Source organism: Jaculus jaculus, chromosome 15, assembly GCF_020740685.1.
Source record: "Jaculus jaculus isolate mJacJac1 chromosome 15, mJacJac1.mat.Y.cur, whole genome shotgun sequence".
Taxonomy (NCBI): domain Eukaryota; kingdom Metazoa; phylum Chordata; class Mammalia; order Rodentia; family Dipodidae; genus Jaculus; species Jaculus jaculus.
In genome coordinates, this window is record NC_059116.1 from 38,637,564 (window position 1) to 38,781,742 (window position 144,179).

A 144,179-nucleotide genomic window follows, 5' to 3' on the forward strand; every position below is an offset into this window, starting at 1 on the left:
TCTGCTCAGCGGGAGAGAGTTGGTGCAGCCCTGGTGGGGACCTGGAGACCTGGTGGCATGGCAAGGAGAAGAGCCTGGAGAGAGGCAGGCGGTGGTGGGGGGGAGATGTGATGACACTGAGCAATTGGTTAGTGGTGGGTCATGGGGTGGGGATGAGACAGTGGCATGGACCTGTATGCATGGACCCATTGGTGGGTGGTGGGAGGGGGAATTGGATGGTGTGAACTTGGTGGTGGTGTGGTGTGGTGGGATAATTTGGACTGTGCAGACTCATTGGCAGTTGGCAAAGTTGGGAGGTGGTGCAGCACATACCCAGTGATGTGGACTCAGTGGTTAGGACTCTGTGGTGCAGAACAAGTGGCATGGATTCAGTAGCACAGTCCCAGTGGCATGGTGTGGAAGGAGTATTGGAAAGCACAGTCCTGGTGATGGGAAAGGAGCAGTAAGGGAGGAAAGTCATGGGAAGGAGGGAGGAATGGGAGCCAGCTGATGCAGGGAAAGGTGAGAGGCACCTGGCCCAGAGCCACAGAGCCTGAAGGTAGCACAGGAGCTAACCTGATCTGCAGTGTGGTGGCTGGGATGGCTGCTTGAGGGGTCTGGCAGTCTAGTAGGCAACCCAGAACATTGGTGGATTCACATGCTGGAATAGTGGATTCCCTGTTGTGCTTCTCCTCCCCCTCCCCCTGGAGGTTTTCTAGGCATTTTTACCCTAGGTCCCCACAGGTCTTGCCTGATATTACTCTGGGAACTGAAGCATGGTTATTTGGATAACATCTAGACCAGAAACATCAAATGGAACCCCGAAAAGGATGCCTAGTCCCAAATGGAAACAACAGTATCAGAACACCAAAATGAAGACACAAGGTATGTAACCCTGATGAAAAAATTGGTAGAATAGAACTTGCAGAAAGTCAACAAAGACCAACACTTGTGTTAATGCTGTCCTTGCTAGGATGGACCTAATAAGACGAGAGAGAGAGATAGAGAGGCTTCAAAAGAGAGTTAAGTGATCTGAAGGAGGTTAAAAAAAAGATAATAATAATAATAATAACAATAATAGTAATAATTTGGATAAGTTCAATGAAGACATAATTAAATGCAAGGATGAACTCCCAGAAGCATTAAGTAAATCTGAAAATGGCCTGAAAAAGGAACTCGACATAAAAAAGTAATAGAAGGGCTGAGAGATGGCTTAGTGGTTAAGTGCTTGCCTGTGAAGTGTGAGGACCCTGGTTCACGACTCAATTCCCCAGGAACCAAGTAAGCCAGATAACAAGGTGGAACATGCATATGGAGATTGTTTGAAGTGGCTGAAAGCCATGTTGTACTCATTCTCTCTCTTTCTTTGCCTCATTCTCTCTGTCCCCCCCCCCATCGCTCTCAAATAAATTTCAAAAAACAAAAACCAAATACATCAAGATAGAAATAGAAAATATAAACCAAATTGAAAAAATCTGAAACTCTTAGAAGCCCTTAAATAAAGAGTAAGTCATGTGAAGAAAAGAACCTCAGAACTGGAAGACAAGACAGAAGAAACAGTTAGCAAGTCCAAAAACATGAATAAGTTAAAAAAAATTGTCAAAAGAACATGAAGGAACTATGGGATACCCTCATACATCCTAACATTTGGAACATGGAAATACCAGAAGGGGAAGAAATTCAGACTAAAGGCATGGAGAACTTATTCAACAAAATTATGGAAGAAAACTTTCCTACCCTCTTGAAAAAGAGTCCCATCAAGACACAAGAAACTAACAGAACTCCAAACAGACTGGACCAAAGGAAAAATTTTCCAAGATATATTGTAATTAAGTCTCTAAACAATGAAAGCAAAGAGAAAATTCTAAAAACAGCAAGAGAGAAACAATATATTCCATAGTAACCTCATCAGACTCAGACTTCCCAATGAAAACCCTAAAAGTCAAAAGGGCCTAGAATGAAACACTGAAAAATTTAAGAACCTATGGTTTCCAACTCAAACTACTATACCCAGGAAAAGTATACCTCATAACAGATGGTGAAAGAAAAACTTTCCATGATAAAAGTCAGCTCTACAACTATATGAACAAAAAGCCAAACCTATAAAGAGTATTTCAGGGAATTCTTCACACAAAAGAGTCAAACAACCCTTCTCAAGAGGCTATAAGAAACAGACCACAATAAAGAAACCTAGAGAAGGCTCAAGAGACTACTAATTCAGCCAGGCATGGTGGCACATGTCTTTAATCCTAGCTCTTAGGTGGCAGAGGTAGGAGGATACGCAAGAGTTCAAGGACACACTGAGATTACATAGTGCATTCCAGGTCAACCTGAGCTAGATAGTAACCCTACTTCCAAAACCAAACAAACAAGCAAAAGACTACAAAGTCCAAGAAAACACCAAACCCCATAATGCACCACAATATGGCAAGGATTAAATCAAATCTCACAGTTATTAACCTAAACATTAATGGCCTTAGTTCACCCAACAAGAGACAGAACTTAACAGGGTGGATCAGAAAAATGGACCCCTGTCTTCAAGAAAACCACCTCACCACTAAATATAGACACCTCCTTGGGGTAAAAAGGAAGAAAATAATATTCCAAGCAAATGGAAATAAGAAACAAGCAGGCATTGCTATACTAATAGTTCATAAAATAGACTTCAAACCAAAAGTATTCAAAACGACAAAGAAGGCCACTTCTTACTCATCAAGGGAATGATCCAACAAGAGGACATCACAATCATCAGTCTTTATGCACCAAGCACAGGTGCACCATAGTTCATAAAAAAAACTACTTGACAAAAAATAGAAATAAATAACAATGCCATCAAAGTTGAGGACTTTAATTTTTCATTAACATTAATAGATAGATTACTGAAACAGAAAATCAACAGGGAAATAAGAAAGTACAAGACCATAGGTAAATTAGACATAATGGACATCTACAGAACATTCCTCCCCAAATCTATAGACTGAACATTCTTTTTTTTTCTTTTAAATTTTTATTAGCATTTTCCATGATTATAAAAAAATATCCCATGGTAATTCCCTCCCTACCCCCCCCCCCACTTTCCCCTTTGAAATTCCATTCTCCTTCATATTACCTCCCCATCACAATCATTGTACTTACATATATACAATATAAACCTACTAAGTAGACTGAACATTCTTCTCAGCAGTCAATAGAACCTTCAAAATATATCATACACTGGGTCATAAGGCCTGCCTCCTTATATTTAGGAAAATCAGCACAATTTCCTGCATGATATCAGACCACAGTGCTATAAATCTAGAAATGTGCCAGGAATGCCATTAGCTCCTGGAAACTGAACAACCCCCACTTTTAAACAATCAATGAGTAGTGGATTAAATAAAAAAGTAAATTATAAATTTTCTAGTGTTGAATGACACTGAGAACACATCATACCAAAATTTATGGGATACAATAAGGGCAGTCCTTAGGGGGAAATTCTTAGCATAAATGCCTTCATAACAAAGACAAAGTGATCACAAAATCAGTAACTTAACCATCCATGTAACAGCAGTAGAAAAACAAGAAGACCTCACCCAAAAAACCTGCATGTGGAAAGAAATAATCAAGAGCAGAGAAAAAAATTAATGAATTGGAAACTAAGAAAACAATTAAGAAAATTGATGAGACGATGAGCAGGTTCTTTGAAAAAGTAAACAAGGTTATCTGGGAGTGGTGGGGCACACCTTTAATCCCAGCACATGGGAGGTAGAGATAGGAGGATTACTGTGAGTTTGAGGACATCCTGAGAATCCATAGTGAATTCCAGGTCATCCTGGGCTAGAGGGAGACCCAGACCCTAACTGAAAAACCAAAAAAAAAAAAAAAAAAAAAAAAGAAAAAAAAGAAAAAAAGGAAAAACTTAAACAAGATTGAAAAATCCCTGGCCAACATGATCAAGGTAAAAAATGAAAGTAAAAGAGATATACTTCAAATTAACAAAATTAGACATGATAAAGAGAGATCACAACAGACATAAATGAAACTGGAAGAGTTATCAGGACTTACTTCCTCAGCAAAAGGCATCACCATACCTGATGTAAAGCTATATTACAAAGCCATAGTAACAAAAACCAGTATGGTATTAGCATAGAAACAGGAATATAGACCAATGGAACTGAATTGAGGATTCAGAATTTAGGTGAAGTAACTACAACTACTAAGTCTTTGACAAAGGCCCTAATAATGTAGACTGGAGAAAAGAGCCTTTTCAATAATTGGTCATGGACAAACTGTTTAATCATATTCAGAAAAATGAAACTAGATCCACTAATCTCAATATGAACAAAAATCAAGGCCAAATGGATCAAAGACCTCTGTTTAAGACTGTAAACTTTTCTACTGCTGGAAAAACAAACAAACAAATAAAAATCAGGAGGAACTCACCACAATATAAGAGTGGAGAAAGACTTCCTGAACAAACCTCCAGTAGCTCAGGAATTTAAATAATCACTTAACCATCGGGATGTCATGAAGCTGAAAAGTTTTTTCACAGACAGACATAAACATAGGCTGAGCCAATAGAGTACCCAGAGAATGGGAGAAAATTTTTGCTGGCTATACAACTGTCAGAGGCAAAATTACTAGAATCCAAAAAGAACTAACATACTTAAACAACAACAACAACAAAAACATCAAACATCCCAGTTACAAAGTGGAGCAAAGAAAACCTAAGCATCAAATCAACTCAGGATCCAAAAATCACATTACAATATAATATACACAAATATTCAAGACAATGCAATCCCATCAATAATTATAAATATACCAGAAAAGGAATTAAAGAAGAAAATAAACTCCTGAAGGAATTCCAAGAGAAAACAGGAAACCAGCCCAGTGAAAATAGGAGGTCATTATAAGACATGAGTGAGGAAATAGAAATGCAGAACAACAACAATAAAAAGCAGGCAAAAATTCTAGCTCTCAGGGCTGGAGAGATGGCTTAGCAGTTCAGGCACTTGCCTGTGAAGCCTAAGGACCCAGGTTTGATTCTCCAGGCCCCACTTTAGCAAGATGCACATTGTGGCACATTCATCTGGAGTTCAATTACAGTTACTAGAGACCCTGGTGCACTCATTCTCTCTCTTATAAATAAGTAAATAAAGAAAGAAAATTAGGATGAAAGTATGGAAAATGGTATTTCAAGCAAATGGGCCTAGGAAACAAGCAGGATGTGCTATCCTAATATCTGACAGAATATACTTCAGGTCAACATTAGTGAGGAAAGATAAAGAAAGTCACTTTATACTGATTAAAGGAACACTCCAACATGAGATGTTACAATCCTAACATATATGCACCTAACATGGGGCTCCCAATTTCATCAAATAAACACTATTAGACTTAAAGTCACAGATAGCACCAAAAACAATTGTAGGGGGTGAATTCAACACTCCACTTTCCTCAGTTGACAGGTCATTCCAGCAAAAAAATAGAGAGACATGTGAATTACATGATGTCATGGAACAAATACACCTATAGAACATTCCATCCAAATGCTGAATAATATACATTTTCCCCTCCCCACATGGAGCATTTCCTAAAATAGACTATATATTAGGACACAAAGCAAATCTTAACAATTATAGAAAAATTAAAATAATCCCTTGTACTCTATCTGACCACAATGGGATGAAACTACAAATCAGCAACCATAAAAACTACATAGCATACATAAATTCATGGAGACTAAACAGTGCACTTGAATGATGAATGGGTTATTGAGGAAATCAAAAGGGAAATCAATAAATTCATAGAATCAAATGATGAAAATAATACAACATACCAAAACCTTTGAGACACAGTTAAGGCAGTCCTAAGAGGGAAATTTATAGATCTAAGTGTCTATATTAAGAAATTAGAGCATTCATAGATAAAACATCTAATGCTTCACTTTATTCCTTGGAAAAAGAACAAGGCAAATCAAAAATCAGTAGATGGGAAGATTAGGACTGAAATTAATGAAATAGAAAAAAAAATCCAAAGAATCAATGAAACAAAAGTAGGTTCTTTGAATGGATAAACAAGGTTGATAAACAGGCCAAATAGCCAAATGAGTGCAATAGTGGCATATCTACTCTGGCAAAAACAAACTGTTCTTTAAATGGACTAGAGGCATGCTCTATGGGAGGGAATACATGCCCGGTACTGGAAATCTAATCAAGAGCCTATGGCATGGGAGGTCATGTGCCTTAGTGGTATAAAGCCTGTTCTTGTCTGCCTAAATGAATATGTAATTCTCACCAAACTGCCCTGAAAGTACCGTACTTAATTTCATATTCATATATTAATGTTACTCTCACTTTTGGTTAGAGACGCTTCTCTCTTCAGATGGCAGTGACCACTGGGATGACCCCAAAGGCAACACAGTGCTGAGTAGAAGGGGTGGAGGAGTGCTCAGCGCTGAAACATCTCTACCACACCCTTCAATGCTCAGGGCCCATTGTGGAAAAGGTGGCATAAAGAATGTAAGAGCCAAAGGAAGAGCACCACTCCTTACATACAACTGTCTAGACAGAAATTGGCCTTGATATCCATGAACTCTCAGTGCCCAGCAATACCTTCACAAGATCCACATACTAGGAGAAAAAGATGATGACATAAAAATAAAAGAGAGACTAATGGAGAGAGGAAGGGGATATGATGGCAATGTTAATAAAAATGTTCCACATCCTTAGCAATTACAGATAAATTTAAACAACTATGATATTCTACTTACTCCAATAAGGATAGCAAATGTTAAAAAATCAAATGAAAACAAATGCTATCCGACGTGGAGAAGTAGGAACCATCATTCACTGTTGGTGGTAATGTAAGCTGGTACAACCACCATGGAAAGCAATATTGAGACTCCCAGTTATTCCATTACTGGGCTCTTATAATATGTTGAGGATGGATTTGCAGTAAGAACACAGGCTTTAACAAGATAAGTAAATATATTGAAATTGACTGACATATATATATATATATATATATATATATATATATGAAAGGCTAGCATTGCAATGTGTCTATTTCTAAAACTGCAGGTGGTGCACACCTCAAAGGCACAGGAATGAGAAATGACATGGATTTACACTCCCTAAAGGTAAGTGTTTGAGATGGTTCAGTGGTTATATAAGCTTACTTGAAAAGCTGCCAACCAAAGTTTGATCCTCCTTAGTGCCCACTTACCAAGTAGGAATCAAAGGGACCCATAGATCTTTAATCCTAACAGGCTACAACATGAGAAGTACAGTCAGGAGAATAGGGAAACTAACAAGCCATGGCAAAGCAAGAGAGAGACCCCTTCTCCTATGAATGTGAAAGGAGAGGAGAAAAACCCTGTGGTTCTCATCTGACCTTCATTTATGCTGGGGCAAGCACACACACCTAAACACACCATACACACACAGTCACAAACAAACATCACACATATGCACACCTTGGATTCATGCACACAAAGTAATTAAAATAGAAAAAAAAATGTATACCTATGTGAAGACATCACTAGGAACCACCCAAAATAAAAAAAGTTATTATTTGTCCATATTCAACAAAATATAAACCTGTGCCCAGGTATATGACATCTGAAACTTCCAAGTGGCCCAAACCTCATCACAGTAGTCCCTGTACCTATGGAGATGCCACTTCTGAAATGATGTCTAATACAAATGCCCTTAATGACTGTTTCTTTAACATATCAGGAGAATCAGTTCACAAACTCCCCAAACCAAAGAGCCGATCTTGCAGATCAGAACCTAAGGTCAGCAGCAGCCATCTCCCTCAGAGTGCAACAAACACATCTTTAACAACATGCAGATGTATTTGGCAAAATGCGGAAAGTAGAAGAGACAGATGAATGTAAAAAAAAAAAACTGAAAGGGACAAAAGATCATGAATGGAAGATGCAATAATGAAAAACGTCTTTTAGAGCACAGAACAGTCAACAACCCCAGTACTGCCATTGATATTCCTGTTGTGTGGAGACTGCAGGCAGCACCTGTCACGTTACTTGTCTTCTTTTGCCTCAGTGTGGGAACCAGTAGGGTGGGGCCCGGAGCTTCCAGATTCTCTTGACCCTAACTTCCATTGTCATATACACAGAGATCACAGCCCCATGCACCACTTTGCTTGTGTTGTGATGATTTTTGGGAACCAAACAGGCCATCAGGCTTGTAGTTAAGCACTTTATCTGGGAGATAACGAACAGTAACAGTTTGAATATACTGTATAGATCAAAGTGGATAGGCTTAGACATTTAAAAAACTTTCTGATGGTCATGCAATTTCATTTTAGCCAAAGAAAACTGAGAGCTTTCCTTAAGAGTCTATGAGCTTCTGTGCCATAGGATTCTGACTTGTTTCTTAGTTCCAGTTATGAATTCACTCCCAATGAATGGGCCTCATGTCCAATAATAGAGCAATTTGTTACTCCCATATCTTGTGTTTGACTATTGCCCTGGTGTGTGAATCTAGGCTGGCATGTTTATTTTATACCTTTCAATCTCCACTGCATGTTGAGGTTGTTAGTGACCATTATAGCCTATCAGCTAGAATAACAGTTTCCAGCACTATGAAGGCTACCCAGAAGGGATCTGGCTTCCTACTCTGTCCCGGGATCTCTCCATGTCTATGACTGCAACCTGTGTATCTTTTTTTGTTTCTTGTCTTATGTTTTTAACACTCGTTATCTTTTCTTTTATTCTTTTAAGTTTTTAATTTTTGTAGTCAGTGAATATGGTCAAGTTGGTACCATTGTCAGCCTCCTCCCTGTCCTCCTGCCTCCTCAGGGACCCTCAGGGATACGATGGAGTATCTGAGTTGTGCCTTTAGTTTTGGGTATGAGGGAATGTCTCTGTGTGTCAATATGTGGCTCTGACATTCTTTCCACTCCCTCTTCCATGAATTTACCTGAGCCATGATGTGTTGCTATTAGTTCTGCTTCCATGTTGAGATCTTGGGCACCTCTGTGTCTCTGGATATCTGGTTTGGTAGGGGTTTATTGTTCTCTGTGTCTATCTCCTTAATCATTGTGCTGGTTCCTGGTTTGCCAAGAAAACAGCATTCTTGCCTATTTCCCTAATTACTCTTAGTTTCAGCTGGGACCCTTCTGAGGTAAGATGGGGTGATTATCTCCTTAGGATCTGTGTCTATCTGAAAAAGAGAAGCAGATTCTCCAACAGAGAGTAAAGTTATCACCAAGTAAATGTGAGAACCATTGTTTTTTAGAGAGCTTAATAGAGAGTGGGCTAACTTTGGAGATGGTTCTGACTTATTTCCCAGTTCCAGCTATGGGTTCCATTCCATGGAGCAGATCAGTTAGCCAAATCGAGAGCAGTTGTTTTCCCACCATGGCTATGCACCACTATTGCACTTGTATGAGCATCACATCAGGTTTTTTGCTGATGAGTACCTTAGACCATGCCTTGCTTGGACAGATATTGGTCATTAACCTGTCACTCCTGTGGCAAATTCTGGCAATAGATGTGCTAACTGTCTGGGGACTGACTTTCTTCCAGCATCCAGCCATGTTGCTCCATGATACATGCCAAAAGTATATGGTGTCTTCAGCAGTAGGGTCTTATCACTAACCTATGCTAGATCATCAAGTTCTCTGACAAAAACATATATTTTCTTTTGGGAGATTTTGTAGGTCTCTGTGATCAAAAGCTCATGTGGATGATATCCACCTGCTGGTACTGGGAGTTACAGGTCAGCACCCAAGAAGAGAAAGAAGAAAAGGATAAGTGATATAAAAGAGGGAGGGAGGGAGGAAGGCAGGGAGAGAGAGAGAGAAAAACAGAGAGAGAGAGAGAGAGAGAGAGAGAGAGAGAGAGAGAGAGAGAGAGAGAGAGGGAGGGAGAGAGAGAGAGACAGAAACAAGAGGAGATAAAGAACGGTTTTCATCATACCCTCTCCAGGGGCTTGCGAATCTGGTGTTCCCTCTAAGGTCCTGGTGAAGGTTCAATCATATGGTCTGTCTTTTAGGATGTAGAGGTTTATGGTACCATGGCATTTGTTGTCCAGTTTTGTTTGCCTTACCCCCTCCCTTGCCCTACACCCCTCCCTCCCTTCTCTCCCTATTGTCTGGACATCAATATGCTTGATAGGTATGTCGGCAACTTGGGAAAATTCAGGTTAGGGCTATAGATGAGTGAGAATATGTGACACTTATCTTTCTGTGATTGGGTGAGTTCACTGAGAATGATCTGTTCCAGGTTGGACCATTTTCTTTAAATTTCAGTGTCGTTTTTGCCTACTGCTGTGTAGAATTCCATCATGTCATTATACCACATCTTACTTATCCATTCTTCTAATGATGGACATCTGGGTTGATTCCAGCTCTTTGGTATTATGAATTGAGCATCTATAAAGATGGTTGAGCAAATCTCTGTGACTGAGGTGTGGAGCTTTTAGGGTACATGCCCAGTAAGGGAATAACTGGGTCTGTTCGTAACTCTATAGTCAGATTTTTTAGGAGTCTCCATATCGCTTTCCAAAGTGTTGTATATGGCAAGATGTATGATCAAGTTTCAGTTTCCTTCATATGGTTATCCAGGTTGTCCACCACCATTTGTTTTGAAGATGCTGTCTTTATCACAGCCTATATTGTTAGGGCCTTTGTCAAACATCAAGTAGCTGTCTTTAGTTGACCCCAAATCTGGGTCCTCTATTCTATTCCATTGGTCTATACTCCTATTTTTATGCCAGTACCATGCTGTTTTTATTACTATACCTTTGTAATATAGCTTTATATCAGGTGTGGTGATACCTCTGGAGGTTTTTCTTTTGCTGAGGATATGCTTGGATATCCAAGGCCTTCTGCTTTTCCTTATAAATTTTGAGACCAATTTTTCTATCTCTGTGAAGAATGATTTGTGATATTGATGGGAATTATATTAAATCTGTAGATTGCCTTTGGAAGGATTGTCATTTTCACAATGTTAATTTTGCCTTTCCGGGAACATGAGAGGTCTTTCCATTTTCTTAAGACCTCCTCAATTTTTTTTTTTTTTAGTGTTTTTATGTTTTCATTGTATAAATTTTTCACTTCCTTGCTTAATGTTATTCCAAGGTATTTTTATTTTTATTTTTTGGTGCTATTATAAATGCAACAATGTCACTTATTTCTTTGTCTGTATCTTTGTCATTTGCATATTGAAAAGCTACTGATTTTTGTGCATTGATTTTGTATCCTGCTACTTTGCTGAAGGAGTTTATCACCTTTAAGAGTTTTGGAATGGAGTCTTTCAGGTATCTTACATACAGAATCATGTCATCTGTAAATAGCACTAAATTGAGTTCTTCCTTTTAAAATTGTATCCCCTTTATTTCTTTCTCCTATTTTATTGCTTGAGCTAGGATTTCCAGTATTATATTGGTGAGCAGTCGTGAGAGTGGACACCCATGTCTTGTTCATGATTTCAATGAGAATTCCTTCAGTTTCTCTCCATTAAGTATCATTTGGGCCTTAGGAGCTTTGTGTACTGCCTTTATTGTATTAAGATATAAACTGACAAGACAGATTCTCTCCAATGTTTGGATCCTGAAGTGATGTCATATTTTGTCAAAGGCCTTTTCTGCATCTATCGAAATGATCATGTGGTTTTTGTGTTTAGCCTTGTTTATGTGGTGTATTACATTGACAGATTTCCATATGTTGAACCACCCCTGTGTTCCTGGGATGAAACCAACTAGATCAAGGTGAATAATGGACTTGATGTGTTGTTGAATTTTGTTTCTGAGGATTTTGTTCAGGATCTTTGTGTCTAAGTTCATCAGAGAAATAGGCCTGCACCTTTCTTTTCGTGTGTCTTCTGTACCGGGTTTTGGTATTAGTGTGCTAGTAGCTTCATAGAAGTGGTTGGAGAGCTTTCCCTGTACTCCAATTGTGTGGCACAGTTTGAGAATGTTTGGTTTCAGTTCTTCCATGAAGTTCTGACAAATTTCATCTGAAAAGCCATCAGGTCCTGGACTGTTCTTTTTGGGGAGGTTGTTATTACATTTTCAATTTTGATGGGTGTGATAGGTGTGCTTAGGAGATTAGTCTGTTCTGAGTTTTGCTTTGGTAGATACTATGTGTCTATGAATTTTCCCATTTCCTCCATATTTTTTTTTTCAATTTTGTGGAGTAGAAGTTCTTGAAGTAAGATCTGATGATTCTCCCAATTTCACACTTGTCTGTTGTGATCTCTGCTTTTTCATTTCTAATTTTGTGAATTTGAAGCACCTCTTTTCTTGATCAAATTGGCCAAGGGATTGTCAATCTTCTTCATTTTTACAGAGAATGAACTCTTTGTTTCAACAAGTTTCTTAATTGTTTTCTAAGTTTCCAATTCATTAATTTATGCTCTGATCTTAATTATTTCCTTCCATCTGGAGCATTTTGGGTTGGATTTCTCATGCTTTTCCAGTACCTTTAGGTGGATGGTTAGGTTCTTGATTTGGGATCTTCCTGTTGTTGCTATGAAGGCATTTAGTGCTATCAATTTTCTGCTGAGGACTGCCAAAATTGTGTCCCATAAGTTTTGGTACAATGTGTTCTCATTGTCATTCATTTCTAGAAATTTCTCAATTTCATTTTTTGGTTCATCTCCTACCCATTTCTTGTTTAAAAGTGTGCTGTTCAATTTCTAGGAGCCAGTGGGATATTTGCTGGGTGTTTTGTTTTTAATTTCTAGCAAAATAGCATTGTGATCTCATATCATGCAGAGGATTATATTAATCTTCCTAAATATAGAAGGCAAGCTTTCTGAACCAGTATATGATCTACTTTAGAGAAGGTTCCATGAGAAGAATATGTTGTCTGATTATTTGGGATGGACTGTTCTGTGGATGTCCATTAAGTCTAAATGTTCTGTGGTTTTCTCAAGCTGTCTCATTTCCCTGTTGAATTTCAGTTTGGACAATCTACCTATTGCTGATAATGGTGTATTGAAGTCCCCAACTATTATGGTGTTTGTGGTTATTTCTGTTTATTGTCGAGTAGGTTTTGTTTTATGAATTTTGGTGCACCTGTTTTTGGTGCATAAAGATTGAGGATTGTAATATCCTCTTGCTGGATTGTTCACTTGATCAGTAGAAAGAAGCCTTCTTTGCCTGTTTTGATTATTTCTGGTTTGAAGTCTATTTATGTGATGCTAGTAAGGCTACACCTGTTTGTTTCTTATTCCCATTTGCTTGGAATATCATTTTCCAACCTTTCACCCTAGGAGGTGTCTGTCTTTAGTGGTGAGGTGGGTTTCTTGAAGACAAAAGCTTGAGGGGTGTAATTTACTGATCCTCCCTAATGGCTTGTGTCTTTTGATGGGTGAATTAAGGCCATTGATATTTAGGTTAATGACTGTGAGGTTTTATTTTATCCCTGCCATATTATGTTGGTTTATGTGGCTTAGTATTTTCATGGACTTTGAAGTTTTCCATGCCTTCTCTGAGCTAGGTTATTGTGATCTGCTACTTGTACATACTTGAAGCTTATTTGATTCTTCTGTGTGGAGAATTTCCAGAAATACTCTCTGTAGGCTTGGTTTAGTGTTCATACAGTTGTAAAGTTGAGTTTTGTAATAAAAGGTTTTACTTTCACCATCTATTATGAGGTTATACTTTTGGTGGGTAGAGTAGTTTGGGTTGGAAGCCATAGGTTCTTGGACGTTGCAGTGTCTCATTCCAGGCCCTTCTGATTTTCAGTGTTTCCACTCTGATGGGGTTACCTTTAAATGTGATGTGCTCTTTTCTCTAACTGCTTTTAGGACTTTCTCTTTGATCTCAATGTTTAGAGTCTTAATTACAATATGTCTTGGAGAGTTTCTCCTTTGGGCCAATGTGTTTGGAGTTCTGTTAGCTTCTTGTATCTTTTAAAATTTTTTCTCAATTTTTATTAACATTTACCATGATTATAAAAAATATCTCATGGTAATACCCTCCCTCCCCCTCACTTTCCCCTTTGAAACTCCATTTTCCATCATATCCCTTCTCCATCTCAATCATTCTACTTACATATATACAATACCAACCTATTAAATACCCTCCTCCCTTCCTTTCTCTTCCCTTTATATGTCCTTTTTAACTTATGGGCCGCTGCTACTGAGTTTTATCCTTCTCATGCAGAAGCCCAGTCATCTCTAGCTAGGATCCACATATGGCAGAGAACATGTGGCACTTGGCTTTCTGAGCCTGAGTTATCTTACTTAGTATAATCCCTTCCAGATCCATCCATTATTCTAAAACTTTCATAATTTCATTTTTCTTTACCGCTGAGTAGAATTTCATTGTATAAATGTGCCAAATTGTCATTATCCACTCATCAGTTGAGGGACATCTAGGCTGGTTTCATTTCCCAGCTATTATAAATTGAGCAGCAATAAACATGGCTGAGCATGTACTTCTAATGAAATGGGATGAGTCCTTATAATATATGCCTAGGTGTGCTATGGCTGGGTCATATGGTAGATCAATCTTTAGGTGTTTTAGGAACCTCCACACTGATATCCACAATGGCTGGACCAGATTGCATTCCCACCAACAGTGTAGAAGGGTTCCTCTTTTTCAACATCCCTGTCAACATTTATGATCATTTGTTTTCATGATGGTAGCCAGTCTGACAGCAGTGAGATGGAATCTCAAGGTAGTTATAATTTGCGTTTTCCTAATGACTAGGGTCATAGAACATTTTTTTAGATGCTTGTATGCCATTCATATTTCTTTCTTTGATAACTCTATTTAGCTCCATAGCCCATTTTTTGATTGGCTTGTTTGATTCCTTATTATTTAACTTTTTGAGTTCTTTGTATATCCTAGATATTAATCCTCTATCAGATATATAGCTGGCGAAGATTTTTTCCCATTCTGTAGGTTGCCTCTTTGCTTTTTCCACTGTGTCCTTAATCTTTGTAATTTCATGAGGTCCCAGTGATTAATCGGTGGTTTTATTGCCTGAGCAATTGGGGTTGTATTCAGAAAGTCTTTGTCAAGACCAACATTTTGAAGGGTTTCCCCTACTTTTTCCTCTAGCAGTTTCAGAGTTTCAGGTCTGATGTTAAGGTCTTTAATCCATTTGGACTTAATTCTTGTGCATGGAGAGAGAGAAGAATCTATTTTCATCCTTTTACAGATACATATCCAGTTTTTCCAACACCATTTGCTGAAGAAGCTGTCTTTCCTCCAATGAGTATTTTTGGCATTTTCATTGAATATCAGGTGGCTATAGCTACCTGGACTTACATCTGGGTCCTCTATTCTTTTCTACTGATCTACATGTCTGTTTTTGTGCCAGTGCCATGCTGTTTTTGTTACCATGGCTCTGTAGTACAGGTTAAAGTCAGGCATGGTGATACCACCAGCCTTATTTCTGTTGCTCAGTATTATTTTAGATATTCGAGGTTTTTTGTGATTCCAAATGAATTTTTGGATTGTTTTTTTTCTATTTCCATGAAGAATGCTTTTGGAATTTTGGTAGGAATTGCATTAAATGTGTAGATTGCTTTTGGTATGATTGCCATTTTCACAATATTGATTTTTCTAATCCAGTAACAAGGGATGTTTTTCCACTTCCTAGTGTCTCCTGCAATTTCTTGCTTGAGTGTTTTAAAGTTCTCATTGTAGAGATTCTGTACTTCCATGGTTAGGTATATTCCAAGGTACTTTATTATTTTTTTTGGATGCAATTGTGAATGGGAGTGATTCTCTGATTTCATCCTCTGTGTGTTTGTTGTTAGCATATATGAAGGCTACTGATTTCTGTGTATTTATTTTGTATTCTGCTACATGGCTGTAGGTTTTTATCCGCTCTAACAGTTTGCTAGTAGAGTCTTTAGGGTTCTTTATATATAGAGTCATACCAACTGCAAATAATGATAACTTGATTTCTTCCTTTCCAATTTATATCCCTTTTATGTGTGTCTCTTACCTTATTGATATGGCTAAGACTTCTAAAACTATATTAAATAAAAGTGGGGACAGTGGACACCCTTGTCTTGTTTCTGATTTCAGTGGAAAAGCCGCCAGTTTTTCCCCATTTAGTAATATGTTGACTGTATGCTTGTTATAAATAGCCTTTATTATATTGATATTTGTTCCTTCTATTCCCAGTCTCTGTAGGACTTTTATCATAAAGGGATGTTGGATTTTGTCAAATGCTTTCTCTGTGACTAATGAGATGATCATATGATTTTTGTTCTTCAAACCATTTATATAATGTATTACACTTACAGATTTGCATATATTCAACAATCCCTGCATCTCTGGGATAAAGCCTACTAGGTCAGGGTGAATGATCTTTCTGATATATTCTTGTATTCTGTTTGCCAATATTTTGTTGTGAATTTTTGCATCTATGTTCATGAGGGAGATTGGTCTGTAATTTTCTTTTTTTGTTCTATCTTTGCCTGGTTTTGGTATCAGGGTGATGCTGGCTTCATAGAAGGGTTTTGGTAGAATTCCTTCTTTTTCTATTTCATGGAAAAACTTAAGAAGCAATGGTGTTAGCTCTTCCTTGAAGGTCTGTAAAAATTCAGCAGTGAATCTATCTGGGCCTGGGCTTTTTTTAGTTGGGAGATTTTTGATAACTCTTTGGATCTCCATTCTTGTAATAGGTCTATATAAGTGATTAATCTCGTCTTGATTTAATTTAGGTAGGTCATATAAATCAAGGAAATCATCCATTTCTTTCAGATTTTCATACTTTGTGGAGTGTATGCTTTTATATGATGTCCCTGTGATTTTTTTTAAATTTCTCTGGCATCTGTTGTAATGTTACCTTTTTCATCTCTAATTTTATTAATTTGTGTATCTTCTCTCTTTCTTTTGGTCAAATTTACTAAGGGTTTATCAATCTTGTTTATCCTTTCAAAGAACCAACTCTTTGTTTCATTGATTCTTTGGATTGCTTTTTTGTTGTTGTTGTTGTTGTTTCTATTTCATTAATTTCTGCCCTAATCTTTATTATTTCTTCCTGTCTACTGATTTTTGGTTTGCCTTGTTCTTCTTTTCCCAAGGCTTTAAGGTGAAGCATTAGGTCATTTACTTGCAACCTTTATAATTTCTTTTTTTTTTAATTTTTGGTTTATTTTTATTTATTTATTTGAGAGTGACAGACAGAGAACGAGGCAGAGAGAGAGAATGGGCATGCCAGGGCTTCCAGCCACTACAGACGAATTCCAGATGTGTGCGCCCCCTTGTGCATCTGGCTAACGTGGGTCCTGGGGAATCGAGCCTCGAACCGGGGTCCTTAGGCTTCACAGGTAAGTGCTTAACTGCTAAGCCATCTCTCCAGCCCCCTTTATAATTTCTTAACATAGGCACTTAAAGCTATAAATTTACCTCTTAGAACTGCCTTCATTGTGTCCCAGAGATTTTGGTATGTTGTGTTCTCATTATCGTTTGATTCTATAAATTTTATGAGTTCCTTCTTGATTTCATCATAGACCCATTCATCATTTAGTAGTGTATTGTTCAGTTTCCATGATTTTGTGTATGCTCTATAGCTTTTCTTGCTATTGATTTACAGTTTGATTCCATTGTGGCCAGATAGAATGTAAGGAATTATTTCAGTTCAGTTTCCATGATTTTGTGTATGCGCTATAGCTTTTCTTGCTATTGATTTGCAGTTTGATTCCATTGTGGTCATATAAAATGTAAGGATTTATTTCAATTTTCCTGAATTTGTTAAGATTTGCTTTGCGTCCTAATATAGGGTCTATTTTAGAGAATGTTGGCACTGCCTCTGCATATGATTAAACAGTTTTGTTTTTTGAGAAAGCATCTTTGATTTAGAAACAAAATAGAGGGGACCCAGTTGTTTTACAATGTGGACCTACCTCAGTTAAACAGTTGGGTGCTATTTACTAAGTCTGTCAGTTAAATTGGAAAAATGTAATCAAACAGTGAGATGTGACTCCACCTGAAACTTGAAATTGTCATTTATGTTTACTTAATAATACTTTTATTTATTTTGTGCCTTTTATGTTGAACCCTCACACATTTTTAACCACCAGAATAGAATTAAGTATGTTCTCTTGCAAGTGGGAAGCCCAGCTGACCATGACAATACCCAGCCAACTACTACAGTGCATTAGGATTCCAACTGCTGTCTTGGGAAAAGGAAAAAAAAAAAATGTGTCCAGGGTCAAATTTAACATTTTACAAATAATAAATCCCAAACTTTCTTATGCATTTATAGCTATCATTTTATTTTCTGTTTCAATGAGGGGGCGGCCAAAAAAGAATCACGACTACTTTTACATTGCTTTTTCAGCGATTCATACCCCTCTTCCTCTGGCGTGTTTTCTAAGAGCTTCTTTCATAAGCAGCAATGGACCAGTGTTGGTTCTAGCTCCAGATGTATGTGGCAGAGGTGCTAAGGACCATGGGCAAGCTCACAGCTGGCAGGAGGCTTGTGCTCCGGCACAGCCCCAGGGGTTCTGGAAATTAGGAAAGTTTTCCAATGAGTAAGAAAATAAGATAGGAGATCAATGACTTTCCATGCTTTTCTATTTGGCAGTTTACAGTTCTAGACTTTTCCTACTCTACTGTGGCAATCTTTTTTACCTTAATTTTTTTGGAGGTAACACAATATTTTGGAGTCTTAAGAATTTGATTTTATACCAATAAAAAATAAAAGTTAGGGATCTTTCCTGTAGTATATAGTTTTACTATTTTAAGGGGGTCTCTGGATTTTATAAGAGAAACAACATTCCTTAGTGGCAAAACTTTGAAAGTTGACTCGCAGCTTTTCTTTTTTTATTTTTCCCTTTTTCCTTTTTTTCCTTCTTTCTTTCTTTTTGTTTCTGATGCAGGATCTCAAATAAGGAAAAAATAGAAAAAACACATGATTGTAGTTAACTGTTTTTAATGTTTTAGCTTCCATCAGGTTGATAGTAAGCTATATTTTGTAAGAGAATCATCCTTGGGTATGCTGCATTTTAAGTTCCGTGATGTTGCACTTTGTCCATAATAATAAATGCCCTGCAATTGGCTTGCCGGGAAGTGCTTTGTTTTAGCCTCACAGGAGTACTTGGGGCAGGTGATTAAATTTATATAGGTACCTCAAGAAAAGAACCTGTGTATGCTGCATTTTATTTCTTTAGCTTTTACATGTAGCATTTTGTTTATTTTGTTTAGATATATGTTTTTGGACCCCAATAGACTGTTGAAAGAAAACTTAAAGTTATTATCCTTTTTTTAATTTTTAATTTAACTGCAATATATGGTTCAAAGGTCGCCCTACTTTACTGCTTTCCCTAAGCACACCTGAGGAAAAGATACTGTGCTTCTCAGTAGACAGTGCCGTTGGGATCCTCTCTGTCCATGCTGCTTCCCTCACCCCTTCCCCATGCCACCCAGGGGTGGGGACCTTGCTTCTAAGCCCCAAGCTCAAAGTCGTGGCACCTTAGCTTGTTGACACAGACCTCGCGGCTTGCCATGAGTAAGTAGCATGACCCCACAGGTACAGCTGCGGGAGGCCCCTGGTCAGTCTGCCCCAGAGGTGTAGCCTCGACTTTCTTTCTCGGCACTCCCCTGCGCTGACCCGGTGGGGTGGTCCTCATGGACAAGACCACTGGTGAAGAAAGCTAACCGCTGAGACACTGAGCAATTCTTGTCATGTTTAAGCTTAGCTGGGTCTTTTCAAGTTTGTTTTCACAGCTACTAGGTTAAATAGTTTGCACTATTTTTGCAATAAATTCATGGAAAACCTAACAGTTACTTGTTTTTGTTTCTCACTGTATGTATATAAACTAATACTGAAACTTTGGCATAGTGGTTTTTCACCTCCTTACATAGCCCCTAACATGCACAGAATGCTGTAAGTCTGATGAAGATGATGTGAATGATATTTTATAAAGTAATTTTGTATGGTGGTGATTTTGTTTTGCCTCATAGTATGTCAGCAAAAAAATAAAACTCCTCATATTTACAACTGAAAAAAAAATATTTACTTTGTGTCCTTATATATGCTCTATTTTAGAGAATGTTCCATGTGCTGCTGAAAAGAATGTATATTCTGCAGCATTTGGATGAAATGTCCTATATATATCTGTTAGGTCCATTCCTTCTATGACCTCATTTAGTCCAGATGCCTCTGTTTATTTTTTCCCGGGATGACCTATCAATTGATGAAAGTTGGGTGTTGAAATCACCCACTACCACTATGTTTGGTGTTATCTGTGACCTTAGTTATTTTTTTTAAATATTTTTATTTATTTATTTGAGAATGACAGACAGAGAGAGAAAGAGGCAGAGAGAGAGAGACAGAGAATGGGTGCACCAGGGCCTCCAGCCACTGCAAACGAACTCCAGATGCGTGTGCCCCCTTGTGCATCTGGCTAACGTGGGTCCTGGGGAATTGAGCTTCGAACCGGGGTCCTTAGGCTTCTCAGGCAAGCGCTTAACCACTAAGCCATCTCTCCAGCCCGTGTGACCTTAGTTCTAATAGTGTTTGTTTGATGAATTTGGGAGCCCTCAGGTTAGGTGCATATATTTTTAGGATTGTAAAGTCCTCCTGTTGGAGTGTGCCATTAATCAATATAAAGTGACCTTCCTTATATTTCTTGCCTAATGTTAGACTGAAGTCTACCTTGTCAGATATTAGGATAGTAAACCCTGCTTGTTTTCTAGGCCCATTTGCTTGAAACACCATTTTCCAACCTTTCACCCTAAGATAATGTCCGTCCTTTGTAGAAAGGTGAGTTTCTTGGAGACAACAAATTGTAGGATCCTGCTTTTTAACCCAGTCTGCAAACCTATGTCTTCTGATTGGGGCATTGAGGCCATTGATATTAAGAGATATTATTGAAAGGTGTGTATTTATGTTTGCATTTTTTTTTTTTTTGTGGTTCTGCTTCTACCTATGCTCTCTTGTGTTAACTAGTATTTGAGTATTGCTTGTTTTTTCCAGGTTCCTTATATGTCTGCTTTTTCTTCTCTTCAGCATGGAGGATTATTTCACGTATTTTCTGTAGAGCTGATTTTGTCTTCAAATACTCCTTTAGCCTGCTTTTGTCATGGAATGTCCTTATTTCTCTGTCTATTTGAATGGATAGTTTTGCAGGATAAAGTAACCTTGGTTGACAGTTGTTATCTTTCAGAATTTGGCATACATCACTCCAAGCCCTTCTGGCTTTTAATTTGTGTTGAGTAATCTGCTGTAATCCTGATAGGCTTGCCTTTGTAGGTAACTTGATTTTTCTCTCTAACTGCTTTCAATATTTTTTTCTTTGGATTGTGTGTTTGGCAGTTTGACTATAATATGGTGATGAGATTTTCATTCCAGGTTTTGTCTGGCTGGTGTTCTAAAGGGTTCCTGTAACTGCATTGTCACCTCTTTCCCAATTTGGGGGAACTTTTCTTCTATGATTTTGTTGAGGATGCCTACTATGCCTTTGGAGTCAAATTCTTCTCCTTTTACTATGCCCTGAATTCTTATGTTTAATCTTTTCATAGTTCCCCAAATATCTTGAGATTCCCATTCAAACTTTTCTATAAGTTTGTCTTTCTCTTTGTGGAACTGTATAAGATCTGCCACCTGGTCTTCTAGCTTAGATATTCTGTCCTCTCCTTCATCCATTCTACTGATGAAATTTTCTACAGAGTTTTTTATTTCATTAACTCTGTTCTTCATTGCTAGTAATTCTGACTGGTTTTTGTTTATTATTTCTATTTCCTTATTTATGTCTTGTATTGATTTCTTTATTTAGTTAAATTGGTGTCTTGTGTCTTCTTCGATTCCTTTGATTTCCTCTTTGACTTCTTTGAACATATTTACAATCATTCTTTTGAAATCTTTCTCATGCATTTCCTCTAACTTGCTCTCACTGGAGGTCATTATTTTTTGGTGGATTTATATTGTCTTGATTTTTGGTGTTTCTTGTGTTATAATGTATATATTTTTGCATCTTGGATTAAGTTAATGCTTAGATTTTCTAGTTAGCTGGGTATTCTTATCTGTATCAATTGATCTGATGTTATATATCTTCAGTGTAGGAGATTAAGATGTTAGGTGTGGCTCTTAGCACTCTCAGAGTATCTAGAAAAGTGCCCTACGGGCTGAGTTTGCCTGCTATGGGAGTATTCAAGTAGGCTAAGTGGAACAAAATACAGGTAGGTTCTAAAAATTAACTAAACACTGAACACATTCAATCAAAAACAGCCCCGAGTATTTATGTAAGAGAAGGTATTAAAACAACCAAATCCTCTATCAACAAAGAGTAACCTCTGGTTTCTGGTTTCTGGTCTGTTGAGGGTTCCAAGTCAGCTTGTGACCAAGTGAGACCCTTCCCTGGTGCAATCCCAGTTACCTTTTTGGATGATTTTGGTTTCAGTCAAGTAAGCTGGCTGGGTCACTGTTCTGTTTTCTGGAGCTGGGCACTGGATTTTCTTGTGGGGTAAACCAAGCCTGGCAACTGTGGCCCCACAGATCAGCACTGCCACTGCTGGACCCACCACTGCTGCTGAAGCTCCCACTGCTGGACCCACCATTGCTGCTGAAGCTGCTGCTGCTGGACCTGCTGCTGCTGCTGCAGATGCTGGAGCTGCTGCTGCTACTGCTGGATACACTGCTGCTGGATCCAATGTTGCTGGTGCTGTAGCCACTGCTGTTGCTGCTGCAGCCCAGCCAGAGCCATGGCTTCCACTGCTACTTTTGCTGCCAGAGCTGCAGCCACAGCTGCCGGAGCCGCATTGGCCTGCCTGTGTAGACTCTGGATGCTCTTGATCTCTCCTACTTCTCTGCTGCCGTTTTAATTTCTTGTGCACCTCACTTTTTAGTAAAAATGTGCATTTTGCTGGGTTTTCTTTGGCTTTTTCTCCCCTAGGCTGCTTTGTCGTGGTTCCTATGCCGCCATCTTAACTGGAAGTCCAGCTTCTTGTATTTTGATGGGCCTTTTTTTTGAAAGAGTGGGGAAGTTTTCTTCCATTATTTGGTTGAATAAGTTCTCCAGGCCTTTGGTTTGAATTTCTTCTCCTTCTGGTATTCCCATGATCTGAATTTTAGGACTTTTGAGTGTATCCCACATTCCCCTCATGTTCTGTTCATAGAAAAATTTGAACTTATGCTTTTTTGCACTCCTGAACTGTTTCTTGTGTTTTGTCTTCCAGATCTGAGTTTCTATCCTCCATATGGCTGACTCTATTCCTGAGAGCCTCTATGGAGTTTTGGGCTTGCTCAATTAGGTTTGCATTTTCTACTACTTTTCTCTGCATTGTTTCTACTCCTCTGTCAAGTTCTCCTTTCATATCATTTTTTGATTTTCTTGATGCTTCTTGGAATGCCTCCTTGCATTGCTTTAGGTCTTCATTTAGCATAGCCAGCTGGTTTTTTAGGTCCTTTTTTTTTTTTTCTTTCCTTTATATCCTTTAACTGTGTTAGGACCCCTTCTATTTTCTTATCTATTTGGTCTAGTCTAGTGATGGCAGCATCCACATGATTATCAGTCCTTTGATGGTTTTGTTCAAGTTCTACCAATAGCTTGATCAGGATTGCATTGCTCAGAACTTCATTTTGGGGCTCTGATCCTATAGTCTCTTTTATGCTTTGATTAGAACCATCCATTGCAGGACTGAGAGATCTTACTGGATTTGCTTGTATTTTATTTTTTTATGTTGTTTCTTTTGCAATGTGGTCTGCCCATTGCAGTGTGGGAGAAGGGAGAATGGGACTGTGGTTGCAATGTGTGGGGGAGGTGGTGCAGCTTTGCAGGGAAGGAGACAGGTGCAGGGGTGGGGGAGTAGACTATCTTGATCTGAAGTCAAGCAGAGACAGGTCGCCAGGTCACATGGCATCAGGGCACAGCAGCAAGGGTCAAAAGTCATGTTGGGGTGGAGCAGATCATGTCTGAATTCACAGAGGCAGGAGCTAAGCAAAGAGTGTCAAAGTGGTGCAGGGCAGGGGTGAAGCAGAGCAGCTCAGGTGCAAAGTAGCAGGGGGACAGGGTGGGGGCTGGGGGTGGAGAAATGCTGAGTGTGTGGTAAGTTGAGTGGGTGTGTGGGGGCGGGGCTGGGGTGGAGCACAGTGGAGTTTGTTGAAAGTTTCCTGGGGGCAGAGCAGGGTGCATCAGAGCAGGTCTGTATTTGAGGAGGGAGGGCACCAAGCAGAGTACAGAAGTTGGGAAGTTGTGTGGTGGCAGGGCAGTGTGGAGCAGAATTGATCTAAATTCGCACAGGGCAGGGGCAGAGCAGAGAGCAGTGGGTCAGAAGTCGCCTATGGGTAGGCCAAGCAGGGTGGATCCGAAGCAGCTGGGGCAGGGTGGGGCCAAGCAGAGCTGTTGAAGTGGGGGTGGGGGTGTGGAGTAGAGCTTTTCCCAAGTTGAGGCAGATGGGGCAGGGCTGAGCAGGACCGAAGTGGGGGCCTAGCAGGGCTCTGAAGACATGTGGGTGTTGGGGGGCATCTCTGAATGTGCAGTGGGGGTGTTGTGGATTCCTGCAATCGCCTGTGCCTGGAGGCGAAGGAGGAACTACTGGCCTGGGTCTCCTTGCCTGTAGCCTGATTTTGGGACTCTGGCTTGGGCAGCTACTTGGGGGGATTGAGAGACTGGTGGGTTACCCAAGAGTGTGGGAATCAGCAGATTTTCTGTTTTGGCCCTCTGCAACTTCCCGCTGGCAATCTATTAGAGATTGCTCTGGCCTAAAAGTCCCAGTGACCCCTTAATTACTTGTCTCTTCTTCCTGGGAGTTGCCCTGTGGCTAGGTGGATGCAGTCTTATCTGGAGCTTCACCTGTGGTATCTTAAACAATATGTACTCACTGTTTATATATGGATTTCTTTTCTTTGACTTTTTGTATTTATTTTATTTATTTAAGGTGGAGACACAGAAAGAGGCAAATGCAGAATGAGAGAGAAAATGGACACACCAGGTCTTTCAGCCACTGAAAATGAAATCTGGAAGCATGCACCACCTTATGCATCTGGCTTAAGAGAGTTCTGGGGAATTGACCCTGGTTGGTTCACCTTTCCAGGCAAGTGTCTTAACTCCTAAACCTTCCCTCCAGCCCAAGATGGATTTCTTGATCACTGAAAATTGATGGATCTTGTTTTCTAATCCAGCCTATTACCCTATGGGTTTAGATTGAGGAGATGAATTTGTTGGTGTTTGAAGTTACAGTTGAGAAATGTGAACTCATCACTGTCATATAGAATACTTAATTGCTAAGTCATGTCTCCAGCCCTCAGTTTTATTTCCCATTGGGGTTTTCTTCAGTGTCTTCCTCTGCTTACTGAATTCCATTTTTATTTCTGGGTTTGATTTTGTTATGGTCTTTTTGGAATTCATTCTTGTATTTGATCATGTTCTCTTTGAGTTCCTTATTCTGTGTATAAAGTGGTTTTTGTTGATTTATATCTCCTTAATTCATACATTTGTTCAATACACCATGACCATAATCCCCTCCCACCTCCAAAAGATTCCAAATGTTGAATCCCATCTTTTTTTCAAGTAGTTTCTCTTCTATTTTGTTACCAACTTTTTCCTCCAGTTATGAAGGTCTTGTGTGGGTAGAGTCAGCTACAGTGAGGGTATGAATATCAAGGCTGCCTTGTGTATGGAAGACAGCATTATAAGTCCTCTCCCCCTGAGAGTGCTTATATTCTCTCTTCTCCCTCTTCCACAAAGGTCTCTAGCCTTGGAGAGTGTGATAAAGATGTTCCACTTAGTGCTGAATACTCCACTGTTACTTCTCAATACTTCAGTGTGTTCTGAATCACTTCCATGGTCATCAACATCTGAAAAAGAATCTTTGGCAGCCAAAAGTGAGAGTAGCATTAATATATGGGTATAAATTAGGTAATTAGGTCACTTTTTGGTGAGCATAACATATCAAGTTAGCAAAACAAGAGTATACTCCCCCCCACTTAGGAATTATGATCTCATCCATCTCCTTTTGATTAGGTTTTTAGTACCAGTCTGGAATTGTTTCCCTTGGACCTGGTCTGAAATATAATCAAAGAGCAGTTTATTTCCCCTAAAACAGACATATTACTATTTCATTAGTTAGCATATTTTGCCTGGCTGGCCTGCCATAAAACTTGCAGAGCCCACTGATGATTAATAACATAGATGACTTTTCTCCCCCAACAGGCTACATAGCTCTCTCCAGCATCAAGACTGCTAGTCAACAGGAAGGATCAGTATCAGTTTAGCTCAAGCTTGGTTGCTCAGTGATCTGAAGCCCAGGCATGTGTTGTCCTCAGCCAATGGTTTTACAAAATACTTCCAGTGAGGAATCAAGAGCCTTGACACTCGTCTGTAATGTCATTAGGCATCTCCCTAGCCAACAACTTGCTGGAAGACATCCACTCCTGGCAATGAGATTTTCCTAATAACAATATATGGCTTCTAGGCATGACATCCAGGAGACTTATGACTAAGCTCTATCTTTTTTAGCATATACATTATTCTCTAGTGAAGACATTGGTTTATATATGTCTTATTTATAACATCTTTAATTTAGATTAACACTCCTCCCATGCCCTCTTCTATTCCATCTCCTTCCTTAGCCCCACTTAGTCCATTTTACCCCCAGTATTGTGCCTCCCCCAATAACATACACAGTGTATCCTCACCCAAAGCCTTCCCCTCTACTCCTTCCTTCATAGACCTTTTTATCTTCCTGGACTTTATTGACATTTAAATTTTTTATGTTATTTTTACTTATTTACTAGAGAGAGAGAGAGAGAAAGAATGAGGCAGAGAGAGAGGGAGGGAGAGTGGCAAGAAGGGAGAGAGATAATGAGTATGCCAGGGCATGCACCACCTTCTGCATCTGGCTTACGTGGGCCTTGGCAATGTGAACCTGGGTCCTTTGGCACTGTGGGCAAGTGCCTTAACTGCTTAGCAATCTCTCCAGCCCTCTACTGACTTTTATCACAACACACATACAAACCTAAACATTTGAAGCTAGGATTTAATATGAGAAACCATAAAACTTTTAACTTTCTGAGCCAGGGTTAACTCAGTATAATCTTTGTGAGATCCATACATTTCCTTATAAATTTCCAAATTTTGTTTTTCTCTAAACCTGAATGAAACTTTGCTGTGTAAAAACATACCACATCTTCATTTTCCATTCATCAGTTTAAGGGCATCTAGGCCATTTCCATTTTCTAGCTCCTTTATTAATTCTACTCAAAGAACTCATTTGCACTTTGATGACTATCATGAGTAAGGAAGACACAGTAATTCCACTTTAAGACAGGAGACATTTACCCACCTATGCCACTCCCAAGTGTATATCCTGAAGACTCCACTTGGCATATAATGGTACTTGCTCAGCCATGTTTGTGGATGCTGTGTGAACAACAGCTTGGAAGTGGATCTGGTCCAGTTGACCTTCAAATAATAGATGGATAATAAAGACATGGTACACGTGCACTATGAATATCAATTTAGTGGTAAGGAAAATACAATTTTTAGAAAATAATGGAAGGACCTGGAATAAACTATATAATGTGAAGTTACCAAGTCTCAGAGAAACAAGCTGTGTGTGTTCTCTCATATGTGGATCCTTACATGGAATACTTTTATTTATTTATTTATTTTTTGGTTCATTTTTTATTTATTTATTTGAGAGCGACAGACATAGAGAGAAAGACAGATAGAGGGAGAGAGAGAGAATGGGCGCGCCAGGGCTTCCAGCCTCTGCAAATGAACTCCAGACGCGTGCACCCCTTGTGCATCTGGCTAACGTGGGACCTGGGGAACCGAGCCTCGAACTGGGGTCCTTAGGCTTCACAGGCGAGCGCTTAACCGCTAAGCCATCTTTCCAGCCTGGAATACTTTTATTTGTCTACAAGTTGTATTAAGCAAATTTAGTCCTGATTAGGGAGATAGATTTGGAGAGAGGGAAGTGAGGGAGGACTATAGGTGTGCATATTAGACACTGCAATACTGTGATACAATAGAGGAGGTAAAAGGCTTAATAGGGACAGGTATAAGGGAGGGATCTTAGAGGATTCACAAAAGTAATGATGATAGATAAGTCCTTCTTGTTTAGTTAATTAAAACATATAACTCTCTTAAACATAGACAAAGCATTATAGGGAATTTGGACAAACCCACCTTGCTAGGATTGTGAAAGATTTACTGTAAAGCAATAGGCTGTTTAAGGTGAATCAATCTCAAGGCCAGCATTGGGCCACCCCAACATGAGTTGTTACACCATGAGGTTCATGAGGCCCTCAAAACAGTGTGGACCACTGCCAAAGTACCACACAGCCATAGTAATTAAACCAGTCTGTTGCTGAGAAAAATACTTGCATATAGATCAATAGAATATAATATATAAATAAACCCACATATCTGTAGCCACTTAGTTTTTTACAAATGTATGAAAAACACATTGAACAAAGAAGATAGCTTCTTTAAAATACAGTTCTGAGAAAATAGGACATCCACCAGTATAAAATGAAATTAGATCAATATATCATACAGTGTGAAAAATCAGCTCAAAAAGGCCAAAGTCTGAATGCAAGATTGGAAATTCTGAAACTGCTTTAGGAAAACAGTGAAAATACTTTAAATAAAGTCATGGTAATGAATTGTCTAAAAAAAAAAAAAAAAGACTCCAGCAGCACAGGTAATAATTAAAATTGAGTTTCATGGAAATAAAAACATTGCGTGCAAGTACTAGCATTGTTAAGGGACAAACTAAAGAATAGGAAAAATTTTGACATTATGCATACATACACATCTCAGTGTTCATATATAGAATCTATAAAAAGTCAAGAAATTTTAAAAATATTCAAACACCCTATCAATAAGTGAGCAGTTGAATGAAAGTTGTTTAAGCAAGAAACACAGCCAATGAATATTTAAAAGTTTTCAACATCCTTAGCCATGAAGGAAATGAAAATTGTAACTGCTTTGCAGAGCTGAAGAATGATGGTTTAGTGATTAAGGCAGTTGCTTGCAAAGCTTGCTAGCCTGGGTCTGATTCTCCAGTGCCCACATAAATCAAGATACACAAGGTGGGATATGCACCTGGAGCACTTAGGCAGTTGCAAGAGTACTTGTAATGCCCATCTAATCTCTGTCTTTCTCTCTCACTTACCTGCTCACTCTCAATTTTGTTCTTCTCTCTCTCTCTTTTTTTTAATTTTGTTGTTGTTCTCTCACTCACTGTTTCTCTCTGAAATTTAAACAAAAAAATAACTGATTTGAGATCCTACCTCACCCCATTCATAATTGCTACCATCATGAAAGAAGGAAATTTCTGGTGAGAATGTGAGATTGTGGGGAAAGAGGATCCTTTAAACCCTGTTATTAAGAATCAAATGTACACTGGGTGTGGTGGTGCACACCATTAATCCCAGCACCAAAGTGGCAGAGATAGTAGGGTTGGTCTGAGTTCAAAGCCAGCCTGGGGGTACTAATTGAGTTCCAGGTCAGCCTTGGCTACAGTGAAATCCTAACTCTAAAAAAGGGGGTGATTAAAGACTGAAGAAATGTACAAACACACCCAGCTAACAAGCTAATATTATAAAACCATAATGTTATCTTTAAGTGATCTGTGCAATGTCATGCATTTTATCAGTTGGTTATCAGCAACGGATGTGCATTGTAGGGAAGAACTATAAAAATAAAGGGCATTCCCTACATCATGCTTGCAGTCATGGCATGTGGGACTTTCCAATCATGGAATGATGCATATATTTTGGATAAATGCTTTTATTGTTTTAAATATTTATTAGTTTTCTATTCAGCAAATACAGGCAGTTTGATACCATTAATAGGCTCATCCATGACCTACCCTTTCCCCATTGGACCCTCCTTTTGAGGTAAATGGGTCGGGCTTGTGGAGTTAGCCCACAGTTATTGGTACAATAAATGTCCCTGCATATTATGACCCAACATGTGGCTCTGACATTCTATTCACACCTTCTTCCATAAAATTTCCCTGAGCCATGTTGGGTTCATTTTTGGTCTGCTTCAGTGATGAGGTGTTGGGGGCCTTTGGGTCTCTGGATATCTGATTTGGTAGCAGTTGATTTTTCTCTGTGTTGATCTCCTTCTCCCTTGTGCTGGTATCTGGTTCATCAGGAAAATAGCACCCTTGCTTGTTTTGCCAATTTTCCTTAGTTTCAGTCAGGGCCTTTTTGAGGTATGATGGGGTGGCTCTCTCCTTAGGATCTGCATGTATCTGAAAAAGAGAAGCAGATTCTCCAACAGAGTGTAAGTTAGCACCTGGACAAATGAGATAACCCTTAATTTTTGTTAAAAGAGAGTTTAATAGGTGTAGGCCCTCTTATAGCCCATGATTGATGGTAGCTTGATAGTGGAGAGTGGGCTTATGTTTGGATAAGATTCTGAGGTGTTTCCCAGCTCCAGCTATGGGTCCCATACCAGTGAGGGGATCGGTTAGCCAAATCAAGAACAGTTGGTTCCCCACCATGCTGTGTGCCACCATTGCACTTGTGTGGGCATCACAATACGCTATTTGCTGCTAAGTAGGTTGGACCATGAGTTGCTTGGAAAGATATTGATCATTTCCCCCAGTCACCCATATAGCACCTTCTGGCACAAGACACACTGACTGTCTGGGGACTGACTCTTTCCTGGCTTCCAGCCATGCAGTTCCATTTTACATGTCAGTCGCATATGGTGTCTTCAGCAATAGGGTCTTACCACTAAACTTTAGTGGGTGAACAAGTACTCTGACAGAAATCTGTCAATCTTTTAGGAAACATTGTAGGTTTCTCTGATCAAAAGCTCATTGTGGGTGATAGCCCCATGCTGGTACTAGGAGTTACAGGTCAGTGCCTACTAAGAAAATGAGGAAAAAGATAACTAATATACAAGAGTTGAGAGAGGGAGTAGGAGGGAGGGAAGATTTAGATTTAAGTTAGACTAGATCCTACCCTCTCCCTTGTCTTATGGTTCAGGTGTTTCCTGTAAGGGCCTGGTGAAGGTTCAGCCAATTGGTCTGCCTTTAAGGAAGTAGAATTTTATGGTACCATTGCTGTTTGGGTCTAGACTAGTGTTTACCACCCGTCTGATGCCCTTCCCTCCCTCCCCATCCATTCCAGTGTCTAGTCCATGAGATGCTTGCTGGGTATGTAAGGTATCTTGGGTAGATTCAGATTAGGTGACGTAGATGAGTGAGACTATGTGGCAATTTTTTAAATCTGTGATTGGGTAAGTTCACTGAGAATGATCTATTCCAGGTTCAACCACTTTTCCTCAAATATCTTTGTGTCATTTTTTTCTTACTGCTGTATAGAATTCCATTGTGTAGATATACCACATTTTCATTATCCATTCTTCTAGTGATGGACATCTGGGTTGATTCTAGCTCTTAGCTATTACGAATTGAGCTGATATAAACATGGTTGAACAAATCTCTCTGGCTTGAGGTTTGAAGGTTTTAGGGTGGATGCCCAGTAAGGTAATAATTGGGTCTGTTGGTATCTCTATGGTCAGCTTTTTAAGGAGTCTCCATATTGCTTTCCAAAGTGGTTGTACCATTCTACATTCACACCAGCAGTGGATAAGTGTTCCTACTTCTCCACATACTTGCCAGCATTTATTTTTGTTTGATTTTTGGATGTTTGCTATCCTTATTGGGGTAAGGTGGAATCTCATAGTTGTTTTAACATGCATTTCTCTGATGATTAGGGATGATGAACATTTACTTTTTTTTCTTTTTTTTTAAATTTAATTTATTGGTTTTCTTTTCAGCAAATATAGGCAGTTTGGTACCATTGTTCAGGCTCATCCATGATATACCCCCTCTCATTGTACCCTCCTTGTTGATGTAAATGGGTCGTGCATTGTGGAGTTAGCCCACAGTTATTGGTACAATAAATGTCTCTGCATATCATGACCCAACATGTGTCTCTGACATTTTTCCGCCCCCTCTTCCACAATATTTCCTGAGCCATGTTGGGTTCATTTTTGGTCTGCTTCAGTGCTGAAGTGTTGGGGGCCTCTGACGCTCTGGCTCTCTGATTTGGTAGGAGTTGATTTTTCTCTGTGTTGGTCTCCTTCTCCTTTGGGCTGGTATCCGGTTCATCAGGAAAACATCACCCTTGCTTGTTTTGCCAATTGTCCTTAGTTTCAGTCGGCCCCCTTTTGAGGTATGTCAGGGCAGCCCTCTCCTTAGGTTCTGCATCTATCTGAAAAAGAGAAGCAGATTCTCCAACGGAGAGTAAGTTAGCACCCGGAAAATTGAGATAACACTTACTTTTTTGATAGAGAGTTGGATAGGTGTAGGCCCTCTGGTACCCCATGATTGATGGTAGCTTGATATTGTGATGGTAGCTTGATATTGGAGAGTGGGCTTATGTTTGGGTATGGTTCTGACTTGTTTCTCAGCTCCAGCTATGGGTCTCGTACCACTGAGGGGATCACTTAGCCAAATCAAGAGCAGTTGGCTTCTCACCATGGCTGTGTACCACTATTGCACTTGTGTGGGCATCACACCAGGTTATTTGTTGCTAATTAGGTTAGACAATGAGTTGCTTGGACAGATATTCGTCATTTCCCCCAGTCGCCCATGTAGCACCTTCTGGCACTAGACATGCTGATTCTCTGGGGACTGACTCTTTCCTGGCTTCCAGCCATGCCATTCCATTTTACGTGTCACCTGTGTATGGTGTCTTCAGCAATAGGGTCTTACCACTGACTTTTGGTGGGTCACTAAGTACACTGACAGAAGTCTGTCATTGTTTTGGGAAACCTTGTAGGTTTCTCTAATCAAAACCTCATTGTGGATGGTAGCCCCAAGCTGGAAATGGGGTTTACAGGTCAGTGCCCACTAGAAATTGAGGAAAAACATAACTAATATACAAGAGTTAGGAGAGAGAGAGAGGGTAGAGGGGGAGAAGGAGGGAGGGAAGATGTAGAAAATTTAGGTTAGTCTTGATCCTACCATCTCCAGTGTCTTGTGGTTCAGGTGTTTCCTGTAAGGGTCTAGTGAAAGTTCAGCCATTTTGTCTGCCTTTTATGAAGTAGAATTTTATGGTACCATTGCAGTTTGGGTCCATTTTACTGTTTTCCACCCTTTGATGCCCTCCCCGCCCTCCCCATCCATCCTATTGTCTAGTCCATGAGGTGCTTGCTGGGTATGTAAGATATCTTGGGTAGATTCAGGTTAGGTATTGTAGATGAGTGTGACTATGTGTCGATTTTTTTTCTGTGATTGGGTAAGTTCACTGAGAATGATCTGTTCCAGGTTCAACAATTTTTCCTCAAATTTCTTTGTGTCATTTTTTCTTACTGCTGTATAAAATTTCATTGTGTAGATATATCACATCTTAGTTATCCATTCTTCTAATGATGGACATCTGGGTTGATTCCAGCTTTTGGCTATTATGAATTGAGCCGCTACAAACATGGTTGAGCAAATCTCTCTGGCCTGTGGTTTGAAGGTTTTAGGGTAGATGCCCAGTAAGGGTATAACTGGGTCTGTTGGTATCTCTATAGTCAGCTTTTTCAGGAGTCTCCATATTGCTTTCCTAAGTGGTTGTACCATCCTACATTCCCACCAACAGTGAATGAATGTTTCTGCTTCTCCACATCCTTGCCAGCATTTATTTTCATTTGATTTTTTGATGTTGGCTATCCTTATTGGGGTAAGATGGAACCTCATAGTTGTTTTAATTGGCATTTCTCTGATGACTAGGTATGATGAACATTTTCTTAAGTGTGTGTTTGCTATTTGTATATCTTGCTCTGTGAATTGCCTGATCAACTATGCTCCCCATTTTTTGAGTGGGGTATTTATCTTCTTATTGTTTAGAATTTTGAGTTCTTTGTAGATTCTAGAGATTAGGCCTCTATCAGTTGGATAACCCGCAAATATTTTCTCCCATTCTGTGTGTATTATATTGGCTTTGTTTATTATATGCTTGTCTGTAAACAAACTCTTCAGCTTCATATGATCCCATTGGTTGAGTGACTGCTTAAGAACTTGAGCAACTGGGGTTTTGTTCAGGAAGTCTTTTTCCATTCCTATATCATGAAAATTACTTCCTAAATTTTCTTCCAGTTGTATTCAAGTTTCTGGTCCTATGTTGAGGTCTTTTATCCATTTGGATTTGAGTGTAGTGCATGGTGAAATGTGTGGATCAAGTTTTAGTTTCCTGCATGTAGTTATCCATTTTGTCCAGCACCATTTGTTTGAAGATGTGGTCTTTTTTCCAGCCTATATTGTTCGGGCCTTTGTCGAATATCAAGTAGTTATAGTTCCTTGACCTAAAATCTGGGTCCTCAAGTCTATTCCATTGGTCTATTCTCCTGTCTTAATGCCAGTACCATGCTGTTTTTATTACTATGGCTTTTTAGTATAGTTTTAGATCAGGTATGGTGATGCCACCAGTGGTATTTCTTTTGCTGAGGATATGTTTGGATATGCAAGGCCTTCTGTTTTTCCATATGAAATTTGAGATCATTTTTTCTATCTCTGTGACGAACATGGTAGGATTTTAATTGGAATTGCATTAAATCTATATATTGCCTTTGTTTTTTTTTAAATTTTTTATTTATTTATTTGAGAGCGACAGACAGAGAGAGAAAGACAGATAGAGGGAGAGAGAGAATGGGCGCGCCAGGGCCTCCAGCCTCTGCAAACGAACTCCAGACACGTGCGCCCCCTTGTGCATCTGGCTAACGTGGCACCTGGGGAACCGAGCCTCGAACCGGGGTCCTTAGGCTTCACAGGCAAGCGCTTAACCGCTAAGCCATCTCTCCAGCCCTATATATTGCCTTTGGTAGGATTGTCATCTTCACAATGTTAATTCTGCCTAGCTAGGAGCATGGGAGGTCTTTCCATTTTCTCAAGTCCTCTTCAATTTCTTTTTTGAGAGTTTTTATATTTTCATTGTATTTTACTTCCTTGGTTAATGTTATTCCAAGGTATCTTATTTTTTTTGTTGCTATTGAAAATGGGACTATGTCCTTTATTTCTTTTTCTGTACCTTTTTCATTTGCATTCAGAAATGCTACTGATTTTTGTGCATTAATTTTGTATCCTGCTACGTTGCTATAGAAGTTAATCACCTTCAGGAGTTTTGGGATGGAGTCTCTCAGGTCTCTTACATATATAATCATGTCATCAGCAAATAGAGCTAACTTAACTTCTTCCTTCCAAATTGTGTCCCTTTTATTTCCTTCTCCTGTCTTATTGCTTGAGCTAGTACTTCCAGAAGTGTATTGAAAAGCAGAAGTGAGAGAGGACATCTCTGTCTTATTCCTGATCTCAATGGGAATTCCTCCAGTCTCTCTCCATTAAGTATTACTTGGGCCTTTGGGAGCTTTGTATATTGCCTTTATTATGTTAAGATGTGAACCAGCCATGCCGATTCCCTCCAATGTTTTGATCATGAAGTGATGTTGTATCTTGTCAAAGGCCTTTTCTGCATCTGTTGAAATGATCATGTGGTTTTTATTTCCGCATCTGTTGAAATGATCATGTGGTTTTTATGTTTAAGCTTGTTATGCGGTGTATTACATTGACAGATTTTTGTATGTTGAACCATCCTTGGGTTCCTGGGATAAATCCCACTTGGTCAAGGTGGATAATGCTTTTGATGTGTTGTTGGATTCTGATTGCAAGTTTTTTGTTCAGGATCTTTGCATCTATGTTCATTAGGGTAATAGGCCAGTAGTTTTCTTTTCTTGTGGCATCTCTGCCTGGTTTTGGAATTAGGGTGATACTAGCTTCATAAAAGGTGTTGGGTAGCTTTCCCTGTTCTTCAATTGTGTGGCACAGTTTTGGAAAGATTGGTTTGAGTTCTTCCATGACGGTTTGATAAAATTCGGCTGGGAATCCATCTGGTCCTGGACTCTTCTTTTTGGGGAGGTTTTTTTTATTACTTTTTCAATCTCCATGAGTGTGATGGGTTCATTGAGGTGATTAATCTGCTCTGAGTTTAGCTTTGATAGATGGTATGCATCCAGGAATTTATCCATCTCCTCCACATTTTCCAGTTTTGTGGAGTATAGGTTTTTAAATAAGTCTGCCAATTTCACTGATGTCTGTTGTGGTCTCTCCTTTTTCATTTTGAATTTTGTTAATTTCGGTCTCTCCTTTTCTTTGCTTGATCAAATTCGCCAGAGGTTTGTCAATCTTGTTTATTTTTTCAAAGAACCAGCTCTTTGTTTTGTCAATTGCCTTAATTGTTCCTTGGTTTCCAATTCATTAATTTCTGCTCTGATTTTAATTATTTCTTTCCTTCTGGAGCTCTTTGGGTTGGATTTTTCTTGTTTTTTTTCCAGTGCTTTTAAGTGGATGGTTAGGCTATTGATTTGGGATCTTTCTGTCTTTTTTATGAAGGCATTGAGTGCTATGAATTTTCCCCTGTAAGTTTTGGTATGATATGTTCTCATTGTCATTCAAATCCAGGAATTTTGCAATTTCATTTTTTATTTCATCCACTATCCATTTATTGTTTAAGAGTGTGCTGTTCAGCTTCCAGTTGCCGTTGGGATTCTTGTGGTTTTTTTGTTGTTGATTTCTAGGAATATAGCATTATGATCTGATATCATGCAGGGAATTATGTTGATTTTCCTAAATATGTGGACGCAGTATTTGTGACCCAGTATAAGGTCTATTTTAGAGAATGTCCCATGGGCTGCTGAGAAGAATGTGTAGTCTGTGGATTTGGGATGGAATGTTCTGTAGATGTCTGTTAGGTCTAAGTTTTCTATGGTTTTGTTGAGCTCTCTTACTTCCCTGTTGTGTTTCTGTTTGGATGATCTGTCTATTACTGATAATGGTGTGTTGAGTCCCCAGTTATGATGGTGTTGGTGGTTATTTCTGTTTTATTGTCAAGTTTTATGACCTGTAGTGCCCCTGTGTTTGGTGCATACAGATGTATGCTTGTCATATCCTCTTGATGGATTGTTCCCTTGATAAGTAGGAAGTAGCCTTCTTTGTCTTTTTTGATTGTTTTTGGTTTGAAGTCAATTTTATTTGATATTAATATAGCTACACCTGCTTGTTTCATATTACCATTTGCTTGGAATATTGTTTTCCACCCTTTAATCCTGAGAAGGTTTCTGTCTTAATGGTAAGGTGGGTTTCTTGAAGGCAGCAGATTGAGGGGTCTAATTTTTTGAACCACCCTGTTAGCTTGTGTCTCTTGATTGGTGGATTAAGGCCATTAATGTTTAGGGTGATGACTGTGAGATTTGATTTGATCCCTGCCATGTTGTGGTAGTAGAGGTTTGTTGGTGTTTTCATTGTATTTGAAATTTTTTGTATCTACTCTGGGTTTGGTTGTTGTGATCTGCTCATTGAAGGCATTTGTGTTTGGTTATTTGTTTCTTCTCTGTGGAGAATTTCCTGGAATACTTTCTGTCGGTTTGGTTTTGTTTTCATGTAATTGTAAAACTGAGTTTTGTAATGGAAAGTTTTTCTTTCACCATCTATTATAAGGGAGACTTCTGCCAGGTAGAGTAGGTTGGTTTGGAAGCCATAGTTTCTTAGAGTTTAGAGAGTTTCTCTCCAAGCCCTTCTAGTTTCAGGGTTTCCATTGAGAAGTCTGAAGTAATTCTGATGGGGTTTCCTTTGAAAGTGGTGTGCTGTTTTTCCCTAGCTGTTTTTAAGATTTTATCTTTGGTGTCAATGTTTAGAGTCTTTATGATAATCTGTCTTGGGGAGTTTCTCCTTTAGTCTAGTCGGTTAGGAGTTCTGATTGTTTCTTGTATCTTGATGGGCCTTTCTTTTAAGAGACAGGAGAAGTTTTCTTCAATTATTTTGTTAAATAAGTTCTCCATGCCTTTGGTCTGAAATTCTTCTCCTTCTGGTATTCCAATGATTCTGATATTAGGACACTTAAGTGTATCCCATTATTCCCTCATGTTCTGTTCACAGGAAACTTTGAACTTATTGAAAATTTTGGACTCTCGAACTGTTTCTTCCATCCTGTCTTTCAGATCAGAGTTTCTATCCTCCACTTCGCTGAGTCTATTCTTGAGAGGCTCTAGCGAGTTTTGGACTTGTTCAATTAAGTTTGCAATTTCTACTACTTTCCTATGTATCACTTCCATCGCTCTGTCCAGCTCCCTTTTCACCTCATTTTCTGATTTTCTTGATGATTTTTGGAATTCCTCCTTGCATTTCTTTATGTTTTCATTTAGTGTGGCCAACTGATTTTTAACATCCTCTTTTTTATTCACTCTCCCTCAACTCTCTTATCTCTCTTTGAATTTCTTCCAGTGTCTTATCATATTGCTCTAGCTTAGTGTTGGTAGCATCCACACAATTATCTGTCCTTTGTAGCTTTCCTGAAAGTTCTAGCCGTAGGTTGGTCAGGGTTGCATTGCTCATAGCTTCCTCTTGATGTTCTGATCCTAAACACACTTGTATGTTTTGGTTAGATGTAATCCTTGTTGGACTGGGTGATCTGTCTGGATTTTCTTGCATTTTATTTTTCATGTTATTTCTTTTTCACTGTGGTCTACCCATGTCAGTGTATGGGCAGGTAGGTGGGTGGAGCATCCTGGGCTCTAACTCAATGAGAATTTAAGGCAGCCTGGGGCATTTGCCAGCATCCTGGGTTTTTGCCCTTTCTTTCCAAAGCCGCCTATCTATTGCCTGATAAGGGTGCCAAAGTTGCCTGAATTCTCACTCAGTAATGCACCAAAGCTGCCTGCCTTCAAGCTTAAAAGGGGACTGAGATAGCAAGCCCTGAAGCTGCCCAATCTCTGGCTGGGAACACTGGGAACTGCAAACAGTCTGCGCTCTCCCACCTCAGTGGAGTGAGGGATGGGTGGCAACAGACAGGTAGGGATGGCACCTGAACTGGCACTAGTGACTCAGTGTGGGCTTGTGTGGCCCTTGATGTGGGACTGGGCCTGCTGCAAGTAAAATTGTAGTGCAGAGGCAGCTGATGTGGGCACAGGATCGGGACACTTCAGAGGCTGGCTGGCAGGCAAGTGATTGGAGCACAGCAGCGGGGTGTCTGGCAGCCACCTAATCACAGCAGAGGTGGCCCCCATGGGTGTGTGAACTGAGCACAGCATGGCGGGCCAGTGTGCGTGATCAGAGCACAATGGCTGTGGTCCCCGCATGATCAGCACAGTGGGCTGGCGTGCGTGCGATCGGAGCATAGCCGCTTGGGGATGGGGCACAGCAGCTGTATGGAGATCCCCTGAGAGGGGATCTGTGATTCCCTGTTTTTCCCCACTCTGTGCCCTCCCACTGGCAAGAAGACCCTGATAAACCCTTAATTTCTTGCCTTTCTTTCCCTGGTATCTGCGGCACAGCTAGGCGGTCGCCATCTTGGCCGGAAGTTGCCGATGAACATTTTCTTAAGTGTGTGTTTGCCAGTTATATTTCTTCCTCTGTGAACTGCCTGCTCAGCTCTTTGCCCCATTTTGTGAGTGGTGTGTTTATCTTCTTACTGTTTAGACTTTTGAGTTCTTTGTAGATTCTAGAGATTAGGCCTCTATCAGTTGGATAACCCACAAATATTTTCTCCCAATCTGTGTGTAATGTATTGGTTATGCTTATTGTATGACTGTCTATAATGAAACTCTTCAGCTTCATGTCATCCCATTGGTTGAGTGACTGTTTAAGATTGTGAGCTACTGGGGTTTTGTTCAGGAAGTCTTTTTCCATTTCTATTCAACCTCCCTTGTGTTCCTGGGATGAATCCCACTTGGTCCAGGTGGAGGATGCTTTTGATGTGTTGTTAGATTCAGTTTGTCAGGATTTTGTTCAGGATCTTTGCATCTAAGTTTATTAGGGAAATAGGCCGGTAGTTTTCTTTTCTTGTGGCATCTCTGCCTGGTTTTGGAATTAGGGTGATACTAGCTTCATAAAAGGCGTTGGGTAGCTTTCCCTGTTCTTCAATTGTGTGGCACAGTTTTAGGAAGATTGGTTTGATTTTTTCCATGAAGGTTTGATAGAGTTCAGCTGAGAAGCCATCTGGTCCTGGACTCTTCTTTTTGGGGAGGTTTTTTTAATTACTTTTTCAATCTCCATGAGTGTAATGGGTTCATTGAGGTGATTGAGCTGCTCTGAGTTAGCTTTGATAGATGGTAGGCATCCAGAAATTTATCCATCTCCTCCACATTTTCCAGTTTTGTGGAGTAGAGGTTTTTGAAATAAGTACTGATGATTCTCCCAATTTCACTTATGTTTGTTGTGATCTCTCCTTTTTCATTTGAATTCTCTTAATTTGAAGCTTCTCCGTTTTTTGCTTGATCAAATTGCCCAGGAGTTGGTCAATCTTGTTTATTTTTTCAACGAACCAGCTCTTTGTTTTGTCAATTGTCTTAATTGTTTCCAATTCATTAATTTCTACTCTGATTTTAATTATTTCCTTCCTTCTGGAGCTCTATGGGTCGGATTTTTCTTGTTTTTTCCAGTGCCTTTAGGTTGATGGTTAGGTTATTGATTTAGGATCTTTCTGTCTTTTTTATGAAGGCATTGAGTGCTATGAATTTTCCCCTGAGGACTGCATTCATTGTGTCCCATATGTATTGATATGATGTGTTCTCATTTTCATTCAATTCCAGGAATCTTGCAATTTCATTTTTTATTTCATCCACTATCAATTTATTGCTTAATAGTGTGCTTTTCAGTTTCCAGGTGCCATTGGGATTCTTGATGGTTCTTTTGTTGTTGATTTCTAGCAATATATCATTGTGATCTGATATCATTCAGGGAAATATGTCAATTTTCCTAAATTTGTGGAGGCAGTCTTTGTGACCCATTATATATTTTAAATAATGTTCCATAGGCTACTGAGAAGAATGTGTAGTCTGTGGATTTGTGGTGGAATATTCTGTAGATGTCCATTAGGTCTAAGGGATCAATGGTTTTGTTGAGCTATTTTACTTCCCTGTTGGGTTTCTGTTTGGATGATCTACTACTGATAATGGTATATTGAATTCCCCAGCTATGATGGTCTTGGTAGTTATTTCTGTATTATTGTCAAGTAGGTTTTGTTTTATGAACTGTGGTGTCCCTGTGTTTGGTGAAAGACAGATTTATGATTGTAATATCCTCTTGATGGATCATTCCCTTGATAAGTAGGAAGTAGCCTTCTTTGTCTTTTTTGATTGTTTTTGGTTTGAGGTCTATTTTATCCTATGTTAATATAGCTACACCTGGTTGTTTCTTATTCCCATTTGCTTGGAATATTGTTTTCCACACATTCACCCTAAGGAGGTGTCTGTCTTTAGTGGTGAGGTGGGTTTCTTGAAGGCAACAGATTGTGGGGTCTAATGTTTTGATCCATCCTGTTAGCTTATGTCTCTTGATGGGTGAATTAAGGCCATTAGTATTTAGGGTAATGACTGTGAGATTTGATTTGATCCCTACCATATTGTGATGGTAGATGTGTGTTGGTGTTTTCATGGGCATTGTAGTCTTTTGTGCCTACTCTGAGTTTCGTTATTGTGATCTGCTTCTTGTAGGTATTTGAGTTTGGTTATTTGTTTCTCCTTTGTGGAGAATTTCCTGGAATACTCTCTGTAGGTTAGGTTTTGTGTTCATATAATTGTAATGCTGAGTTATGTCATGGAAAGTTTTTCTTTCACCATCTATTATAAGGGAGACTTTTGCTGGGTAGAGTAATTTGGGTTGGAAGCCATAGGTTCTTAGACTTTGGAGTGTTTCTTTCCAGGCCCTTCTAGCTTTCAGCGTTTCTATTAAGAAGTCTGAAGTAATTCTGATGGGGTTTCCTTTGAAGGTGGTGTACTGTTTTTCCCTAGCTGCTTTTAGGATTTTCTCCTTGGTGTCAATTTTTAGAGTGTTAATGATAATATGTCTTGGAGAGTTTCTCCTTTGGTCCAGTCTGTTTCGAGTTCTCTTGGCTTCTTGTATCTTGATGGGCCTTTCTTTTAAGAGACTGGGGAAGTTTTCTTCAATTATTTTGTTAAATAAGTTCTCCATGCCTTTGGTCTGAAATTCTTCTCCTTCTGGTATTCCAAATATTCTGATATTAGGACGTTTAAGTGTATCACACAATTCCCTCATGTTCTGTCCCCAGGATCTTTTGAACTTACTGAAATTTTTGAACTCTTGAACTGTTTCTTCCATCTTGTCTCCCAGACCAGAGTTTCTATCCTTCACTTTGCTGACTCTATTCTTGGGAGCCTCTAGAGAGTTTTAGACTTGTTCAATTAAGTTTGCATTTTCCATTACTTTTCTATGCATCATTTCCATCACTCTGTCAAGCTCCCTTTTCACATCATTTTCTGATTTTCTTAATGATTCTTGGAATTCATCCTTGTATTTCTTTATGTCTTCAGTTAGTATGGCCAGCTGATTTTTAAGGTCCTCTTTTTTTTCACTCTCCCTCAAATCTTTTAGCCCTCTTTGAAGTCCTTCCAATCTCTTATGAATTTATTCTAGCTTAGTGATGGTAGCATCCACATGATTGTCGGTCTTTTGTTGCTTTCCTAAAAGTTCTAACAGTAGATTGGTCAGGATTGCATTGCTCACAGCTTCAATTTGATGTTCTAATCCTAATGACTCTTCTATGTTTTGGTTCAATGTATTATTCATTGTAGGACTGGGTAACCTTACTGGATTTTCTTTTATTTGATTTTTCATGTTATTTCTTTTGTGCTGTGGTCTGCCCATGACAGTGTATGGGCACGTAGGTGGGTGGATCAGCCTGGGCTCTATCCCAATGGGAATCTGAGGCAGTCTGGGGCAGTTGCCAAGCAGCCTGGGCTTTGGCTCCCACTTGCCAAAGCCGCCTATCTAGTGCCTGACAGGGATGCCAGTTGCCTGAATTCTCAAGCTGTAATGCACCAAAGCTGCCTGTGTTCGAGCTTGGAGGTGGACTGAGGTGCCAAGCCCTGAAGCTCTGGCTGGGAATACTGGGACGTGGAAACTGTCTGTGCTCTCCTACCACAAGAGAATGGGGGTTGGCACCTGAGCTGGCGCAAGTGAGAGACACAATCTGGGCTTGTGTGGCAGTTACTGTGGGACTGGGCTCTCTGAATATGCAGTGGCAGGAGCAGTAATGTGGGCAAATGTGCAGAGCAGTTTAAGCTTTTGCACTTAGGGATGGACTGGTGCATGATCAGAGCACGGCAGCTGCGGTGGTGGGGCAGGGTGTGGCGGTGGCATGGGAGGGGTGGTTGACCCACCCCTGAGGGGATCCGCGATTCCCTATTCTCCCCCCCACCCAGCCCTCCCACTGACAAGTAGACACAGAAAACCCTTAAGGTCTTGCCTTTCTTTCCCCAGGTTTTGCAGCACAGCTAGGCGGTTGCCATCTTGGCCAGAAGTCTGGGTAAATGCTTTGCTGAAGAACCTGAAGATGGAGATGTAGTGAGTATGAACCAGAAAGGACAAGAAAATGATAAGTATGATATCCTCAACATTTGGCATTTCCTCTGTGGTCTTGATCTGAAGATGAAAATAGGACAGTTTTCCCCACATTTTTCACATGATCAAAGGTTGTATTTATCTGAAGGCATGCCAGAGTGGGCCACAGGAAGTAGTCAGGTGGGTTGGCCAGCTGTAGTGCTTTATTCTAGGTATTAATAACCACGTTTTCATGGCATGTGTGTCTCCTCATCATATATTGATTCCTAGATACATTTTGAAAATTTTTAAATATTTGAGAAAAACTGTAATTTCCATGAATTTGTTCCCATATGCTTATAATAAAGACATTATACAATAGATCAAAATCACTATAATCATCAAGCACTAAAAATAAATTTTTCATGTTCTAATGTGGTAAAATTATCTGGTTTTAGAGGAGTCCTTTAGAGCTATTTCCCTGAAACATATATGAATTCCTAGATCCTGCCTTAGGTGTGCACTGTACCATGCTGTCCTGGGCTCAGGAAATCCCACCAGAAGGGACAAGCTGCCTGCTGCTTCAATTGTTATTGGTGCCCCCCAAAAATGAGATTTCTAATGAGACAGGCAACTGTATGCAAGAAAAAAAAATACCTACCTCAGATTGATTTTATCTTCTATAACACATGTGGGGATTTCAAGGGTCCTGGAAGGAAATTCAAGAGAAAAAAATCAGCCAGGCTTGGGAACACATGCTTTTCATCCCAGCACTGTGATACAGAACACTAAAACCCTTGATTGTAAGAAACAAAACTTGATCTCCATTTTTAAGTGTAATTTGTATATACCTTGTGGATAAGAGATACACTTTCTAGAGGAAAATTTATTGAATTACTGAAAAAATACACACCCTATAACTTCAACACATTGTTTTAACTTAAACTGATTCCAGATCAATTGCTGAGAGTATTTTCTCATGAAAAACATTTTAAGAACTAAACATTATTAATCTCCAGAGTGGAATTGATCACATGGTGTTAATGCACCTATTTTTATAGGTCTTCAGTATGCCCAAGGTCCCATCCATTCTTGAGTCCTTCCTCACCCATCCCATTTCTAGCAGGTCCCTGCTAAAGAGTACATGTACAGACTTTGTGTTTGCACTGGCATGCACACAGTAGAACAGGACTATGGATGGCTGTATTTCCTGTTGTCATTTAGTCTCACAAGGTAGGGAGGGAAAGGTACAAAGATGAAAACTGAAGTTGTACCAATCAGAGACTGTCATGAATGTGCTCTTGATAACCCATGGGCTGATGTCAGTGTTTGAATCATAGAGGTTTATAATGGGAGAAGAATTTGGAAACTGATTTTATGTGCTAGGGGAGTTACAGGTGGAAATAATTATTAATACAATTAGAACTAGCTAAAAGTTTTATCTGTGAATTATTTCATTTCAGCATATGCTTTTAAGCTTTTAATTAGCAATCTTTTTTTTTTTTTCATAAAGATGATTTTCCAAAATCAAGATCTCTTCACACCATGCTTCCCTTTCTCTTTCTGATTCCTCCCTCCACTGAATCTCTTTTCTTCCACACTAGGCTCCCTTATTTTTCAGTGTCATCACTTCTCCTTCTTTGTGCCGTGCTTGTGTAGGTTAGTGTCAGCCACTGTGAGGTAATAAGTACCATGGCCAAATATCATGGAATATGCGGTGAAAGGATTGTGAGAGCTACAAGTTGGGACATTATTCACAGACCTACTGCCTTTTCCCCATAACTGATGGCTTCCCCCACAATTCATGACCCACAATCCCCATGGGGATGACCTGCATCCCCAGCAAGGAAGGTCCCTTTGGAAGGGAGCAGGAAGGAAGGAAAGGAAGATACCAACATGTGCTGTTTACATACTGAGTATGTCCATAACTAATAAAAGAGTAAATGAATAAATACCATGACCTTTTTGTTTCTGGAAGACAGTATTGAAAGCAGTCCTCCCCTTCCTTGGGCTATTATTTCTTTCCCACCACCTTTTCTGGACCCTGACCCTGGAGGGTGAGATATAAATGTCTTAGTGTTGGGCACTTCCCTGTCTCTGCTCAGCACTTTGATGTGTTTTGAGTGTCTGTAGTGGTCACCACAATCCAAAAGTGAAAGCTTCACTAACTATAGGCATAAAGATATATCTATTTAATTTGACAACATGACTAGTTTCTCACCACACAGAGTTTATGACCTTCACAGTTAGGGATTTTGATTCATCTTTCAATGTCAGGCATGAATTCTTTCCCACAAGGTTGGGCTAAAATCTATTCAGGGAGTATTTGATTCCTGCACATCAAACATGCCTGCATTGCACCAGTTGGTGTATTTTGTCTAGATAGCCAGGCATGAAACTGGCAGTGTCCATCAGTGGTTAATACTGTTGATGATTATTTTTTCCCCTCAAACAAGCTGCATAGCCAAAGCATGTTTTAATACTGTTCTATATGATGGTATGATGAAGTTGTCAGTGGCATAGTTACAGTGTCAAAAATGGGATTGAAACAAATAGGAACAGTTATTTTTAATGCCAGTGGATAATGAAAGAAAAAAAGCAATTGAACATAATGCTCTATTATAAAGGAAATCATAAAATTGTAGCTATTCAAATGACACTATCGTGTTAAGTATACAATCCAAATGCTATCACTAGTTATATATTTACTAGTGGCTAAATACTAAATTACCATTTTTTTTCCACTTTCTACTCTCTGGCCATCTTTTATGTGAGAAATAAACTGAAAATGATGGATGACATATATCCTATGTAAAATTATGGTATTTGTCACTCAAGCATGAAAGCCTGAGTTCATATCTCCAGTGTCAATAAACAGACAAGAGTGGTGGCCACATGGGAGAGGTGAAAACAGTAGGAGCCTAGGATTTGGTGTCTGACTAGTCTAGCGAAATTTTTGAGCTCCAAATAATGTAATGTACACTATCTCAAGAAATTGGGTGGAGTATTTGAGAAGGCCACCAATGCTGACTCTACACAGCAAATCCCTACACATGTAGGTCCATGCACACACAGGAAGAAACATGTAAAACACACATACATATGTCTATATGTGCACACACATGCATCACATATACACACCTGCACACAACAAAAAGAAATAAAGGTATCTTCATCATTGTACATATTCAATATAAAAAGATATTCTTCAAATTTATCTTATGAGCAAATATATTTACAATTAAACATTATCATAAATCATAGCCAAATTTCCATCCTATAGGTAAGAGTACAGACTTCTTGTCTCCCCACAGGTAATCTTTATTCCTTGGAAATTTGGTAACTGATTTTTTTCGACCTAATTTCTCAATAATGCCTTGAATAAATTATAAAGATAAAAAATTATGGAGGCAAAATTTAATAAAATGCATAGAAGCTATCTATGTCCTCTCAAAACTAATTAGCAAAACCCTGTACAAGGTGATGATGTACAGCTTTGGGGGACAATTATGTTCTGGTTCTAGTTACATTCATAGAATTATTATCATTTAATGATGGAGGTGGAAGATTTGAATGTCCCTACTGTGAATATTTCATACAGAGCTCCACCTAGAGACAGAGAGTACACTGTGTGAGCTTTCACACTAACCTTGGAATGTGCAGTCTTCAAATTTGTACATATAACATTTAGAGTTTATGAATTATCCAGTTTAACCTATTATTTCATTTTTATTGAGGCAAGAATTCACTCTAGCCAAGACCTACATGGAAATCACTGTGTAACTCCAGGCTGGCCTCATGCTCTCAGTGGTCTTCCAACCTCTGCCTTCCAAGTGAGTGATTTAAGGTATGAGGTGCCACACCTAACAGTTAAGAATTTTATTATGACTCTGAATGTGTTGAGGAAAGGAATATTAAGATAAATAAACTATTTCATATATGTGTGATAAGAGAAAATAACAATGGTCCCAAGGTGTCCTTCACCATACATGTGAGGTCAATTACTTTTGAGTCATGTCTTCAGGATAATCCACTTATGTTGCTGTCAATGCAAACAAAGAAGGCACAGTTTTCTATCATGCTGGACACACTTATGTGAGACATCAGTGACACATGAAAATGGGAGCTGTACTGATGAGTCTTTGCTCTCTGCCTCAGACATGGAGCAGTGTGAAGTGTCCAGATGATCAATATGCCAATGTAGAGCAAACCCACTGCCTGCAGAAATCTGTGACCTATCTGGCTTATGAAGACCCCTTGGGGATGGTTCTGGCCTGTCTGACCCTGGGCTTTTCTGAACACACAGCTGCTGTTCTTGGGGTCTTTATGAAGTACCAAGACACTCCCATTGTGAAGGCCAATAACCTCACCCTCATCTACACCCTGCTCATCTCCCTCAACTGCTGTTTCCTCTGTTCCTTGCTCTTCATTGGATGTCCCAACTCTGTCATCTGCGTCCTGCAGCAGATCACATTTGGTGTTCCCTTCACTGTGGCTGTCTCCACTGTCTTGGCAAAAACAGCTATTGTGGTCCTGGACTTCAAGGTCACCGCTCCAGGAAGTATGAGGGGGATGCTGGTATCTGGGACACCTAATGTCATCATTCCCGCCTGCACCCTGATCCAACTTATTCTCTGTGCAGTGTGGCTGGGAATCTCTCCTCCCTTCATTGACACAGATGCACACTCTGAACATGGACACATCATCATCATCTGTAACAAGCACTCAGTCACTGCCTTCTACTGCATCCTGGGATACCTGGGATCTCTGGCCATAGTGAGCTTCACTGTGGCTTTCTTGGCCAGGAACTTGCCTGACACCTTCAGTGAAGCCAAGTTCCTGATCTTCAGAATGCTGGTGTTCTGCAGTGTGTGGGTCACCTTCCTCCCTGTCTACCAAAGCAGCCAAGGGAAATTCATGGTGCCTGTGGGAGTCTTTTCAGTCTTGGCTTCCAGTGCTGGGCTGTTAGGCTGCAGTTTTTTTCCCAAGTGCTACTTTAGTTTCCTAAGACCAGATTCTCTTCACAAGATCACATATAAAAACAATTCTTGGAACTATATCTTTCCTTACAATATAAACTAAGGTTACTATATAGACTGAAGACATCGTAGCATTATTTTTTTTTTAAACAAAATGTGTTTTTTCACCCACACAATTGAGTTTCACTTGTTCCCAATGATAGTTGTGTATAATATGAGTGGTATAACATGAGTTAGTTAGACAACTCAAATCTTGTATCAGAAAGACATTGCTTAGCCGGGCATGGTGGCACACGCTTTTAATCCCAGCCCTCAGGAGGCAGAGGTAGGAGGATCACTGTGAGTTAAAGGCCACTCTAAGACTACATAGTGAATTTCAGGTCAGCCTGGGCTAGTGTGAGACCCTACCTTGAAAAACCCCCAAAGCAAGACAAAACAAAACAAAAAAAGAAAGACAATGCTTGAAAAGGAGTTCTAAAGAAGAATGTTACACAAGGGTCATGACCTACCCATGCACCTGAAGTTGGGCTCAGTCTCCCTGGGTTCCCATAGGATGATAAAGATATTGATATCTATTGAGATAGAATATGGTATGACATGATATGAGGGCTTGGATTCTGAAAATCTTATTATGATTGTGCACTTTATTCAATGAGAAATGTACACTCCTGAAATCTTGAAACCATGGGGATATGAATTCCTTGTTAAAATGATCCTATTGCTGAAAATTGTTCTTTTATTGACTAACCATCATAAATAGCATGTGTAGGTATGAAAGTGTCACGAACAAAATTCTTGCATTTGCTTACATGTTTGTTTACATAGGATAGTAATGGAATGTGTGTGTGTGTGTGTGTGTGTGTGTGTGTGTGTGTGTGTGTGAGAGAGAGAGAGAGAGAGAGAGAGAGAGAGAGAGAGAGAGAGAGAGAGAGACTTGGGATATTATAAACATTACCCAGTATCAGTGGCTAAGTTTTGAGGTCATTTCTCTCCCAAGGGTCCTTGGGAGGAAACCTACTTCTCAATGTGAGACAGTGTTGAGGTCAAGTTATTTAGAGGTGTACCATAGTGAGTTGTAGTAAATATTCCTCCCTCACTCTACATTCCCATCTCACCTTGAGGTTTGCGCTCACATGTATTCCCATTATTTTTTTAATGTAATTTATTAGTTTTCTTTTCCGCAAATACAGGCAGTTTGGTACCATTGTTTAGGCTTATCCATGAACTACCCCTCCCAATGGACCCTCCTTGTTGATGTAAATGAGTCGTGCATTGTGGAGTTACCCCACAGTTATTGGTATGATAAATGTCTCTGCATATCATGACCCAACATGTGACTAACATTCTTTCCACCCCTCTTCCGCAAAATTTCCCTGAGCCATGTTGGGTTCATTTTTGGTCTGCTTCAGTGCTGAGGTGTTGGGGGCCTGTGAGACTCTGGCTCTCTGATTTGGTAGGAGTTGATTTTTCTCTGTGTTGGTCTCCATCCCCTTTGGGCTGGTATCCGGTTCATCAGGAAAACATCACCCTTGCTTGTTTTGCCAATTATCCTTAGTTTCAGTTGGGCCACGTTAGAGGTATGTTGGAGCAGCTCTCTCCTTAGGGTCTCCATCTATCTTAAAAAGAGAAGCATATTTTCCAACAGAGAGTAAGTTAACACCCAGAAAATTGATATAACACTTACTTTTTTGATAGAGAGCTTAATAGGTGTAGGCCCTCTTGTACCCCATGATTGATGGTAGCTTGATATTGGAGAGTGGGCTTATGTTTGGGTATGGTTCTGACTTGTTTCTCAGCTCCAGCTATGGGTCTCGTACCACTGAGGGGGTCAGTTAGCCAAATCAAGAGCAGTTGGTTCCCCACCATGGCTGTGTGCCAGTATTGCACTTGTGTGGGCATCACATCAGGTTATTTGTTGCTAATTAGGTTAGACCATGAGTTGCTTGGACAGATATTGGTCATTTCCCCCAGTCACCAATGTAGCACCTTCTGGCACTAACACGCTGACCGTTTGGGGACTGACTCTCTCCTGGCTTCCAGCCATACCATTCCATTTTACGTGTCAGCTGCATATGGAGTCTTCAGCAATAGGGTCTTACCACTGACCTTTGGTGGGTCACCAAGTACTCTGACAGAAGTCTGTCATTGTTTTGGGAAACCTTGTAGGTTTCTTTGATCAAATTCGACAAAGGCCCAAACAATATAGGCTGGAAAAAAGATAGCATCTTCAACAAATGGTGCTGGACAAACTGGATAACCACATGCAGGAAACTAAAATTTGATCCACACATTTCACCATGCACTACACTCAAATCCAAATGGATCAAAGACCACAACATAAGACTAGAAACTCAAATACTATTGGAAGAAAATTTAGGAAGTACTTTCCATGATATAGGAATGGAAAAAGACTTCCTGAACAAAACCCCAGTGGCTCAAGTTCTTAAACAGTCACTCAACCAATGGGATCATATGAAGCTGAAGAGTTTCTTTACAGACAAACATATAATAAGCAAAGCCAATAGATTACCCACAGAATGGGAGAAAATATTTGCAGGTTATTCAACTGATAGAGGCCTAATCTCTAGAATCTACAAAGAACTCAAAATTCTAAACAATAAGAAGACAAATACCCCACTCAAAAAATGGGGCACAGAGTTGAACAGGCAATTCACAGAGCAAGATATACAAATGGCAAACACATACTTAAGAAAATGTTCATCATCTTTAATCAATGCAAATTAAAACAACTATGAGATTCCACCTTACCCCAATAAGGATAGCCAACATCAAAAAATCAAATGAAAATAAATGCTGGCGAGGATGTGGAGAAGCAGAAACACTCATTCACTGTTAGTGGGAATGTAGGATGATACACCCACTTTGGAAAGCAATATGGAGACTCCTGAAAAAACTGACTATAGAGATACCAACAGACCCAGTTATACCCTTACTGGGCATCTACCCTAAAACCTTCAAACCACAGGCCAGAGAGATTTGCTCAACCATGTTTGTAGCGGCTCAATTCATAATAGCTAAAAGCTGGAATCAACCCAGATGTCCATCATTAGAAGAATGGATAACTAAGATGTGGTATATCTACACAATGGAATTCTATACAGCAGTAAGAAAAAATGACACAAAGAAATTTGAGGAAAAATGGCTGAACCTGGGATAGATCATTCTCAGTGAACTTATCCAATCACAGAAAAAAAATCGACACATAGTCTCACTCATCTACAATACCTAACCAGAATCTACCCAAGATACCTTACATACCCAGCAAGCACCTCATGGACTAGACAATAGGATGGATGGGGAGGGAGGGGAGGGCATCAAAGGGTGGAAAACAGTAATCTGGACCCAAACAGCAATGGTACCATAAAATTCTACTTCCTAAAAGGCAGACCAAATGGCTGAACCTTCACTAGGCCCTTACAGGAAACACCTGAACCACAAGACACTGGAGAGGGTAGGATCAAGACTAACCTAGATCTTCTACATATTCCCTCCCACCCTCTCCCCCTCTCCCCTCTTTCTCTCTCCTCTCTAACTCTTATATATTAGTTATGTTTTTCCTCAGTTTCTTAGTGGGCCCTGACCTGGAACCCCCACTACCAGCTTGGGGCTACCATCCATTATTATGATAACCTTCATTGTGAGTTCTACAGCCACATGCAATGGACTAGGAAATACTATTGGGGCATTTTGACTCTCAAACTTCTCAATAGCTTTTATAATGCAAAATAGATTTCAAATGTGAGAGTGAGGAAGGTTTGGGGATTCTGGAGAGGTTCCACAATATATGAACACAAATTTGGAGTCCTGTCTATTTTTAACAAAGAATTGGTAAAGATGAACTCAAGCAAGATAAATTATATATTATTGTTGTATGGAAAATAAAAAATTTGGGGCTTTATTTAAGAAATATTATGATCTAACATGAAGGCTAGAGCAGAGCTGTAGTCACATGGGTAGTAGGAAGCATGCCTTCATGTGGAAAACACTGTTTAGTTTATCATCTAAGAAAAATGAATTTTTTAGGGAAAGACTGGAATATACCCACACACATGTGGAGGGGAACTCATAAAGCCTGTTTAAATAGATAACAAGGCTTTCAAGAAAAGACTAGAGTGGAGGCACAGCACATGGAGAGTACCTAGGATCTTAAATAGGGAGACTTAGAAGATACAGACATAGTATCTATCTTATGTTTCCCCATGGAAGAAAGGTAAGAGGGAAAATGATAGGAGTTAAGGAAGAATAATAGAGTAAGAATATGAAAGTAGAGGCCAAGAAATTTAGGTGAGAAATCTTAAAGAGGAAAGGGAGTTGTACTCAAGGTTATCCCAAGTTTAGAGACACAGGTAACAGGCCTAGAGTTAGTGAAAGCATCTACACAGTAAGTCTGGAGTATAAGGAAAATAGAGACATGGTAGATTTAGAGAGCAGAGGAAAATAATACATGCATTAACGTGAGAAATTATCCCACACTAAAAAGTAGAGGCAAGCCAAAAAATTCCTCCAGACTAAGAAACAGTGTTGTATTCTCCAGACTGAGGGGAGGTAGAGGCCAGGCTCACATTTATTCTCCTGGCCTGAGTAAGGAGAGGCAGGCAGAGATAGAATACAGAGAAGATCACAGCCTTTATAGTATGGAAAATGTATTCCTTTGTCAGATTGAGGTATGCAAGGGGACAGCCTGATTGGTTTGTAGATGAGGAGGAAGGACCCTGGGGCCAGCCCTCCTGGACTGTCTACCTAGGGAGCATGCTAGACTATGAGCAGCAGGGGTGGACACTACAGATCAGTTCAATGAAACACAAGTTCTTTTCCCTTCAAGAGTTCCATTCTGTGCCAGAGCAAAGTGGCAGGTAGGGTGGCATCTCCTCGGTCTCTCTGGTCCTGAATTTCTAAGTGAAACTGTCTCAAAGAAACAAAATTTCTCTTATCTCCCTACAAGAGGATAGAACTAGCTATGACAATGAGAAAGTATTCGGGAACCCAGAGCATTCACCAGGATATAAATTAGGTCTGCTACTTGCTACTGATGATGTTATTTTGGGACAAGATGCACCATCTCTGTTGAGTGTCGTGAGACTTAATATGTAGGCAGTGGCCCATGAAGAAAAACTTGCTGTGAGTACTAGCCTTGGAGAAACATTACAATCTGGGCTTTGAATATCAGAATCAAGGTAAATTCAAAAAGGTGAATCACCATCTCAACTTATTCCCACCTTAATACTGTTTTACAGTTCCTGCAGGGACCCACTGGAGTTTCAGTGTAATGACATATGAGCCGTAGTCAACCCTGTTCTGGATTTAAGAAACTACACATATAAATTAAATATTTGAGACAATTTCAATGACAACAGTGCAAAGCTAATTCAATGTAGTGTATTAATTGGTCTAGCATTCAAGGAACACTGGATTAAACCCCAATGTCACAAAACAAATTAAAAAATGCATCCTAGATAGTTTAAACAGTGTGGTAGTTTGAATTTATAACCCTCAACACAGTTAAATGTTTCATTACATATTGTTCGATTTTGAGCCACCTGCAGGAAGAGGTGTCACTGTGGGTGGATCCTGGTTTCCAGCCCTAAGGTTTTACTGGAGTCCAGTGTGAGATCCAGCATAAGGTATGCACAGTAATTTCTACCTTGGTTCCTTATAGTTTGCCTGTCAGTTTTGCTCTTGCTTTTGTTGATACTGGTGGTTTTTCACTTTCACCACTAAGCAACATCCCCTGTATGGGTCAGCTGGAAATAAATCACTTCCTACAACCAACTGTGTCTGGTTTGCAGGTTCCACCACTAGTGTGGAGCCAAGTACAAAATACAGTAATAACATTATGTGAGAGTTCCTACTTGCTTGAGGGAAACTCAGTATATATGACTTACGTTATGAAGAGAGAAACATCAAACAAAAGAGAAAAAAGTAATTAATATTTGCTATACTTAAAAGAAAACAATGATTTTTCAAAAACAAAATGGAATTTTATCTGTGAATATCAAACAAAGCAAAACCACATATAACCCAGTATTAACCATCTGAACCATCTTTACCATCTTTACATGTGCACTTCCTTGTCATTTACCCACTGTGAGGCCATCACACATCTGTCTCCAGAAATAACTCATCTGTCCAAGTGAAACTCTGCATGGATAAAAGCAAGTATAACCACTGCCCATTCTTCCACTATAGGGTATTTAGTGGTTGCACTGGTACACTGTGATATTCCTGTTGGTTGCTATGTTGCTATAATAATGATTTGTGATGGCTCAGCTGGGAATGTTGACATTACCATGGGGCACTGTGGTACACAGTGTTACATGGTGAGGTAATTTTCTTCAGGTGTCCTCCATAAACTAAGGTGTTCTGAATGCTAGGTTCCCAACTGATGGAAATTTGGAAATTAATGCCTTCTGGAGGGAGTGTATTGTTAGGGGTGGGCTTATGGGTTTTACAGCCAGTTTCCCCTTGTCAGTGTTTGGCACACACTCCTGTTGCTATTGTCCAACTCATGTTGGTCAGGGGGTAATGTCCACCCTATGCTTATACCATTGTTTTCCCTGCCATCATGGAGCTTCTCCCTTGAGCCTGAAAGCCAAAGTAAACCTCTTTTTTTTTTTTCCATAAGCTGGTCTTGGTTGGGTGATTTCTATCAGCAATGCAAATCTGACTGCAACAGATGTCACAGTGTGATTTGTGATGTCTGTCACTCTCTGTCAGTTGGGAATTATTGTGTCACAGTTGACTTTTGTGTTGACATAGAGGAACATTGTGAGATTACATCAAGACCTGTTGCAGTGCCAGCATGCTGTGGAGTAGAACACTAGGGTATTCATGTTCTTTGACGGTAATTGTGATTTCACTGGGAGAGTTATGATGTCCCAGTGTGAAAATACATATCATTTGAGGACTGTACTGCAACACTGGGCATTTTGTTGTCACAGTCGGTTATTTTGAAGGAACATTTGGCACAATGAATGTAACAATGTGGCATCATAATGTGAAAGTGAGCAATTATAATGTTATAGTCCTGTACAGTGATGGCACAGTTATTTTGTTAAGTCATGTTAGGGTACTGAGATATCACAGAGAGGAACCATGACATCATTTTTGGATATTGTGTTGTCATATTGGGGCTGTCCAATGTCATGCAGTATCAGACTTCCATATGATGATGTCACTGTTGTGCACTTCGATGTAGCAGTAGGTTATTGTGATGTAACAGTATGGAAACTGACACCACATTTGGGCATTTTGATACCACTAGTGGTACTTGTGATGTTCCAGTTAGAAGTCTGTTGGGAGCTATGAACCAAACCTCGGCGATGTTGACAGAAACCGCCATATAGCAAGTTAAGTTTCTATTTCTTCATCTAATGATCTATTACCAGAAATGAAGGGGACATTACACCTGGGTGATAGCCTCTCCTGGTGCTGCCAGTAATTGATGAAGAAACAAAGAAATTACATTTAACCAGTAACCTTGTGATCTCTGGCCTGATTATGATTCCTTCCTCCAACAACCCTATAAAACCTATGTGAAAAATAAACTTCAAGACCTTGACAAATATCTAGCTTGGTCTCCTTCTTGTGTCTGTTTGCCTCCCCCATTCATGTTAGCTTCTCCCCGAGTCCTTGTTCAACTCCCCGCTGGCTGGGGCAAGTGGCGCCCGAACGTGGGGCCTGGGGTACGAAGAAAAAACCTGAGACTTCCGGTTAAGATGGCGGCATAGGTACCATGCCAAAGCAGCCTGGGGGGAAAAAAGACCAAAAAACCTCAGCAAAATACACACTTTTACTAAAAAGTGAGGTGTATAGGAAACTGAAGTGGCAGCAGAGAAGTAGGAGAGATCCAGAGCCCGCACAGGCCGGCAAAAGCGGTCCGGGCAGCTCCGCCAACCTCCGCGCCAACCTCGGCCGCAGACTCGGCTCCAGCTGCAGGAAAAGCCAGGTACAGGAGCTTCCCCCTCACACCGCACTCTCCGCAACTCAGAACACGTGAAGGAAGAGCGGCAGTGAGCAGTGGAGGAGCAGACCGGGAGGTAGAACATGTGGAGCAGCGAAAGAACCAGAGCAGCTGCGGCTCCCTCCCCTCCCCCACCACCTGAGCCCAGCTCCAGTGAACAGAACAGCGTCCCGGGACCCGGCCACGCCAACTTGAGCCGACAGCGGGACCCAAGCAGGAGCAGAGTTCGGCAGTAACATCGGCAGCTCCGGAACCGGTACCAGCAGCAGACCCAGGAGCGTCAGCAGCGGCGGACCCAGGAGCGGCAACAACAGCAGACCCAGAAACAGCAGCAGTTCCAGCAGTGGGGGTGCTGATCTGCCAGGCCACAGTTGCCAGGCTTGGTTTGCCCCGCAGGAAAAGCCAGTGCCCAGCTCCAGAAATCAGAACAGCAGCCCGACGACCCAGGGAGCAACTTGACTGAGGCCAAAATCATCCAAGGTAACTGGGTTTGCACCAGGGAAGGGTCTCACTTGGTCACAAGCTGACTGGGATCCCTCAACAGACCAGAAATCTTAACCTCTGTGTTGATAGAGGATCTGGTTATTATAATAACTACTCTGGCATACATACTTGGGGCTGTTTTTGACTGAATGTGTACAGTGTTTAGTTAACTTTTAGAATCTACCGGTATTTTATTCCACTCAGCCTACTTAAACACTCCCATAGCAGGGAAACTCAACCCCTAGGAGCACCTTTGGAGATACTCTGAGAGTCTTAAGAGCCACATCTAACACCTTAAGCTCCTACCCTGAAAATATATAACATCAAATCAATTGATACAGCTAAGAATACCCAGCTAGCTAGAAAATCCAAGCATTAACTTAATCCAAGATGCAAAACTATATACATTATAACACAAGAAACACTAAAAAGCAAGATGATATGAATCCACCTAAAAATATTAATGCATCAGAAATGACCTCCAGTGAGAACGAGTTAGAGGAAATGCCTGAAAAAGATTTCAAAAGAATGATTGTAAATATGTTCAAAGAAGTCAGAGAACAAATCAAATGAGTCAAAGAGGAACTTAAAGAGGAAATCAAAGGAATCAAAGAAGATGCAGGAGACCAATTTCATGAAATAAAGAAGGCAATACAAGACATAAATAAGGAAATAGAAATAATAAAGAAAAACCAGTCAGAATTACTAGCAATGAAGAACACAGTTAATGAAATAAAAATCTCTGTAGAAAATCTCACCAGTAGAATGGATGAAGGAGAGGACAGAATAACTAAGCTAGAAGACCAGGTGGCAGATCTAATACAGGCCAACAAAGAGAAAGAAAAATTTATAGAAAAGTATGAGTGGGAATTTCAAGATATTCGGGACACTATGAAAAGATCAAATATTAGAATTCAGGGCATAGTAGAAGGAGAAGAATTCTAATTCAAAGGCATAGTAGGTGTCTTCAACAAAATCATAGAAGAAAATTTCCCCCAAATTGGGAAAGAGGTGCCAATACAGATACAGGAAGCCTTTAGAACCCCAGCCAGACAAAACCTGGAAAAAACCTCTCCTCGCCATATTATAATCAAACTTCCAAACACACACAACAAAGAAAAAATATTGAAAGCAGCAAGAGAGAAAAATCAAGTTACCTGCAAAAGCAAGCCCATCAGGATTACAGCAGATTATTCAACACAAACTTTTAAAGCCAGAAGGGCTTGGGGTGATATATTCCAAGTTCTGAAAGATAACAACTGTCAACCAAGGTTACTTTATCCTGCAAGGCTATCCATTCAAATAGACGGAGAAATAAGGATATTCCATGACAAAAGCAGGTTAAAGGAGTATTTGAAGACAAAACCAGCTCTACAGAAAATATTTGATAGAATCCTCCATGCTGAAGAAAAGAAAAGCACTCATATAAGGAACCTAGAAAAAACAAGCAATACTCAAATACTAGTTAACAGAAGAGAGCACAGGTAGAACCAGAACCACAAAAAATAAAAAATGGCAAACATAAATATACACCTTTCAATAATATCTCTTAATATCAATGGCCTCAATGCCCCAACGAAAAGACATAGATTTGCAGACTGGGTTAAAAAGCAGGATCCTACAATTTGTTGTCTCCAAGAAACTCACCTTTCTACAAAGGATAGACATTACCTTAGGGTGAAAGGTTGGAAGACGGTGTTTCAAGCAAATGGGCCTAGAAAACAAGCAGGGGTTGCTATCCTAATATCGGACAGGGTAGACTTTAGTCCAACGTTAGTCAAGAAAGATAAGGAAGGTCACTTTATATTGATTAAGGGCACACTCCAACAGGAGGACATTACAATCCTAAACATATATGCACCTAACATGGGGGCTCCCAAATTCATCAAACAAACACTATCAGAACTAAGGTCACAGATAACACCAAACACAGTGGTGGTGGGTGACTTTAACACCCCACTCTCATCAATTGACAGGTCATCCCGGGAAAAAATGAACAGAGAGGCATCTGGACTAAATGAGGTCATAGAAGGAATGGACTTAACAGATATATACAGGACATTTCATCCAAAGGCTGCAGAATATACATTCTTTTCAGCAGCACATGGAACATTCTCTAAAATAGACCATATATTAGGACACAAAGCAAATCTTAACAAATTCAGGAAAATTGAAATAATTCCTTGCATTCTATCTGACCACAGTGGAATTAAACTACAAATCAGTAGCAAGAAAGGCTATAGAGCATACACAAAATCATGGAAACTAAACAATACTCTACTAAATGATGAATGGGTCAATGAAGAAATCAAGAAGGAAATCAAAAACTTTATAGAGTCAAATGATAATGAGAGCACAACATACCAAAATCTCTGGGACACAATGAAGGCAGTTCTAAGAGGTAAATTTATAGCCTTAAGTGCCTATATTAAGAAATTAGAAAGGTTGGAAGTAAACGACCTAATGCTTTGCCTTAAAGCCTTGGTAAAAGAAGAACAAGGCAAACCAAAAATCAGTAGACAGGAAGAAATAATACAGATTAGGGCAGAAATTAATGAAATAGAAACAAAAAGAACAATCCAAAGAATTAATGAAACAAAGAGTTGGTTCTTTGAAAGGATAAATAAGATTGATAAACGCTTAGCAAATCTGGCCAAAAGAAAGAGAGAAGAGACACATATTAATAAAATCAGGGATGAACAAGTTAACATCACAACAGATTCCAGAGAAATTCAAAAAATCATAGGGATATACTATAAAAGCATATAATCCACAAAGTATGAAAATCTGAAAGAAATGGATGATTTCCTTGATTTATATGACCTACCTAAATTAAATCAAAATGAGATTAATCACTTAAATAGACCTATAACAAACATGGAGATCCGAACAGTTATCAATAATCTCCCAACTAAAAAAAGCCCAGGCCTGGATGGATTCACTGCTGAATTTTACCAGACTTTTAAGGAAGAGCTAACACCATTGCTTCTTAAGTTTTTCCAGGAAATAGAAAAAGAAGGAATTCTACCAAACTCCTTCTATGAGGCCAGCATCACCCTGATACCAAAACCAGGCAAAGATAGAACAAAAAAAGAAAATTACCGACCAATCTCCCTCATGAACATAGATGCAAAAATTCACAACAAAATATTGGCAAACAGGGGCTGGAGAGATGGCTTAGCATTTAAGCGCTTGCCTGTGAAGCCTAAGGACCCTGGTTCGAGGCTCGGTTCCCCAGGTCCCACTTTAGCCAGATGCACAAGGGGTCACACACGTCTGTAGTTCATTTGCAGAGGCTGGAAGCCCCGGCGCGCCCATTCTCTCTCTCCCTCTACCTGTCTTTCTCTCTGTGTCTGTCTCTCTCAAATAAATATAAAAAAAAATTAAAAAAAATATTGGTAAACAGAATACAAGAATATATAAAAAAGATCATTCACCCTGAACAAGTAGGCTTTATCCCAGAGATGCAGGGATGGTTCAACATACGCAAATCTATAAATATAATACATTACATAAACGGGTTGAAGTACAAAAACCACATGATCATCTCATTAGATGCAGAGAAAGCATTTGACAAAATCCAACATCCCTTCATGATAAAAGTCCTACAGAGACTGGGAATAGAAGGAACATATCTCAATATAATAAAGACTATTTATGACAAGCCTACAGCCAACATATTACTAAATGGGGAAAAACTGGAAGCTTTTCCACTAAAATCAGGAACAAGACAAGGGTGTCCACTGTCCCCACTTTTATTTAATATAGTTTTGTAAGTCTTAGCCATAGCAATAAGGCAAGAGACACACATAAAAGGGATACAAATTGGAAAGGAAGAGATCAAGTTATCATTATTCGCAGATGACATGATTCTATACATAAAGGACCCTAAAGACTCTATTAGCAAACTGTTAGAGCTGTTCAAAACCTACAGCAATGTAGCAGGATACAAAATAAATACACAGAAATCAGTAGCCTTCATATATGCTAACAACAAACACACAGAGGATGAAATCAGAGAATCACTCCCGTTCACAATTGCATCAAAAAAAATAAAGTACCTTGGAATAAACCTTACCAAGGAAGTAAAGAATCTCTACAATGAGAACTTTAAAACACTCAAGCGAGAAATTGCAGAAGACACTAGAAAGTGGAGAAACATCCCTTGTTCCTGGATTGGAAGAATCAATATTGTGAAAATGGCAATCTTACCTAAAGCAATCTACACATTTAATGCAATACCTATCAAAATTCCAAAGGCTTTCTTCATGGAAATAGAAAAAACAATCAAAAAATTCATTTGGAATCACAAAAAACCTCGAATATCTAAAATAATACTGAGCAACAAAAATGAGGCTGGTGGTATCACCATACCTGATTTTAACCTATACTACAGAGCCATAGTAACAAAAACAGCACGGTACTGGCACAAAAACAGACATGTAGATCAGTGGAACAGAATAGAGGACCCAGATGTAAGGCCAAGTAGCTGTAGCCACCTGATATTCGATAAAAATGCCAAAAATACTCATTGGAGAAGAGACAGCCTCTTCAGCAAATGGTGTTGGGAAAACTGGATATATATCTGCAGAAGGATGAAAATAGATTCTTCTCTCTCGCCATGCACAAGAATTAAGTCCAAATGGATTAAAAACCTTAACATCAGACCTGAAACTCTGAAACTGCTGGAGGAAGAAGTAGGGGAAACCCTTCAACATATTGGTCTTGGCAAAGACTTTCTGAATACAACCCCAATTGCTCAGGCAATAAAACCACAGATTAATCACTGGGACCTCATGAAATTACAAAGATTTTGCACCGCAAACGACACAGTGAAAAAGGCAAAGAGGCAACCTACAGAATGGGAAAAAATCTTCGCCAGCTATATATCTGATAGAGGATTAATATCTAGGATATACAAAGAACTCAAAAAGTTAAATAATAAGGAATCAAACAAGCCAATCAAAAAATGGGCTATGGAGCTAAATAGAGCATTCTCAAAGGAAGAAATACGAATGGCATATAAGCATCTAAAAAAATGTTCTACGTCACTAGTTATCAGGGAAATGCAGATTAAAACTACATTGAGATTCCATCTCACTCCTGTCAGATTGGCCACCATCATGAAAACAAATGATCATAAATGTTGGCAGGGATGTGGAAAAAAAGGAACCCTTCTGCGCTGCTGGTGGGAATGCAATCTGGTCCAGCCATTGTGAAAAACAGTGTGGAGGTTCCTAAAACAGCTAGAGATTGATCTACCATATGACCCAGCTATAGCACTCCTAGGCATATATCCAAAGGACTCATCTCATTTCCTTAGAAGTACGTGTTCAACCATGTTTATTGCTGCTCAATTTATAATAGCTGGGAAATGGAACCAGCCTAGATGTCCCTCAACAGATGGGTGGATAATGAAGATGTGGCAAATTTATACAATGGAGTTCTACTCAGCGGTAAAGAAAAATGAAGTTATGAAATTTGCAGAAAAATGGATGGACCTGGAAAGTATTATACTAAGTGAGGTAACCCAGGCCCAGAAAGCCAAGTGCCACATGTTCTCTCTCATATGTGGATCCTAGCTACAGATGATTGGGCTTCTGCATGAGAATGAAAATACTTAGTAGCAGAGGCCAGTAAGGTAAAAAGGAGACATAAAGTGTAGAGAAAGGAAGGGAGGAGGATACTTAATAGGTTGATATTGTATATATGTAATTACAATGATTGTGATGGGGAGGTAATATGATGGAGAATGGAATTTCAAATGGGAAAGTGTGGGGGTGGGGAGGGAGGGAATTACCATGGGATATATTTTATAATCATGGAAAATGTTAATAAAAATTAAAAAAAAATCATATTGACCATTGTGATGTAACAATATTACACTCTAATGTCACAATAGTGTATTGTAATGATAAAGAACAGTATTGTGCTTTAATTAGGACCTAATGCAATTAAATGAAATATTGTGATACCATGTTATGACATTGTTAGTCCATAGTGGGATATTATTTCATGATGCAAAATTGTGATGTCACTATAGAGTATTGTGATTCGCAGTGGGTATCTGTCTAATTGGGCATTTTGCTTTCAAAGTATAGTACTGACACATCACAGTTGGCTACTGTTGTTACAGGTGCCACAGTGAGATCCCAGTCGTCTATTGGGTTGTCATTTTGGGGCACTTCAATTCACTGTGTGGCATTTTGATATTACAATATGGCTGGGTGCACCCACACCATGGTAGTATTATGAAAGATTGCAGCAATATTGCATCACAATAAGAAATTTTGATGCCACAAATTTTCATGTTAAGTTTGGGGATTGAGATGTCACAATGTGGTGTTGTGATGTCATACTTAGTCATTGTGAAAATAACAGAAAATGCCAAAGCCTATTAGACAATGTGATGCAAAAATATACAAGTGGTATTTACCATATTGGCTGTGTATGATATATGTGAAGAATTGAATCAGCAGAGTACATAGGCTATAAACAAATTCCATGAGCATTTAGCCTCTAGAAACCTTTGTTATGACTTGTATATCTGCTTATAACTGTGTAGCAGGCTTTTCCCTGAATAAAGTATATTGCATTTAAGTAGCATTCATAAGAAATTCTTTAAATTCCCTGTGCCTCAAAATCTACAATCCTTAGTGTAATACTTCATATCTCACATTTGGTATAGTTAGTACAGTTAAGTTTTCCTCATATATAATTCGTCTAAATGAAATGTACAAACACATCCATGTAGAAGGAATTACAGAAAAGTCCCTAGTGGAGCAAATATGTTTTTGGAGTCAAGAAAATGGTTCAATGTCCCACTTTTGGGATTTTATAGGGAAAGGGTCATGCCCCTGAGTCATTCATACTCAAATGTAGGTAGAACATACATTGGCTGAAGTGGACAGAGGTAAGCTAGATTGTTAACCTAATGAGGTTGTGCTGACATTGTAAAAGCAGCTTTCTGTAGCACCATAATACAAGAAGGTTTGAAAACAGGGAGAGAAAAGTGAGGTCAGACTACAGAATAGGTTGGTATGGAATCCACTAAGAACAAGGAACTATGTTGACTCACATGGGCATAGTTACCATTGGATGTCATCTCAAAGAACAGACAGCCTTTGGCAAGCAGGAGTTGAAAGTGGTTCTTGGTGAGATTGTCAGTTGCTGAAAAAGGAAATAGAGATTTATTGACTAAATATGAGCCAAATGACATGACGTGCACATAAAAATGTCAAAATAAATTCAATTACAATGTTAATTCGCATTAGTAAGATTAATTATATTAAAGTAAAAATAATCATTCACAAATATATTTATAAGTGTTTTGCCTGCAGAAGTATAAACTGGTTATAAAATAGATGACCAACCTTTTTGTTTTTTCTTCTAATTTTTTTTTTTTTTTTTTTTAATGGGCAAGATCACACCTTAGCACAGGTTAACCTGGAACCCACACAATAGCCCAGAACTGGTCCTGGTCTCACTACATGGACCCAATTCATCTGAAGTTAAAAGAAATTGTTAGACATCCTAGGTGATCCCAGAATGGAGAGTATCTGCTTATGGTACTAAGTGACTCATGAACCTGACAGTAACCCTGGGGTACTGAGTGACTCCAACATGGAAATACCTACAGAGATTAGACAACATTGCCTTGAAGAAATCCAGTGTAAAGAATGCAGTAACCCAGTGACTCTTATATGGAAGAGGCCACTACAGTTTTTCTAGGCCCAAGGAGAGTAGAAGAGACATCTCCAAACATTGGTCTGGCTTTCAAGTGTTTTTCACGTTTTTCATGATGGATTTATATGTGGCTATTTTTCACACATAATGCATAATATATTTATCAATATACATTTAAAGAATGATAGGCTGGAGAGATAGCTTAGTGGTTAAGGCACTTCCCTGAAAAGCCAAAGGACCCAGGTTTGATTCCCATGACCCATATAAATCAGATGCACAAGGTGTCACATGCATCTGGAGCTCATTTTCATTGGCTGAACGTCCAGGCACACCTATTCTCTCTCTATATCTTCCTTAATGCCCTCTCATTCTCTCTCTCTGTCTCACACACAAAACTTTAAAAGGTTTTTTAAAAGGGGGAAAATACTTCTTTTCATCTCCTAAAGCATTGTAATATAGATATTGGCAAAAGTAAGAGTGTAGCAATGGTTAATTGGTGAAATTCTGAAGATGGACACACCTCACTTTCCTTAACCTTACTTGGTCAAGAAACATGGTAAGTTTCTACAGTGAATAGGAGAGAGAGAAATTAATACTCATGAGTGTTATGTGCCAATCTTTTCATGAAGAGTTATTCAGAAAATAAATGAGATTTGTTTTCCATATTGGTTAGATGAATAAGAGTGGATCCACTGAGAAATAGAAATGTAAGTTTCTTCCATCATACCCATCACCCAGCTACAGGGTGTGTGGAAAGTAATGAGATTGTATGTTATAGACTTAAGAACAAGTTGACAGGGAGATGATTATCAAAAGTGAGTTTGGGCTCAAGCCAAAGAACTGGATGGATTATCCTGAGATGATCAGGAGACCATAAAGCCTGTGAATTCACAGTTAATATCTGATCAATTCATACCCAGCCCCAACAGCCCAGCCAGTCTACACACATGTCCTTGTCATTGAAAACTAATCCTGCTCTAATTTCCCTCCTTGGTCATTTTTCACCTTTCTCCATTACATGTAATTTTTTCCTCTCTTTTGACATAATGTTCTACTGACAGCTAACAGCTGAACCCCTTCTTTGTATGTTCCAAAGAAGCTTGTTGCAATCCTAGGGTACACAAAAACATCCTAGAGACACCAACCCCAAGGCTTCTTGGAGTTCCTAGAGAGGAAAATAGGGGTGTTGCAGTAGAATAGGAGACACACCATGCTGATCAATCCCACCATATGGCATTGTGTCTCTCCCACCACCAGTAAAAGGCATAGATGGTATGAGTACTGGGCAGGGACCAGGGCATGTGAGAGACTGGTGGAGTGCAGAAGAATTGGCACTGCTTTTATAGTGTGATACACCACCGAGAACTTGCTGAGACCGCCACATATCAAGAGATGAGAACACCCTGAAAACTATATGGAAAACTGACTATATCAGGTGGGCATAACCTGCTTCCTGGCTATTGTTACATGGACAATGTCACTAGGTATAGATATAGATGATATAGATATACTTTTCTTATTGCTGTGAAGACATTCCTGACAAGAAGAAATATAAAGGAGAAGTAGTTTATTCTGCTTAACTGTCTGAGGAGATGCATCCCATCAAGGCTTAGAATGCCTGGCAGAGAAGCTTCAGGCCTGCTGGTCAAATTGCACCTACAGTGGGAGATCAGAGAAAGCACCAGTATTCACAGATAAAGAACTTTAATATTAACCCTCAGTATCTCCTTCCTAACACAATGATGTGTGGTCTATCTTTTCCAAACAGAGCTCTCTGATTGGAGACAAGGGTTTAACATATGAGGCTGTGGGTGACCTTTCACAGATATAATAACACTCTCAGGACCGAGGGAGAACAAGGGCGAAGGCTCAAGGAGAACTCGTGATTCGGCGAGGAAATGACAGACAGACACACTCTAGGTTGAATATGCTGCTGCAATTTACTGAAGGTTTTATGAAGGTTTTATACAGATTGAACAGGGAAACTTAGCAAGCCAACAAGTGATCTCAGAAATCATTAATCTAAACAATCTTAAGTATTGTTTTATTGTAAGCATATATGTAATATTTATCAGGCAGGAATGTACCCATATTTTAAGAAGGACGTCTTGCACCATTGACCACAGCTTTACATGAATAGAAGCTTGGGGTAAGGGATGTAAGGTGAACAATAGTTTATTTATTTTTTATAAACCGAGCAGAGAGCCATCTCTTTTTATTTATTAGATTATTTATATAATCCTCATATTTATTATAAAAGTGTTTCTATCCAAAAGACCACCAATATTTTAAGGCTGGATTAATGTTTTCCAGGAATTATTTTCTTACTTGTCTAGAGTATAAGCACCAAGGCTTATGTGTCCTTGTTAAGCATTTTATAAATGGAAGAGAATGCCATAGCCTCCTTTTTTCTTCATAATTCATTCATCTATTACCGAATTTATCATATCCTCCCTCATAGGGGAGTGGATCTAGGTAGTTCCCAGCTCTGGGAGTCTACTATCAGCCCTTGATTAAGTACTGAACATATCCCCCAGGAAGTTTCCTGGTGGGAATGTCTAAGTTTTGTAACTTCTTTTTTGTAGAATTGTCATGCTTCTTATGAACATTACCGATTAACATTTCTACTTTCATTTTCTCAGGATCAGTATTGTTCTAAAACATCATAAGCTGTTTTTACTCTACACCATCTAAAAACTGTCCTAGAGTTAATTTTTTGTTCCTAGTAGAGTTATACATTCCCTCCATTGCCCTAATCATAGGAGGGGCACATTCAATACGCAAATTGTTTTTTGTACTCTGATTGTGTGCATGATTAATAGTAAGCATAGCGTAGAAACTAGCTGTTCTTACAAACAACTAGAAGGAAGCAGGAAAGAAACAGAGCTCAGAAAACAGCTCATTGGCGCCAGCAATCAGGTCGTCGTGACTTGGGCTGCAGGAACCATTACAGTAACTGACTGCCAAGGGGTCACCGGGGGCATCCCTCCGAAGAGTGCTGGCCCTCTGTCCTCAGCTCTCTTCCAGTACAGAAGCATCTCTGCTTGCTACACAGGCGAGGTCGCCGTGGATGTAGCAAACACTTATGTTCCAAGTGAATCTGAGATTGAGGTAAAATCATGATAGAGCATGATCGTGACAGCAGGAACACAACTGAAAAGAGAGAAGGTGTGAACATGGAGTTAAACTGACCAACTTTTGTACATCACTCTAGGTCATCTGAATAATTATTCACCTAAATAATGCCCAGATTGAGACCTAAGGATTCCCTCCATCCATGACCAGAGGTTTGAACCTCCTCTGCAGCCATCCTGTTAACAATTGACACATTCAACTGCCCACTTTTCCTTCCCTTAAATGACCTTGAAACCCAACAGACATGTATATAGACTGATAGGTGAGTGGGTTAATACACAGTGGCTCTGTTGTAAAAGTAAGCTGTCTGTGGCAAGCTTGTTCTCTCACATTGTAATGTCCTCTAATATCTCTGAGTTCAGAAAGCGTTCATAGTCCTCTCTGTATGCCAAGCAGATGCTCTTTGAGTTTCTAGGACAATTACCTATGTAAGAATTTATATAAAATACTTATTCATAGAATATATTTAGAAAGAGTAACAGAATGATAGATCAAAATACTGAAATTCTTTATTCATATAATGACAGATTCATGCACAACAATGTGTTGTATTTTCTAAATATTATTCAATATGCATATTCATTTATTGACTATCAATACAATCTTTCTAAAATTCATGTTTTTTGGCTGCAACTATTATCACCAAAATGCATTTATATAATTTCCTATTTACACATGAGTCTATCTATCCATTCATGAATGTTATTCATTAATAATCCCATATTAAAAATATGTCTTCTCTACTTTCTTTGAACATAGTTATAAACATTGTTTTGAAATATTTCTCAGGTATTTAATCTAAATCAATCTCACTGGAATTAGTTTTCCAAAATTATTAGCATTTTCAGTAACATGAGTGAACACGGAAAACATCATTATATGTAAAATAAATCAGGAAGAGAAATACAAGAACCATATGATTTAATGTGTATATTATATTTTAAAAGTTGATTTCAGGTCTCAGGAGATGGCTCATCAGGAAAGAGTGATTGCCGATTCCTGAGGAGTTAATGCAGATAATATTTGCTGCAGGAAGGAAGACATTTTCTCCACTGGTATACCAACAGGTAAGTTGTAAATGCTCCTGTAAATATCCCCTCCCTTGCTTATGGAAACAATGCTAATATATGGTCACTAGAAAAGACATGAAATAAGAGGGAGACCAGTATGGAAAAGAAGGGGTCTGGAAGAAGTGGGAGAGAAAGTCGAAAAGGTACTATGGCTGAACATGTTTAAAACGCATTCTATAAATAAAATTGTTTTAAGATAATGTTAACAATTTAACAATATTTACTTAAATGAATACAGTCAAAAATAAAAGGAAGGAAACAAAGTTTCTAATCAACCACTGAGAATTCATGAAATTTCAAAGCTTTTGTGCACCAAAGGACTTTGAATAAAACAAAGAGGCAACCTACAGAATGGGAGAAAATCATTGCCAGCTGTACATCTGACAGAGAATTAACATCATGGATATACAAAAAACTCACAGTAAGGCAGCATACAGGTCTGGAGTTCATTTGAGGTGGCATACCCATTCTCTGTCTCTCTCTATCTGCCTCTTTCTCTCTCTGTCCATTGCTCTCAAATTAATAAACAAATAAATAACAAAAAATTTTTAAAAATAACTAAAAGAACTGAATAATAAAAAATAAAGCAATCCAATTAAAAATGGGCTATGGAATGCTTCATGAATTTGTGTGTCACTCTTGTGCAGGGGCCTAATAATCTTCTCTGTAACATTCCAATTTTAGTATATGTGGCTGAAGTGAAAAAATATTGTTTACAATCATGGAAGTTGTTAGTTATGAAAAGTAAAAAATAAATACAAAAAATAAAATAAAAATGGGCTATGGAATTAAATTAAGAATTTTCAAAGGAAGGAATACATATATATGCAAATATCTAAAATAATGTTCTACATCCTTAGCTACCAGGGAAATGCACATTAAAACTACTATGAGATTCTATCTTATTCCTGTCAAAATGTCTTTCATCCAAAAATAAAAATAAGTAAAAAATAAAAAGCAAGATAGAGACCACCTAACTGTGCTACACATCCCCAGGGAAGAATGACAAGACATTAAGTGTTCACTGTTTTTTTTTGGGGGGGGGGAGGGGAGCAATCTCCAATAGTGGGAGGGCACAGAGGGGAAAAACAGGGAATTGCTGATTCCTTCAGGTGTGTGTAGCCCATGAGCCTCCTCCCCTCAAACAGCTGTCGTACCCACAGTCCTAGCTTCAGGATATTCCTGTACTTACTGTTCGAAAAGGGTCCTGGCCAACATAGTTCCACTTGCCTCACTGCAGAGGGGCGATCATCCTGATATCCTGCCCATGAGTGACATTGGACAGGCTCTATCTGATGGCCCATTGGAGCTCAGGATCTTTTGAACCATTTTCCCACCACACTTGTGCCACCATGCCAATTGCTGCTTGTACAAGCGAAGCCTGATCAGCTCATTTGCTCACTTATTGCTCACACACAAGCCCAGGCCCACTCCTACTACCCATGGGAGCTCAGGCTCTCTCTGCCTGCTTGCCTGCCTCAGCTCAGGTGCCAGCCCTTCAAAAGCAAGAAAATCCAGTTAGATCACCCAGTCCTACAATAAACATCTCTTATCAAAACATAGAAGAGTCATTAGGATCAGAACAACAAAATGAAGTTATGAGCAATGCAACCCTGACCAAGCTACTGGTAAAATTTGCAGAAAAGCAACAAAGGACTGATAATTGTGTGGATGCTGCCATCACTAGACTAGATCTAATAGATAAGAAAATGGAAGGAATTCAGAGACAGTTAAGAGATATGAAGGATACTGAAAAAAAGAGGACCTCCAAAACAGCTGGTGATGCTAAATAAAGACATAAAGAAATGCAAGGATGAATTCCAAGTAGCATCAAGAAAACCAGAAAATGATGTGCACAGGGAGCTTCTCAACCGGATGGAAACTATGGATAGAAAAGTAGTAGAAAATGCAAACCTAATTGAACAAGTCCAAAACTCTCCAGAAGCTCTCAAGAATAGAGTCAGCCATGTGGAGGATAGAAACTCCAAACTGGAAGTCAAGATGGAAGAAACAGTTCAAGAGTTCAAAAGTTTCAATAAGTTCAAAAATGTCTGTGAACAGAACATGAGGGAATTGTGGGATACCCTTAAATGTCCTAATATTCAGAACATTGGAATACCAAAAGGACAAGAAATTCAACAAAGGCATGGGGAACTTATTTGGCAAAAATAAACAAAGAGACCATCCCAACTCTCTCAAAAGAAAGGCCCATCAAGATACAAGAAGCTAACAGAACTCCAAACAGATTGGACTAAAAGAGAAACTCTCCAAGACATATTGTCATTAACTCTAAACATTGACACCAAAGAGAAAATACTAAAAGCAGCTAGGGAAAAATAGCACATCACTTTTAAAGGTAACCCCATCAGAATTACAACACATATCTCAGTGGAAACCCTGAAAGCCAGAAGGGCCTGGTATAAAACACTGCAAAGTCTCAGAACCTATGGCTTCAAACCCAAACTACTCTATCCAGCAAAAGTATCTCTCATAATAGATGGTGAAAGAAAAACTTTCCATGATAAAACTCAGCTTTACCATTATATGAACACAAAACCAATCTGACAGAGAGTATTTCAGGAAATTCTCCTCATGGAAGAATCAAATAATCAAACTCAAATTCCTACAAGAAACATATCACAATAACCAAACTCAGAGAAGGCACAAAAAAATTCAAAGTCCATGAAAACTCCAAACCACATATGCCAACAAAATATGGCAGGGATCAAATCAAACCTCAGAGTCATTACCCTAAACATTAATGGCCTTAATTCACCATCAAGAGACACAAGGTAACAGGATGGATCAGAAAATTAGACCCTTCAATCTGTTGTCTTCCAGAAATCCACCTCACCACTAAAGACAGACACCTCCTAGGGTTAAAAGGCTGGCAAACAATATCCCAAGCAAACAGGAATAAGAAACAAGCAGGCGTAGCTATATTAATATCAGATAAAATAGAGTTTGAACTAAAAATAATTAAAAAAAAAGACAAAGAAGGCCACTTCCTACTTATCAAGGGAACAATCCATCAAGAGGATATTATAGTCATAAATTTGTATGCACCAGACAGAGGAGGACCACAGTTCATAAAGCAAAACCTACTTGACAATAAAACAGAAATAACCACCAACACCATCATAGTTGGGGACTTCAATACACCATTATCAGTAATACACAGATATCCAAACAGAAACTCAACAGGGAAGTAAGAGAGCTCAACAAAACCATAGATCACTTAGACCTAAAGGAAATCTACAGAACATTCCATCCCAAATCCAGACTATATATCCTTCTCAGCAGCCCATGGAACATTCTGTAAAATAGATCATATACTGGGTCCCAAGGCCTATGTCCAAAAATTTAGGGAGAATGACATAATTCCCTGTATGATGTCAAATCACAATGGTATATTGCTACAAATTAACAACAAAAAGCCCATCAAGAATATGATCAGTGCATGGAAACTGAACAGCACAATGTTAAAAAATAAATGGATAGTGGACAAAATAAAAAATGAAATTGCAAAATTTCCAGAAATGAATTATGATGAGAACACATCGTAGCAAAACTTATGGCACACAATGAAGGCGGTCCTCAGGGGAAAATTCATAGCACTAAATTCCTTCACAACAAAGACAGAGAGATTCCAAATCAATAACCTAACCATCCACCTAAAGGCACTGAAAAAGCAAGAAAAATCCAACCCAAAAAGCTCCAGAAGGAAAGAAATAATTAAGATGAGAGCAGAAAATGAATTGGAAACTAAGAAAACAGTTAAGAAAATTGACAAAACAAAGAACAGGTTCTTTGAAAAAATAAACAAGCTTGACAAACCTCTGGCCAATTTGATCTAGCAAAAAAAAAAAAAAAAAGGAGAGATGTTTCAAATTAACAAAATTCAAAATGAAAAAGGAGAGATCATAATAGACATAAGTGAAATTGGGAGAATGATCAGGACTTATTTCAATAACCTCTACTCCACAAAACTAGATAACGTGGAGGAGATGGATAAATTCCTGGACACATATCATCTATGAAAGCTAAAGTCACCTCCTAAACCACCCTACCATACCTCAAAAGAGCCCCAGCTGAGACTAAGAATAATTGGTGTAACAAGCAAGGGTGCTGGTTTCTTAATGAACTGGGTACAAGCACAAGGGTGAAGGAGATTGACACAGAGAACAATCAACTTCTACCAAAAAAGATATTACAAGCAAGGGTGCTGGTTTCTTAATGAACTGGGTACAAGCACAAGGGTGAAGGAGATTGCCACAGAGAACAATCAACTTCTACCAAATAAGATATTCAGAGACCCAGAGGCCCCCCACACCGCATCACTGAAGCAAACCAAAAATGAAACCAACATGGCTCAGGGCAATTTTGTGGAAGAGGGAGTGGAAAGAATGTCAGAGCCACTCGTTGGGTCATAATACACAGGTACATTTCTCCTACCCTAAATGTGGACTAACCCCACAATGTATGGCCCATATACCTCAACAAGTGGGGGTTAGGGAGGGGAGAGGTGGTAGGACATGGATGAACCTAACAATACAGTGAGCTATCTTCGCACCTCTATTATTGACATTGTCTCAAAATATTTAATTTATACATGTAGATTCCTAAAGCCCGTACAGGCTTGGCAGTGACTCATATGTCATCATACTGAAATGCCAATGAGTCCCTGCAGGAATGGTGAAGCAATATTAAGGTGAGAAGTTGAGGTGGTGATTCACCTTTTTGATTTTACTTCAATACTTATTTTTAAACCCAGGTTGTAATATTTCTCCACGGCTAGTACTGACATCAATTCTTTCCCCATGGACCATTGTCTACACATTAACTCTCATGACACTCCACAGAGATGGTACATATTTTCTCAAAATAACATCATCAGTGGCAGGTGATTTAGCTAATTCTTTTATCATTATTAACATGTTTCATATGGATACATCATGTATTGGTACCCTCTTTTGCTTTGTCCCTGCACCCATTCTTTTGAACAGGCTTCTCCATGGGTTGACAGGTATTTACCACGGGGCTGTGGAGAGTTCTGGTGTGAGAGGAAGCTCCCTGCACCTGGCTTTTCCTGTGGCTGGAGCCAAGTCTGGTGGCTTTGTGGTGTGCCGCTGCTGCTGCCATGGTTGGCAGAGCTGCCAGGGCCGCTTTTGCCGGCCTGTGCGGGCTCTGTATGCTCTGGATCTCTTCTATTTCTCCGCTGCTGCTTCAATTTCCTATCCACCTCACTTTTTAGTAAAAGTGTGTATTTTGCTGAGGTTTTTTGGTCTTTTTTCCTCCCAGGCTGCTTTGGCATGGTACCTACGCTGCCATCTTAAACAGAAGTCCTCTTAAAAATCGGGGTTGTGGTTTATGTACTGTGGAATCAATAGTCAGTTAATTTTGGAGGGAATGCCTCTGAGCATGATGTGTCAACCTGTGGCTCATACAATCTCTCCACCCCCTCTTCCATTAAATTCCCTGAGCAATAGCAGCTGAGTTTTAAGTCGACTTCATCCTCTGGATCTCTGCTTTGGTAGGTGTTGAGTATCCTTAGAGTCCCTCTCCTATGCCATGGCACTGATTATCAGGTACAGCATAGACGCAGCACTCTTGCTATCTTCCCACTTCCTCTGTGGTTCCAGCTGTGGCTTGGCTGACCTGTGAGGAGTAGAAATTGGGGCCCAGAGAGAATTAGGAGGTGCTACCCCACATGCCAATTTGCTCTAGCAAAAGAATAGAACTCTTAGAGGAAAAGAAACTTGTGTATAATTGGATTGATCTATAGTGTCCCGCCTGCTGCCCACAGTATAGCATGCTACCAAAATAGATGGGTCAGGTAGACTGGCCCTGGAGTCTTTCCACCAAATCTACAAACCAACTGGGTCTTCTCCTTGCAAACCTGAATCTGACAAGGAATACAGTTTGTATAGTATAAAGGCTTCAGTCTTCTTCCTGTCACTCTCTTTGGATTCTCTCTCTGCTTGCCTCTCCTTGCTCAGGCCAGTGGAATAAATGGGGGCCTGGCCTCTACCCCCACCCAACCCAGAGAATGCAATACTGTTTCTTGGCCTGGAGGAATGTATTTTTCACTTGCTTCTACATTTTTCCCTCAATTTTTATTAACATTTTGCTTCTACTTTTTACTGTGGTGTAATTTTTCACCTTAATTATGTGTATCATTTTCCTCTGGTTTCCAGACCTACCATGTAGATGCTTTTACTAACTCTTGGCCTGTTACCTGTGTCTCTAAATTTAGGACAATCATGGGTACAACTGTATATCTACATTAAGATGTCTCATCTAAATTTCTTGGTCTCTGCTTTGGTATTTTCACTCTGTTATTATTTCTTAGGCTCCCACTATTTTTCCTCTTAACTTTCTTCCATGGGGAATCATAAGGTAGATACTATGTGTGTTTCTCCTAAGTCTCCCTGCACAAGCTTCTACATTCTATTCTCCATGTACTGTGTCTCCACTCCAGTCTTTTGAAAGACTCAGTTTTACTTAAATGGGCTCTACTACCCTCCACATATTTTTTGTCTCTATATTAGTCTTTCCCTACAAACCCCAGTTTTTGTTAAATTATAAACTATGCTGTGTTTTCCACACAAGGGCGTGTTTCCTATTTCCCACGTGATAATGTCTCTGCTCTAGCCTTCTTCTTATATCCCAATATCCCAATATCACTAAAATAAGCCAAATTTGTGATTTCTCCTTAAATAAACGTAATAATTCATAATTTATCTGGCTTGAGTTTATTTTTTATCAATTCTTTGTTAAAAATAGATCAGGTCTGCAAATTCGGGTTCATAAAGTTATGGGACCCTCCAAACCCCCTGAAAACATGCATCATTCTTACATTTGAAATACACTTTGCATTACTTTAGCAATTAAGGTGATTGGGAGTCAAAGTGTCCTAACAGTATTTCTCAGTCTGTTGCATGGTGCTGTGTATGCTGAACTCATGATGAAGGTTATCATAACAGTGGGAATGCATGTGAGTGAAAGCTTCAAGGTGAGATGGGAATGAAGAGTGAGGGAGGGATGGTTACTACAACACAGTAAGGCACACTTCTTAATGACTGATCCTCAACACTCTCTCCTCCCAAGGACACTTGGGAGACAAGTGACCTCAAACCATAACCACTAATACTGGGGCATATTTATAATACACACACACACACACACACACACACACACACACACACACACACATACACACACACACACACACACAACCATTACTATCCCATGTTAACGAATATGTAAGCGAGATGCAAGGATTTACTTCATGACAGTGTCATAGCTGCACATTTTATTTATGATGGTCAGCCAATTAAAGAACAATTGTAAGCAATAATATCAATATAATAAGGAATTCCTTTCTCCATGGTTTCAATATTTCAGCAATGTACATTTCTCATTGACTAAAGTACAAGACCATAACAAGATTTGCAGAATCCAAGCCTTCACTTCATGTCATACAAAATTCTTCCTCAGTAGGTATCATTATATTCATCATCCTATGGGTAACCAGTGACACTGAGTCCAACTTTATGTTCATGGATAGGTCATGTCCCTATGTTTAATTTTCTTCTTTAAAACTCCTTATCAATAATTGTCTTTCTGATACAAGATTTGACTTGTCTAAGTAATTCATATTAAACCACTCATATGATACATAACTATCACTGAGAACAAGTGAAACCCACTTGTGTGGGGGTGCAAAAAACTAATTTGGATTAAAAAGTAATGCTATGATGTCTTCAGTCTCTATAGCAATATCAGTTTAAATTGTAAGGAAAGATGTACGTTCAAGAATTGATTTTATATGTGACCTTGGGAAGAGAAATTCTATCTCGTTGTAGCAAAATAATGTAGCACTTGGGGACAAAGATGCAACCCAATAACCCAGCACTGGAGGCCAGGATTGAAAAGACTTCCACAGCCACCATGAATTTCCCTTGGCTGCTTTGGTAGACAGGGAGGAAGGTGACCCACACACTGCAGAACACTAGCATGCTGAAGGTCAGGAACTTGGCTTCATTGAAGGTGTCAGGCAGGTTCCTAGCCAAGAAAGCAACAGTGAAGCTCACTATGGCTACAGATCCCAGGTATCCCAGGATGCAGTAGAAGGCAGTGACTGAGCCCTTGTTGCAGACCATGATGATGTGTTCATACTCAGAGTGTGCATCTCTGTCAACAAAGGGAGGAAACGTTGCTAGCCACACTGCACAGAGAGTAATTTGGACCAGGGTGCAGGTGGGAATGATGAAGTTAGGTGCCCCTGATACCAACAGCACCCTCATCCTTCTTCCTGGAGTGGTGACCTTGAAGGCCAGGACCACAGTAACTGTTTTGGCCAAGACAGTGGAGACAGCCACAGTGAAGAGAACTCCAAATGTGATCTGCTGCAGGATGCAGGTAACAGTGTTGGGACGTCCAATGAAGAGCAAGGAGCAGAGAAAACAGCATTCGAGGGAGATGAGCAGGATGTAGCTGAGGGTGCGGTTATTGGCTTTCACGATGGGAGTGTCTTGGTGCTTCCAAAACACCCCAAGAACAAGAACTGTGAGTACAGAGAAGCCTAGTGACAGGCAGGCAAGAGTCATCCCCAAGGGGTCTTCATAAGACAAGTAGTTCACAGATTTCTGCAGGCAGTGAGTTTGTTGTACATTGGCATATTGATCATCTGGACACTTCACACACTGCTCCATGTCTGAGGTAGAGAGCAAAGACTCATCAGTACAGCTTCATTTCTCATGTGTCACTGATGTCTCACATAAGTGTGTCCAACATGTTACTTCTGTGTTGGCATTGACAGAAAAATAAGTGGATTATCCTAAAGAAATGTCTCAAAATTTATTGATCTCACATGTATGGTGAAGGACACCTAGGAACCATTATTGCTTTCACTTATCTCACATATACAAAGTAGTTTATTTACCTCAATGCTCCTTGTGTCAACACATTCAGATTCATAATAAAAGTCTTAATTTCTTGGTGTGGTGCCTCACACCTTATATCACTCACTTGGAATGCAGAGGTTGGAAGACCACTGAGAGCTTGAGACCAGCCTTCAGTTACAGAGTGAGTTCTATGTCAGTCTTGGCTAGAGTGAATTCTTGCCTCAGAAAAAACTTGGAAAAAACTTAAACTTGGCAATTCATAATTTGTAAGTGTAATATATGTAATTATTCCGACTGTGCATCCCAACTTAGTGTGAGAGCTAGTACATTCTACTATCTGAATCTAGGTGGAGCTCTGTGGTGGTTACTCACAGTAGGGAAATTCAAATCTTCCCCTATTATATGGTTAAGTGATAGTAACTTATGATTAAAAGTGGACACCAGGATATAATTATCACCAAAAGATGTATACCATCACCTTGGAGCAGGCTTTTGCAACTTAATTTTGAGAGGACATGGTTAGTATCTATGCATTTTATTGAATTTTACCTCCTATATAATCTTTTGTCTTAGTAATCTATTCAGGACCTATTGAGAAAGCAGGATGAGAAATATCAATTAACAAATTATCAAGGAATAGATCATGTATAGTGAGAAAAGGAAGAAGTTTTCACTCCTGTGAGATAGGTTTTGTTATGACATATGTGAATATTTAATTTTAAATATATTTGCTCATTAGAAAAACTTGAAGAAAATTTTTTTATATTGAATATGCACAATGAAGAAAATACCTTTATTTCTTTTAAGTGTAAATGTGTGTGTATTTGTGGTGTGGGTGCATGTGTGCACACGCATGTACAAATACCTTTGTGTTTTACATGTTTCTTTCTGAGTGTGCATGGACCTGTGAGAGTGGGAATTTGGAGACTAGAATTCAGCACTGGGTAGCCTTTTCAATTGCTGTCCACCTCATTCTTGAGACAGGCATCATTACTTTGTCTGGACCTGAGGAATTGTATTATACATCACCACCCACTGTGAGACCTGCTAACAGACAAATGCCTCCTCTGGTAAGGTACCACCAATGGAGGTGAGAGATCAGGGAACATAGCCAGGTAGATAATGGGTTGTTAATTAAACTTAGGTAAAGCCAGATTATTGTGGATATAAATATTTTCTTGTTTATATTGATACCTTTTCAAGATGGTGGAAGCTTTCCCGACCATGCCTGAGACGTAGTCAAAGTGTGACTAGGGAATTGTTAGAGGAGATAATTCCCTGCTATGGGTTGTGCCTCCAGATTAGATCAGATAGAGGGCCTGCCTTTGTGTCCAATCACTAGAGAATTGACCAAGACATTGGAGATTAATTGGCAACTACATTGTGACTATCATCCCCAAAGTTCAGGAGAGGTAGAAAAAATTAATCCTAGAGACTGATGAAGGATGGGTGGTACTCTTCCCCTTTGCCCTGTGGAGGGCCAGGTGTACCTTTTATGTAAAATGAATTACTCCATTTAAAATTATGTATGGAACCCCTCCCCCCAAATCCTGCCCCATATGGGTCTTGAACAGATAACTAACTTTACTAATGAAATGCTTCTTTCTATCCAAATCTTACAAAGAGTCCAGGAACCATTGTTCCAGCAATCAAGGCTGTTTTTCAGACTCACTCTGTTAGCCCCCATCCCTTTCAGCTTGGTGACAGAGTTTAGATCAAGAGACACTATATAGGGACATTAGAAGGGCCCCCACAATGTCATCCTAACCACTGCAATTGCTGTGAAAGTAGAGGGGACAAAATAGAAGAGCATCAGACTTACTTTTTATGAAACAAGGGGGTCTGTGTGTGGCTTTAGATAAAACTTATTGATTTTATACCAATCAGTTAGGAATAAATCCAAAATACAATGGCTTTAGTTAGAGAAAAGTATCAAAGAAAAAGAACTTCAGAGACAAGACACTAGTAATTGGTTTCAGTCTATGTTTCATTGGTCTCCATGGCTAACTTCCCTTGTCTCTTCTATTGCTGGCCCCCTGATACTACTGCTCTTAGGCCTTACCATAGGACCCTGCATTATTAATGCTCTAAGTAGATATGTAAAGAATAGAATAAATTCCATTAAACTCATGGTATTGTGGACACAATACACCCCCTAGATGAAAATACCCTAGACACTGTTCTTCACAAATCAAGGATTTAAGTTAGTGTCATATCAGAGGGGGAAATGGAGAACAGAATGTGAAAGGAATGGGATGACACCTCTGTGCAGTGCAGGTGTTTGCTGTTAGTTAAGGAATGGGATTATCTCTCTGTGCAGTGCACCATGACCTTCCTATATCTCTTTGTTTCTAAATATCTTTGTGATTACAAAGCCTAGACTGTTTCTTTCCTAAGTTCCTCCTGTGTGATGTATGTAACCTTGTGACTTCTTGTAATAGTTCTTGCTTGTTTAACAGAATGTGATTTTGTGATTTAACTCACAATCCTTTTTTGTTCATTTTTAAACTATAAACATCATGTGGTTATTTCCAATAAAAGCTGACACTCCTAACAGATCAAAGCTGCATCTTGAGATCTTGAATTCTGGGATGAAGCTTTCTTGTTCTTTCTTTTTTTTTTTTTTTAATTTTTTTAATTTATTTATTTGAGAGTGACAGACACAGAGAGAAAGACAGATAGAGGGAGAGAGAGAGAATGGGCGCGCCAGGGCTTCCAGCCTCTGCAAACGAACTCCAGACGCGTGCGCCCCCTTGTGCATCTGGCTAACGTGGGACCTGGGGAACCAAGCCTCGAACCAGGGTCCTTAGGCTTCACAGGCAAGCGCTTAACCGCTAAGCCATCTCTCCAGCCCTCTTGTTCTTTCTTTTTACCTAATAAAAATTTTGTACATACACAACAGTAACAACAACAATGACAAAAACAATGGATTGAAATAATAAAGTATGTATTTTTTTAGTAATTCAATAATTTATCCTTCTAAAAGTATATAAAAGTATATAGGTCTCATCCACAAGGTATATATGAATGACATTCAATGGAAACCTTCCATTTTCGTTTTTTCTTTCAAAGATTTTAATGTTCTGTACCAGAGCAATACTGTAGTTTTACACAACTCTCACATACTTTTGTACTCTTACACATTGTTTGCTATATATAAGAGAAGTTCACTGCAAAATGCTCATTGGAAAAGGAAATTCAAAATTTTCAAGAAATGTACAGATCCTACTTAAAAAAAAGATTCTGAAATATACACAGTAGTATGTCAGACAATTCTACCTTCTCCCATTTCTTTTTCTCACTTTTAGATTATGCCATGGTAAAAGTTCTGTTTTCTCCAGAATTTCCAAAACTAAAAATTAAACAAAAGAACTTCTCACTGTGTAGCAAATCCAGGGTTTGTACATTTCAGGTTATTTATGTACAAATCTCAAGAGTAAAATAATGCATACTTAAGGGAAATCTTACATAGACTTTCGAACAGAAGTATATAGGAAATTTTTTTACAACAATGTGTTGAGTAATAGGGTGTACATATTTTAAGGGGCAATACTGATACATAAATTCAGTGATTAGTAAGAGAGAAGAGATTCTTTTCTTTTCTTTTCTTTTTTGTTTTTTTCAAAGTATGTTTTCACTGTAGCTCAGGCCAACCTGGAATTCACTATGTAATATCAGGGTGGCCTCCAACATGCAGAGATCCTCCTACCTCTGCCTCCCAAGTGCTGGGATTATAGGAACATGCCATGAGGCCTCGCTGATTTTATTCTTTTGAATTTCCTTCCTGGACCCTTGAAATCCTCCTGTGTGTTATAGAAGATAATCAATCTGAGGCACATTTTTCTTTCTCGCATGCAGTTACCTGTCTCATTGGAAATCTCATTTTTTGGGCACCGATAGCAATAGAAGCAGCAGGCTGCTTGTCCCTCTTGATGGTATTTCTTGAACCCAGGATGGCACGGCACACTGCACACTGAAGGCAGGATCTGAGGAAATTTAGATATGTGTCAGAGAAAGAAATCTAAGATCCTCCTCTCAAACTAGACAATGTTATATGATAGGACCATAAAAAATATATTTTTAGTGCTTGATGATTATAGTAATTTTGCTATGTTGTATAATGTCTTTATATAATCATATAGAAACAAATTCATGAAAAGTTACAGTTGTTATCAAATATTTAAAAATTTTATAAAGTATATCTAGGAATCAATATATGATGAGGAAACACATATTCCAAAAGAGTGTGGTCATTAATGTCTAGTGTAAAGCAGCACCACAGGACAACCCACCTGTCTACTTCCTGTGTCCCACACTGCCGTGTCTTCAGGTAAATACAACTGCTGACCATGTGGAAAATGTGGGGAAAACTGTCCTATTTTCACCTTCAGATCAATACCATGGGGGAAATTCCAAATGTTGAGAACATCATACTCATCACTTACTTGTCCTTTCTGGTTCATCTTCACTACATCTCCAATAGGGTTAATAAAGAGAACATTCTTCAGAAAAGCATGTACCTAAAAAATACACATCATTCCATGATTGGAAAGGCCCACATGCCATGACTGAATGCATGATGTAGGGAATGCCCTTTATTTTATAGTTCTTCCTTGCTATGCACATTCACTGCTGAAAAAAAAAACTGATAAAATACGTGACTTTACACAGATCATTTAAAAATAGCATTATGGTTTTTATAATATTACTTTCTTAGCTGGGTGTGGCAATACATGTCTTCAATCCCAGCACTCAGGAAGCTGAAGTAGGAGGATGACTGTGAGTTCAAGGCCATCCTGAGATTACAGCATAAATTCTAAGTCAGCTGGGGTTGGAGTGAAGCACTAACTTGAAAATCAAAGGAAAATAGAAAATGATAAGAGTTTGTCTTACAAAAAATGACAAAACAGTTGCTAAAGAAATAATCGGTAGACTATACACTGTGAAAAATATCAGTATCAACATCTATATCGTCTCTGGTTGCTTTTAGAGCTTCAGACATGAAAAGGAGATTAGGAACATGGTTAGTTTTGGAGGAACTACTTTATGCCAACTATGGAAACTCTCTCCCAGATTCCTGAATACAGTTTTTAGAAACAGGCATGTCAGTACACACCTTTAGTCTTAGTGAGAGAGAGTCAGGCAGCTTTGTTAGGCAGCTAGGTTACCTGGGCACCTGAAAGTTAGAAGCAGGAATGTCTTTGGGCCTATCCTTCTAGTCTCTACTTTGCTAGAGATCAAAATATGATCTGATTTCTAATCTCTTCCTTAGGTCTGTTTTTCCACACAAAACCTGGACATTGACTTTGAGGGAGTCTCTCCTAGGATTTAAATCTACTCCTATCATTGTAGTTCCTGAAGTTCAGCCCCTGGAACTTGGTGTCATGACTCACCTCTTCCAGAGACAGCCCCTAGCCCAGACCACTTACTGTCTCTCTGGCTCACCTTAGCCAGAAGGTAGGACCCACCACTATAAGTATAAACACATGTATGTAAAGTTACAAACCTCTTTTTCTTGGTAATCCATTCAATACTTATGTTGAATTTCTCCTTGCGTTGGCCTGGCTGGGCTGAGCTGAGGCGGGTCCCCCTAACACCTACTTTCCACATGGACTCTTTACCCCCTCCCGCTCTCCACATGGCAAGAGCTCTTTGTACTTTCCTTTCATTCATTTCTGTGTGTTTTTCAACCATCATGTGGGCTCTCAAGCTATGTGCAAGCAGTCATTTTCCTTCTCTTGTTTTTGTACTTCATTAAATAAATATAATTTAGTAATTACTCTTCTAAGTCTTATTTTATTCATTACTTTTGGTTAATAGTAGACATGAACCCACGGTATGGGGTTCAAGGACCTTCTGGGCCCTTAACACCTCATTTTGGGAGGCTGAGTTAGTAGGATCACTGTGAGATCCAGGCCAGTCTAGGGTTACAAAGTTATTTCCAGAGTAGACCCTGCTTTAGATAAACAAACAACCCCCCCTCCAATCCAACTTGATCTTGTGACTTGAGGAGCATAGTTTTACCAGCTCTTCTTTTATAGTTTGTATGGTACAATCTGTGTTTATATTTCAAGTAAAGAAAAAATTGCCAGGCCTGGTAATGTATGCCTTTAAACCCATGACATGGATCACTACGTGTTGTGGCTACCCTGAGACAGCGTACTGAATTCCAGGTCAACACCACCAAACTTAAGCATTATATGGAGATCATCTTTCTCCAAAATCATTGAAGGTCACTAAAAGTTTCCTTGATTTACACTAAATTTATTTATTTATTTATTTTTAATTTTGGGGCAGTGTTTCTCACTAGCCAAGTGTGAACTGTAACTCATCCTTTGTAGCCTAGCCTTGCCTCATCCCACAGTAATATTTCTGTCTTAGCTTCCCTAGAGGAGATGTCTTTTAGCAAACCTCAGTCATAGTCTTTTTCATGATGTATACACACATAGAGTTTTACTTGCTTGGACGTGACAAAGTACAGAAAGCCTTGTAACTGAAACAAAGAATCCTAGAGGAATAGGCATGAGCATGTCTTGACAACATTGAGGATGACATATTTGTTGAAAGTAAGTACCACTGATTTTAAGACACTATACCTGAGTGCATGAACCATATTTCATAAACTCATTTCCTGTCCTCTGAGAATCTACTTGTTGAAGAATCATTTCATGGAGGGCATTGGCCACAGCATACACAGCATTGTAGATGTTGTAAAACTCTTCATCCATGGCCATTTCAGAGCTGTGCCTTGAAAACCACTCCAGTGAAGGATTGTAAGAATAGTTGTTCAGTGTTTCATAGTATGAATTGTAGAGAGAACAATTAAATCCCATCCAGCTTGATCTTACAGAATTAATGTTTTCTGTATATTTGGAAAAGTTCATTGTCTGGATAAAAGGTTTTAAACTAGAAATCTCACCATGGTGGTGTACGAAAGTGAAAGACCAACGGAATGAGTAAGGGATGAAGTTTCCTTCACATGGGAGGAGATCCCACTGTGAGGTGGTGACCCAGATTCTCCATGTGCCTAAACATTCCCATTTTCTAAAGCTCATTTCCATAATAGGGTTAATGTTACCATAAATGACAACAGCATTTGCCGATGATGTGAAGATTGGATAATGCATATTAATAAAAAATGTCAATGCTATATCTGTGTTTACAGGGATCATATTCACATATGCTAAACACATGCCATATCTTTGCATTTCTACTCTCAAGTTAGAGAGAAATTGAAAGCCTTGGTCATCATCTGAAATGAACAGCTCCACCCATGTCCAGCTGAAACGAAGCATCAAGGAGACCATGGCAAGGGGCAGGTTTGTATCCTTGGGAGCCACCTGATAAAGATAAGGAAATTTCTCCTTGTCACTTAGTGTAGGATGAAATGGTCCATAGGCAATCTAAAGAAAACAGAACATTGGAATCTACAAAAGGAGAAGGATTTTGTCAGGCACAAGGTAACTTCTGACTGATCTTTTAAACCAGCAGAAAATGGAAGAAAATCTTGTTCACGCTATTACCACAGTCATATCTTATTTCCCAGACCCTGATAGGAAATTGCTGACCAGTGCATCCTCTAGTGAATCTCATTTTCTCTTAACCTGTTCTTCTTTTCTATTTCAAGCTAATAAAAGTTAATAATCCACCAAATCTGAGTGCTTATCAGTTCACTTAAAATCATGATCAACATAGGCATAAACCTTGTCCATTTACTAGACAATGCCACTAAGACACTGAGTTTCAACTCCCTCTGTAGACTCAGACTCACCTGTGGCCTTACATAGAGCTGCATGAGTGGTGCTAGTCTGGCAGATCCTGCCCACGAGGGTCCTGTAAGTGCTATCTGACATGCTTTCTGCTCACACATATAGTTTGGAGCATCCTTCGTGAGATTTGGAATTTCATCTTCAATACCAAATACAGAAAAACTCTGACAAATCTTAGAAATGGAATGCAATTGCAATGACACATTGTGTAGTAGCTGGGAGTTATGGTTAATATCTTCCAAGGCAAAAATCAATGCCAGCACATGCTGGAACCTTCTGATTGGCAATCTGAAAGGGGAGCACAATCATCATCATGGATGAGGTGTCATTCATAAGCTTCATATCAAGCCCACTGAACATTATGTACCAAATGACATTCTCCCTGAACTTCTCTTGTTGAACATGCTCCTTCTATTATGAGGATGGGGAGACATGACATATTTAGAAGCTAGTATTTGAAAACTCATAAGAGTAAAACAATTGTAAAGTTTATTCTCATTGTTGTGGTGGTTTGAATGTGAAATGTTCTCTGTACCCCATGTGTTTATGATTAAGTCTTAGACTCTATGCCTAGATAGTGAAACCATTGTCAGGTGGAGCTTTGCTGGAGGAGGTGTTTCACCATGCGTGGGTCTGGCTTTTATAGTCCACCTCCTTGACATTACAAGCTAGCTTACTCTTGCTGCTTCTTCCAGCTGAGGTCGAAAGATGTGAGATAATGCTGTCTGTTCTTGATATCTGCACACACTTTGATGAAATTTCCCCTTATAATTTCTCTTAAGGTGCAGGGAGCTGAAATAAACCCTTTACTCTCCTAGTCTGCTTCCTGTCAGGCATTTTGCCCCAGCAAGGAGAAGTTAATTGCTATTAAAAATTGGTAATGAGAATTGGAACGATTGGTGCAATAATCCTGACTACCTGGTTCTTGCCTTTTAGAACTGGTTTGCTGGACAAAGATTGAAGAATATGGAACTTGGACTAGAGAAGCAATGCTAGTATTGCTTGGTTGACTATTCTAGTAATTGTTTGAAAAATCTAAATGCAGATTGAGGTATGAACTGGGAAGTCTTGCCATTTGAGGTTTCAGAGTGAAAACAGAATGTTTTTGGGAAATCAGCTAGAAGCAGTTTGTGTGATATTATGGTAGAGAGGCTGGCTGAAGGCTAAACATGTGCAAGAAATTTGAGCAAAGTTGAGTTTAAGAGTAATGGACAATTGTTTGATGGAGGAAATTACAGAGTAGAAGGATATGCAAGATATAGAGTTTGGCATAGATGATTGTGTGGGCCGTTTTAGGCTCCTTTAGCTGAAATATTTTTAAAAGGTTAACATCATTGAGGATATGCAAGTTGTTCTCATCTTGAAAGTAGGAGAAGTGCTGGTTCATTTCAAAGGAAGCACCAGAAAGAAGAATCCTGAAGGAGATGAATGTTCTTCAAAATCATATTGTACTGACAACTTTGTTGTTATTCCTCAACTGGTAGTGGTTTTGGAAGCATTAGGATGCCAGAAGTTTGGGGCATTAATTTATATCATTATTTCAGAAGCCATAGAGGGTAGAAAATATGAGGAAAGATAAAGGACCCTGTAGGGAGACCCATGTGCCCATGATATGGGTTACAATTAATATGACATAATTTTTAAGATGCCAAGTGACAACAGGATCTTCTTGCTTAAGAAGACCCTGTCCTGGCTACAAGCAACAGAGCTGGAGGGACATAGATGCTGAAGCATTTTGGAGCCCTAAGGATTTCATCTTATGACTCAGATGACAGAGAGGAAAATTTAGATTTTAATGCCATATATGCCAAATATATATATTTGACAGACAAAGAGGGAGAGAGAAAGAGAGGGAGGGAGAGAGAGAGAATGGGCATGCCAGTGCCTCCAGCCAATGCAAATGAATTCCAGATGCATGCATACCCTTGTGTATCTAGCTAAAATAGGTTCTGGGGAATCAAACTTGGGTCCTTTGGCTTTGTAGGCAAACACCTGAACCTCTAATCCATCCCTACACAGTTCTGTGCTTATTTTTTAAGCATGCTTTTTCATTTGAGAGAGTGAGAGACAGACAGAGAGAGAGAGAGAGAGAGAGAGAGAGAGAGAGAGAGAGAGAGAGAGAGAGAAAGTGTCATACTAGACATCTGCCATAGCAATCAAACTCTAGATGCTTTCGCCACCTAGTGGGCACATTCGACCTTGCACTTGCCTCACCTTTGTGCATCTGGCCTATGAGGGATGTGGATGTGGAGAGCTGAACGTAGGTACTTAGGCTGTGAAGGCAAGAGCCTTAGCTGCTTAGCCATCTCTCCAGTCCATCCATGCTTATTTGTGATCTAGCATTGGTCCAGTCTTATTTACTCTTCACTCATTTTCTGTTTATTGTGTGTGTGTGTGTGTGTGTGTGTGTGTGTGTGTGTGTGAATGGCAATGTATCCTTTGTGCCACGATGTGCTGAAAGCCTGAGTGCCTTTTGTTTTGATTTTACTGTGTTCACAGTTAAGATATGGTCTTGTGTCCTCATGAGATTTTGGACTTTTGAACAGTGTGGGCACTTGTAAAGACGATGAGGACTGTTAATGTTGGACTGAATGCATTTGGAATCATGAGATGGCCATAAGTCTATGGGGCAAGTGGCCAAATGTGCTTGTTTGAATTTGGAGTGATCCTCATTGCCTCAAGTGTTTGTGATTCTGCCTAACACTTATATCCTGCTGGTGTGGCCTTCAGGGACAGTCTTGCCGGAGGAGGTGTTAGACTTGTGTGGGCCATGGGATTTATCATCCAGCCTCTCTTACTTGTATTAGCTGCATCACTCTTGCTTCCTCCCAGCTGATGTGATGCCTTGCTGTCAATACTTAATATGCTTCTCTACCATACTGAAACTTCCTCTAAAAACTTTGTGCCAAAATAAACCCTTTCCTTTCATAAGCTTGTTCCAGTTCGTGCTTTGTCCCAGCAATGAGATGGTAAACGCTACCATTCTGATAATCATTTATGAGATTATTGCATCTTTACCATATGATGGTGTAGGGAATTCTTTATTCTTTTAATACTAAACATGAACATTGTTCTGAGCAGATAATTAGTTTGTCAATGGATTGATCCTGGAGTTACCATTCTTGAGAAGCATGGCAAAATATTGGCATGCTCGCTACCATGTTGATGGTGTTTTCTTAATAGCAAACTACAGGAAAATCAGGACCGAATTAATGATTACTGTATAAAAATTTGTGATGTGGGCTGGAGTGATGGCATAATAGTTAAGTGCTTGCCTGTGAAGCCTAAGGATCCTAGTTCAAGGCTCAATTCCCTAGGATCCACGTTAGCCAGATGCACAAGGAGGTGCATTCATCCTAAGTTCATTTGTACTGACTGTAGGCCCTGGTTTGCCCATTCTCTCTCTCTCTTTTTTTCTCTTTCTGTTGCTCTCAAATAAATAAATAAATAATTTTTATTTATTTCTATTTCCATTATTAATATCATGACTTAATGTGGCATACTTTGACTGTTTTGAGAATTTTATGGGAGTATTTAGGATAATCATTGATCTATTTTAGAACCAGATTTGCTGCTAAAATATTTTACATGCTGTTTTTCAATATTTTTTTAGATTTGGGTCTGTAATACAAACTATCTCAGACTCAGTCAAGTGTTATTTGCTCCTGTCTTCAATGGTTACAAGGTCACATGCTTCCTTTTGTTTATACTTCAGCACATCCACTCCACAGGTATTTTCTTCCAGATCAGATATAGAAATGGTTTGCATATATTTCTGCGATTGCATCTCTAGGCTTCGTTTGTTACATCTTTAACTAATACAGTGATGTGATTTCAAAGGCAATAAGTTATACGAACAATTATTAGTTACACCTAGCTATTTCATTCGTTTATTTAATGGGAATTTTATATGCAATTCAATAAATTATGTTTTATGTTCCTGCTCATCTGATGAATTTCCACATGAGAATTTCCGTACCTAAGCAATATGAATCTCTCTCTTGGTAGCTTCAATAATACTTTATTATATTTTTTATAATATTTGTTTGGTGAATGAAAATTGTAGCTTCTTTGATATAATTTGTGAACATTAAATTAGGGCTGTAGTTTAACCGTGTCATATTCTAAGAGCCTGTGGTGAGCGATTGGATAGTGTGTTTGTCACATGCTGGAATCTTGTGAGGTACTGAAGTGATGCACTGGGGAAATTTCACATGCAGGCAGTGACCTCCCAACATACATTGTGGAATCTCAATGTTTCCATCATTTTCTTCTTTACATCCCTATAGTGCCATGAGTGTTTTGGTACACCACTTCCCTTTGATCTTCTGGTCTTCTACATTCACAAAAGCACTAGATACCAAACCCTCAAATGGTGGATTGAAATCTCCCAGGCTCTGAGGACAACAAAACCTTTCCTCTTTTTAAGCTGATTATCTCAAGTATTGTGTTTTAGTAGACAAATGTTCACATAGACATATATCATATTCATATGAATTCAAATGAATTTTAACAATTTCCATTTCTAAATTTAATCTTTTCCTGAAAAGCTGAGAAATACTGATTACTGATGGCTTTGCTTCTCACATATTTTTGCTTTATATTTCTAACTTTAAAAAAAATGTTTATTTTTACTTATTTGAGAGCAATAGAGAGAGAGAGAAAGAGGCAGATAGAGAGAGAGAATGGGTGCGCCAGGGCCACCAGCCACTGCCAACCAAACTTCAAATGTATGCGCCTCCTTGTGCATCTGGCTAATGTGGGTCCTGGAGAATCGAGCCTCGAACCGGTGTCCTCAGGCTTCACAGTCAAGCGCTTAACTGCTAAGCCATCGCTCCAACCCTATTTGTAACTTTTTTTGTGAAATGAAACTTTAGAGTTTTGATTAAATTTTCATTATTATTTGTGCATGTGTGATTGTATATTTGCTCATGCTAATGCTTTATGTGCTCTAATTGCCTTCAGCTTCCAGAATATTCTCTTGTCTCTGTCTCATATATTGCATCAGCCTCAGTGTGGTCAAACTGCCACAGCCTCTGACTTAGTGCATAGGGTCAGGGGATCAGAGCAATGTACCTGAGCTTCAGCAGTGAGTGCTTTATTCACTGAGCTATCACTGTGGACCTTCAAATAACTTTTTATATTTTGAACTTTTTTTACTTTAACAAATGTTACTTGAGATATGTGTGTATTGAGTACACAAAGGTGATACTTCAAGTTCACCGATATATCCACTGGTAACTTGCCCATGCTCCTATATTAACCCACATGTGTGCTCATGCAAGCAACTCTAGTAAAATTCAAGTGTCACATACACAAATACACACAAAGACATGGAAATAGAAGAGTGGTTAGTTGGAATCTAAAAAAGGGTCAGTTGAAGGGAGAAAGAGAATGTAAAGAGAGGTGATTATGTCCAAATATCTGTGACTGGGGAGTTGGCTCAGTGAGTGATGGTGCTTTCTTGCAAAGTCTGCCAGCCCGAGTTGAATTCCCCTGTACCCATTTAAAGTCATGTGCACAAAGAAGCACATGCACGTGGAATTTGTAGTAGCCAGAGGACCTGGCACCGTCATTGTCTCTCTGTCTCTGTCCGTGTGTGTGTGTGTTGCTGTCACTCTTTCACTCCATTTGGGACTTCTGTCATTGCAACAAAATAAATAACATTTATAAAAATTATATGTACTCTACATATTACTAATGAAAAATTACAAGTAAGCAGTGGTCTACGGTTGTTCTTAACAAACTATCACTATGACATGATTGGTGATGTATTTTTATATAAAATAAGGTGGAATAGGGCTGGAGAGATGGCTTAGCAGTTAAACGCTTGCCTCTGAAGCCTAAGGACCCCGGTTCGAGGCTTGGTTCCCCAGGTCCCACGTTAGCCAGATGCACAAGGGGACGCACCCATCTGGAGTTCGTTTGCACAGGCTGGAAGCCCTGGCGCGCCCATTCTCTCTCCCTCCCTCTATCTGTCTTTCTTTCTGTGTCTGATGCTCTCAAATAAATAAAAAATTAAAAAAAATAAAAAATAAATAAGGTGGACTATCAATCATAATTCAAACTTTTCTGATGATTATAGTCAACTTCCTATACCTTCAATAGAAATAAAGGATATTTTTACTATAAATATTCCATATATAAATGTGCCATCAGTCATGGAAATAATTGTATTCATTCATATGCTTCTTTTTGCATAATAAGTACATTAGGTGACTAATTTACTTTTATACTATTGTGATTTATTGAGACTTTATGTATATACGTGCATTAAATATGACAGTACATATCCACGACTTCTCCTTACCCTGCATCTCTTCTCTGTCTCTGTTGTTCTGTGACCCTGGCTTTATGGAACTTCGACTGCTATCTGATTACATAGTAGTAATATCCCACTTTCAGTATTCAGGAAGAAACTTGAAAACCTGTGCTTTTGTGTCTGGCTCATTGATTTAGCCTCTGAAGTCCTGACTCAATCTTCCTGCATATGATAGGAATTTATTACTATTCATTTCTGAAGAGAAAATGTTAAGTATATGCACTATATTTTAGTCAACCATTCATGTGAACATAGGTGCAAATGTGTACTGCTTTACCTAGCTATGAGCATTCCAGTGCTTTTGATGTGTGCTGACTTTCTTTACTGTATGTTTATACTCGGTAGTGACACAGTTGCCTCAAATAATTTTCTTTTTACTTTAGTTGTAGTCACAATGTAGGTACTGATAGTGACATAAACTAATGAAACAAAAAGTATAATATTTTACTTTTTCCTCATGTTCTCACTAGTGTTTATTGATTGTCATTTGGACATTGCTCTCATATTCCCTCAGTGAAATAAGATTTTTAATTCTGCTCTGCTTTGCATTTTCATGAATACTCAACACTTTAATATTTTTTATTTTTATTTACATATTTGAGAGAGAGAGAAAGACAATGAGAAAAAGGCAGAGAAAAAAAGAGAAGGTGGGTAGAGAATGGGTGTGCCAGGACCTCCACCACTGCAAGGAAACTCCAGACGCATGGGCCTGGGGAATAGAAATTGGGTTTTTGGCTTTGCAAGCAGATGCCTTTACCACTAAGCCATCTGTCCAGCTCCTTGATTATTTTTATTAGCATATTATTGTATTTCTTTTGAAATGTGTCTGCTCCTTTGATTATTCACTTATTGATTTGATTGTCTCCTTTATGGCAAATAGTTGATACTTGTTTTATCTCCAGCTTTCTCCCTCCACAAGATAGTTAAGAAGAAAACAAAAAAGCTTTCCCCATCCTCTGTCTCTTTACTCTATTCAATGATAATATTGCTATGCAGGAGTTTCTACTTCAAGTATTCACATGTCAATTTTGTTTTAAATTCATATCCATCAATAGAGGGGTGGCCAATATGTAACATGTTCTCAATGATTTTCCCTGGTAGCTACATAAAGTCAAGGATTTCTTAAGCCTTTCAAATACACATGATTGATTTCTGTTTGGTTCAGGAGATATATATCCCTTTGCAGTCTTGTTCAAGTGGTCATCCAGTCTTCAAAGATCTATTTCTGGAAGAGACTGTCTCTACTGGAAAGAATGCTTTGACAAGTGATTGAATATTTCAACGTTTGTACATAACTTCTATGTTATATTTGTTGTTACATAAGAAATAATAACTGATCCTTTAATTATCTTCATATACGTGAAAGTATATAAATTTATTTAAGTGGAAGATTTGAAATGTAAAAATAATCACACCTCATAGTTTGCCTAGTAAATATGTGTAGTTGTATACTAATCCACTTGCTATGTAATAAGCTTAACATTTTTATACTCATGGATTTTAATTCTAGTTCGCATTCAAAATAAATTTTATGTGGATATAGGGGATTGAATTCTTGTTTTCATGAATGCAAGGTTGGCACCTTACCAACTGGGCTATTTACATGTCCCAAAATCTATTTCCTATTTTCTAAAATTATAATATCATGAACTATCCAGGCAATTTTATTACATATTCTTTGACTGAATGAATTTTCTTTACTCTTTCCTACACAAATGCATCAATGCTATACTACTGCATAAGGATAATATGCAAAGGTGTTTAAGGAAGAGAATTATGGGCATGCTTTCCTAGACATTCCAATACCAAACAGCATTTTAGAGCCTTCTAGTTCACTAATGTGCCTACCAGAGTAAAGTGTTGTCCACCACATTCTGTTCCCTCCTCTTACATACTTTATACATATATGAATGGAGTTTCAGAGCCTGATGACTTCCCTTTTCCTTTTTAATGCAAGTGCAATATAGTGCATTTTAAATGAAAATGTTTGTTGTTGCTCAAAGAAAGAATTGTAATTAAAAGAAATCAAATGGGTACTTACAACATTAGTGGTAGTTTATTAACCTAGGAAACTTTTACCACACCAGGCAGCAAGTTCTTCCATGAAATAAAATTTTAATTATACATTGAGTATGAACAAAGGAAGAGATGCCATGAAAAATGTAATTGGATGCCATTAGTTAGAAAACTGGACTATCCAGTGACTGATGGCCAAGAGTAAAGCTAACTTGTAAGAATTTTCTATTGATTCACATACAAATGACCACAGGTAAATTTGTGTTTCACTGATTGACCAAGAGGAGTAGGAAATCATATTTAATTTTATGTCAACTGCAATGCTTTCAGGAAAAAATAATGTCCCATAAACAATCAAAATATCCATACTGTAAGCTCCAGATGCTCCTTAGATTAATACATTGAAAGTAAAAACCTCTATATAAAGCATAGTAAAACACAAGACACCATGCCATTGTTTGAGGACAAACAGATAATGAGTTTTGGGTAGTTTTTGGCCTGTAATCAGAGCACTGTGCAGACAGAGGCAGACAGCTCAGGGGTTTTCTGACTTTTCATTCTAGCCTAATTGGTGAGATCCAGACCAACTAGTGGCTCTGTTTCAATAAAGGTGGATGGCATATGAGTTTGAGTTTGACCTTTGTCCTCCATTTGCCTGGACAACTATGTGCATCCACACAAATACAAACACACCTGAACACATCACACACACACACACACACACACACACACACACATACCTGCACAACAAAAAAGGCTGACAGATGAAGCGACTCTAAAAAATTGATATTTAATCTGAAAGAATCAAACATCCATAGTACATATGTACACTATTGGAAATCTAGATGATAACAGTCATACAGTTTTGAGTACATGACAGATTTAACATATGAAAGAATAGAATAATTGATAAGAGTTAAAGTGGTTCAGGTATGAAATCCTGACAATGGAACAATAAATTCTCACTTTCTGAGATAATGTATTAAACCCAGATAAATGTGCTCTGGTATACTGGAAGTAGAGTACAGTATTAATGGAAATATGTAGAAAAATGCAAAGGTCCGTGCCTCAATTAACACATTAGTGATGAAAACACATCAGATTCCAAAACTCCAATTTACCAGAAGAGATGCAGGGCATAAATTACTTATGGACAACTCAAAGATACATTATTAAAACCCATTCAAACAAAAGTAAGCTCAATATGTTGATGTAATGTTAACTAACAAAGGATAAGTTTTAGCAAGGATTCATTAAAGAAATACTTTTCTACAGATCACATGCATGTAAATTGTAATGCCAAATACTTGTAGTCCATTACTTCATGCCTAAGACAGCAGGGATAAAATGAAGAAAGAGGAGGATGAAGAGGGAAAATAACTGTTTCTTGAATTACCATTCACTTCAAGAACCTTACAAGAGACAAATGTTGTTACTATTGACACCTATGCTCACAAGAGGAAACCAGAATACAATATATAAAGAAACAGAGAAAAAACTTTCATGACAAATAATGCTTAAGACACTAAACATAGAAAACAAAGAAAGAACACTAAGAGCTACAAGAAAAAACAGATCATCACTAACAAAGGTAACCCATCTCAGTATATCAGATTCTGCAAATGGAAAGTAAAAGCCAGAAAAGTTTGGCATTGACTATTTCAAGCTTTCAAAGACCATTGATGTCAATCCAAAATATTATACTGGCAAAATTAATCCTCATTATAGAAGATAATATATCTTTCCATGGCAAATGCTGGCTTTATAAGTTTTTGAGATCTAAACCATCTCTACAGAGAAAACTGCAATGAATATTTCATACTACAGAGAACAAATATACACAAAATCCTACAGGAGAGAAAAAAGAAATCAATGATCAAAATTTCAGCAGACATGAAGCATATGAAGACAGGAAATTCAAAAGTCAAAAAGCCTTCAATTTAATTGGGATTAACTCATACCTCTCAAATATAACTCTGATCATTATTGGACTCAACTCCCCAATCAAAAGATGCAAGTTAACAGGTTGAATCAGAAAACTGAATTCATCTATTTGCTATCTATTTGAAATTCACATTTATGATTAAAGATAGAAACTAACTTAAGGAGAAAAAAATCAAAAAACATTCCAACAAAATGAAAATTGTAAACAATTAGGTCCAGCTATTCTACAATCTGACAAAATAGACTTTAAACAAGAGAGGTAAAATTGACAATTTATACTCATTAAGGGAAACACAAGATATTTTTACCATCATAAACTTTTATGTGCCAAACACAACTGCACCAAAATTTTAGAGCAAAATTTATTTGATATTAAACAAATAAATACGAACACAACAATAATATGTCTTGTTAATGCCACAACATAGTCAAGAGACAAAGCATTTAGCCAAAAATATAGAGAAAAAATGGAGATAAAGAACACCATAAATCAAATGGATTTAACAGGTATTTATGGAATATTCCATCAAACATGATAGCATACACATTCTCCTCAGCAGCTCATGGAAATGTCTCTAAAGCAGATCCTACATTATGGCATAAAGCATGCTTCTATAAGACCAGGAAAATTGACATAACAACCTGTATTATGTCTGACAGAAATCAATGAAACTAGAAATCAACAAGTGAAACAAAACAAAATATACCAATTCCTGGATATTTAACAACACAGTATTAAAAAAAGATATTTAAGAAATCAATGATTTTAAAAAACTCAATGATTTAAAATATCAATCACTTTAAAATATACTGAACAAAATGTCAATGAATCATGACCTACAAAACCTTTTGGACTACCATTAAGACAGTCTGGAGAGGAAAACTGATACTTCTAAATACCAATGTTTTAAAATAGAGAAATCAAAAATGAATGATTTAACCATTCACATGAATACTTTTGAAAAATATGAACAATTCCAGCCCAAAATACCAGACAAAAAGAAATAATCATGGTAAGTTCAGAAACCTTTGAACTCATTTTTTTTGAATTGAAAAATTGTTGATACTAGTAGATGATTCTTTAACATTTAAACAAGATTAATAAACTAATGGCCAAATTTACCAAAACAAAAATAGAGAACATTATGAAAACTGTATTACAATAAATACTAATGAAATAGGGAGAGATGTTAAAACATACTTCAAAAACACACCAGCTGTTTCTTCCTTGGAGTCCAATGTGGCCCCTCTATAGAAACATCTTTGGCTGTCTGTGCTACAGATATCTATGGTTTTCTGCATGATGTTTGTCTTTTTCTGTCTTTCACTTGGTGCACTAATTTCTAAGTTTAATTTTCCAGCAAAAATTGATGTTAGGGAGGTGTTGGTCTATGTATCTGAAAGAAGCTCTGGCATAGAATTGGAAAAAGAAGAAAATGGGTCATAAATAATCATTTTCCCTAAGGCCTGGTGTCTATACTTGAGGTAAATAATTTATGGGATTGTTTGATGTAAAGAAATAGCAAAAATTTCTATGAATTCTGTGGCACTGTACCTTTCTTGAAGTTTGCTCTTAAATGACATTATCAGAAAATAAACGACTGAAGCTAAGAGCTATGACAGCAGAGAAAAAGAGAAAAAGAAAAGAAGAGAGAAAACAAGGGAAAAGCAGAGGAAAAGAGAAGCAGAGAAAAAGAGATGGAGAAACTCAGCTGCCTTCAGCATTAGCCTGTCAGCTTGCACCAGGACTTGACTTCAAGTTGTTAATGCACCGCTCCCTTTCACACCTGTCTTCAGAGACCCTCCTTCAAGCCAGGGCTGGACCCCAACAGGTAGGCATCTGGGAAGATTCCAATTCTTAGCGATTGTGAAAAAAGCAGCAAAATATATTGCTCAGCAAGTATCACTGTGGTAAAGAGCAGCACAGTCTTCAGGGTATTTATTCAGGAGTGGTATCCCTGGGTCAAATGGTGGATATATTTTCAGACTTTTTGTTTATTTTTTGTATTTATTTGAGAGCGACAGACAGACATAGAGAAAAGAGGGAGATGGAGAGGGAGAAGGAGAGAGAAAGAGATAGAGAGAAAATGAGCTCACTAGGGCCTCCAGCCACTGCAAACAAACTCGACATGCATGTGCTACCTTGTGCATCTGGCTTACGTGGGTCCTGGGGAATTGATCCTTGAATCTGGGTCCTTAGGCTTCACAGGCAAGCGCTTTAACTATTAAGCCATCTCTCCAGCACTATTTTCAGACTTTTGAGGCACTTCCACTCTGATTTCTAGAATTGTACAAGTTTTCACTCCTATCAACAGTGAATGAGAGTACTTTTCTAACGCCTTTGCCAGTACTTTATTGTTTGATATTTTTGGTAATTGTTATTCTGACTGGTATGAGAAAAATATCAGAGTAGTTTTAATTCTCATTTTTCTGATGGCTAAAGGTGCTGAAGACCCTTGTTAGATGTTTATTGGGTCTTTGCATTTTGTTGAAGGCTTTCTTTGCATCTATTGAAATAATCATGTGATTTTTGGTCTTATCTCTATTTATGTGATTTATTATGTTTATCTATATGTTTAACAATTACTGCATCCTTGGGATGAAACCAACTTGATCAGTTGGATGATACATTTGATATGTTGTTGGATTCAATTTTCAAGATTTTTTTTTTTGGTTTTTCAGGTAGTGTCTCGCTCTAGACCAGGCTGACCGGGAATGCACTATGTAGTCTCAGGGTGGCCTCGCACTAACGGCGATCCTTCTACTTCTGCCTCCCAAGTGCTGGGATTAAAGGCATGTGCCACTATGCCTGGCTCAAGAATTTTATTCATAATTTTCACTTCTAATTTCATGACGAATATTGTTTATTATTTACTTTTCTTGTGTTTCTGTCTGTTTGGGCTATTAGTATAATGTTGGCTTCATAAAGGATGTAAAGGAATATTCCCTCCTTTTTAAATTTTAATTTTATTTACTTGAGAGAGAGAGAGAGAGAGAGAGAGAGAGAGAGAGAGAGAGAGAGAGAATGGGCACACCAGAACCTCCATGCACAGCAAACTCCAGATGCATGTGCCACGTTTATGTATCTGACTTACATGGGCAATGGGGAATTGAGCCTTGAACCAGGGTTCTTAAGCTTCACAGGTAAGCACTGAAACACAAAGCTAACTCTCCAGCCCTTCCTTCCTTTTTAATTGTGGGAAATAATCTGAGAAGTGGTTTTAATTCTTCAATGAGGATGTGGTAGAATTAAGTGGAGAATACATCTGGGCCTGAACTTCTTTTCTTGAGAGGGTTTTAATTACTTTTTTAGTTTTATTACATGTTATACCTACCTTCATGCATTTTGTCTCTTCTAAACTCAGATAAGGTAGGTGATAGGAATCAAGAAATTTACTTATTTTCCATATCTTTCCATTTTTTTGGAATACGTGTTTTTGAAGTATGTTTTAATGACTCTCCCTATTTCATTAGTATTTATTGTAATACCGTTTTCATAATGTTCTCTATTTTTGTTTTGATAAATTTGGCCATTAGTTTATTAATCTTGTTTATATTTTAAAGAAGTATCTAGTAGTTTCTACAATTTTTCAGTTTACAAAAGGAGTTCAGGGCTTGAGAGATGGCTTAGTGGGTAAGCACTTGCCTGTGAAGCCTAAGGACCCTGGTTTGAGGCTCGATTCCCCAGGACCCACATTAGCCAGATGCACAAAGGGGTGCACACATCTGGAGTTCGAGTGCAGTGGCTGGAGGCCCTGGCAAGCCCATTCTCTCTCTCTTTGTCTCTCTGTCTCTCTCTCCCTCATTTTCTCTGCTGCTCTCAAATAAATAAATATTTTAAAAAATGAGTTCAAAGGTTTCTGTACTTATGATTTTATTCCTTTTTGTCTGGCATTTTGGGTTTGAATTGTTGGTTTTCAAAAGTATTCATGTGAATGGTTAAATTATTTAATTTAGATTTCTCTATTTTAAATTATGGCATTTGGAAGTATCAGTTTTCCTCTTCAGACTGTCCTCACTATAGTCCAAACGTTTTGGCAGGTCATGTTTCATTGTCATTTTGTTCAGGATTTTTTAAAATCATTGTTTTTTAAATCATTTATTTTTAAATCATTGATTTTTTAATCTCATTGTTTAATAGTGCATTGTTAAATCTCCAGGAGTTGGTATATTTTGTTTTTGTTTCTCTTGTTGTTGACTTCTACTTTCATTAATTCAGTCAGATATAATACAGGGTGTTATGCCAATTTTCCTGGTCTTGTAGAGGCATGCTTTATGCCATAATGTAGAATCTGCTTTAGAGATGTTTCCATGAGCTGTTGATGTTTGATGTTTGATGTAATATTCTATAAATGCCTGTTAAGTCCATTTGATCTATGGTGTTCTTTATCTCCATTGTTTCTCTACATTTTTGGCTAAATGCTTTGTCTCTTGACTATGTTGTGGCATTAACATGACAATTTATTGTTGTGTTTGTATTTATTTGTTTAATACCAAATAAATTTTGCTCTAAAATTTTGGTGCAATTGTGTTTGGTGCATAAACGTTTATGATAGCAAAAATCTCTTGTATTTTTCCCTTAATGAGTATAAATTGTCAATTTTATCTCTCTTTATAAAGTCTATTTTGTCAGATTGTAGAATAGCTGGACCTAATTGTTTCCCATTTTCATTTTGTTGGAATGTTTTTTGATTTTTTTCTCCTTAAGTTAGTGCCTATCTTTAATCATAAAGGTGAGTTTCTTATAAATAGCAAATAGATGAATTCAGTTTTCTGAGTCAACCTTTTAACTTGCGTCTTTTGATTGGGGAGCTGAGTCCAATAATGATCAGTGTTATAACTGAGAGGTGTGAGTTAATCCCAGTTAAATTGAAGGCTTTTTGACTTTTGAGTTTCCTGTCTTCATATGCTTTATGTCTGCTGAAATTTTGATCATTGTTTTTCTTCCCTCCTGTAGGATTTTGTGTATGTTTGTTCTCTGCTGTATGAACTATTCAGTCCAGTTTTCTCTGTTGGCATGGCTTAACTCCCAAAAACTTATAAAGCCAGCATTTGCCATGGAAAGATATTTTATCTTCTATAATGAGGACTAATTTTGCCAGTACAAAATTTTAGATTGACATCAATGGTCTTTGAAAACTTGAAATAATCAATGCCAAATTCCATTTGCAGAAGCTGATATACTCAGATGGGCTTACCTTTGCAGTGATGATCTGTTTTTCTTTTGTAGCTCTTAGCATTCTTTCTTTGTTTTCTGTGTTTAGTGTCTTATGTATTATGTGACATGAATTTTTTTCTCTGTTTCTTTATATATTGCATTCTGTTTTCCTCTTGTCAGCATATGTGTCAATAGTGCCAACGCTTGTCTCTTGTAAGGTTGTTGATGTGAATGGTAATTCAAGTAACAGTTATTTTCCCTCCTCATCCTCCTTTCTTTCATTTTGTTCCTGCTATTTTAGGCTATGAAGTAATGGATTACAAGTATTTGGCATTACAATTTACATGCATCTGTGATCTGTAGAAAAATATTTCATTAATGAATCCTTGCTTATACTTATCCCTTGTTAGTTAACATTACAATGATATATTGAGCTTACATTTGTTTAAATGGGTTTTAATGTGTTTTTAAGTTGTCCATATGTAATCTATGGTCCACATCTCTTCTAGTAACTTGGAGTTTTGGAATCTCATGTGTTTTCATCATGAATGTGTTAATTGAGGCACTGCCCTTTGCATTTACTTTGGACTTTTCTACATATTTTCATTAATACTGCACTGTACTTCCAGTATACCAGAGTATATTATCTGGGTTTCTATCTCATAAAGTGAGAATTTGTTGTTCCATTGTCAGGATTTCATACCTGAACCACTTCAACTCTTATTAATTATTCTATTGCTTCATATGTTAAGTCTTTCATGTACACAAAAGTATATGACTAATATCATCTAGATTTCCAATATTGTACATGTGTACTATGGATTTTTGATTCTTTCAGATTAAATATCAATTTTTTAGAGTCCCTTTATCTGTCAGCCTTTTTTGTTGTACAGATGTGTGTGTGTGTGTGTGTGTGTGTGTGTGTGTGTGTGTGTGTGATACGTTCATGTGTGTTTGTATCTGTTTGGATGCACATAGTTGTCCAGGCATATGGAGGACAAAGGACAAACTCAAACTCAGATGCCATCTATCTCTATTGAAACAGAGCCTCTAATTGGTCTGGATCTCACCAATTAGGTTATAATGAAAAATCAGAAAACCCCTGAGCTGTCTGCACAGTACTGTCATTACAGGCCAAAAAAAAAAAAAAAATTGTCTGTTTGTTATCAAACAATGGAATACTGTCTTGTGTTTTACTATGCTTTACATAGAGGGTTTTACTTTCAACGTATTAATCTAAGGAACATATGGGGCTGTGAGTATGGATATTTCTCCTGTTTATGGTACATTATTTTTTTCCTGAAAGCATTGCAGTTGACATAAAATTAAATATGATTTCCTGTTCTTCTTGGTCAATCTGCAAAACACAAATTTACTTGTGGTAATTTGTATGTGAATCAATAGCACATTCTTACCAGTTAGCTTTACTCTTGGCCATCAGTCACTGGATAGTCCAGTTTTCTAATTGATGGCATCCGGTTACATTTTTCATGGCATTTCTTATTTGTTCATAATCAATATGCGATTAAAATTATATTTCATGGAAGAACTTGCTGCCTGGTGTGGTAGCATTTTCCTAGGCTAATAAACTAACACGAATGTTGTAAGTACTCATTTGATTTCTTTTAATTACAATTCTTTCTTTGAGCAACAACAAACATTTTCATTTAAAATGCATTATATTGCACTTGCATTAAAAAGGAAAAGGGGAGTCATCAGGCTCTGAAACTCCATTCATATATGTATAAAGTATGTAAGAGGAGGGAACAGAATGAGGTAGACAACACTTTACTCTGGTAGGCATATTAGTGAACTAGAAGGCTCCAAAATGCTTCTTGGTATTGGAATATCTAGGAAGCATGCCCATAATTCTCTTCTTTAACCACCTTTGCATATTATTCTTATGCAGTAGTATAACGTTGATACATTTGTGTAGGAAAAAGTAAAGAAAATTAATTCAGTCAAAGGATATGTAATAATATTGCCTGGACAGTTCATGCTTTTATAATTTTATAAAATAAGAAATAGATTTTTGGACATGGAAATAGCCCACTTGGTAAGGTGCTGGCATTGCATTCATGAAAACAAGAATTCAATCCCCTATATCCACAAAATTTATTTTGAATGCGAACTAGAATTAAAATCTACCAGTATAAAAATGTTAAGCTTATTACATAGCAAGCAGATTAGTATACAACTAAACATATTCTTGAGTTTATTTACTAGGCAAACTATGAGGTGTGATTATTTTTACACTCCAAATCTTCCACTAAAACAAATGTATATGCTTTCACTTATATGAAGATAACAAATATCACATAGAATTTGTATACTAATGTTTAAATATTCAATCACTTATCAAAGCATTCATTCAAGTAGAGACAGTCTCTTCCAGAAATAGATCTCTGACCACTGGATGACCACTTGAACATGACTGAAAAGAGATATGTATCTCCTGAGCCAAACAGAAATCAATCATGTATATTTGAAAGGCTTAAGAAATCCCTGAATTTATGTGGCTACCAGGGAAAATCATGGAGAACATATTACATATTGTCCTGCCCAATATTCCTGGATATGAATTTAAAACAAAATTGGCATGTGAATACTTGAAGTAGAAACTCCTGCATAGCAATATTAACATTGAATAGAGTAAAGAGACAGAGGATGGGGAAAGCTTTTTTTTTTCTTCTTAACTATCTTGTGGAGGGAGAAAGCTGGAGATAAAACAATCAACCATTTTCCACAAAAGATACAATCAAATCAATAAGTGAATAATCAAAGGAGCAGACACATTTCAAGAAAAATACAATAATATGCTAAAAAAAATAATCAAGTGGCAAGTACATAATCAAGTACAAGTGGCTTAGTGGTAAAGGCATCTGCCTACAAAGCCAAAGGCCCTGCTTCTGTTCCCCAGTACCCACGTGTCTGAAGTTCTCTTGCAGTGGTGGAGGTCCTGGCACACCTATTCTCTATCCACTTTCTCTCTTTTTCTCTGCCTCTTTCTCATTGTCTTTCTCTCTCTCTCAAATATATAAATAAAAATAAAAAAGATTAAAGTGTGTGTAGTCCTGAAAATGTAAAGCAAAGTAAAATTAAGAATCTATTTCACTGAAGGAAATATGAGTGCAATGTCCAAATGACAATCAATAAACACTAGTGAGAACATGAGGAAAAAGTAAAATATTATACTTTTTGTGTCATTAGTTTATGTCACTGTCAGTACCTACATTGTGACTACAACTAAAGTAAAAAGAAAATTATTTGAGGCAACTGTGTCACTACTGAGCATAAACATACAGTAAAGAAAGTCAGCACACATCAAAAGCACCGGCAGCTCATAGCTAGGTAAAGCAGTACGCATTTGCACTTATGTTCACATGAATGGTTGACTAAAATATAGTACATATATTTAACATTTTCTCTTTTGAAATTAATAGGAATTCATTCATGTCATATGCAGGAAGATTGAGTCAGGACTTCAGAGGCTAAATCAATGAGCCAGACACAAAAGCACAGTTTCTTCCTGAATACTGAAAGTGGGATATTAATACTACGTAATCAGATAGCAGTAGAAGTTCCATAAAGCCAGGGTCACAGTACAACAAAGACAGAGAAGAGATGCAGGGTAAGAAGAAGTTCTGGATATGTACTGTCATATTCAATGCAAGTATATACACAAAGTCTCAATGAATCACAATAGTATAAAAATAAATTAGTCACCTAATGTACTTATTATGCAAAAAGAAGCATATGAATGATTACAGTTATTTCCATGACTGATGGCATATTTATATATATGGAATATTTATAGTAAAAATGTCCTGTGATTATATTGAAGGTATAGGAAGGTTAGTATGAACATCAGAAAGTTTGCATTATGAATGATAGTCCACCCTACTTTATATAAAAATATATCACCAATTATATCATAGGGATAGTTAGTTAAGAACAACTGTAGACCACTGCTTAATTTTAATTTTTCATTAGGAATATTAAGAATACATATAATTTTTTATAAATATTACTTATTTTGTTGCAATTGCAGTAGTTCCAAGTGGAGAGAGAGAGAAAGAGTGACGGCACCACACACACACACACACACACAGATAGAGTGAGAGAGAATGACGGTGCCAGGTCCTCTTGCTACTGCAAACAAATTCCACGTGCATGTGCTACTTTGTGCACATGACTTTAAATGGGTACAGGGGAATTCAACTCAGGCTGGCAGACTTTGCAAGAAAGCACCATCACTTACTGAGCCAACTCCCCAGTCATAGATATTTGGACATAATCACCTCTCTTTACATTCTCTTTCTCCCTTCAACTGACCCTTTTTTAGATTCCAACTAACCACTCTTCTATTTCCATGTCTTTGTGTGTATTTGTGTATGTGACACTTGAATTTTACTAGAGTTGCTTGCATGAGCACACATGTGGGTTAATATAGGAGCATGGGCAAGTTACCAGTGGGTATATTGGTGAAGAAGTATCACCTTTGTGTACTCAATACACACATATCTCAAGTAACATTTGTTAAAATAAAAAATTCAAAATTTAAAAAGTTATTTGAGTGTCTGGAGAGATGCCTCAGTGAATAAAGCACTCACTGCTAAAGCTCAGGTACGTTCCTCTGGTCCCCAGACCTTATGTAGGAAGCCAGAAGCTGTGGCAGGTTTCTGTAGTTCCACCACACTGAGGCTGATGCAATATATGGGACAGAGACAAGAGAATATTTTGGAAGGTGAAGGCAAATAGGGCACAAAAAGCATTAGCATGAGCAAATATGCAATCACACATGCACAAATAATAATGAAAATTTAATCAAAATTCTAAAGTGTCATTACACAAAGAAGTTAGAAATATAAGCAAAAATAAGTGAGAAGCAAAGCAATCAACAATCAGCATTTCTCAGCTTTTCAGGAAAAGATTAAATTTAAATATGGAAATTGTTAGAATTCATTTGTCGTTTTTCTGAATCAAACATATTAATATGATATACATCAATGTGCACACCTAAAATTTCATGAATTTAAGATTTTATCTACTAAGACACAATAGTTGAGATAATCATCTTAAAAAGAGGAAAGGTTTTATTGTCCTCAGAGGCTGGGAGATTTCAATCCACAATTTGGGGTTTTGGTATCTAGTGCTTTCGTGAATGTAGAAGACCAGAGGATCATAGGGAAGTGGTGTACCAAAACACTCATGTCACTTTAGGGATGTAAAGAAGAAAATGATGGAAACATTGAGATTCCACAATGTATGTTGGGAGGTCACTGCCTGCATGTGAAATTTCCCCAGTGCATCACTTCAGTGTCTCACAAGCTTCCAGCATGTGACATAGTATCCAATCACTTACCACACAGGCTCTTAGAATATGACACTGTTAAACTACACCCCTGCTTTAATGTTCCCAAATTATATCAAAGAAGCTACAATGTTCATTCACCAAACAAGTATTATAAAACGTATAATAAAGTATTATTGAAGCTACCACGAGAGAAATTCATCTTGCTTAGGTAGTGAAATTCTCAAGTGGAAATTCATAGATGAGCAGGAACATAAAACATAATTTATTGAATTGCATATAAATTTCCCATTAAATATACAAATGAAATAACTAGGTATAACTAATAATTGTTCATATAACTGATTTCCTTTAAAATCACATCACTGTATTGGTTAAAGATGTAACAAATGAAGCCTAGAGATGCAATGGCAGAAGTATATGCAAACCATTTCTATATCTGATCTGGGAGAAAATACCTATGGTGTGGATATGCTGAAGAATAAACAAAAGGAAGCGTGTGACCTTGTAACCATTGAAGACAGGAGCAAATAACACAATACTGGGTCTGAGATAGTTTGTATCACAGACCCGAACCTAAAAAAATTTTGAAAAACAATATGTAAAATATTTTAGGAAAAACCCAGCAAATCTGGTTCTTAAATAGATCAATGATTATCCTAAATTCTCCCTTAAAATTCTCAAAATAGTGTTTTATGTAAAGCCAAGTTTACAATATTGGGTCATGATATTTATAATGGGAATAGAGATAAAAATGATAAAATTCATCTCTTTTCACAGAATGTCCACAAATACTTAGATGTCAGGAGAAGGAAGCACAATACAGGAGGTTTCATGGTACCAGATTTCAAAATATACTACAGAGCCATGCTAAGAAAAATGTCGCAGTCTCACAAAATTAGTCAAGGACACAATGTGATTTAATGGAAGGGTCACAATATGAACCAGGCTCGTACATCCACTCACATTGGACATAGGTCACCAAAATGTATATTGGAGAAAAGTTTTAGTTCTAATGAATCTAGGAAAAAGGAATATTCACATGGTGAGGAATGGAGTAATACCTCCAGACCACATTTCTTACAAATATTAACTCAAAAAGAATAAGGCGCCTTTACATGAGGCAAGTAATTCTTGCTAGATAAAACCATGGGAATTACTTCAACATATAGGTGTAGGCTTGGGACATTTGGGAAACTATTCCAAGAATTCCAGGTATCTAGCAAGCTTTGATAAATGAGATTGCATGAAAAATACAACCTTTCACACAGCACAGGAAAAAAAACCACACAAATTGCCCTATTAAGAACAATTTACAGCAATTCATGGAGAAGAACTCATACAGAGAATGTATTAAAATGCAACAATAAAACAAAAATGTATGAGTGAACCAAACAATAAATGGGTACATTGACCGGTCAGTCTGAATAGGAGAAGAGCTACACATGACCTGTAATTAAAGAGCAAATGAATATAATACTTAATCATTAGGATGATATTTAACAAATGACCACTGAACTCCATCTAAACCAGTCAAGTAACCATCATACACACAAGCAAAGTACAAGAAAGTCTGGTGAGGACCCAGGAGGAATACCTGACTTTTCCTGCTGGGAATGTAAGCCTCTAATATCAGTATCATTAATGATCCACCAAAATTTTTCTGATGGTGATACAAAGTTCTGTTAAATGGTTATGCACAATGCACTATAAACTCCTACAGTATCCAGCTCTACCTCCTTGTGCACATACTTGAAGGGGTCTAAATCAACCCAGTATAGAGTCACCTGGTATCTAATTCCTGTCAGCATTTTTCCCAGCAGCTGTATTATGGAATCATAGTAACTGCTCACCCACAGGCAAGCAGATGTGGAATGTGGGCACATGTACACAATGAAGCTCAGCTTATTCAGCATAAGAACACAATGATGGTATTCACTCCAAAATGAGTGGATTTGGAAATTATTATACTATGCAAAGTGCTGCAGCTAAGTTCACATTGCTGACACAAAACACACAACCAAAGCCAGCTTGTGAGAGGAAATGGTTTATTTTGGCATAGCAACTAGAGGGTAAACTCTGTCATTACAGGAAACATTGTCGTCTGTGCAAAGGCTGGATATCACTTCCCTGCCAGCATCAGGGGGATAACAGCAACAAGAAAGTATGCCAAAATTACACAGTAAGCCAGTGCTAATAAACCATCGAGGCCTACCCCCAGTAATACTCCTCTTTCAGTTAGACTCCACCCCAAATTTCCATCAGCCAGGGCTCAAGCTTGCAGAACACATGAGTTTATGGGGGACAACTAACTCAAATCACCACATTCCACCCTGGCCCCATAAGTTGCTAGCCATGTTTGTAAAAGGCATTGCATTCAGTTGACCTTTAAAAGTCCCCATAGTTTTATCAATCCTAACACTGTACAAACATACCAATAGTGCAAGGTCTCTTAATGGTTATCTGTAAAACTAAAAATAAAATAATGCCACCGAGTAAACATTAAAATTGCAAATGATGGCATAGAAAAGTAAAGAAACATTGAACAAGATTTAAAAGAAATGGGCAAACAAATTCTGTACCTCCATGTCCAACAACACTAACCAGTGAAAATTGGCTGAGGTTTCCACTTTTGCCCCTCCAGATGGTCTGCTCCCACACTGGGAAAAACTTTATCCCAAATCAGCAGTTCTCTTTAGCAGCCATCTCATAGATCTGGTAACTCCATTGGGTCTCTAGTGCAGCCCAGGGTTCATCCTTATGAAGCCATTGGACCTCCATGTAGGCACTTCCAATAGTTCTTCCTCACATTACTCATGGCCATTCCCCACCCCTAAAAGAAAAAACAACAACAACAACAACACCCAAAACCATGTTGCAAATCCAAAGTTCCTTTCTGTCAATTGTTAATACTGCATAACAAAGTACTAGACAGGCTGCCAATCTTGTTAGTCCAGGAGAGAATAAAGCCAGATTTAGGGGCAAGACACACTTTCAGCATTCAGGCCTTTTAAGTCAGCATTTTCCTGGCTGTCCCAATGGAGAACAGCTGGACTAGTGTCAATTGTTATGATGTCTCAAACATTTGCAGCTGAACTGAGCTTCTCTCTTTGGCCCTAAGCTTTTGTCTCTTTCTGTGCCATATTCATCTACTCATACCAGTCCATTTCTATGCCACACAACCCTGCATAAGTTCTCAGGACATAGTCAATGAGAACATAGCAAGTATGTCATACATACTGTTTTTTGTTTGTTTGTTTGTTTTTGGTTTTGCAAAGTAGGGTATCACTCTAACCCAGACTGACCTAGAATTTTCTATGTAGTCTTAGGGTGGCCTCGAACTCACAATGATCCTCCTACCTCTGCCCACCAGCATACATACTATGTATAATCCAGTATCTACAAAGTTTCTTCCTCCCTTCATGAGCCAATCCTCATACTCCATAGTTCTTGCTGCCTGAAAGTAATTGTCCATAAAACTGCATTCAGCACTGAAAGGTATCTCTTAGACTAAGGTTTCAAAACCTTCCAAATTCTTCCCACAAATGAGCCCCAAAGATCATACAATATATATGAATGTAAATAATGTAATGTAGTAATTAATAGGTGACACAATATAATCAAGCCAGGCACTTGGAGCAGAAGAAAAGTCCAGTAGTGTTTTAATGACAAAATCCAATGAAAGACATTATTGAGGTCTGGAGGGATGGTTTAACAGTTAAGGAGTTTGCCTGCAAAGCCAAAGGACCCAGTTCGATTATGCAGGTCACACATTAGCCATATGCACAAGGTGGCACATGCATCTGGAGTTCATTTGGAATGGCTGAAGGTCATGGTGTGTTCTTATCTCAATGTCTCTCTCCCTCTTTCCAAAAAAGATAACATAGGAGAGAAGCGGCTTTACATTCATGATGTATCTTACAGCTTATTATCTTCACCCAAAAATATAATGTGAACATGGTCAAAATGAATACACTATTAGAACATTAGATGATATCTTAAATTTATACAAGTTACATTTATCTATCTATCTATCTATCTATCTATCTATCTATCTATCTATCTGTCTATCTATCTATCCAGCCATCTACCTATTATGTATCTATCTATTTCTCTATATCTTTATATGTATATGAGATAATAGTTTATCAAAATATATAAACATGTTAATAAAATTGAACATCCATTTGTCATGGGATATTAGTATTATGGGAGGACATTTTGTCAATATTTTTTTCCTAAAACTAAAAACAATTAAAAATCAGTTTCTAAGGGTCATAGATATGAAAGGTAGGTGACCTTCAGGGTCATCAAATTCTAAGATTGAAGACTGGGTAGTAGCTAAGTAAAAGAAGTCAGAAGTGAGATGGGTCAGAGCGATGGGAGGAGAATAGTTATCCAAAATCATGTACATGTATGAACCAAGAATAATAACATGTATATGCAAGCTTGTTTGAGTGCAGCAGGAGTTATGTTACATGGTAGACATGCTAGTTAGACTTATGTAATATTTGTGAAGTCAACTTATTTGAGGTAACCCAGGCCCAGAAAGCCAAATTGTCACATGTCTCTCTCATATGTAGATCCTAGCTACAAATGATTGAAAGTTTATGTGAGCAGGAATAAAACTCAGTAACAGAGGTCAGTAGCTAGAAAGGGGATATAAAAGGAATAGATGGGGAGGAGAGACTTTATAGGGTGATATAGTATATATGTAAGCAAAAGAACAGACTAATGAGGGTGAAAAGGCCTAACTGAGGTCAGGGGAAGAGATTCAAGGAAGGGAGGAGGGAGGGCTGATCAAAATCTAAGAGGTTATAAATAAGTCATGTGGAAATGTACATTTTTGGACAATGGGACACTCAGAAGTCATAGATTGCTCTAGAAAATTTTTGGTGCTAGTGATAGGATACCTTCCAGTGAGGCCAGGGAGATCCCTGATGCCCCAAAGCATTACAGACCATTGCCTAGGCTCTTGGTTTCCCACCAGGAATAGATGGTAAGACCCTATTGCTGAAACCTACGCATACTTGGGCTGCAAGGTCACTGAGAAGCCCTGCTGGAGCTGAACTGAAAACCTCTTCCATGTAGACCAGCTGACAGAAAGCTAGAAAAAGTCATGCTTCATGCAGTTCAATGAGAGAGAGAGAGAAATCACCAATGAAGATACTCAATAGTGGACACTGCATGCCTTAAATTTGGTGAGCCAGGCAAATGATCCAATGAGTTCAATAATGGCATGTCGGTTATAGGAGCAACAAGCTACTTTCTAATTGATCTGGAGACCTGCTCCATGGGAAGTAATGCATCGTTGACACTGAAAACCTACAACAGGGGTTACTCATGAGCCCTAGGGGTGTGGTGTCTGGCTAAATGTGTTCACTGTGTTCACCAAACTGCCTTGCAAGCACTTCTATTAATGTTTTTACCCATATATTAATGCTACTTTCACTTTTGGTTAGAAAATCTTCTCTTTTCAGATGCAATTACCTTGGGATAACTCAGAAGACACCATAGTGCTGAGAAGTAATGGAGGAGTGCTCAGTGCTGAAATATCTCTATCATACCTTCCAAGGCTCAGGGTCCATTTCAGAAGAGGTGACAGAAAGAATGTAAAAGTCAAAGGAAGGGTAGGAATCCTTACAATGCACTCCTCCAGATACTAAATGGCTTGGATACCCATGACCTCACTGTGCCTGAAACTACCTACAGAAGTCCTTCACAACAGGTGGACAAGATGATGATCTTCATATAAAAGAGAGACTGGTTGAGAGGGAAATGTGTATGATGGAGAGTGGAGGGTCATAGGGGAAAGTGTGCAGAGGGAGGGAATTACCATGGGTTATTTTCTACAGTTATGGAAGTTGTCAATAAAAATTAAATTAAATTAAAATAGAAGAAAGGGTCTGGAAGTCCCCAGACAGTTAGCTCATCTAGTGCAAGAAGATGCTACACGTGCTACTGGGGGAAAATGGCCAACAAGGACTCCAGGTCTACTCAGCAGCAAACTACCTGACGTGATGCTCACCCAAGTACAATAGTGGCACACAGGCATAATGGTTTACCAACTCCTCTTGGATTGGCTAACAGATCTGCTATGTGGAACTGAAATCCTAACTGGAACTGGAAAACAAGTCAGAATCAGATGTAAATAACAACTTTGTTCTCCAATTTCAAGCTCCAAACAATTTTGAGCTACAAGAGGGCCTACACACCTATTAAATTCTCTCTAAACTAATAATGGTTATCTCTTTTATCCAGTGCTGACTTAACTGTCCATTGGAAAGTCTGCTTCTCTTTGTCAGATGGATGCAGAATTTGAGGATAGAGCCAGCCCAGGGCACCTCATCAGGGCTCCAGCTTAAACCATAGAGTAATTGGGGAGATAAGCAAGAATGCTGCTTTCATGGTGAACCTGGTATCAGCACAAGGGTGAAGGAGATAGACACAGATAATAATCAATTCCTACCAAACCAGAGACCCAGAGACACAGAGGCTCCAAAGATCTCATCACTGAAGTAGACCTAAAAAACCCAACATGGTCCAGGGGAATTCAAGGAAGAAGGGGCAGAAAGATTGTTGGATCCACAAGTTGGGACATTGTACACAGACACATTGTTTCTTCCCCATAACTGATTGCTACCCCCACAATGCATGACCCACAATACCCATGGGGAAAACTGGCATCCCCAAATAGGAGTGTCCCTTTGGAGGGGGCACAGGCATGAGTGTAAGTATGGTACCAACATGTGCTGTTTACACACTGAATATGTACATAGCTAATAAAAAATTAAAATTAATAGTAAAAAAGAAAAAGTTAAAATTAGTATGTTTTGAAATAGACAAGTTTTGCTACATTTGTTCTTTAGGTAAAAGCTTGCTTCTTTTATGAAATAAGATCAAGAGATAAAAATTGAGAGCCTGGCGTGGTGGCGCACGCCTTTAATCCCAGCACTAGGGAGGCAGAGGTAGGAGGATTGTCGAGAGTTCGAGGCCACACTGAGACTACATAGTGAATTCCAGGTCAGCCTGAGCCAGAGTGAGATCCTACCTTGAAAAACCAAAAAAAGAAAAAAAAAAGAAAAAAAATTATTGAGAAAATTTACTACAGGACAAGGAACAGAGGCATATATACCATATTACATAAGTGAGTTCTCTGTACAAATAAGAACTACAAATTGACCGACCCAATAGAACATGATAAAGGCAGATGTCACCTAACAGAGCTCTACTGCATTTGAAATGACATAGTCTAAGCAGAAGGAGGCCTAATGTCTTTGAGATGAACTGTGTAAACCACAATGTATTGAGCATATTATAAGCCAGGACCTTTATCTGCGTTAGCATATTTAAACCTTGTAACAACCATAAGTATCACTATTCTTACTTAGATGAAGAAACAGAGAGAAAGCTTTTCTTAAATATCTTATATTTAAAGCATCCTTACCCTTTGGAATTTTCATTTTTCTGGGAGAACTTAAATATATGAACAAATAGTAAATTGGGCCCCAAATTATCATCACAGTTGTAACCTGTCCTATGTAAGTTAACACAAACATTATTAACAGCTATAGAATTACATTCTGGAAAAATAATCATGCATCTTAGCCCTGTCTGATTGGTGAAATGTAGGCTATCTGGAGCCTAGGGTATGTTATCCACTGAGCATTTTGTGTACTATTTTTCTTAGGATTCGATAAAAATCTCATTCACAAAAAAGGAGAGGGGCTGGAGAGATGGCTTAGCAGTTAAATTCCTTGCCAACAAAACCAAAGGACCCAGATTCAATTCTTAGGACCCATGTATGCCAGATGCACAAGGTGACACATGAATCTGGAATTCATTTACAGTGGCTGAAAGCGCTGTTGCATTCATTTTCTATCTCTCCCTCCCCCTCTTTCTAAATCTCTCTCAAATAAATAAAATAAATAAATATTTTTTAAAAAGGAAACATTACATTATGACCTAAATAATATGTATAAGTCCTGCAACAATACATTGATTCAAATTAAAGAAAAAATGGTCTAGACACCAATGTAAAAGCAAACACTTTTGTCTCACACACGGGGGGGGGGGGGGTGTGTGAATAGCTACATCCTAGTACACTATGAAGCTACCTGCACAGAAGGGCCTGTTGCAGTCAGGTTCGCATTGCAGGCAGAAATCAGATGACCATGAGCAGCTTTTGGGAATAAAGGGCTTATTTTGGCTTTCAGACTTGAGGAGATGTCCCATGAGGGCAGGGAAAAGAATGGGATGAGAAGAGGGTACACATCACACCCTGGCTAACATAAAGTGGACAACAGGAACAGGAGAGTATGCCAAACACTGGCAAAGGGAAACTGGTTACAATGCCCATCAGCCTGCCTCCAACATCACACGGCCTCCAAGAGGTGCTGATTCCCAAATCTCCATCATCTGGTAACGTCGCCTTCAGAACACCTATGGTTTTTGGGGGGCACCTGAATCCAACCACTCCAGAGCCCTACAGCTTGACATGATCAGAAGCTATGAACAGGGAGATCCGTAAACGTTCCTGTGAGATCTCCTCCTGTCATCAGTGAACATGGCTACAGGATCCATGTTTGATTTCCCATAAAATCAGAACAGGGTAATATTTCCACCATCATGATATCTACTTATTTCTGGAATACTTGACAATTAGAAGTGCAGTGAAATAGCAGGAGGGAGAACAGGAAAGGAGTTTTATTCTCTTTCTAAGAACATGGAGCATGTGAGGTGCTATGTGACCCATAGAGATGGGCAAGAGCAAACAGGCATAACTGGCAATGCACTTATCAAGGAACTTCTCAAAAGATGTAATTAATGCATGAAAATGCTTTCCTTGGTTTAGTGTTCCTCTTATTCCTTATGAATTTAGGGTGACTGAAACAAGCCTTGCGACCCCCAGAATCCAGTGCTGAGAGGATGTGTCACCTCAATGTGAAAAGCCAGTATAATTGTACTTATATTCTTTCAGTTATAGTCAACATGCCCAGGGCACATGACTGGAAGAAGCAGTCACTGAGGCCCGTTGGTCTCTCAGATGAAAGTGAGAGCAGGAGAGGATTTGGAGGCACCCCAGTCTCACTGCTAATGAACACAGAAAATATCTCTACCCAACATCCAGCATTATAAGGCTGTTGGGTCAAACTGAAATTACTTTGCTGTATTCAAAATCAAGATATGCACTCTGTTCAAATTATAGAGGTTTCCCTGATTTCTTTTACCACTAGGACCCTCACTTAGAATTTTGTTTTCATTTCCCATTATTAAATTTAGCTATGAATTTCTCTGACAATCTACCTAATATAGATGTCTGTTCACTTGATATCCCTGTGTTCCAAATTCTACTAAATCAAGAAAGGATTTTTTGGTCACCCATACCATCTTTCCCTAGAAATCCACATTATACCAGAACCTCTCCTTATGCCTCTGTTAACTCTAACTAATTATTTTCAGACATGGGAATCTGAAACCTGCTCCTTTTCTCTCAATTTGCAATTGCCAATCATACATCCAGTACAGAGCACAATCTTTTTTTTTTTTTTGAAATAGTAGAATTGGTTATAGCAGATTTATCCAGCTTACACATAGTATTATTAGCAATGCTATTAAGTATCAACAATGAGAGTACTTATGCCAATGACAAGAGAATGGAGGCAAGAACATCCGCTACTAAAAGATTCTGCACCCCTGACATCACAAAACACTGCACCACCATTAGCATCACTGTGTGCACATTGGTCACAGTTTGAAAATACTTTTTATAAAATCACTGGAAAAGAGGGGAATATATACTAAGAAAACCTAGAAATATAGGGGAGTAGACAAAATGCTGTACCAAACAATGTAAGATACGGACCTTTTCCATAATTGCAAAGGTAACCTGTAGTGAAAAATACACCCCTGCTTTCAAATGTTAGTGGCCAGCATTGGAAGCCACTGCTGCTTTAGGATTTTTGACCAGGACAGCATTCAGTGCCTTCACTGACATCCCATTTATACCAGAAGGGCAGACACAGATTCACAATTGACTAAGTGCCAGCTTCTTTCATTAATTAGAATGTTTAGCAAATACCTGAAATTCATAAAATTCAAATTGGTGGCCGTGCATGTGTCACAGTGATGCACAATAACCTCACAGAGCATGAACTCCGTCAGTGGGTGGCTGTCTTGTACCTGTGCTCAATGTCAGATCCATAGGTCACAGAGCACACATGTCATTACGTGATGCTGCCACATCATTCTAATGAGTCACTAGGTATTTACCTGAGTGGTTTTCCCTTTCAAGTGTGGCACAGAGGTAAGTGACCCTTCTGAGGCCTTTTTGGAACTAATGCCAGTGAAGAAACACTGGAGACACAAAGGGACAACACTTGGCTGAAGCAGCTTACCCCTGAACACAGTCACTGAAACTATTTCTGAGAAGATCACTGAGTACATGCCTTGGGGTTAGCAACAGAAGGAAACCTGTGAGGAAGCCAGGCAGAGAGGACTGTCTCTTTCCACTCCTACCCTTTTAGGTGAGGTGTGGAAAGAAACACAAAACACTGTGGCTCATTACAAGAACAAAATGATTTTTGGTCACATTATATGGATGTCATTGGAGGTAATATGACAAAGACCTACAGTGTTAGACAATCAGCCACATACAATTTATGCATCAACAGGTGATGATAACATACAGAAAATGAAGCAACTACAAGGGCACTTACTTTTCATTAAGAAGGTACATGAAAAATCCTTTTGGTATGTGCTCTTTCTGTAAATAAATATCAAAAATGCAGTCATCCTGCAAACCTTCAAAAATGTGCTTTTGGGGATTTGTTCTCCAAAAGCACCTGCTTCCAGTGAAACTGCCAAATAGGTGTGGAAAGTTCAAGAGCAAAGAGACAAAAACCATGGAGAACCTCTTCTCCATGTCTTTCTGAGACATATACGTGACCAGAGGTAAGACATGTTCTGTCATGCAGATATTCATCATACATGAGATGTGTTCTTGCATGTCCAGGGGTGTCTGTTTTATCTATGTGTCTGAATGGAAAGGCCGCTCATCTTCCCATGTGACTTTCCACAAACTCTGTTCTCTCCTCTCTGGAGGAATATGAAACTCTGCCCTGGGCGTCTGCATCTGAGGTCCCCATCCCAGTGACAAACAGAGGCTGAAAAACATGTTGTGAAGATTCTCTTCTGCCTCAGGGGCCATGACCTCACTCATGACCACAGACGCCTGCTCGAGAATGAGTTAATCTGATGAAATATTTTCCCTGGTCTGTGCCAATAGTGATTTGTTTGCAGAACAGTTGAAATGATGTAAGTGGATTACATCAGAGGGTCCAAGAAACATGTGAATTGAAAGGATCAGAAAGGGTCTATGGGAGTCAGAGCTCAGGCAGAACCATGGGCCCTACATAGTTAACTGCCAAACACAGGCAGTGGCTTGCATGTGCCCAGTGTACAGTCACCCAGAGAATTCACAATCAGTATGTCAACCATGCCCTGATAATTACTAGTCACATGGGGAGTATCCTAACAACTGTAGCTGCTTTCCAATGTTTGCATTACCAATCATGAAACTCCCAATTCATGGTGAATCAAACCCTGTCTGGTCAGTCCCTCAATGTCAACACAGACACTAAGCTTCACATGGATTCCCACACCATGAGTCCCTCCCTGCTGCTCAATCCCCATGGATATTTATTTTGTGGCGATGTCTTTATTCATCTAAAACATTGCCTTTCTCCATTGTTTGTGCTTATCTGCATATAACTTAATGTCTAAAAAAACATCCATATATTTAAAGGTAGGGAATAAAGTCCTTGGAGAGAATTAAGAGGCAGATGCAGAAAAACAAAAAGGGGGTTCCATTATGGAGGGAGGCAGAAATTTAATCCTTCATGAGAGAAAATATCTAGGATAATGCCTAGAATATATGTCTATTTTTCTTCTTTTATTAGTGAGCATCCAAAATAGTGGATTTCACAAGGATATTTCCATACACATATAACATTGTATTCCACATTGTGCATTAACCACACCCCTGTTCTCTCTTTCCACTGGTTCCCATCCTCAACCCAAATGTCTCTTCTCTGCTTTTGTATCACGAGTTTACATGTCAGGTTATATTTGCGTGTTTCTGACTATGAGATAATGTGGTGCTCTTTTCATCGTCCCTCACACGTCACTGTGTCCCTACTCTGTCTCTCCTACTTCCTCTCCCAAGTGTCACTTTCTGACATCTATGCCGTGAGTCTATGAAAGAAGAATGCAGATTAGAGAAATTAGATTAGATAAAATCTGCTAAACATTATTGTGAGGCTTTCTTGTTTTTTTTTTCTAACCTGAAGTTCTATTTCATCTATTTAGAAATAACTTTCATAATTTCCGTATGATTCAAGGCTGAATAAAAGTTCTTGTGTTTTATCCTGCCCCAACCAATCTGGAAGTTAAATCTTCAGAATAGGCTGTTAAAATGTGTGGGAAAATTGACATGTGTGTGTACATGTATGTATGTGTTGAGCCATATGTATTAACCATAGGGTATATAATTCTTTTTATTTGGGGAAACATACAGGGATGAATGGAGTGGCTTTTATGTCCTTTGCACACATGTAGCTGGGTTTTGATGAGCACTTCTTCCATGATACTCAGACCTCCTGGACCAAGTCTGGAAGAAAGCTGAAGATAAATTTCTGTGTTTTGTGGGGCATCGTGACTGGGGAGAAGAAAACAAACTTCTCCAATCCAGTCGTCTACACTCTGGAGCACATCCAGGTTTGTCAGGAGACCTCTGTCCATGCACAAAGAAGCCCTGTTTCCCCAGTTGGTGCAATACTCGGTTTTAAATCAAAGCTTTTATTTTGAAAGAGTCAAAGATTCAGTTGTGTGGAGACAGCGATGTGGGGAAAGCATTTTCAGAGTAAGCATGAGGATGTGAGCTGAGACCCCCAACACCCATGTAAAAGCCAAACATGGCAGTATGTGCCTGCACTCTCAGCACTGGGGAGGAGGAGGTGGGAGGATCCCCAGGGGTCACTGGACAGCTAGTCAAGTCGAACTGGTGAGCTCCAGGCTCAAGGAGACTGTCTCAAAGAATAAGGCAGAGTGATTGAGGAAGATAATCAATGTCAACCTCTGATCTCCACATGGACATGAGTGCCCTCACATGTGTGCCCATGCACATATAAACATGCATACACACACATGCACACCACATGCACACACTCATGCCACAAAAGAAAAATTGTTCAGAGGAATCGCATATACCTGGGTTGGGCACTGCCAGGCATAAGCTGGAGCCTTCAGGAGATGGGCCTGAGCCACCCAGGCATTGCTAGGGATCCCTGGGCTGCAGGAGGCCATGCCCTCTCCAATGCTGGCACACCCAATCTTAGGCTTTGCCCTGTGACCTTTGCCAGTTGCCTGGGTACCTCCTTAGATTGTATCAACAAGGACCATGAAGTGGCAAGGGAAAAATAAAAGGTCATTTTTAACTAACGCCTATGGTGAACTAAAGTTTCATGTAAACAATGTCATTTGTTGCATGATATCATAAATATAATTACTCAGTTTATGTTCTAGGTGAATTTCAAGTTACCTACAGGATTATTGAAAACAACAAAATTCTCTCTGAGGTGGTGACTTATTTGCCAAGTATGTTAAAATGACTGTAATGTCCTGTTACTTAAAAGGAGAAGGAAACTTAACTGATTTTTAGGCCAGCCTGCCTCAAGACAAAACAAATTGGCCTTAGTTAATCCTGATAAAATCATTTCCAAGTGTGTTAGAGGAATCAATGATATGAATTGTCTTTAATCTAGACTACATGCTTGTCAGAGAGTAATAGGATTAATAAATTTGGTGTAGTTACTCTTCATAGTCTTATAAAAAACATGGATTATTATGGGGTGAGATGAGTTGAATGAAGAAACTGGGAAGGAACTTTTCAGTGCTGGACATAAAATGCTCATTAAAAATGCTTTTTGAGTGGTACTTAGATCAGAATGTTAAAGTATGTGGATAAAGGTGTGCATATGTAGGAAAGAATTTTCAGGCTAAACCTAAACACTATGCCTAAAGTTAAAGATTTTTCAAATGTTTATAAATTCTCAAGGATGCTCTAAGTCATTTAATTTCAGTCACTATAATCTTTTTTCCCTATTAGATAAAATATGTTGAAATATCTTTCTTAAGCTTTGTCAAATTTAATTCATGGGTAAAACGTACATTTTTTTGTTAATAAAAATTCCTATTACATAAAATTAATAGCTATCAAGATTAAACTAAAATCTGGTTGTCAATTATTTTTTTTTTCCATTTCATAGAGATTTGTTAAGGGTCATGTTAGAATTCAGCTAGCTGTTTTAGCTCAAATAAGACCAGATTCTGCTCTATTGTATGTAAAGTAACTGTCTCATTTCTGGCATCTTAAGTCCAGTGCTTACAATAAAATTAATTCTTTTTTTGTTTTATTTATTTGAGAGAGACAGACACAGAGAGAAAGACAGATAGAGGGAGAGAGAGAATGGGCGCGCCAGGGCTTCCAGCCTCTGCAAACGAACTCCAGACGCGTGCGCCCCCTTGTGCATCTGGCTAACGTGGGACCTGGGGAACTGAGCCTCTAACTGGGGTCCTTAGGCTTCACAGGCAAGCGCTTAACCGCTAAGCCAGCCCAACAAAATTAATGCTTAAGACATGTTCCCTACTTTAGGGTACAGCCAGATGCTCAAACATTGGTGATCATTTGAAAAAATATAAAATATAAATATATATATATATTTTATATATAAATATATAAAAATATAAAATTTCAAGTACTGTGTTTCTGTTTCCAATGTTCTCTGGGTAATTGGTACCCACCCAGGTATCTAAACTAATTAAAGATGTTTACAATCACAGGTGCTAAGGCTTTAGAGTATCTTCCTTGTCCTGTTCTGAAACTTTCTAGGTTAAACTAATTAATTTGTTTGTAAGCTACTTGGTATTGTTTTCAAGACTATAGACAAATCGCTACAGAGAAGATGGTGTAGCTCACGACTTAGAAGAGCAGAATATAGAGCAAGAATGTTGGAGGTTCCAGAAACTTCTGAATCTCTTCAGATCCCACTTTTCTTGACTATGTTACTCTACTGTTTCACTGGAATCCAGCTTATTTCTCTCAAAACAGAACAAGAAAATTAACAATGAAACTAATATTTATAGGCTTGATATGTTACAGAGCATATTGATAAATGCCTTCTTCTTCTTCTTAATTTAATCTTTCTGAAACAACCACATAAAAAGTTATCATTAATATTCCCCTTGCAAACGGGTTAGAGCAGCTATGCATTTCATCCAAATCCTTAACACCTGTAAACTTGCAAAATCATGTCAGTTTTTAACCATCCTTAGACAATGACTAGAGGAGCTCATGCTATACTGGCTGATATTATTTTTAACAGAGAGGAACTCATTTAAATGTACCATAAATCCAAAAATTAACCATGAGTAAATGGCACAGTAAAACAGGTTTGTTATATTCTACTCTCTGAAGTTGGAGTATCTCATGTCTGCATGTCTGGGCTTCAGCAAACAAGTGGCAATTTCTTCAGGTATTTCTTTTTTCTTCTTCATTAGTTATGCCCATAGTCAGTGTGTAAACAGCACATGTTGGTATCATCCTTAGCCTCCTCCCCCCTCCAAAGGGACCCTCCTCATTGGGAATGTCAGATATCCCCATGGGGATTGTGGTTCATGCTTTGTGGGGATAGCCATCAGTTATGGTGAACAGCCAATGTCTCTGTGCATAACTTCCCAACTTGTGGATCTGAAAATCTTTCCACACATTCTTTCTTGAATATCCCTGAGCCATGTTAGGTTCACTTTAAGTCTGCTACATTTGAGAGGTCTTGGGTGCCTCTGTGTCTCTGGATCTCTGGTTTGGTAGGATTTAATTGTTTTCTGTGTCTATCTCCTTCACACTTATGTTGGTACCAGGTTCACCAAGAAAGCAGAACTCTTGCTCATTTTCCCAATTACTCTTGGTTTCAGTTGGTGCCCTGGTGAGGTGCCATGGGCTGATTCTCTCCTCAGGTTCTGCACCCATATGACAAAGAGAAGCAGATTCAGCAATGGAAACTGAAGTCAGGATTGGATAAATGAGATAATCATTATTAGTTCAGAGAAAATTCAATAGTTGTGAAACCTCTTGTAGGCCATGATTGGTGGGAGCTTGATAGTGGAGAGCTAACTCATTTTTTGGATATGATTCTGACATGTTTCCAAGTTCCAGCTATGGGTTTTGTTCCACTGAGAAGATCTGTTAGTCCATTCAAGAGCAGTTGGTTACCCACTATGGCTGTGTGCCACTATGGCACTTGGGTGAGCATCATGTCATGTTTTTTTCCTGCTCAGTAGCATAGAAGAGGAGTTGCTGGGATAGATGTTTGCCATTTTCCCCAAGTCGCTCATTGAGCACCTTCTGGCACCTGAAAAGCTAACTGTCTGGGGACTGACTCTCTTCCAGATTCCAGCTAGTTCTCTTCATGTTCTGTACCAACAGCATACAGTGTCTTTGGCAGTAGGGTCTTACAATTAGCATTTGGTTTGTAATCAAGTGCTTGACTTCATCTATTTTAAGGAGGGATTCATATGGGTAGGTGGTGGCTCACAATATTGCCAAAAAGAGATAGAGATGTTGAAGTTTGAAGGCAGAGCCTTGGATTTTTACCTTCAAGGTCATCCTACCATCCTCAGCTTAATACAGAAATCAGAAAGTGATTATCAGTGTGGGGATATTGTTCAGTGGGTAAAGTTCTTGCACACAAGGATGTGAATCTGAGTTTTTTTATTTGAAGAGACAGACACAGAGAGAAAGACAGATAGAGGGAGAGAGAGAGAATGGGCGCGCCAGGGCTTCCAGCCTCTGCAAACGAACTCCAGACACGTGCGGCCCCTTGTGCATCTGGCTAACGTGGGACCTGGGGAACCGAGCCTTGAACCGGGGTCCTTAGGCTTCACAGGCAAGCGCTTAATTGCTAAGCCATCTCTCCAGCCCCTTTTTCTTTTTATAAAGATGTTTTATGGACAAAAATTCTATGAGCTTTATATAAGTTTTTATTAAAAAACTCCTTTCTGTTATAAAGTTTTGTACTTTAATTACTTCTTAGTTCAAAGGTTGGGAAACAAACAAACACTTTGATCTTAGTAATATAAACATAAATATTAAGGAATGGCCAGCTCTTATCAGTAATACTGAATGTGTATAATCTTGTTTACATGTAGGTGTTAAAGTCTTGCTATCAAATGGCCCAGAGCTATGGACACAAGGCCAGCCAAATGGTTTCAGACAATTTCCCACTTTTTATTTATTATTTTTAATGAACTGGGCCCTTTTGAGCCTCAGTGCAAAAAGACTGTGTCTGTCTTAGGTTGTCCTGTACAATATTTAGGCCTTACCCGTCATTGGTACATGAATTCCATCATTCATGCCCTGTCATAGGTTGGCCTAACTTGAGAGAATCTTACCTGTCTTTGACTACCAGCCTCTGTAGGGGCTTTAAGATAAATTTCTCAAGAAGCCGGGGTTGGGTCTGTAGCTGTATTCCAAGTACTTCTGTACGATTATCGATAAAGGATCTGAAAAGGCTTTTAATGAGTATGGGCAGCAGACACATAATGAGTAAAAGATAAGCACCTGTAGTAGCAAAGCTTCCCATCTAAAAGTGAGAGAATTTTATCCAGGTAAAGCAGACTTAAAAGTAGATATTAAGTCATCAGCAGCTTTAGCTGCATTAAAAGTAAGATAATTATTTTGTAAAGACAAAATCTCTGTATGGAATTGAATCAGATCTAAGGCAATATTATCGTTGTGTCAAATATCTCTTAAATGCATTTTCCCAACACTGTTGACTGTTATTATATTTTTTAGAAGTAACACAAATCCATTGAAATCTACATGACACTCCAAATGAGTTCTAACTTTTAACCTTAGTATACAGAGTGTCTATCAGGTGAAACTCTATCTAGGGTAAGGATTGAGCCCAAGATCTTAGAGGGAGGTACAGTTCGAATTTTCTCAGGAGCTACTTTAAAGCTGTGAGTATGAAGGATAGTTAGACATTAAAAGTACAAGCCTAAAGCCAAATGTCACAGTACACTTTAGGAACTCCTGTTAGGCACACTTTGTATATCTTTAGATTGAAATATGAAACCCACCATCACACCTTAAGATAAAGAATTGAATATACTGGGGGCCATTTATTTAAATTACCACATTTCGCCCATGGCTCCCAATAGATTTATAACTATCACACATTATAAATTGTTAGAAATATTTAAAAATATCTAGGGTAAATAATGGCTTTTTTAGTTGGTCATGTGGGGGTAAGGATTCCCCCTTTTGTTTTTGTAATTGAGATTTGAGAGTCTGATTATATCTTTTAATGATAGCTTGGCCCTTGGGGTTGTATGGGATGCCTGTGGAATGTGAGATTTTCCAGGTCTGGAGAAAATCTACAAAGGCCTTGCCTACGAAAAAGGGGCCATATCTGTTTTAATTTGATCAGGCAGCCAGAGAGTGGCAAAACATTGAAGTATATGATTAATGGCATGTTAAGACTTTTTTTTGGTATGTGTCGATGTCCAGTAGGGTGGGGAAAGGTTAGTGAGTCTAGTCAGCACTAGATGGTGGACTTCACCCCTGTCCTCATACCTGGGTCAGTCCAAGGGGGCCACGTGGCTGTCTCCCAGGAGGTGGATTGCCTACCAGTTTCTAGTAGGGGAGGGTCAGGCACAAGTTGCTAGGAGGGGGGGGAGGCATGCATTTAAATTATTAAAATTTGTTCCTGGCTCATAGTAGATTTATAACTATCATATATTATAAATTGTATTTAGTTTAATTTAAAGGTTCCCACTGTTTTGACTAATTGAAGATATTATGACTTGTAAAATTAAACAAGTTAAATATTTTTAGCATATAAAAGCATAGAGTAAACATTTTTAACTGGAATAAGGCATAGCAAGGAGAGACTTAAATAATGTAAACTGAACCATTATAAGCTAAAATTAGTTTTAACTTGTTTGAGGTTTTTTTTTTTTTTTTTTTTTTTTTTTTAGTTTAAAATCTTAAGTGTTAGCTGGGCCCAACATCATTTCCCACTGGCTCTCCATTTCACAGAAACAGAACAGCAGATCACATTATGCAGTGACTGGCTTGTGTCTGGAGAGGAGTAACCATGTCCTTACAGAAATATGTGTGGAGTGATGAGGGCTGTGGATATGGCAAGTGCACTTGCCACATAAACATGTGAGTTTAAAAGGGCCTAAATTATATACCCTGCATCCATGTAAAAATCTAGGTGTGGTCACACATGCCTGGAAACCCAGTTTTATGTGTAGTGGGGACAGGAAAATTGCTGGGGCTCATTGGTTCGATAGTTTGACCCAAAATGCAACTCTGGATGCAGTGAGGGACTCAATGTCAAAAAGAATGTGGATGAGCCATAGAGGAGACACATGATGTTCTCCTCTGGCATCTACACGTGTGAGTGTGGGGCACATTCTGCTGAACACATGCATGTGCTTTCCCCCAGGGCCCTGCCTGTGTACAACAGCTCCCCCATTGTTTTTATAATGGGGAGGTGTCATCATATTGAGTGAAATCTTTATAGTTTATTGTTTGACATAGGCAGGCCCTAGGTTAAAGCAAACCTCAGCTGTCTAACATTAAGGACCCAAGCTAGGGAGTAGTCACAGCAACTCCAACCTCTGCTGGTCATATCTTTTGGATGAGACAGGCAGGGGCGCTCTTCTCCCCTTTCTTGGGGGGTCGCAGTGAGCCTGGACTCCCAGACAAAATCTTGGACCCTGAGAATGTCAGGAAGTAAGGCCATTACCTCTCCAAACATTGGATACCTGGACTTTCAGAAAAGTCTTCAGCTTTGCCCATAACCCTGTAGCCATTTGCCAGTTGCCTAGGAAACTTCTTATCAGCCAGCAGCCTTAACACAGCCCTGCAACTCTATGTAGATCACCCGACTCTCTCCCTAAATACTGCACCTGACTCTCTATATGCTGGAATGAATAACCCTAGGCATAGACTAGCAACCTTTAAACCCACCAATTCCTTTAGGATCCTCTTCCTGTCTCCAACTGCTTATAAACCCATTTCCCTGACAATAAACTGAGAGCTGCTCACTGAACCCATCTCCTGAAAGTCTTAACATTCACTTGCACACCGCTATGGTTACCTGGGCACCTTTGGGGATCCATGGCTGGCCCTGGAGGGAAGACCCAGGGACCAACAGTTTATCATAGGCTCAGAGAGGGCTAGATGGTTTATGAGGACCTGATTAGTAGCACCCTTAGCAATATTAGTCATTTGTTGACTAAGAAATTTGATGAGGTAGGGGGATACATTTAATAGGGTTCCTATAGCCAGGAGGGGCCTAAGGAGGAGGACAAGATAAGTGACTAAAGGGTTGGACAACCAGTTGGTGTAGTCCTCAGTCTTCTAGCAGTCATGCAGCTCATTGTGGAGTTTTTTTGAGAGTTTTAACATTGTGTTCAACAACATTTGATTCATTAACAACAACAACAAAATAGCAACCTTCTTCTCCCAAGGCCATACATGTCCCCCATGTTCAGCAGTAATGAGTTCTAAGGCTCTACTGTTTTGTAGTATCACATTGACGAGAGAGTTCAATTGTCTCTGGAGAGTTTGGAGGCTTTCAGTGGTAGATTTCATGGCCCAGTCAAGCTTGTTTTGGAAGTATCCCATGAGGTGGTTGGTTTGGACAAGAGCAGCTTCTGCAGCACCAGAGGAACCCAGAGTCAGTGTCACACTGAGGTCCACCAGCAGAAGAATTAAAATTTATCTCAGTTGGTGTGGATGGAGTTGATAGGCTGCTTCCTCTTCCTTATAGAGATACACTTGTCAAACAATCAAGACTGGGGGAAAATAAGTGGGAGAGGAAACATTTTTGCATGGGTTGGTTAGCTCTTCACACCATAGGAGAGTGGGTGTCTTGACACAAGTGGTCCTGCTAGTGCAAATATTGAGGAAGCATTCAGGTCTGGTTGGCTTAGAGCTGGACAGACTCAGAGGCACACCCTTACCAGCATAAAAGAGGGAAAGATCAGTAAGGTGTTGTTGGAAAGAGCTTGTTATAGATGTAAGGTATTCATGGGTGGAATTAAAAGGAACTTTGGTTAGCAGGGGATGGGTAGGAGATGCACAAAAGAAGAATTTAGAAGCATTAGGACAGTTAGTAAAGGGGACAAGGTCAGCCACATATTGGATATATTGTGTCCATGTTATGGTGGCTTGTATTTTTTTTTTAATTTATTAGTTTTCTTTTCAGCAAATACAGGCAGTTTGGTACCATTGTTTAGGCTCATCCATGATCTACCCCCTCCCAATGGACCCCCCTTGTTGATGTAAATGGGTTGTGCATTGTGTAGTTAGCCCACAGTTATTGGTACGATGAATGGCTCTACATATCATGACCCAACATGTGACTCTGACATTCTTTCTTCCGCCTCTTCTGCAAAATTTCCCTGAGCCATGTTGGGTTCAGTTTTGGTTTGCTTCAGTGCTGAGGTGTTGGGGACCTCTGAGGCTCTGGCTCTCTGATTTGGTAGGAGTTGATTTTTCTCTGTGTTGGTCTCCTTCCCCTTTGTGCTGGTACCCGGTTCATCAGGAAACATCATCCTTGCTTGTTTCGTGAATTATCCTTAGTTTCAATTGGGCCCATTTTGAGGTATGTTGGGGCAGCTCTCTCCTTGGGATCTGCATATATCTGAAAAAGAGAAGCAGATTCTCCAGTGGAGAGTAAGTCAGCACCCAGAAAATTGAGATACCACTTTCTTGATAGAGAGTTTGATAGCTGTAGGCCCTCTTGTACCCCATGATTGATGGTAGCTTGATATTGGAGAGTGGGCTTATGTTTGGGTATGGTTCTGAATTGTTTCCCAGCTCCATCTATGGGTCTTATACCACTGAGGAGATCAGTTAGCCAAATCAAGATGCAGTTGGTTCCCCACCATGGCTGTGTGCCAGTATTGCACATGTGTGGGCATCACATCAGGTTATTTGTTGCTAATTAGGTTAGACCATGAGTTGCTTGGACAGATATTGGTCATTTCCCCCATTCACCCATGTAGCACCTTCTGGCACTAGACATGCTGACTGTCTGGGGACTGACTCTCTCCTGACTTCCAGCAATGCCATTCCATTTTACATGTCAGCTGCGTATGGAGTCTTCAGTAATAGGGTCTTACCACTGGCCTTTGGTGGGTCATCAAGTACTCTGACAGAAGTCTGTCATTGTTTTGGGAAACCTTGTAGGTCTCTCATCAAAAGCTCATTGTGGATGGTAGCCCCAAGCTGGAACTGGGGGTTACAGGTCAGTGCCCAGTAAGAAATTGAGGAAAAACATAACTAATATACAAGAGTTAGAGAGGAGAGAGATAGAGGGTAGAGGGGGAGAGGGAGGGAGGAAAGATGTAGAGGATTTAGGTTAGTCTTGATCCTACGCTCTCCAGTGTCTTCTGGTTCAAGTGTTTCCTGTAAGGGTCTAGTGAAGGTTCAGCCATTTGTTCTGCCTTTTAGGAAGTAGAATTTTATGGTACCATTGCTGTTTGGGTCCAGATTACTATTTTCCACCCCTTCAATGCCCTCCCCTCCATCCCCATCTATCCTATTGTCTAGTCCATGAGGTGCTTGCTGGGTATATAAGGTATCTTGGGTAGATACAGGTTAGGTGTTGTAGGTGAGTGAGTCTATGTGATGATTTTTTTTTTCTGTGATTGGGTAAGTTCACTGAGAAAGATCGGTTCCAGGTTCAACCATTTTTCCTCAAATTTCTTTGTGTCATTTTTTCTTACTGCTGTATAGAATTCCATCATGTAGATATACCACATCTTAGTTATCCATTCTTCTAATGATGGACATCTGGATTGATTCCAGCTTTTAGCTATTATGAATTGAGCCGCTACAAACATGGTTGAACAAATCTCTCTGGCCTGTGATTTGAAAGTTTTAGGGTAGCTTCCCAGTAAGGGTATAACTGGGTCTGTTGGTATTACTGTAGTCAGCATTTTCAGGAGTCCCCATATTGCTTTCCAAAGTGGTTGTACCATCCTACATTCCCACCAACAGTGAATGAGTGTTCCTGCTTCTCCATATCCTCACCAGCATTTATTTTCATTTGACCTTTTGATGTTGGCTATCCTTATTGGGGTAAGGTGGAATCTAATAGTTATTTTAATTTGCATTTCTCTGATGATTAGGGATAATGAACATTTTCTTAAGTGTGTGTTTGCCATTTGTATATCTTTCTCTGTGAACTGCCTGTTTAACTCTGTGCCCCATTTTGTGAGTGGGGTATTTGTCTTCTTATTGTTTAGAATTTTGAGTTCTTTGTAGATTCTAGAGATTAGGCCTCTATCAGTTGGATAACCTGCAAATATTTTCTCCCATTATGTGGGTATTCTATTGGCTTTGCTTATTATATGCTTGTCTGTAATGAAACTTCAGTTTCATATGATCTCATTGGCTGAGTGACTGTTTAAGAACTTGAGCCACTGGGGTTTTGTCAGGAAGTCTTTTCCCATTCCTGTATCATGGAAAGCACTTCCTAAATTTTCTTCCAGTAGTATTCGAGTTTCTGGTCTTATGTTGAGGTCTTTGATCCATTTGGATTTGAGTGTAGTGTATGGTGAAATGTGTGTATCAAGTTTCAGTTTCCTGCACGTGGTTATCCAGTTTGTCTAGCATCATTTGTTGAAGATGCTATCTGTTCTCCAGCCTATATTGTTCGGGCCTATGTCAATATCAAGTAGCTATAGTTGCTTGAGCCAAAATCTGGGTCGTCAAGTCTATTCCATTGGCCTATACTCCTGTTTTAATGCCAGTACCATGCTGTTTTTATTACTATGGCTTTATAATATAGCTTTAGATCAGGTATGGTGATGCCACCAGAGGTATTTCTTTTGCTGAGGATATGTTTGGATATGCGAGGCCTGCTGCTTTTCAATATGAAATTTGAGAACATTTTTTCTATCTCTGAAGGACACTGTAGGGATTTTAAATGGAATTGCGTTAAATGTATATATTGCCTTTGGTAGGATTGTCATCTTCACAATGTTAATTCTGCCTATCCTGGAAGATGGGAGGTCTTTCCATCTTCTCAAGTCCTCTTCAATTTCTTTTTTGAGTGTTTGTATACTTTCTTTTACTTCCTTGGTAATATTATTCCAAGGTATTTGTTGTTGTTGTTGTTGTTCCTATTGAAATAGGACTATGTCCCTTATTTCTTTCTCTGTATCTTTGTCATGTCCATACAGAAATGCTACCAATTTTTGTGCATTGATTTTGTATCCTGCTACTTTGCTATAGGAGCTAATCACCTTCAGGAGTTTTGGGATGGAGTCTCTCGGGTCTCTTACATATACTATCATGTCACCAGCAAATAGAGCTAACTTAACTTTTTCCTTTCCAAATTGTATCCCTTTTATTTCCTTCTCCTGTCTTATTTCTTGAGCTAGGACTTCCAGAACTTTTCTGAAAAGCAGAGGTGTGAGAGGACATCCCTGTCTTGTTACTGATCTTAATGGGAATTCTTCCAGTCTCTCTCCATTAAGTAACATTTGGGCCTTCGGAGCTTTGTATATTGCCTTTATTATGTTAAGATGTGAACTGGCCATGCCGATTCACTCCAATGTTTTGATATGAAGTGATGTTGTATCTTTTTAAAGGCCTTGTCTGCATCTATGGAAATGATCCTGTGGTTTTTATGTTTAAGCTTGTTATGTGGTGTATTATATTGACAGAGTTTCATATGTTGAACCACCCTTGTGTTCCTGGGATAAATCCCACTTGGTCAAGGTGAATAATGCTTTTGATGTGTTGTTGGATTTGGTTTACGAGTATTTTGTTCAGGATCTTTGCATCTATGTTCATTAGGGAAATAAGCCTGTAGTTTTCTTTTCTTGTGGCATCTCTGCCTGGTTTTGGGATTAGGGTGATACTAGCTTCATAGGAGTTGGGTAGCTTTCCCTGTTCTTCAATTGTGTGGCACAGTTTTAGAAAAATTGGTTTGAGTCCTTCCATGAAGGTTTGATAAAATTTGGCTGGGAATCCATCTGGTCCTGGACTCTTCTTTTTTGGGAGGTTTTTCATTACTTTTTCAATTTCCATGAGTGTGATGGGTTCATTGAGGTGATTAATCTGCTCAGAGTTTACCTTTGGTAGATGATATGCGTCCAGGAATTTATCCATCTCCTCCACATTTTCCAGCTTTGTTGAGTAGAGGTTTTTGAAATAAATCCTGTTGATTCTCCCAATTTTACTTATGTCTGTTGAGATCTCTCCGTTTTCATTTTGAATTTTGTTAATTTGGAGTCTCTCCTTTTTTTGATCAAATTGGCCAGAGGTTTGTCAATCTGGTTTATTTTTTCAAAGAACCAGCTCTTTGTTTTGTCAATTGCCTTAATTGTTTCCTTGCTTTCCAGTTCAATAATTTCTGCTCTGATTTTAATTATTACTTTCCTTCTTGAGCTCTTTGGGTTGGATTTTTCTTGTTTTCCCAGTGCCTTTAGGTGGATGGTTAGGCTATTGATTTGGGATCTTTCTGTCTTTTTCATGAAGGTTTTGAGTGCTATGAATTTTCCCCTGAAGACTGCCTTCATTGTGTCCCATAAGTTTTGCTATGATATGTTCTCATTGTCATTCAATTCCAGGAATTTTGCAATTTCATTTTTTATTTCATCCACTATCCATTTATTGTTTAAGAGTGTGCTGTTCAGTTTCCAGTTGCCATTGGGATTCTTGGGTTTTTGTTGTTGATTTCTAGGAATATAGTATTATGATCTGATATCATGCAGGGAATTATATTGATTTTCCTAAGTATGTGGAGGCAGTCTTTGTGACCCAGTATATGGTCTATTTTAGAGAATGCTTCATGGGCTGCTGAGAAGAATGTGTAGTCTGTGGATTTGGGATGGAAAGTTCTTTAGATGTCCTTTAGGTCTAAGTGTTCTATGGTTTTGTTGAGCTCTCTTACTTCCCTGTTGTGTTTCTATTTGGATGTGTTTCTATTTGGATGATCTTTCTATTACTGATAATAGTGTGTTGAAATCCCCAGCTATGATGTTGTTGGTGGTTATTTCTGTTTTATTGTCAAGTAGGTTTTGTTTTATGAACTGTGGTGCCCCTGTGTTTGGTGCATACAGATTTATGATTGTAATATCCTCTTGATGGATTGTTGCCTTTATTAGTAGGAAGTAGCCTTCTTTGTCTTTTTTGATTGTTTTTGGTTTGAAGTGAATTTTATCCGATATTAATATGGCTACAACTGCTTGTTTCTTATTCCCATTTGCTTGGAATATTGTTTTCCAGCCTTTCACCCTGAGGAGGTTTCTGTCTTTAGTGGTAAGGTGGGTTTCTTGAAGGCAGCAGATTGATGGGTCTAATTTTTTGATCTACCCTGTTAGCTTGTGTCTCTTGATGGGCGAATTAAGGCCATTAATATTTAGGGTGATGACTGTGAGATTTGGTTTGTTCCCTGCCATGTTGTCATGGTAGAGGTGTGTTGGTGTTTTCATGGAATTTGAAATTTTTTGTGTCTACTCTGGGTTTGGTTGTTGTGATCTGCTTCTTATAGGCATTTATGTTTGGTTATTTGTTTCTTCTCTGTGGAGAATTTCCTGGAGTACTTTCTGTAGGTTTGGTTTTGTGTTCATATAATTGTAAAGCTGAGTTTTGTCATGGAAAGATTTTCCTTTCACCATCTATTATAAGGGAGACTTTTGTCAGGTCAGAGTAGTTTGGGTTGGAAGCCGTAGTTTCTTAGAATTTGGAGAGTATCATTCTAGGCCCTTCTAGCTTTCAGGGTTTCCATTGAGAAGTCTGAAGTAATTCTGATGGGGTTTCCTTCGAAAGTGGTGTGCTGTTTTTCCCTAGCTGCTTTTAGGATTTTCTCTTTGGTGTCAATGTTTAGAGTCTTAATGATAATATGTCTTGGGGAGTTTCTCCTTTGGTCTAGTCGGTTAGGAGTTCTGTTCACTTCTTGTATCTTGATGGGCCTTTTTTTTAAGAGACGGGGGAACTTTTCTTCAATTATGGTGTTAAATAATTTCTCCATGCCTTTGGTCTGAAATTCTTCTTCTGGTATTCCAATGATTCTGATATTACGATGTTTAAGTGTATCTCACAATTCCCTCATGTTCTGTTCACAGGAACTTTTGAACTTACTGAAATATTTGAACTCTCAAACTCTTTCTTTCATCCTGTCTTACAGATTAGAGTTTCTTTCCTCCACTTCGCTGACTCTATTCTTGAGAGCCTCTAGTGAGTTTTGGACTTGTTCAATTAAGTTTGCATTTTCTACTACTTTCCTATGTATCACTTCCATTGCTCTGCCCACCTACCTTTTTACCTCATTTTCTGATTTTCTTGATGATTCTTGGAAATCATCCTTGCATTTCTTTATGTTTTCATTTTTTGTGGCCAACTGATTTTTAATGTCCTCTTTTTTTTAACTCTCCCTCAAATCTCTTATCTCTCTTTGAATTCCTTCTAGTGTCTTATCATAATGCTGTAGCTTATTGATGGTAGCATCCACATGATTATCTGTCCTTTATAGCTTTCCTGAAAGTTCTAGTAGTATGTTGGTCAGAGTTGCATTGCTCATAGCTTCCATTTGATGTTCTGATCCTAAACACTCTTCTATGTTTTGGTTAGATGTAATCCTTGTTGTACTGGATGATCTGTCTGGATTTTCTTGCATTTTATTTTTTCATGTTATTTCTTTTGTGCTGTGGTCTACCCATGTCAGTGTATGGGCAGGTAGGTGTGTGGACCAGCCTGGTTTCTAGCTCAGTGTGAATCCAAGGCAGCCTGGGGTAGTTGCCAAGCAGCCTGGGTTTTTGCTCTCTCTTGCCAAAGCCACCTATCTACTGCCTGACAGGGGTGCCAAAGTTGCCTGAATTCTCTCCCCCAGTAATGCACCAAAGCTGCCTGCCTTCGAGCTTGAAAGGGGACTGAGGTAGCAAGCCCTGAAGCTGCCCAAACTCTGGCTGGGAACACTGGGACCTGTAAACAGTCTGTGTTGTCCCGCCTCAGGGGAGTGGGGGATGGGTGATGATGGACAGGTAGGGGATGGCACCTGAGCTGGTGCTAGTGATTCAGTGTGGGCTTGTTTGGCCCTGGCTGTGAGACTGGGCCCACTGCACGTGCAACTATAGTGCAGAGGCAGCTGATGCGGGCACAGGATCAGGACACAGCAGACGCCGGCCGGCGGGCATGCGATCAGAGCACAGCAGCGGGGGGTCTGGCAGCCACCTAATCATAGTGGAGATGGCCCCCACAGGTGTGTGAACCCAGCGGCATGCTCCATCAGAGCACAACAGCGGAGGTCCCCGCATGGTCAGTGCAGTGGGCTGATCGCCTGGCAGGTGCGCGATCAGAGCACAGCTGCTTGGGGCGCAGGGTGCGGCAGCTGTATGGGGGGGGGGGTAGACTACCCACCCAAGAGGGGATCTGCAATTCCCTGTTTTTCTCCACTCTGTGCCCTCCCACTGGCAAGAAGACCCTGATAACCCTTAAATTTTTGCCTTTCTTTCCCAGGTATTTGCAGCGCAGCTAGGCAGTCGCCATCTTGTCCAGAAGTGGACCATTTTTTTTGTTCTTGTTACTTGTTTTTCCCTTAAGAGAATACGGTGGATAGTTTGCACTGGGCAGCAAACAGGGATATACTGTCCATAGGGAGATGATAAGTAGTAGATACAAGCATAAAGTTTTTCCATTATCCCTATCCTCCAACATTCATTCCAGGGGTCTCGTATGGAGACAGTACATTCTCTAGTTTTCCAGGAGGCTTTGAAACAGCATCTGGATGCCTAAGGCTGTCAAAGACACAGCAATCATATCAACATCCTCCATAATAGTCCTGGTCTTTAAGGCACTCTTTGTTAGTTTGGTGATAAGCAAAGCATTCCATGCTATTTATACAAACCATAGAAATATAATATACGCAGAAGGTGACAGCATCTTGGCAGCCATTAGTAGGGCAATATCCTGTGACAGGATATTTTTATTGACAACTTCTGTACTTACAGACAAAAATCCAAGGTATTTCTCCCCACTCTACTTTCCCCTTCATAACACTGCTCTCCATAATATATCCTCCCTCTCTTCATTAGTCTCTTTTAATTTGATGTCATCATCTTTTTCTCCTATTAAGAGGGTCTTGTGTAGGTATTGCTAGTCATTGTGAGGTCTTGGATCTTGAGGCCAAATTCTGTCTGGGCAGTTGTATGTAAGGAGTGGTACCCTTCTTTGGCTCTTACATTCTTTCCACCACCTCTTCGACAGTGGACCCTGAGCCCTGGAGGGTATGAGATGTTTTAGTGCTGGACACTCCTCCTACCCTTCTTCTCAGCACTATGTTGCCTCTTGGGTCATCCCAGTGGTCATTGCAATCTGAAAAGAGAATCTTCTCAAACCAGAAGTGAAAGTAGCATTAATATATGAGTATTAACATTAAGTATAGTGCTTTCAGGGAAATGTGGTGAGAGTAGTATATGTGTTTATCCAGACAAGAGCAGGCTTTAACCTCAAAGGCTCATGACCTCCCCTGTCATAGGCTTTTGATTCAGTACCAGGCATGTATTCCCTCTCATAGAGTGGTTCTTCCATCCAATTGCAGAACAGTTGATTTACCCCAGGGCATACATGCCACAATTGGACTCATTCAGTCTTTTGGCCTATCTGGCCACACTTGTGGTTTCCAGTGTCCACTGTTTTCACTGCTGATGATTTCTGTCTCCCATAATGCTGCATACAGTGCAGCTTTTTCCATTTTTCAGTTGGTTGGGCTATATGGGGAAGGTTTTCTGCTCAGCACCAGCTTGATTTATTAGTCACCTTTCCACTCAGGCATGTGAAGACTTTAGCAATAGGGTCTTACCGTCTCTTTCTCATGGGAAACCAAGGGCCTTGGCAACAACCTATAATGTTTTAGAGGCAACAGGGACCTCCTGGGCAACAACTCACTGGAAGGTATCCCATCCCTGCCATTGAAAATTTTCTAGTAACTATCTATGGCTTCTGGAAGTGCCATTATTCAAGAAAGTAGATTTTTATATGTCTTATTTAGAATATCTTGAACTTTGATTGATCTTCCCCCCACCCACATTTCCTTTATGCAATCTCTTCTCCTGACCTCACTTAGGCTTTTCCCCTTCCTGTAATCTGTTCCTCTACTCACATATATTCAATACCCTCTCCTTAAGACCATCACCTCTCCCCCTCCCTTACAGCCAGTTTCTAGTTTATGTGCCTTTCCTACTGATATTTGGTTCCACATCACACATTATGATGGGCACTTAGGAGCACCTAGATCTCTGGTTTGTGACAGTTGTTTTTCTGTGATTGTGTGAAATTTGGTTATTGCTTTTGGTATGATTGCCATTTTCACAATATTAATTCTTTCTATCCAGAGTGGGAGGTCTTACAATCTTTTCACATCGCCCTCTGTTTTGTTCTTCAGTGTTTTTTTTATGTTTTCATTATATAGTTCTTTCACATGCTTTCTTAGTGTTATTCCACGGTAATTAAATTTTGTTGCTATTGAAAATGGTACAGCCTCACTGAGTTCTTTCTCTGTGTATTTATCCTTTGTATATAGAAAAGCTACTGATTTTTGTGCATTGATTTTTTTTTATCCTGCCACTTTGTTGTAGGAATTTATCAACTTTAGAAGTTTTTTGAATGGAGACTTTTGGATCATTTATATATAGAATCATATTATCTGCAAATAGGGTTAACTGGACTTCTTCCTTTCTAATATGAATCCCTTTTATTTCTTTCTCCTGTCTTATTGCTTTGGCTAGTACTTCTGGGATTCTGTTGAAGAGCAGTTATGAGAGTGTGTACCCCTGTCTTGTTCTTGATCTCAGTGGGAACTCTATGAGTTTTTCCCCATTAAGTATTATTTGGGCTTTGGGAGCTTTATATGTAGTCTTTATTGTGTTGAGATATAAACCCTCCATGCCTCTTCCTTCCAGTCTTTTGATCATGAAGTGGTATTGTATTCTGTCAAAGGTGTTCTCTTCATCAATTGAGATGATCATGTGGTTCTTATGGTTCAGTTTATTTATGTGGTGTATTACATTGACCAATTTCCATATGTTAAACCATACATGCATCCCTGTGATGAAGCCTACTTGATCAAGTTGGATAATACTTTTGATGTGTTGTTAAATTCTGTTTGTAGGGATTTTGTACAGGATCTTGCCTGTACATTCATGAGGGATATAGGCCTATAATTTTGTTTTCTTGTTGCATGTTCATCTGGTTTTGGTATTAGGGTTATGCTAGCTTCACAAAAGGAGTCAGGGAGGATTTCCTGGTCTCAGATTATGCAGAATAGTTTGACAAAAATTGGTTTCACTTCTTCTATGAAGGTTTGATAGAATTCAGTTGAAAAGCCATCAGTGGTCTTGGACTTTTCTTTTGGGGGAAGCTTTTAATTACCTTTTCAATCTCTATGAATGTGATAGGTTTGTTTAGGAGATTAATCTTCATTGAGTTTAGATTTGGTACATGGTATGTATCTAGTAATTCACCATTTTCTTCCAGATTATTTAATTTTGTGGAGCAGAGGTTTTGGAAGTATGCCCTGATGATTACTCCAATTTCATTGATGTCTGTAATTATCTCTCCTTTTTCATTTCTGATTTTGTTAATTTGAGACTTCTCTTTAATTTCTTGGTCATTTTGGCCTGGGATTTGTCAATCTTGTTTATTTCTTTAAAGAACCAGCTCTTTGTTTCATAGATCTTTTTAAATTGTTTTCTTTGATTCCAATTCAATAATTTCTGTTCTACTCTTGATGAGTTCTTTCCATGTGGACCTCTTTGGCTTGGATTTTTCTTGTTTTTCCACTGTCTTTAGTTCAACAGTCAGTTTATTGACTTGTGATTTCTCTGTCATTGTAATGAAGGCATTTAGGTCCATGAATTTTCCTCTTATGCCTGCTTTTATTGGGTACCATAAATTTTGGTAGGTTGTGTTTTCATTATCATTCAAATATATGACATTTTCAATTTCTTTTTTGATTTCTTCCATGACCCATTCATTGTTCAAAAGTCTGTTGTTTAGTCTCCAGGACTTGATGGAATTCTTGATATGTCTCTTGTTAATTTCTAGCTTTAAAGCATTATGGTCCGACATGATGCAAGAAGTTTCCTGACTTTATGAAGGCTTGCTTTATGGCCTAATATATGGTCAGTTTTAGAGAATGTTCCATTTGATGCTGAGAAGAATGTATATATTGTAGAGTTAAGGTGTCAAGTTCTGTAGATATCCATTAGGTGTAGTTGATCTATGATGTTGTTGAGATCTATTATTCCCGTGTTTACTTTCTGTTTGGATGACATGTCTGTTGATGATAATTGAATATTGAAGTCTCTGACCATGATGGTGTTTCTCTTTTATTGTTGAGTATATTTTGTTTGATAAACTGTGGTGCACCTTTTTTATATATATTTATGATTGTGATGTGCTGATGGTGGATAATTTCCTTGATGAGTAAGAAGTGGCTTTCTTTGTCCTTTTTGATGACTTTTGTTTTGAAGTCTGTTCTATTGGATATTAACATAGCAATTTCCTGTTGATTTTTATTTAAATTTTTATAGAATATAATTTTCCAACTTTTCACAATGAGGAGGTATCTATCTTTAGTTGTGAGGTGGGTTTCTTGAAGACAGTAGATATAAAGGTCCAGTTTTTTGATCCATCTTGATAAGTTGTGTCTTTTGATGAGTGAGTTAAGTCCCTTAATATTTAAGGTTATTGCTGTGAGGTTTGAATTAATCTCTGTCATGATGAGGTGTTTTGGTGCTTTCTTCAGTTTTGTACTATTTTGAGTCTGACAATTTTGGTTTTTGTGTTCTTCTTGTTGGCTCTTGAGACTTATTGTTTGACTGTTCTGTGTGGAATATTCCCTCAAGTATTCTCTGTAGCTTTGCCTTTGTATTTATATAATCATAGAGTTTACTTTTTTCTTTTTTTTCCTCTATCAATTTTTATTAACATTTTCCATGATTATAAAAATAACCCATGGTAATACCCTCCCTCTCTCCCTCTTTCCCTTTGAAATTCCATTCTTCATCATATCCCCTCCCCATCTCAATCAGTCTCTCTTTCATTTTGATGCCATGATCTTTTCCTCCTCTTATGATGGTCTTGTGTAGGTAGTGTCAGGCACTATAAGATCATGGATATCCAGGCCATTTTATGTCTGGAGGGAGCACGTTATAAGGAGTCCTACCCTTTCTTACATTCTTTCTACCACCTCTTCCACATTAGACCCTGAGCCTTGGACGGTGTGACTGAGATGTTACTCAGTATTCCAGTCACTTCTTTCCAGCACTATGATATTTATTGGGAAGTTTCAGCCCTAGGTGTGTAACGTCTGCTGGTGTCTGACTAAATGTATATACTATGCTAATCAAACTGCCTAGTAAGCACTTCTGTTAATGTTCACAGCCTTATATTAATGCTACTCCCACTTTTGGTAGAGAATCTTCTCTTTTCAGATGGCAGTGACCTTGAGATGACTCAGAAGGTATCATGGTGATGGAAAGAAATGACCGCAGTGCTCTGTTCTGCAATATCTGTATTACATCTTCCAAGGCTCAGGGTCTAATGCAGATGAGGAGGTGGAAAGAATGTAAGAGCCAAAAGAATGGCAGGGCTCCATACAACATGCTCCCTGCAGACTCAAAATTGCCTGGATATCTATGGCCTCACAGTGCCTGACACTACCTGCATAAGAGGAGGCAAAGATCAGGACATCAAAAGTAAAAGAGATAATTATTGAGATGGGCAGGGGGTATGATGGAGAGTGGAGTTCCAAAGGGGTAAGTAGAGCGAGGGAGGGTAATACCATGGGGTATTTTTTATAATCATGGAAGTTGTTAATAAAAAAATTTAAAAAATTAAAAAATCAAATACAGGGCTGTTGAGATGGCTTTGTGGTAAATGTGCTTGCCTGTGAATCCTAAGGACCCAGGTTCTATTTCCTAGGACCCACTAAGCTGGAGGCACATGGTGGTATATGTGTCTGGAGTTCATTTGCAGTGACTAGAGGCCCTGGCATGCCCATTCTCCATCTTCTCTCTCAAATAAATTAATTAAATATTTTAAAGTATCAAATACAGTTTTTCTAGGTATATGCTGGGGATTGTTTTCAGAAAAAAAAACATAGAAGGCTTAATTAAGTCTTTCAGTAGTATAGAAGATAAAAATCATATGAAATGATATAGAATTTATATGTAACTTATTGCAGTTACCTCCTTTTTAATGAGACAAACACCCAACCAAAATCAGCTGATAGGAGGAAAGTTTTTTTTTTTTTTTTCATCATACAGCCTCAAGGGGAAGCTTCATGATGGAGAGTACAGCATGGCATGAGCAGTGGTTGGGCATCACCTCCGCTACAGCAGGTGGAAAACAGAAGCAACAGAGTGAGCCAAACTAACATACTGGCAAGCCAAGGACTAATAAATCTCAAGGTCCACCCCTGTAACACACGTCTTCCATCTTCCATGTTGCTATTACCTGGGAAGCAAACATGCAGAACACAGGAGTTTATGGGGAATATCTAATTCAAACCCTCATAACTACCCATATCCTTCTTTACATTTTAATCACATGTATATTATGTATAATATGCCAAACAATGTAGATACTATAAGAATGGTTATAAAACTACATTGTTTAGGGAAAAACAACAAAAATGTCAGTACATGCTCAATTTTTTTTCATGTACAATTTTTTTCTAAATATTTTGCTCTATGGCTTTTGAATCCACAAATGTGGAACTATAGATATGAGGACCAACTTTATATGTCATGGATGAGTGCCCACAAGCAAATTCAGTGTGTTGTCAGGACAGAGAGTGATAAGTTCAGCCCTTAGAGTGAACAAGGAAGTTCACTATGAGGAGCTGAGTTGGATTGTCTATACTGTGGAGGAGAGATTGTTATCAGAGAGGGCAGCAGAGGCAAAGGACTGAGTCAGAAACTCTTCGGAAGTAGATGAGCCATGGAGGCCAGTGCACCCAGAGGCAGAGTGAGGGATGGGGGATGGGGGTGTTGTAGGGTCAGAGGACAGAAGTTGGCCCCCAGGAGATCATGAAGCACCTTGAGGGCCACAGTAAGGACTAGGGATTTTATTATGAGTGAAGTTGGGAAGCCACTGGCAAGTCTGCTTTAGAGCTTTGTGTGTCTTAATATTGGCTAAAAGGATTTTCTGGCCCTGACAGAAATATGCCAAAGCAAAGATAAAGAACCAGTTTTACCTGCCCAGACTAGATGTGGACACAGATAGTAAAGATAAGAGGCAGTCATCAAAAGGCACTGGATATAATTTGGTATAGAAATATTGAGACTTGTTGACAGGTTTGGACATAAGGCTTCAAGAAAGGGGATGTTGTGCTACAGAATTCTAACCTAACCACTTGAGAAAGGTCATATTTGATTCAAAAGGGACATGTGACATGGGCAAACAAAGGAGATGATGAATCTAGCTTGGACATAGTAAACTTGAGAGGACTAGACATGTAATTATAGGGGTCAGGGAAAGAGTCACTTGAAAGAATCAACACTTACGTGAAGGCATTTGAAATGGAAATATAAACTTGGGAATTGTCAGTGCATGAATGAGATTAAAAGCCTTATCATCATAAAAAAATAAAACAAATTATAAGAAAACACAAAGATGGTCAGCATGTTTATAACCAGTTAATACTTCTGCAATCAAAAACACTTATGAACATATTTGTGAATGATCATTTTAACTTTTAATATAATTACTCTTACTAATGCAAATTAGCATTGCAAATGAATTTATTTTGATATTTTCATGCATGTATGTCATGGTATTTTGTTCATAGTTAATCAATTAATCTCTATTTCCTTTTTCACCAACTGACAATCTCATCAATTACTACTTCCAACTCCTGCTTAGGAGAGACTGTCTTCTTTAAGATGGCAGCCAATGGTGGAGGGCTCAGGTAACTATATCTATGTGGGTCAACACAGTGACTTGTTTTATTGGAAACCATGACAACCATTGGAGGGGAGTTCTTCCTATGGATACTTTATCCCTTCCAGTGCACTGGCCTCACTCTTCCTTTCCCTGACTTGGAAATTTCTTGTATTAGGCTGCAGCAGAAAGCTGATTTCACAATGTCAACACAACCTCCTTAGATTACAAATCTAGCTTATCTCGTTCTACAGTCAGCCAATGTGTATTACCCCTATATTTCAGTATGAAAGACTCAGTGGCATGGGCTTTTCCCTACAAAGGCCCAAATGAGGGACTTTGCATGATTCTGTAGGCTCTGTACAACATATTTGCAGCTCTAGGGCCTTTTCTGTAGTTCCTTCTACAGTGATTTTATTGTCCAGTTCCTGTAGTTGAATTATATATGAGAAAAACAACTGTACTGACTACACCAAATGGAGGGTAAGAAGGATTCTACCAAGGCTTATAGATTATGAGGCCCAAGGAATTTATAGACTTTCCTGGGAACCCTAGTTAAATGTGATAGCCTTTAATCAGGGAAGAGCCTGCTACACAGATAAAAGCAGATATCCAAATCATAACAAAGGTGTCTAGAGACCAGATGCTCATGGAATTGTTTATAGGGTATGTGGACTGCTGATTAATTTCTTGCCATATATCATACACAGGCCAATGTGGTAAATACCCCTGTGTATTTCTGCATCATATTGTCTAATATGGTTTGGATTTTTACTTTCTTTCCTCAATGACTAACATTGACATCAAAGTATCATACTGTGACATTTCAATCCCTGATTTTAGCATGATAATTTGTGACATCAAAATAGAGAGCAATGACATCTGACTACCAGCCAAGATGGTGAACACCTACCTGCCCTGAAAATTCCAGAGAAGAAAAGGCAAGAAATTAAGGGTTTTCTGGTCTTCTTGTCATTGGGGGACTCTGAAGGGGAGAAATCAGGGAATCACAGATCCCCTCTTGGGCAGGTAGAACACCTATTTCTCCAAATAGCTGTTGCAACCTCCTGCCATCCTGCGCCCCGTCCTGCCCTACCGCCATTCCGTGCCCTGTCCCGCACCCTGTCAATGTCCTGCACCCCTTCCTGCATCCCGCTGCAGTCCCTCACACCACTGCTGTGCCCTGTCCTGCACCCCACTGCCACTTCCCAATGCTGCACCCAGCCATGGGCCCACCCTCACTGCAGAAGCTTAAACTGCTCTGCACATTTGCCCATATTACTGCTCTTGCCACTGCACATTCAGTGAGCCCAGTCCCACAGCAACTGCCATGCAAACCCAGACTGTGTCTCTGGCTTGCACCAGTTCAAATGCCTTCCCAGCAAGCCCCCATTCTCCTGAGACAGGGGAGAACAGACTGTTTCTGGGTCCCAGTGTTCCCAACGAGAGTTTGGGCTGCTTCAGAGCTTGGTACCTCAGTCCTCCTCCAAGCTCAAATGCAGGCAGCTTTGGCATATTACCACTTGAGAATTCAGGCTACTTTGGTGTCCCTGTAAGGTAGTAGATAGGCAGCTCTGGCAAGTGGGAGCCAAAGTCCAGGCTGCTTGGCAACTGCCCCAGGCTGTGGCAGATTCCCATTGCAGTAGAGCCCACGCTGATCCACCCACCTACATGCCCATACACTGTCATGGGCAGACCACAGCACAAAAGAAATAACATGAAAAATCAAATAAAAGAAAATCCAGTTAGATCACCTAGTCCTACAATGAATAATACATCTAAACAAAACATAGAAGAATCATCAGGATCAGAACATCAAGCTGAAGCTATGAGCAATGCAACCCTGACCAACCTACTGATAGAACTTGGAAAAAAGCAACAAGGGACCAATAATCGTGTGTATGCTACCATCACTAAGCTAGAATAAATTGATAAGACATTGGAAGGAGTTCAAAGAGAATTAATGTATTTGAGGGAGAGTGCAAAAAGAGGAACAAAAAATTAGCTGGCCATACTAAATGAAGACATAAAGAAATGCCAGGATGAATTCCAAGAATCATCAAGAAAGTCAGAAAATGATATGAAAAGAGAGCTTGACAGAGCGATGGAAATGATACATAGAAAAGTAGTAGAAAATGCAAACTTAATTGAACAAATCCCAAACTCTCTAGAGTCTC

General features: G+C 38.9%; 1 protein-coding gene, 1 non-coding gene and 1 pseudogene across 2 annotated transcripts; 1 reads left to right on the forward strand and 2 right to left on the reverse strand.

Moving 5' to 3' along the window:
• Nucleotides 1–755: 755 nt before the first annotated feature.
• Nucleotides 756–48,278, forward strand: LOC101617115 (annotated as a pseudogene).
• A 20,849-nt stretch (nucleotides 48,279–69,127) lies between these two features.
• On the reverse strand, nucleotides 69,128–69,233 carry LOC123455185. Its single transcript, XR_006633738.1, has one exon. It is a non-coding gene; the product is annotated as a U6 spliceosomal RNA (small nuclear RNA).
• Nucleotides 69,234–76,344: 7,111 nt separating this feature from the next.
• On the reverse strand, nucleotides 76,345–116,970 carry LOC101617402 (vomeronasal type-2 receptor 116-like). Its single transcript, XM_045134732.1, has 7 exons — nucleotides 116,681–116,970; nucleotides 113,410–113,499; nucleotides 85,211–85,496; nucleotides 84,036–84,842; nucleotides 81,732–81,959; nucleotides 81,302–81,425; nucleotides 76,345–77,249 (listed from the first exon to the last, which is right to left on the reverse strand). The coding sequence occupies exons 1-7, from the start codon at nucleotides 116,968–116,970 to the stop codon at nucleotides 76,345–76,347; spliced, it is 2,730 nt and encodes a 909-aa protein (XP_044990667.1).
• Between the last annotated feature and the right edge of the window lie 27,209 nt (nucleotides 116,971–144,179).

Bases quoted from the DNA above. Each gene is read 5' to 3' on its own strand.
- LOC101617402 (XM_045134732.1), bottom strand. From the start codon at position 116,970: ATGCAAGAACACATCTCATGTATGATGAATATCTGCATGACAGAACAT. The intron at 113,500-116,680 runs GTAAGTGCCCTT...TAACTTACATAG, and splicing joins ATGTACCTTCTTAATGAAAA to GACAGGTTACAACTGTGATG. The intron at 81,960-84,035 runs GTATAGTGTCTT...TGTATTTTTTAG, and splicing joins AATATGGTTCATGCACTCAG to GTACATGCTTTTCTGAAGAA.